The sequence below is a fragment of the Notechis scutatus genome, chromosome 5 (assembly GCF_049901735.1).
Source record: "Notechis scutatus isolate UNSWTSFEM ecotype Mainland chromosome 5, rNotScu1.2, whole genome shotgun sequence".
Classification (NCBI taxonomy): domain Eukaryota; kingdom Metazoa; phylum Chordata; class Lepidosauria; order Squamata; family Elapidae; genus Notechis; species Notechis scutatus.
In genome coordinates, this window is record NC_142013.1 from 95,053,297 (window position 1) to 95,197,475 (window position 144,179).

General features: G+C 38.3%; 1 long non-coding RNA gene across 1 annotated transcript; it reads right to left on the reverse strand.

Annotated features, from left to right (window-relative positions):
- Positions 1 to 10,141: 10,141 nt before the first annotated feature.
- Positions 10,142 to 66,583, reverse strand: LOC148130584 (uncharacterized). Its single transcript, XR_015750002.1, has 3 exons — positions 66,559 to 66,583; positions 12,569 to 12,668; positions 10,142 to 12,047 (listed from the first exon to the last, which is right to left on the reverse strand). It is a non-coding gene; the product is annotated as an uncharacterized LOC148130584 (long non-coding RNA).
- Between the last annotated feature and the right edge of the window lie 77,596 nt (positions 66,584 to 144,179).

Here is a 144,179-nt window from a genome sequence, read left to right on the forward strand (position 1 = left end):
TTTATTGTGCCATCTTCCATTGAGATCCATTGGCCAATGGATCCATTGGTATATGTAATGGTCTACTACATCTAGTTCTTCTCCAGATATATATTTTTCCTTTCTTTAGTGAATTTATTAAACATAATCTGGCTCTTTTTCTCAGGTTTATTTTTAAGCCAAATGGTTCTCTTGCTTCATGCAGCTCTCTCTCTCTCTCTCTCTCTTTCTCTCTCTCTCTCTCTCTCTCTCACATGCTTATACATATACCTATACATGTGCATATGCAATGTATGAAATATCCGTATATATACTAACGGGTTGGTCTTTATGACAGAAAATCATTATTTTGGTTTCCTTTTAAGTGGGAGGGGGAAGGAAACTTAGTTTAAATAAATTTAAAATCTGTGCACCCTTAGCATATCATTGCCATTACCGGCAGTCCTTTGAAATACTGAATCTCAAAGCTCATGGATTTAAAATAGATTGCCTGGCTTACCAGCTCTCTTTTTACTGACACAAGAAAAGGTTTCTTTGACATCATTACAGAAAAAAATAATAATGAAAGATACAATTCCTGGCAGACATCCAGAGGAATCAATTACTTATTGGTATAAGCTTTGGGGAGGAGGAATATTTAGCTATCTTACTTTTGATGCCACCCATTCAACAGAGCCTTATCAGTATTTCTTTACAGGGCTTCATCAGTATCCATAATTCTTTCCAGCATAATGCAATCATGTGTGATAATTAATTTTCAGTCTAAATTTCAGTAGTCCAGAAGTCAAGAAAGGAGGAGTAGAAGGTGAAAGAAAAGGGACCAATGAAACAGAGAAAAAGGAATAAAGGAAAAGAATGAAACATGAGCAAATGCAGTTATTTATTTATTTTAAAATATTCACATGGGGACAGCTAACATTATTCAAAAGAAATGAATAATGACAGGCATATTGGAACTAGGAAAAGAACTACCAAACCAGATAAGCAAAGAAGTCAAAGTGGCAAATGGCCTGGAGAAATTCAATCAGGGAGATAAATATCTTCTTTTTAAAAATGGGAAGGTCTGGATAGGAGGGGATAATCTTTGGGGTATTGAGCACCCTGGACTGACTTTCTAGGTCAACAGAAGCCCTCTGAAGTGTCCATATGATTTATTCATCGGGTGGACTTCTCAGTAAAGGAGAGAACAAGTGGGAGTAAAGGAAATTCTGCTACACTCTGCACCAGTCAATATTGATGCCAAACTTTTCAAAGACAACCCAATTTAATAACCTCGACTTCTCCATTTGTAAGCTTGGCATTATATCACCTGCTTTCAAAATGTTATTGACCTTGTTCAGCAGAACAAGTCCACGGGTTCATTTTTTTAATATATGTATTCTAAAGTCAGGGGCCTTAGGTGGGAGTGCCTTACTCAACATTGCTTATTGAAGATGAACAAGCGGTACAGAAGCAGATGAACGCAGAATTCTGGGCTGTGTTTGCGTATTCTTCTAATCCAAGGACAAGCAGCCTATGATAGTTGTTCTTGAATGACAATTTCATCACTCACCAGGGGTGTGCACAAGGAGGTCAAAAGGGGTGATGCATCTAAAATAAGGGGAAAAGTTTCAACACAATTGAAGTTTTGACATTTTTGGCATTCCCCCAAATCCTCTGCCATTGGCTATTATATCCTAGTGATGGCACAAGTTGTACTCCATCAATATTTGGAGGGATAGCTCTGCACTAAACTAAATCCTAGTTTCTATTATGTTAAAATTGGTTGGGCTTACAGATTGAAATATTCATCATGATGTACAAGCACAACAGCAGTGTTCATATAACACCGTGAGTCAAAAATATATATAGCTCAATATGACACGGCATGGAGCGTGAACCTTCTATATGGACAGAAACTGTATAATAGCAGTGAGAACATAGAGACTGTTTGGAGTTTATTTTGTCCATGGTTTACTCTATACATAGCTCCTGAGATGGGCTGGCAGATCACATTAGGAACATGAGTAGCTCATGTGTTCCATCTCCAGAACACTTCATGCACTCATTCAATAAATAAGTCCATTTTTCTGATGTAAGCAAAAAGATTTTGGATTTTAGGGAATTTATGTCATACCATGTACAGTCTTTTCCTACACACTTCTATCATCATGAAATTCTTTTTGAATTATATGACTCCACATTTTGGGGATTTTTGAAATATTGAAGCTCTGTGGACATTATAGAAAATGAGGGACACATAAAGAAAAATAAATATCTATCTCACTTACCTAGATGAAACTAGCAATGATTCAGTTAAAATCATTAGAAGATATAGTTGCTTCATTGGCCCTGTGGAAAGAAGAGCAAAATGGAAATGAACGCAGAAAATTTATTCAGGGAAGTAAAAACTAATGCCTGCAGAGATGATTTTCTAAAGAATGCACTGCAAATGAGAAAAATCAAAACAACTCCTTTTTAAAAAAGAAAACAGAGCTATTTGATCCCAATCTATAAAGATGAATGTTCTATTTTAGTAGAAAGCATAATCTATGTTTTTGATTTCTTATATTTTATTTTTAACATTCATTAGTGCTTTGAGTTTTCTGCACAACACAAAAACATGTTGTATACTTTGTAAAACAAATAAAAGACAAGCAACTAATCAACGAACATGCCAAGTATGTTAAAATCAAGTTATATGGTGTCTTTCTGAAGCTGGATTGTCTAAATACTAGTGTAGGCTGTGAAAATATTACAAGGAGATCTTTTGGCTCTTAAAGGAATGTGGACACAGCTGCTCTCTATTCAAGTTTAAAACTGAAGTAGATTGCCAGTACCAATTTTAGAATCATAGAATGGAATCATAGAATTCTTGTTTGGACAAATGTGATTGGACACACAAGGAATTTGTTTCTGGTGCATAAGCTCTCAGTGTACATACAAGCAACAAGTCATAAGTCATAGATCATAATAAACAACAATTGATAAATCATAAGAAACCAATAGGAGAAGATAGCCGGAAAGATGAGAGTATGAGAAATGATGAGAAATGAGACAATGCTGTGGGAATTAAATGTTCAGCACAGTGATGGCTCGAGGGAAAAAACTATTGCTATCTTTATATCCAGTATAAATTCTACATCTATCTATCTATCTATCTATCTATCTATCTATCTATCTATCTATCTATCTATCTATCTATCTATCTATCTATCTATCTATCTATCAACTAGTATAAATTTTATCTATAGTATAAATATAAATAAACAAATTCCTTGTGTGTCCAATCACACTTGGCCAATAAAGAATTCCACTCTATTCTGTTCTGTTCTGTTCTGTTCCACCCTACCCTACCCTACCCTAGTCTAGTCTATTCATTTTGGCATGTAATGCCCTGTAGCAGCATTCTGCAGGGAGAAGTTGAAACAGATTATGTCCAGGATGTGAGGTGTCTAGATATCTACTCTACTCTACTCTACTCTACTCTACTCTATCTACTCTACTCTACCCTACCCTACCCTACCCTACTTACTCTACTCTACTCGTTTGGGCATGTAATGCCCTATAGCAACATTCTGAGAGGAGAAGTTGAAACAGATTATGTCCAGGATGTGAGGTGTCTAGAATAGTTTCTAGATAGTTTCTCAGCCCTCTTTTGTGCAGTATACAGTTCCTCAATGGAAGGCAGGCTGGTTGTGATTGTTTTAAATGGCATTGCCAAGCTAGTTCCTTAATTGAGATAACAGACTGTATTATTTTATGGCTAAATTGCTTATATGGAAGCATCAAGCTGGGTTCCACCGATATTTCATCTCATTACAAATACGGCAGTACAAATTTTAAGGAATTATTCAGTAATAACTAGAGTTCTAAAAGTATGGGAAAATTGAAAAAAGAAAAAGAATTAGTCCAGATGTATCATTTCTTGCATTGATTTTGAAATATTTATCTTCATGAAAGAGAATGTATAAAGACATTTGTTCAATGGAAAGACAGTAATTCATATAAATTACAACACTTAATTATTAATAAGACAAAGATGAAATTCTTAGAGATTAGAATAGGTAATCAGCTCACTGGTTTCAATATCTGTAAGTCCAAAAAGAACATTTAAAAGATTTGACTGAATTAAAAAAAAAACCTATCAGCAACATTCAGATCATTTATTAGGGTTTTTTTAAAAGAATATTTTGCTGGTGAATACCATTCAGAAATTGAACAAACCAAAATCCATTTGATTAAATGAATATAGAATTTAAATAGAACAATGGACAGGCAACAATGAGAGTATCAATAGAAGAAAGCTCTGAAATATAAATATATTCATGCTAGTCTGTGATTGTAATTAAGATTTAATTTGATGGTTAGTATTAGACTCAGATAAAATTAGTAGAAGATGTTTTATTGATAGTGTGGATTGCACAATTCATCATATATAATGATGATGATGGGGGCTGGACTGGAAGACCTCAAAGGTCCCTTCCAGCTCATTTTATTCTATAATCAAATGGATGGAAATGTAACAATCAAGTTGGATCTTTTTTCATATTGGATGGCAATATTGAAAAGGTGAACAGTTTTGCAAAATGATTCTGAGTAGACCAAAAGAAATTTAAAATGTGGATTTATTTTCTCAGTATGCTTTCTGAAAACATTAAGCAATACTAAACATTACTCCAAAGAATAGTGAACTGGCTTTGCATTGCAAAAGCCACTAGAATTATTAATGTTTCTCATTGGAGATTATGAAAAAAAATCTTCCATAAAAGAAGGGAAAATTAAATCATTTGAAGTGTTGCTAATTAAAAAACAAGTTTATTCTCTGAAAAAAATATCTGAGATTGGATTTAATTCAATATAGAAACCATTTTGGATTACAGTCTAATAAACAAGTTCCTACTATCGCCAAATAATTTTACTCTAACATAAGTTTATAAGATTTAATTGTTTATGTTTTGCTACAGTTACTAAATGTTAGAGATTTTGTAGAAATGATGCAACTCCTTTATCTTGCTTTATAATTTATTATTTGAGTCATTTGGAGAGAAGATAAGGAGAAGAAAGGAAGAAACTATTTACAACCAGTATATTATTATATTTATTTATTCATTTGGTCCAACTTTTTTTGTTATCCACAAATGTATAATTGTTGAATATGATTCCTCTGTTCCTTGAGGAAAAAGACATGGGATTTTGGGAAAGAAATAACTAAGTGAATATTGTACCAAGATTTGGGTTATATAATTTATGTTTTGATTGATTATGTTCCATCAACTTAGTGTCACCTCTTACCACATAGAAGGAATTATTTTGTGAAAATATTTACAGACACCCTCACATCCCGGCCATAAACTGTTTCAACTCCTTCCCTCAAAACGATGCTATAGAGCACTGCACACCAGAACAACTAGACACAAGGGCATTTTTTTTCCTGAACGCCACCACTCTGCTAAACAAATAATTCCCTCAACACTGTCCAACTATTTACAAAGTCTGCACTACTATTACTATTAATCTTCTCAGCACTCCTTATCACCCATCCCCTCCCACTTGTGACTATATGACTGTAACTTTGTTGCTTGTATCCTTACGATTTTTATTGACTGTTTCCTAGTATGATTTAATTGCTTATTGTACCCTATGACTATTATTGTTGTATCTTATGATTCTTGACTCTTGACGAATGTATCTTTTCTTTTATGTACACTGAGAGCATTTGCACCAAGACAAATTCCTTGTGTGTCCAATCACACTTGGCCAATAAAAGAATTCTAATTCTAATTCTAATTTTACTACCTGTGTTTCCCTGAAAATAAGACCCTGTCTTATATTTTTTGGCCACCAAAAAAGGCACCAGGTCTTATTTTTGGAGGTGGGGGAGATCATTCACTGATTCACTCCATTTGCACACATTGCCCCCAGCCCCCTTTTCACTGTCAGAGGCCTTAAGGAAATTCTTCTGTGGCTGGCAAGGCTTTCCTGAAGGCCTCTGTAGCCAATAACAGAGCTCCAGATCGAGTTGCAGCCAGGCCTCACACACCGTGGCTACAGAGACCTTCAAAAAAGCCTTGCCTGCTACAAAAGAAATAGCTTGAGGTGTGTGAGGCCTGGCTGTAACTATCCGAAGGTAAGCAGCAGGACAGCTCCACCTTTCCTTCCCCACCTAGCTTAATTTTTACTAATGCATCCTGGAGTGGGTGGGGTTTTAATTAGGCCTTACTTTGGGGGCAGGGCTTATATTGGGCGCACGTGTAAAAATCAAGCTAGGACTTACCTTCTGAGTAAGTTGTATTTTCAGGGAAACGCGATATATGGAAACTCCCCTATTAATATGAAACACTTTATAAAAAAACAAAATAATCACCTGTGATATTAATAGATATTCAGATTAAGGCAGTTAAGGAAACTCACAGCAACCTCCATAAATATATTTCCAAAGTGGGGAAAAAAATGAAATTCATTGTCTCACCTTAATTGTAGACAAGCCATTCTTGTCTTAGCATCAACAATCGGTGACCTTTCAAAGTTTGTTAATAAATGGCCCTCTTATAATGTCAAAGCACTTAATCAATACCCACAGTCAAAGCTCTTCGTAAGACAATACCACATTACACACAAAAGCCATCTGTGGGTTTTGGATCTTCTGCATTAGAAATATGAGCTCACAAATCAATTTTCATTTTTTTTAAAAAAAGCCATCAAGTTTCCTTTCCTTGCACTTTTCAGTTGGAGATATAAAATCTACAAACTAAGACAGAAAACATGTTTACAGGGTGTACCTACGAGATCGTAAATGCTACTTAATCTGTTGAAGTTTGGGCAGATATCATTTCCCCTGTTACCATCTCTATGTTTCAAAATAGTTTCAGGCAGAAACAGCAGATAAAACTTAAAAACCAAAATAAAAAAAGAACTTCAAGTGCTCTTGCTCCTTTGAATATTATTTGGAAGTGGAAATTTAATTTTACCAGTTACCTGTCATTTGTTATGCAAATTATACTTGCTAAAGACTGTGTCCTGCTACATCTAGCAATCTCATTATTCCCTCTGGCTCACATTGATAGAATTTTACCTCAAGCGATCTAGAGACAGTTTGAGAGGTAAGGCTGAACTAGAAAGAGGTTCCTATATGTTCTTTGCCTCCTGTTAGCTGGAATATTTGGGAATTCAGCCCCAAAACTAGATTGAGAAATCCCAGACTAATGAGATATGCTTTGTAAAAAATCTAGGCAATATTATAAATGAAGTGTAGGAAAAATTAACACAATTACAGTGTTTGGCTTTGATTGAAAACATATAAAATAAAATACTTTTCTGGACTAGGTATGGATATAAATTTAAGGACAGGTTGTATATTCATTTCAGAGATTTAATTTGAGGTGGATTTAATTGACTCACTAGATCAATTCATCAAATTGAACCACAAACTTGATTCAATAATTCCATGGCAAAAGTACCTTTTCAAACTGATTTGAAAAAATCAAATCAAATCAGCCCAATATTTTTTTGTAATACTTATCCCATGTATACTTGTATATAATCCTGCCCACATTAATAAAGATGAAACATGCAGATTAGTTTATCTGTGGATAGCATATTTTCATGGTATTTTGGTTAAAAATTCTAGGGTCAGCTTAGCCATGTGGGGGGAGCGCTTATACTGAAGTCTACAGTATATAATATTATACTATAAAAATGCAGGGAAGAAAAAATGTAACCCCAATCAGAGCAAGGAAGAAATACTACAAATAACATGAGGATTCGATTCAGCTGAACCATTAATATTCCATGAAAATAGATGTGAAAATTTAGTCATGACTTAAATCTTATTGACTTGGTTCATATACAGTATTCCATTAAGCCAGAGTATATTTAACTGTCAATCAATCACCCTTTATTATGGTTAAAGACCAGCATGAGGAGAGTTGGGATACAATGAATTTAAAACCATAAAAAATAAAATTACATAAAGCTAACAAATCTAAAAAATAAATCTGAAAATAATTTAAAAAGAGAGATAAAAACAATAAATCGGCATTAAAAACTTGCCACACTAAATGCATCTAATACAAATAACCAAATAAGTATAATACAGACTTATAATAACAGCCTAGGTGCTCATTAAGACTGATTTGTGACCAAGGTTATCTTCTGACATATCTGAAGTGCTGTGCAGAAGCTGGCAACAATCAGTCCTACGTGTCTGAGGAGTTAAGCAATAAAGGTGAAGTGAGGCTAATACAAATATCTTGGTGGTATACACGCTGGAGAAATACATGTTCTGTGGTTTCTACATGGCCAGAGACACAGGGGATTGTCTCTCTGTGTAGAAGGTCTTCCTGTATTGGCCTTTAAGGACAGCTGAAAGGAGGGTGAGCCAGATTAAAGGCTCTCAGCATTTGTGAAGTATTTGCCATAAGAGAGGCAGAGTACTTGTTAGATCCACTGGCAATAAAGGTGAAGAGGTCCAATCAGTGTTCTATGTGTGCTGAACATGTTTAAAGAAAGCTTTGGTCTGGTGATATCCCTTGCTGACTAGAAGACCCGGAGATAAACCCAAGGATGAGATGTTAGTTATCGTTGTCTTTTTCCATGTGGACTGAAAAATCAACCCTGATAATTAGTGGAGCAAGGCCAAAACCATGACAATGATCACAGCGTCCACCACCTTGACTATCTTCATCATGAACATCCACCACTGCAGTCCTGGGGCCAGGATAGTGTCTAGGTGGGCCCAGAAGTTCATCCTGAAGTCATGGCCCATATCTTCATCTACAAAGCTGGGGACAGCTTCAAGAGTGGGCCCACTGAAGCTGAACCCACTACCCCAAGTCCAGAGGACCAATGGGGATAAATCCATGGGGCTCATGTTCTGAGGGCTGGTTACTGTAAGCCAGTAGCATGATTATACAAACTCTAGTCTCTGCTTTCCTGAGGCCTATTTCTAAAGTCAGGGTGGAATTAGAGATGCATTTTGGGGCTTGAAAGACTGATCTTAGGAATTTGAACTGAACAACTTCTAATCCTGGAAAGTTAGACAAGGGGCCCCAGCTGGGCACCATAGAGAAGTTGGGCTATTGGCTTGGCTTCCAATAATTTGAATGCTATAGAAATGAGGAATTTAAGAATGGTAGATGGGCACCTCATTCTCACCAACATTGTCAGCATGGGGATTCCTATTGTTGGCAGAATGTAGAGTGTTTAACTATGGTTTCTTGACCTAAATAAGCCACATTGCTTGGATTTACAGAACATCATTTATTTATTTATTTATTTATTTATTTATATTTATGTATGTATGTATGTATGTATGTATGTATTTATTTATTTATTTATTTAGATTTGTCAATCGCTTACAAGATAATAGGTATAAGTATATACATAGTTATGAATACATGAAATGGGTACATATAAGAAAAATAAAAGAAACAGTAGGACAGGGACGGTAGGCATGTTGGTGTGCTTATGCACGCCCCCTACAGACCTCTTAGGAAAGGGGTGAGGTCAATAGTAGACAGTCTAAGGTTAAAGTTTTTGGGGTTTGGGGAAGAAACTACAGAGTCGGGTAGAGTATTCCAGACATTGACCACTCTGTTGCTGAAGTCGTATTTCCTGCAATCAAGTTTAGTGCGGTTAATCTTGAGTTTGTATCTATTGTGTGCTCTTGTGTTGTTATGGTTGAAGCTGAAGTATTCATTGACAGGTAAGTCATTGCAATGTATGATTTTATATACCATACTTAGATCAGACCAAAGATCGCGTAATTCAAGGTTTTCTAGGTCTAGAATTTCAAGTCTGGTAGCATAAGGTATTCTACAACCAGTAGAGGAGTGGAGAACTCTTCTTGTGAAATATTTCTGGACTTTCTCAACTGTGCTAATATCAGATATGTAATGTGGTTTCTTACACCAGAAACCGTAGTCTAAAAGGATACCCCATGCTAAGATAAAACCAAACCAACATCTGAATTCCAGTCACCGAGTTTAGATTTCCTTAAGGGTCTTTGATAGTGCTAAAAAGGTAGGAGAGGGAATGCGGAGCTTTTCTTCCCATTGAGATTGAACAACTTGAGATTTAGCATGTCTGGCATTATATTCACCAAGAGAAATCAATTGTTCCACAACGCTTGTAATTATGCCCTGCAATTCAAATTTAGAAAGAAAAATCCAGGGAAGCAATAGAGTTTTCAAATGGTATTTTAATTCAGTAGTTAAGATACCCATTCTGAAGGCTGGAGAAGCAATATTTAATATATGTAATCTTTTCAATGATCTCACCACTGAAACACACATCATTCTATTACATTCAGAAAAAAAAGATAAATAACTAGAATGAAGGTCCTCAGTAACAGGAAAATTACATTGGTTGAATCTTTCACAATGTAAACAGAAAACAAAAGAGCTTAATTCAGTGGTAGACTACTTCTTGAGTTTAGGGGCACATTTTGAATTTTGACATCATGTGATGGGATGAATGTCTAATGGAGATTCTCAATCATCCAGGTCATGGTTGTTCCAAAGGCAGTTTCCCAAAAGGCAATCACGCTTTCTTGGTTTTTTTCCTTGAAAACATTTCACTTCTCATCCAAGAAGCTTCTTCAGCTCTTGGTGAACTTCTTCAGAACTGAAGAAGCTTCTTGGATGAGAACCAAGATGTTTTTCAAGGAAAAAACAAGAAAGCCCATTTGGTTGAAGGTTGGTGCTGTCTCTGATTGGCTGTGCAGTTGATTTGTATTCTGAGGTTTGTAGGCTGGTTGTAGGTCAATGTGTCTATTGATGAAATTGCTTGGGGAACTTCTTCAGAACCAAAGAAGCTTCTTGGATGAGAAGCAAAATGTTTTTCAAGGAAAAAACAACAACAAGAAAGCCCATTAGCCTTTTGGAAAACTACCTTTGGGACATGTGATAGGACAGTCACAGAATGTTTCCTGTGAACCAAAAGGTGCAATTGCCTTCTGGGAAGCTGCCTCTGCCATAAAGGTGAGTCCATTGTGGTGCCCAAAGGCATCATAACATGGTGTTAGAGAGCAGTGCCTGGTTTGCAGTGTGCTAGCTTTCTAATTACATTTTTCATTAGAATACAGTTTCTATTTAAAATTGAAAGCAGGTCTTACAGGAAACTGGGAAGGATCATAAAAAATGACTAGAGACATAATACGAGGACTAACAGAATGGGGTTACAAAAGTCTGAACAATCACAAAATGACTGTAAAGAGCACAGAGACTGTTTTTCTTTGCAATATTGGTGAATATCTGTAGTTTGGGTGTAGGATGAGGGTGAAGGTACCTTCTTCAAACTTGTGGGTTGTTTTCTGAACATTTCATTATCAGGCTAGGTAATATCTTCAGTGAAGTTTAGGAGATGTCAGTGTCAATGTTCTTCTGTTTATAAGGGCTTCAGGTGTGGTTGTATCAAGTGGTTTTTTTTTAATGTGTCGTGATAAGGAGACTATATCAGGTCAGGGTCACTGGGAGGTGAACTGCTGGTGGGGGGAGGGTTGCATGGGTTGGTTGAGGGTTGTTGCTGTCTTTGATTGGCTGTGCAGTTGATTTGAATTCTGAGGGGTTCATAGGCTGGTTGTAAAGTGTCTGTTGATGAAATGGCTGGTGGAGTACCAGGCTTCAGTGAACTCACAAGCATGGCAGGTGGTTACGTGGGCAAAGATTTTTGTGTTGCTCCAATCGAACTGGTGCTGTTTGGTGCCGGTGTGGGAAGAGATTAAGGATTTGGGATCGTGGCGTTTGACTGCCAGCCAGTGTTCATGGATCTTGGTTTTTAATTAATATGATCTTTGCCCCATGTAGAATTGGTTGCAATGGTTACAGTTGATTTTGTAGATTACATTGTTTCTTTCATCCTTCGGCATTTTGTCTTTGGTCCTGGATAATTCCTAGCGGAGTGTGGCTGTGGGTTTGTGGGCTACTGTTGTTCCTAGGGGTTGGAGCATTCAAGCTGTCATTTCCGACACCCCTTTTGTGTTCTGTTTTCTTTATCTTTCATCTCATCAGTGTCCAGATTTTGGCAGTTCTAATGTTGCTACCCACAGCCTCTAGATTGTCTGCTTCTTCTCAACATTCACCTTTTATCTGAAAAACATTACCAATATGGTGCAGTTTAAGAAATGTATAACTTCTTATTACTTTGAAAATTCCACTGTTTAACAGGATCTCCCTCCCTCCCTCCTTCCATTTTATGCCATTAAATATAATTAATTTTGTGTTATTTTAATTGCTATCCTTTCCTTAATAAACTTCGCTCTCTTTTTTTTTTGGCTGTACTTTAATGAAATATTGGCAAGTTACCAAATATTGGTAACCTTGAGGGTATGGCATTCATCCCTTCCACATAAAACACTCTCCAAAGTGTGAAGCCTTTGGGATGAAGTTGAAATTAGTGCTAAGATGATTTTCTTTTTCCTGGATATAAGAGACATTGCAAAAGGTGGCTTGCTTTTTTAAGAAACCCTGTCATTTCTTTCTTCTAAACAATTATGTTGGCTATAAATTAGCCATTTCTAATTTAATTAATTAAATTCTCCCCAAGATGAACCTAGATTTAAGATAAACCTTCTCCTTGTCATAAAGAAAGCAAAAATGATAATAAATACCAGAAAATCCTGCACAATGCCCAATTTCCTCACGTTGTCTACCTCCAGCTAAAATGAATTTGGAGAAATCTTCCTGAGAAAATGAATATTCTGCGTGTATCTGCACATAATACATAGAAGTCACACAAAACAGAAATGTATTAATTGAATTAATAATTTTATAAATCAAAATGAATGGTCTGTAAGATAAAGTATGCCATTTGCAAAATTAATTCCTTTCCATCTGATACCACTATCCTGTGACATCACAGTTATCAATTTATGCATGTAAACTCCACTGAAAATAGATTTACAGAAAATGTCAATTTCACACTTTTTTCCAATCCTAAGTAGGCAAAACCTGTAGTTATAGAGGAGAAGAGGATGTAAAGTGGTGCATACTTGAATCTGGTTATATCAGTTTTACTTTCAATTGCATTCAGTATTCAAGATTTTTGTCAGTATAATTGAATCACCTATTCAATGGCATTTTCCCTCTAGCATGCTTATTTCTTCCCTTGGCTATCAGCTTGGCTCAAACTAAAGAAAAAGATTTCTTGAGCTGTCTTTGAAAGCTTCGGATAAGCGAACATGATTAGGCACATAAAGATTCATTTTTTAAATATATATTTACCTTTTTAAAAAGCAGTTCTATATTGTAACAACTCAGCCATTTATGCTGGAAGTGCAAAATTTCCTTTAAAAAACTTGATTTGCTCCCCAGGAGCATTATTTCAAGATTAACATCAGAGTTCAACATCACTCTGATTATTTCCTGTCTTTTCAGGCATTAGCAAACCTCCATTATACTGAAAATGGTTAGGCCAGTACGAAAATTCTCAGAAAGCCTCACTATTTTGATCTCTCTTTTAATGCTCACAGCTTTTTTTTAATTATCCTTTGAAAATATGGACCCAGGATGACTCTGAAAACAGCACAACTCAAAGTCATGTTTGTTGGAAAGAATATATAATAAACAATATGAAGCTGTCAGTTCTTATCAATGTAAGGTAAAGGTAGGCTCAGTTAAGACAACAAAGGATACACAAAAACACAGTTTTAATATGAAATTTTACACCATAGTTTCAATCAAAGATAGTAATACATATTTATTCTTGCAATATGATAAACCTAAATCTTTAATAATAAAGGGTTAGCGCTATCATATTGAGGTTGGAAAAATCCATAGTGGACCACATGTTGAATAGGATGAAATGGAATAATGTAAAAGGTGAGAAGGTCAGTGTAATCTTGAATAGTGTTGCATTCAGTTTATAGGAGGTAAAATAATCACTGGATTTTGCACGGCTTAAACAGCACTTGAAATATTGTCTCCAATTCTGGACATCTCACTTTAAAAGAGGCATGGAAAATCTGGAGGAAGGTCAGAAAAGAGCTACCAAATTGATAAAGGTTAGGAACCGAACTTTCTGAGGCATAATTAAATAGTTTGGCATGCTTTGCTTGCAAAAGAGAAAACAAAACAGTAATAGGAAAGTAGAATACAAAAATATATAAAAAGCTTTCCATGAGAGAGAGAGAGGACCTGGTTCCCCAATGAAACTGGATGAAGGACAAGGCACCAATGGATTGTAAAGAACAAGGAGAATATTTTAATGAATTTCCTGACAGTCACAGTTGTTTAAACAGGTTACCAGTTTCCTTCCTCCACTACTGCAGGCTTTTAAACAGGGATGGGTTGGCCATCCTTGGCAGGGGTGATTTAGCAGATTTGGACAGGTGTGTGTGTGTGGAGGGAGGGGGCTTGTTGATGAAGAAATCCTCCTGACCTTCTCTACTTCATAAACCTGTAGCTCAAATAATATGTCCTTGGGAATGAATGTATTGTGAAACTACCACTTTATCAGTGGCATTTGCATTCCGTAAATTAAGCCGTTTTAAATACCTCAAATTTTAATGAGATCACCACAATCTCATGAGATTTCAAGCACAACTTTCTATATTGCTCGAAAAGTTCACCCATTTAATTAATTTTTTTTTAAAAAATGGTGTCTTTATTCATTGAGGACAGTCACATGGGGACACATGGCACCTAAAAAGGATTGCTGAAAATATTTTGCTAATTTCATGTGTGGCTTGGTATAAAGGAAGATGTAGACCAGGTATTTACTTTGATAAATTTTACGCATTTATTTAGCTGAATAAAGACGGCCCTCCCTTAACAAGGGAGAACTCTGAACATACTTTGACACTACATTGTCCAGCTCTTCACCCAGAATCACAGGCACACTCTAGCCAGGCAAGCTGGCACACCCTTGATAAGACAAAGAAGTACAGACATAGCCATTGGGTGTCATCTCAGAGACTTTGGGTGTTTCCTGAGGAACTTCCCATGACCTTGAAGGCCTGCAGAGGCAAGGGTGACATGGGCACGTATGCTCCCGCAAGACTTCCAATAGAAACGTTAGATTCCTGGTCGACAGAACCATTGATAAACTAACATTTGATCATGGCTATATAGGCTGAGTAAAAACAAATGAATTGCACCTTAAGCCAAACAAAACAGAACCACTAGTGCTGTTGAGGTGGGCAAAGCAGTTCATGCTGTCTTGAACAGAGCAAGGTATTCACCTCAAAAATTCTCAGTCCCATTCAATAAATAAGTGAAAAGGTTGCAGAAAAGTGTGTTCTGTGTATACAGAATATATATACCAGAATTATGTGTATATGGTTTTACTGAGTTGTCTTGTATTATGATGGTTCACAAGACTATTATGTTAAGCACAGAAGTCTTAGTGGGAGTGTTATTTGTAGAGCTCCAATCAATCAATAAGCAACCAAACATCACCATTCCATGCAAGCAACATCTTCCTCCCAAGATTATTTGGCTCTGTATATCATAACTATTGCAGTATTCTTTTTTTAAAAAAACAAGTTTTATTCAGTTTTTTACATAAAAATAAAAATCTCTTTTTAGTGGACAACATATTTCCGGGCCATCACCTTTACATACAAATATGACAGCAATTATACATTCATATATGCATACTTAATTCTATTATTACCTTTTCCATTCCAAATTTTCAGTAAGGAGAGAAACAAACACATTAATTCTAGCCTCTTTCATTAATCTCAATTGAAACATCTTTTTGTTTCATTTCAATTATTTCAAATATAATCCTTTAAAATTTATTTTAAAAATAAAGATAAACAATATATGCTTGCATAATAATAATAATAATAATAATAATAATAATAATAATAATAATAATAATAATAATAATAATAGGTTGCCAATGTCTCTCCTTGCTTTTAATAGTCTATATTGACATATTAATTTAGTTGGTTCTTTAGTCTGTCATATTCCCTTTCCATTACACATTATTTTTATAAATTCTAAATTAATACAAGTTTTAACACTAAAAAAAAAAGAGTATAGATTTCCCCCCTTTTACTGCTTTGAGTGTGACACCTCAGTGGTTAAAATATACCTTTATTCCCTCATCTTGATTCCCAATAATCCATTATTTTTAAGAAGTTACAATAATAATCATTACATCTTTTCATTTGGATTCCGCAGCATATTTCCCCCCCTTAATTTTTAATAAAAGTTATCAATATCTATATTACCCTATTTTCTAAATATTTTTAATTGCAGAAATAGTCTTATTACCCCTTGTCACCCTGCAGAATTCCCTTTTTAATTCATGAACCATTATCTCTGAAAAAACAATTTCTTTTCAACATTTTACTAATTCTGTATTTCTTTATTTCATGCACCTGTTTCTTATTGCTTCTCCTCCCCCTCTTTTCCCCATATCTTTTCTCATTCCAGTTTATATCCCTCTCTTTCTTAATATATTCCTTTTCCCTTTTCTGCTGGGTCTTTCTGTCTTTCCCAACTTCACCGGTATTCCCCCTTTTGATTGCCTTCTTAAGTCTCAACTTTTTAACCTTCCTTCTTTCCCCATTTTTTGTAGCGTTCTTTGTGTTAATTGTCTATTTAAGATGTTTTCTCCTTGAGTCGACTCCTCCTCCTCTGGAGTTCTTTCTTCTTGTTCTTCAATCGCCATTTCCATTTTTTCTAACACAGAGCAAAGTGATTCGCCTCTTTCCTGTAGTAATTCTCTCATATTTTTAAGTTCCATTTTTAATTCCCAAAGAAATATCATCATTACACCCTCTTGTATTTTATGATCATTAAAGTCCACAAAAAATAAAAAACAACTCCAAAACCACTTTTACTTTCCTTCTTTCTTCTTTCAATCTTCTAAAGTTCTCAATTATTCCAGCCCAGGGTCTATACCAAAAACATCAATCAATCCCACAGTCAGTCTTTCCTTGCTTTTTTCTTTGTTCTGGTTCTGCTTTCACTTTCTAAGATTCTTACTTTGTTTCAATATTTCTTTAATATTATATCCACACAAGTTCATTCAGAAACAGGATGCTTTCCCTTTTGTTTGAGCTCAAGTTTTTGTCAAAAAGTGGCACTCTCCATTATACAAAGTCTTCACCTTTCCCCCCTATATTTTTATTTAGGGTTTTTCGAACCTCAATATTCCAGCACAGTCCAGTCTCCAATTTGTAAACTTTATTATTATTATTTTTTGACAGCCTTAAGTCCAGCTTTATTTTATGCCTGTTTATTGCCAAAATATTTTAGTCCAATTTAATTAAATCTTTAATTCCGGCTTCTTCCTTTCCCAGTTCGAAGCCCCGCTTAGCTGTCAGAAATATTTTCTTATTTTTTTTATTGTTCCTTTGTAATTTCGCCACTCACTTTTCTTTTCTTAAAAATTCCATGTTACCTTAATCCTGGGGTACTTTTGTTTAGTTGTATCACACAACTGTCCCGGTTCAGATGTTATCCACCTCTTTCTTCCCTCCTGCACAAATCTTAATCCAGCTGAGTCCTTCTCTTCGGGGTGGCCATTTTAAACCACTGCTGCAATCATCTTCCGGGGGGGAGACCAAGCCCAGGAGGGGAGATGTGGCTCCCTTCAACCTGGCTTGCAGCTTCCCCTTACTCCACTGCCCCTCCAAGGCAGCTTCAGCCCCTAATCATAATGATCAGGGCTCTCCAACGAAAGAGCATGGACCATAGCTGCCGAGAGTCGCAGTCCGTCAGCGGGGAGGCTCCGCCTTCTTCCTGTGACTATTGCAGTATTCTAAGGATTAAAAAAAACTTCCAATAAACTCATCCACCATAAATCTGTGCATCAAGGTTTTGTTCCTTCTCGGTGCAATGGCCTTCTAGGATGCTTTGATCAGCATCATAAATTTGTTTGTATAAAATGTCTGAGACATTTGAAAACCAACATCCATCTAATGACCCTCAAATTAGATCTAAAGAGAATTAAATTGAATCAAATAAATAAAGTCAACTTCTAAAATTTTGTTTGTGGTTCCATCTGTCCTAGTTTATTGTGATCAAGAATGTAAAACCATGCTGGGCAATGCTGAGGAATTACTAGGCTAGATGAGACAGGGATAATATCTGTTCCCAGTAAATTAAGGACAGGCTGCAATTCTAAAGAGAAAAGATGTTGCTAACAAGAAATTCAAATCATCAAAAAAGTTAATAAATACCAGATAATACAAACGTTAGGCATGTTTTCACAGATTTTGAACTGAATTTGAATGTAAATATAATTTGAATTATAAACATTCAGTTACTACCCGTGTTTTCCCCAAAATAAGACCCTGCCTTATATTTATTTTTGCCATCAAAAAAGGCACCAGGTGTTATTTTGGGGAGATGTCATCCACTGACTCATCTCACTTGTACATGTCACCCCCGGCCTCATTTTCACTGTCAGAGGCCAGCAAGGCCTTCCTGGGGCTCTGTTATCAGCTAAAGATGTCTTTAGGAAAGCCTTGTTGGCTGCAGAAGAAATGGGCTGGCAAGGCAGGTGTCGGGGTGTGTGAGGCCTGGCTACAACTGTCCAAAGGTGCATAGTATGGAAGCTCCACCCCTCCATCCCCACCCTAGCTTAATTTTTACCCATGTACTCTGGACTAGGCAGGATCTTAATTATGGCTTATTTTGGGGGGTGGGGCTTATATTGGGCTTATGTGTAAAAATCAAGCTAGGGCTTACTTTCAGGGTAGGTCGTATTTTCGGGAAAACAGTATATCACCCCTCCTTGCCTAAGTAACTAAGCTCAATAAATTAGCTTGTATCTTACTTACTAATGGTAATATAGAAACAGTGCAAAGAATCAAAGCGTAACTGATTTACTGAAGTCTTGGGCTGTCTGAAAGTTATCAACAAAGTCTTTTATCTCAGGACATTAGCAAACTAGTGGAGTGGTGAAATTGAACTAATTTTAAAAATAAAGCAAGGTAGCAAGGAGAAAGTTTGCAAATAAAAATAAGGACCAAAACCCCTGCTATTGTTGAGTTTCAAGCCATCAATATATATGTTACAGAAGTCTAACTAACTGTGCTATTATCATAATCTACAAAAAGCATTTGTTTACTTAGTTCAAATGATTTCCCCATCTCACAAAGATTACTCTGGGTGGTGTACAAGGATGATGACCTCAAAACCACAATATACAATTTCTGATCTCCAAGGACAGAACAATAACCCCAATGAGAAAAAATGACCCCTCCGATAGCAAAGTTCAACCAAACACGTAGGTTGAAAAGCTAATGTTAATACTGGCTCAGCAGAAGGCATGTTCCTTTCTTTGCACAGCAGACAATAAGCCATTGAGGTTATCCTGCAGTCGAGCGAAAGCGCTCTCACCCAAATGGACAGGCACGCTTGAGCAGAAACAGGGAGGGAAAGCGTGGTTATGAAACAGACCAGGGACGTGCAGTGTGGAGCTTGCTTTCAGGTCAGGGGATGATCAGTAGAGGGTGAATCACCCATTTCTGCCCTCCCTAAACACTTGCCAGCCATTTCTGCTGATGGGGCAAGAGGTTGAGTCTGCTTTAAGTCAGTGTCATGGGAAAATATTGAGGGTGTTTACAAAAAAAATGGTTCCGTCTTTAATCCAATCTTTGCTTACTTCAGCATGCACATAATTATCTGCTCCTGTTGAGTTGTGTGGCTTCTTGGTGGTGTTCCAGATTGTACAGGATTTTTTCCAAATTCAGAGGTGTGAAATATGACACTACGGGTGTTTACAGGACGGCGATGGTTAGTGAGCATTATGTTACCTACCTTACCTTTCTGAAGTCAGAACAAGAAGTATGCACAAAAAAATTAAAAGTGAATTCCTAATGCATCTAATCAAAAATTTCAGAATTCATTAAGTATTATCACTATTAAAACCGCATACCTTTGTTGAAATAGCCAAAATACAAGCAAGGCCCAGATCTCTAGCCCCAATTATTGTAACTTTGCGTAGTCCTCCATCATTTTTCTTTTCTTCTCCCTTTGATTGTCCATTGTTTTCACCTAAAAGTCATGTGCTATTTATATAAACAATTATGCAGTGTCATAAATGCTGATGCTCAATAAAACTAAGTTTTAAAAATGCCTTGCTCTGGATACCTGTAATTATGGTATTTTGAAAAATAAAAAAAAAAATGTTATCCAAATAAATCCTATCCATGGATGTTTACTTAAAAAAAAAAAAGCTGTTGAAAGTTTTCCTCTCCCTTTAAACTATACTCAGATTTGTATCCAGTTATACTGCTTGTCTAAATATATTGTTTCCAAGGGAGCTCTTTTTTTAAAAAAAAATAGACAAAATAAACAATAAACAGTGAAATAGACTGTACTATTTTGTTGCCTAAAAGGCTCTGGGCTGGTTTGACTAAAAGGACTTTTCCTTCCGATTACTTTGCTCATCATTTCAGTTATATTTGGACAGGAAATAAAAATATGATCCAAACTGTGTTTTTTTTTCTTTGATTGCTAGTACTTGTTCACATTAAAGACATTCACATTCAGGGATAATATAATACAAGGCTTACCCAATAGAGCTTGCAATCAACTGAAAGGCACACTCTAATTAATACTGATTGTAGTAATTTTTGAGGCAAGGAGATCATGTGGCCCTGTAGCTCCATGCAAGAATTTACACAGCATGAGTCAAACCATGATAGAATATAATCTTGGTCCTTAGAATAGATCTTTTTACTGGCTTCTTTCAGCCTGATAGTTTACAAAGTACAGAATAACAGAGTTGAAAGGGACATTGGAGATCCTCTGGTCTAACCTCTGCTTGATCAGGGGGTCTTATACCATTTCAAACAATGATTGTCTTATCTCTTTTTTAAAACCTCCAGTGATCGGTTGTGGTCTACTTTGTCAAATGCCTTACTTAATTCCAAGTATACAATAGCCACAGCATTTCACTGGTCCATTAATTTAGTCACTTTGTCAAAGAATGCTATAAGATTTGTCTGGCTTGATTTGTGTTTTTTTTAACAAACCCATGTTGGCTTCTAGTAAGAGCTTTACTTATTTCAAAGTGTTTCTCAGATCCATTGTTTCATTATCTTTTCCAGAATCTTCCTAGATATTGATGGCTGATTGGTCTATACTTCCCTGGATTCATCTTTTCATATTGTTGAGGGTATAGGAAACTAATTAGAGTTATTATTGATTTTACTGAAACACTGGAAGCCATAAGATATAATAAGAGGAGATAAAGGGTGGGAAAATATTTGAAGGTGCTTGAAATCAGAACTTATGCTACAAAAGTATACAAAGACAGGTGGGATCCAATTTGGGCTTTTGGCCTTTAAAGTTGCTAATTGAATTTCTATCAATTCCCATAGAATCTGATCTGATTGGTATCTTGGGACATGTGGATAAAAGTATAGCTATCAATTACCTTTGTTCTTTCTAGATTCTCTGATGCAGCCTGTTTTCAAAAAACAACAACAGACCAAGGCAAATCCAAATAAGAAAACACAATGTGTCAATCTAGTAAAAATATACACTTTTAAAGACAAGATTTATTTCAAGAGAAAATATGGTTTGAAATATGCCCATAAACCCCTGTTAACTGAAAACTTTCTAATGGATTTTCTGCCTTGAAGAAATTCTGATTTTGGTAGAAACAGTATGGAGCAAACTCTTAGGGAACACAAGCAAAAGCTGCAGGCAGGAAACAAACTAATTCACCTATCTCTAACATTGCAGAGCTGAGATTCAATTTGGAAGGAAACAGCAGCCAACTTTCATTATTCCTTTCAGCCAAGCTTCCCTGCATGGCGCTGTCTTTTGACATTTGTTTTTATGAAATTAACTTTGCAAGTTCAATTTGTTTCAAAACATTTAGACAAGAGAAAAAGACAATCTCTTCTCTTTATGATCTTTTCAAAATTGTTCGTGTATCCTCAAAGGAACATAGGATACAGCTACACTGAGTTCATTGAAAGCTATTCTCTGAATTTGCTGGCCTGATCTTCAGCGGCAGATTTAAGGCGATTTTGGAAATTGGAAGCATTTTTGAAAGACCTTGTGTGGAACTTACAAGCAGTTGTTTTTAAAAAAGAAACCTTAAGTTTCCTTTATGATTCAAAGTGTTTCCTTTATGATTCAAATCTTTCTTATTAGCTCATATTGGAGGCTTATGGCACTGTCTTGATTTTCTTTGCTTCAAAAGTTTCATGGGAAATGAAGTTAATATTCTCTCTCTTCGATATATATTAAACAACAGATATGGTCAAAGCCTCCATTTTCAGGAAGGATTTCACTTAATTGAGTAGTAAGTTGGAGTATAGTTTCCCAAATAAACAATTTTGCCCACAAAAATAAAATAAAATAATTTAGAAGCAACAGCTAATGTAGGAAGCAGAGTGTTATGATCATCAGCATACATATTAATTTCTAGCAGACTTACATGGACTTAGAGTTGGACTAGACAAATCTTTGCTACTTAGTGTACAGAATCACTGTCAGGCTAACCTGGCCAGGACTTGTCCATATATCACTAATCTCTTGATGTTATCTGGCTAAATCAGCTCCAACAAATCCATTGGAGTTGAGTGGCCAATGCATTTAAATAAATAAATAAATGAAAAATATGTTTCTTAAATCAGATATCGGTAGAAGACCTATAGTCACAGTTCAGCTAGATAATTTGATTGAAAGCAACCGCAACAATACAAGAGCACACAACAGATACAAACTCAATGTTAACCGCTCCAAACTCGATTGCAGAAAGTATGACTTCAGCAACAGAGTGGTCAAAGCCTGGAATGCACTACCTGACTCTGTTGTTACATCCTCAAACCCCCACTCCTTTAACCTCAAACTATCCATAATTGACCTCACCTCATTCCTAAGAGGTCTGGAAGGGGCGTGCATAATTGCACCATCGTGCCTCCCGTCCCTGTCCTATTGTCCCCATTTATTCATACCTATTTCCTGTATTCTTACCCATGTTTATACTTATACCTATTATCTTGTAAGCAATTGACAAATCAAATAAATAAATAAAATAAAATAAAAAGTCATACTGATTAGTTAATTGCCCACAGTTTGTATAAAGGTATCTTCCACTCTTATATCAGTGGGATTAAACTATCACTCATTCTTCTCCATCAATCATTCTAATGTGAATTAATGGACCCTGTGTGTAATGCTGGGTGATTTTGGATTTTAGGATTGTTGAACTAGCAACCTTATTTGAGAATCATTAACTCTTAACTTAGTTACACAGCTGCCATTTTATAGAAGTTCCCAGCTGACATCTTTATCAAGGTGCTACTGCTCCTCCCCAGTTCAGATTTAGGAATTTGCTTGCTATGAGTGACAAGATTAATCAGTCAGTCATTGGCTTCAAGATACTTTGCTAATACCATGTTCATGAGATGATCTCAGGTTTGAAGATATTATACAGTATTAATAAACTGAATTTATCTAGGCATTATTTAAACAATGACAACTATAGTTCTGCAATGTGACAGTTCTCACGATCCCCTATTATTCTCCTTACAAATAAAAAGACCCAAGTCATATAAACCTTCTCTGAAATTAGCTGGCAATCCTGGGTAGGGATTCGAAATTACTGCTTTGCTATTAGTGAAGTATTCTGTTTTGCAGATTGTCCACAGATTGTCCCTGAAATGCAACTGTTTTATGTATCGAGGAAGATAATTAAGCATGGGGGGATAAGTATTCAGTTTGCACATTTACTTGGCAGGTATATTGGCTTCTGATACTTTGAGATCTTGCTGTGGGTTGGATGTGGGCAGAAAGCCCTGGAAGTTAAGCAGCTGGCTGCAGTAAATACTTTGTCAAGAAATAACTAAATGTAGGAGGGCGGAATTATTTTTTTCGCTAGCAAGTTAATTGTCAGCAAACCAGTCACACAAATTCAGCGTTCTGATATTAGTAGTAGAATAGCCAACCAATGTACCTAGAACTTAGAAATAATAATAATAATAATAATAATAATAATAATAATAATAATAATAATAATAATAATAATAATAATAATAATAATAATAATACTTTATTGTCATTGTACGTATATACACAGTATACACATACAGCGAAATTCACATAACACCCAGAAACTGGACCCAACACGCACACACACATGACAATCCCCAAAATCCACCCACCCATCCACCAAAATTCCCTGCCCCCTAAAAACACACTGGCATCCACACAACAGACCAAGTCCAACAACTCACTGTTGGTGGTCCTTAAGTTCATTGTTAAGTGCAATTATAGTTCTGGGATAAAAACTGTTCAGAAAATATGTGGTCTGAGTTTTAATTGTTCTGTATCTTCTGCCAGAAGGCAATAGTTCACAAAGATTGTAAGCAGGATGGGAAGAGTCTCTGAGAATGTTGTGCAACTTCTTCAAACAGCGAGATGTGGAGTAGTCCAGGGCTGGTAGCTGAAGCCCAATGATATTCTGGGCAGTTTTAATGATTCTCTGTAGAGCTTTTTTGTCCACTACAGAGCTTTTCCCATACCATGCAAGAATGCAGTGTGTCAGGACATTCTCAAAAGTACCATGGTAGCAGGACAGAAGTAGATGCTGAGATAAATACAACCTTTTCTGTGCCTTCTTCACAAGCATGCTGGCATTCATAGTCATAGAAACTACCAATAAAGGAGAATATTTGTAGCTCAGGGTTGAAATAAACTATCCTTGGTGCTCTCTGAGCTTGGTTGTTTTCTTGTGGATATTTTATTATCCAAACTAGGTAATGTCGACAATGCTAATCTAGGATTAACACTGATGATATCACCTACTTTGGGTGATGAAATGCCTGCAAAAAAACCCAACCAAGCTCATAAAGCAACAAGGACTTAAAGCAATTTAGAAACTGATATTGCCTTTTGTTTGTTTCTAGAATACCTGATCACAGAGATTCTATAGTCCAGCAAGGCCTTGAGATGTGTGCTGTTAAGTTTGGAGAATAATGGAGACCAGACATCTGACCAGTGACTTCAACTCTTTAATAACAGTAATAGTACAGAACAGAGCAAGGCTATGGGCAGCAGTAACCCTTTTATAGGGTTGGCTGCTACCCTATTAACCAATAATAAGTGCATCAACTTCAACTAATAACCAATAAGAAGTGTCCTAAATGTGGCCAATCAGGGGTTTGTTATGGACCAATCCTTGTTCGTTGTTTAAGGACCAATCAAATGTGCAGGCTTTCAAAACCTGCTTTGCATTTGGGCTTAGTTACTTTTATTGATTCACAACATGTGCCTTCAGTGCAAAGGCAACCATGAATCCCCTTACCCTCAATTCTCTGCTTAAATTTCAAAGCCAATGATGAACTCCCCCAATTCCAACTTTTTCTAGGTGCATTTAACGTTGTGCTGTCATTTACTTGTTAGCAGCCATGGGGTGCATACAGCTTTCATATTACCTGATGTCACTTTTGTTCCGATGCCTGCGTTGTGGCCCAACTATAGTAGATAGTCTAAGAAGAGTGGGAAACTGAGAACGACACACACACACACACACACACACACACACACACACACACACACACACACAGAATCTATTAATCTAAATTTTATCAGAATTGAATTTAGGGGAATACAAATCAGCTGTACATATAATGTCCCAAGAAGAAGGCAGCATATCAAGTAGTCATTAATATTGCTATAATTTATGTTGCTGTTTTGTTCTGTTACTTATGAATCCACTGCAATAACTCAGGCAGATGCTATTTTTGAAGCTCTAAACATTAAGATTGATATATAAAAATGGTTGCTTGGAATTCCATGAAGTCAAAAATTAAGACCTCTTCAGCTTCCCTAAAAAGAAACATATTCAGGACGAGCATATAGGCAGACCCATAATGAAGAGCGCTGCTATCAGTGAATTTGTCTAAACTACCATTTTCAGTACACAGGTAGTCCTTGACTTACAACAGTTCATTTAGTGACCACTTCAAAGTTACAATGCACTGAAAAAAGTGACTTATGACCATTTTTCACACTTATGGCAGCATCCCCATGGTCATATGATCAAAATTCAGACACTTGGCAACTCATACTTATGACGGTTGCAGTGTCCTGGGGTCATGCGATCCCCTTTTCCGACTTTCTGACAAGCAAAGTTGAATGGGGAAGCCATATTCACCTAACAACCGTGTTACTAGGCACAAGAGAGGCTGTACTTCCTGAGAATGCTCAGGAAGATAAATCTATCTCAGTATCTACTTCTGTCGTACTACCACAGCACCATTGAGAATGTCCTGACATACTGCCTTCTTGCATGGTATCGGAGCAGCTCTGTAGCAGAAAAAAAAAGCTCTACAGAGAATCATTAAAACTGCCCAGAATATCGTTGGGCTCCAGCTACCAGCCCAGGATGACATCTTCGCATCTCGCTGTTTAAGGAAGTTACACAACATTCTCAGAGACTCTTCCCATCCTGCTTACAATCTTTATGAACTGTTGCCTTCTGGCAGAAGATAGAGAACAATTAAAACTCGGACCACATGTTTTCTGAATAGTTTTTATCCCAGAGCTATAATTGCACTTAACAATACCACCATCAGTGAGTTGTTGGACAGTATTACTTGGTCTGTTGTGTGGATGGTTATGTGTTTTTTAGGAGGTGGGGAATTTTGGCAGGTGGGAGATGTTTGGGGATTGTCATGTGTGTGTACATGTTGAGTCTGCTCTCTGGGTATCATGTGAATTTCATTGTATGTATACTGTATATATACGTACAATGAAATAAAGAATTCAATTCAATTTAATTCAGTACTAATTCAAGAACTGCAATGATTCACTTAACAAATGTGACAAGAAAAGTTGTAAAATGGGGCAAAACTCACTTAACACATTTCTCACTATAAATTCTGGGCTCAAATGTGGTCATAAATTGAGGACTACCTGTACTTAATTTTTAATCAGTACATGAAAACAATGTATAAGCAGACATTATGTGATATTAGCTTTGTAGCCACAAAGGTTTTTTTGCTAAGAAATCTACAAAAGACTTCGGGATTATAGTACCTGTGTAGTTTTATTGCACAAACTAACATCAGGAGACTTCTGAAATTGGATATTCCTTGGATCACGTCCTGGCAGAATGCTGCAGAAATAAATTCAGTTTTAGAAAAACTCTTTGAACAATTCAGAAAGCATTGCTGGACTCTCAGCCATTCCCCATCTGATGATCTGCAGATGTGTTGGCTTGCAACCACCATCATTCCAGCCAGTGCGTCAGTCACATTTGCTGGGGATGATGGAATGTAATCCAAATATGCCTATGTGATAATCTGTTAGAGAAAGCTACTTTTATTATTTCCATCTGTTTTTTAAAATAATCAGCTGTTTTCAAAATCCTGAATAATCCAAAGGTCATTTCATTATTTATGATTTTGAGCCCTAAAACCAGATGAAAAATACTTATTCTCCCCATCACAAATCCAAGTAATTACAGCTAAAGATTTTTAAGGGCCCATAGGAAAAATCTTCTAGATCTTTTATGGATTTTAATCACCTGAGCTCTTTGTAGCTTATATCCTCTTATGATAAATGAATGTTTAATTTAGTCAATACAAACTTCAATTAATCTTCACTACTGAAAGATCCAAGTGCTCTGAAATGAGCAAGGCATGCATTAAAAATATAAGTGAGGATTATAGGAAGTTTCAGAGGAATATCCTATGACATAATCTCCTCTTTTGATCTACGCTTTAGCAGCTTGATACATAAGATAAAAAGTTTCCATTCTACATTATTTTATAATTGGTTAACATAAGCAATATAGCAAATTAAAATCAGAGGATTACCATCTGAATTGTTAATAAGTATCCTTTGCATCGTAACAATAAAATGGAAGATAAAAAATGGTAGTAATGGGAGGAAAAAAGCACCAATTCTGAAATTTTGAGTTTTATCAGCTACCATTTGCACTTCCTGAAACATCAGGAGCAAACTCCATGATTGCTCTCACTATTGCCTATGATGAAACACTATAATATTTCGATGAACTGTATAATACATTATCTGGCTAGTGCTCTCCTCTTTCCTTATGCTTAATTTGTCCTCTTGTTGCTATCAATTCAAACCAAGAACAACAATAACATATGATAGAACTCTGTAAGGGAAAAGTGGCAGAGCTATCCCTTTTGCTAAATTTTAAAAACTCAGTAAGTTCAACACAGGTGGGGAGGGGAGAGGGAGGGATAGACCTGAAAGCCAAGGAGCAGATTGTAGTAGGAATTCTGATTCCCCACCTGTTGACAATCAGTGTTATCATCATGAAACAGTCTTCATGGCAACCCCTCCTTCCACAGCTAAACTGGATACTAATCAACACAACTGCTGAAGGGAGATGATGACATGAAACACAGGGCGACAGAAGGCTCATCCCAGTCCCAGATACCTCCGAATCATCTTCATATTTCTGGGCAGTGTTTATCAATTATATTAGGAGTACCATACATCTGGTTGAACAGTCTTTGTAAATCTGAATTCCGCTGAGGCTTATATACTCAATGCCTCATTTCTCGGTCATCCAATTATTCTGGAATCAAATAGTGTTGATTCCAAAAGGCTGGACAGTGGCTATCTTTTCTAGACCCAGTTATAATCATGAACTTCTACAGTGTATGCCCGAGAGCTCAACCAATTGCTTTGTAGCTACAATTGGCCAAGCACACCCAATGAATAGGACTAGGAGCCGAATGGAATGGAACAGAACAGAACAAAATTCTTTATTGGCCAAATGTGATTGGACACACAAGGAATGTCTTCGGTGCATAAGCTCTCAGTGTACATACAAGCAACAAGTCATAAGTCATAGATCACAGATCATCATGAAAGTTATAAGTGATAAATCATGCTCATAGTCACTAAGACAAAGTGACTAATTTCTAATTATACTGCTATGCCCAGTGCTTATTTTGAAAAGTGAAGCTGCACTGCTCCTGTCATCCCAATTCATAATGGCCTTGCAAAAAAAAATTCATTTTAGATTTGATCGTCTCCTTTCCTTTGTTGTCTCAGGGCTTCCCACTATTATTTCCCTTTAGGACAGTGGTTCCCAATGTGGGGCCCAGGCCCCACAGTGGGAAAATTTGATTTTTAATGGGGGCAATTAAAAAAATGAGCTGTTAACTGAATTTTTGAAAGTCCATTAATTGTTCTTATATATTTGTGATGAAATAGCTGTGTTTCATTTACCTATTGTTGTCTTTGTTAAAGTGCATTTTCCTAGGGCCTGGTCTGACAAAAAAAATCCCAGCAGGGGAGGAGGGAGCAATTGCCAGCCCATCAGATATGTTCCTACTAAGGCTCATGGGACTGGCAGAGTCTCTTTCTCTCTCTCTTTCCTATGGGTTTTGCTGCTGGGTGGTTGCAGAGAGAGCTGCTCTGTGGGGAGACAGAGTGGGTGGTTGCTGGGAAAAGCCCAGCAGTGAGGATACAGAACCAGGACCCAAGTTTAACTAAGAAATTGTTAAACTTACAGTTATTTTTTTAGTCTGTGTTTTCCCAGAGCGGTGTTTTACAAGACTATTCCTCTCGGAGCAATCTGGGCCATGCATGTGTAGGCTTTGCCAGGCCTGTGTGATTCACCTCTACCTACTGAACTACCAAAGCATTTCCCCACTAAGCTGCAGGTTCAAACATAATGGGCAAGTAGGGTGGTCATAGCTTGCAATCTTATTTTATATTTCTGCATTTCAGTTCTCTATTATATGTTTTGAAACTTTATTTGCTGTTTTTTTTTTTCATATCCCTTCATGCTATTATTTTTTAAGTTCCTAAGTACTTCTACTGTCTTTCGTTCTTTTATTTTTCTCTTTCATAGATGCCATGTTCTTTGGAACCTTGCTTAAACCAAGTTAATGGCCTTTTAGGCTTTCTCTGCGTGAGTAGGAGTTCACCTTTTGAATAGTACGAATTATATGTCATGGGGGGGGGGGGCATCAGGATTTTAGAGATGCTTAGGTGGGGGATGGCCAAAAAAAAGGTTGGGAACTGTAGTGTATTCAAATAGAGACTTCTAGAACGATATTCCTATTGGTGAGTTAATGCAACAAAATGATTGGTTAATAACAACAGTGTCGGATTGGCCGCCTAAAGCAGCGGGAAGTTTAAAATAATGCCATTGGTTGCGAGCCGCGAGCAGCCGCTATAAATAGGGCTGCCACGGCTCGACTACAGTTGAAAAGTTACTGGTTATTATTAAAGAGCTGAATTCAACTCTGGTCTTCGAGTCTCTTTTACTGGCGACAGAACAGGAACCACTGCTTTAGGGTCTGCATCCTATATCTCCTTGAGTGCAGTGCTGCCAACTGGAGTTGCTCTTACCGTTAGTCACAGCTCACAGTTGTATTCAGCAACACCAGAAATCTCCCATTTGCTTTAAGATGTTTATAAACCATGTTTCCAATGTCAGCCTTTATAGCTATTTAAAATCTTCTGTACTGGGGGGGCATAGTCCTGAAACACCACACAGCCTAATTTCCTCCTAAATGTCTTTGAAATGATCAAATACTATACATGCTTACTATACTAATCATTATTGCAAGCATTGTTTTATTCTACTGATATAACTTCAGCCTGCTTTGCTCCTGGCAGTTCTGGTGTCTAGCAATTTGTCTGTAGGACCTTGTTAAAGGGTGTGGAGTGAATGGAAGAAATAGCTGCATATATTTCTATGCAATATACAGCTATAATGCAGTATTTAAAGGATCAGATGGATCAAAAAAATTCATATATTTTAACAGAACAGCAAAACTATTTAATTAAAGTATAATGCCCAGAATTATGTAAGGTTTCTCCATACTCCAATGATTTCAGTGCTTAAAAATAAAACCAAGCAAGAAACAAAAAACAAATAGAGAAATAAATTACATGGGTGTAGAATGCAATGACGTGGGTGGGTTGGTTGTATGATCTTTCTGCAGCTGACTGGTTAGACTGTTAAAAAAATGAACCAGCTTATGTAGTGCTCAAGCCAGCAGTCTTGAAATGAAGATATGGTGAGTTCTAATCCTGTCTTAAGAACAAAGCTAACTAGATGATTTGGGGCTAGTCACTCCCTCTCAGCCCCAGAAGCAGGCACCAACAAATTATTTCCAAAAATTGTAGCCTAGAAAATGGTAGGGATTTTCTAGGCAATCGCAATGAATCAATGCTGATTCGAGAGCATAAATAAACATATGTATAAGTTTTGTTCCTCAGAGCTTTGCACTTCGAAAGGGAAAATGCCTCAGCAGTTGGCGCTGCTCAATAGAAGCATCATCCTCAAGGATCTGTGCTGAGACACCAATCCCAGCTGTGCTGGGCTTTTGTGAAGCTGGTGGGACAAGAATTCTCCTGCTGCACCACCACTGGGAAAGGCTGTCTCCTGGAGTTTGCATAAGCTTTGCAGTAAAGTCCTGGTGGACTTCTGTGGAAAGATCAATTTTTCACTTAATCTTGATCTATGTTAATCCCGTTTCTCTCTACACCTTTTTAGTGTTTAGACAGCAGGTGGGGAAAAAAGAGAACTTAAACAGCAGCTCATTTTTGCTTCAGCCCGAACTGAGATTCAGATTTTGTTCTCCTTATATTATTCATTTCTGCTTTTTCCTGTTCCCCTTTGTATTTTATTTAAATGATGGGAAAATATAGCAAATCATATTTTTTTTTTCTATTTTAGTTTTGGTTTGTTTATTTTTTTCCTACAAAGAAAGTCTTACACCTCCAAACATGTTTGCTTGCCCATAAAACTCACGGGACTCTTCTGTTTTCAAAACAAAGTTTACATTCTAGGAATGGTACCAACAGAAAGCCTACACAAATCAACTCCTGTTTTGTGCTTTGGACTTATGTTGCTTGCATCCTTATGGAGCTTTTTATACAGCAGTTTGCCAATCTGCACTACTATTACTATTAATCTTCTCATCACTCCTTATCACCCAACCCTCCCACTTGTGACTGTATGACTGTAACTTTGTCGCTTGTATCCTTATGATTTATATTGACTGTTTCCTAGTATGATTTGATTGCTTATTATACCCTATGACTATTATTAAGTGTTGTACCTTATGATTCTTGACTCTTGACGAATATATCTTTTCTTTTTATGTACACTGAGAGCATTTGCACCAAGACAGATTCCTTGTGTGTCCAATCACACTTGGCCAATAAATAATTCTATTCTATTCTATTCTATTCTATTCTATTCTATTCTATTCTATTCTATTCTATTCTATTCTATTCTATTCTATTCTATTCTATTCTGTATGATGAATAGCTGAGTTGCACAATCATGCAAATATTTGTGAGCCTGATTGTGAGAATTGCAATTTTGGTGCCAGTTACTGATTGAGGTGCAATACAATAACCATGTCATGAGTGTATACTGTTCCTGCTACTAAATCAGGTTATTAAGCATAGTGGTCATCTTGATATTAACAACTGACAGCTGATCTGGGGCACGGAGTTCAGAATATGAGAAGTAATGGCTCTATGGTCCCAAAAGTTCTTTTTCAAAAGGCAACTGGAATTTATTTGTTTTGCTTGAAGATGTTTTGCTTCTCATCCAAGAAGCTTCATCAGTTCTGACTGAATGGTGGAGAATGGAAGGATTTATATTCCTTGCAGTCATCTGGTCATTGCCATACTCTCTGAGAGTTATTGAGGCCACTTGGAGGTTTATGTATGCCCTCGGGGTCACCTGAATAGTGGAAATAGGTGTAGAACCTTTTGCCAGGAATATAAATCCTTCCATTCTTTTGAAAAAGCATCTTCGGGACAACCATGACCTGGATGACTGAGAATCTCCATAGACATAATGACTCCATTCCATCTGATCTTCATCAGGCCCACTGAATTGCATTCTGGATAACCCAGTCAATCAATCAATCAATCAGTTTATTACAGTCATAGACCAGAGACCAGAACAAATAAAAGCACTCAGTAAATATTAAAAATTCTAGTATAAAATAAAAAATATCAACTAAAATCTATGATAAAATCCAGTCTGTCAATTATACATGGTCTAACTATACTAAACTTACAATCCATAAACTGTGTGGCCTGTTGCCAGTTTAATACTAAAAGGGAAAAGACTAAGCAGTGCAAAGGCTTTGCCACATTTGTTATATAACATAACTATGGTGGAGAAGACATGTGTTTGTGATGAATCCTCGGTGCTGCTGTGCATAATCTAGCCACCTGTGCTGTAATTATGGACTATTCATCCTTAAGCAGCCGCTGGATAATAAGTAGTGTTGGAACAGCCAGGATACCTAGCAGTTATTGGCAGAATATGTTTTTTTTTCCTAATCTCTTTGTAAAAAGAACATCAAAGGAGTATGTGACCCTCAGTCTCCACAGTCTTGATTGATCGATACCCTGGTCTTATAGGGCAGTGACAAGCAAGTTCAGAAGAAGGCTACCAAATGGTGAGTAGATACTGACAGATAAGAGAAGTGGGAATATTTAGCCAGCTGAAGAGAAGACTGAGCAAACATATAATGGCTATGTCAGTCATAGAGGGCAGGGCCAAATCCATGGAATTCAAGCTAGAAGCAAAAGTTGGTTCATACAGATATCCTAACTATATATATATATATGAGCTGTCAGCCAGCAAAATAAGTTGCCATTTGATCCTTCTTGGACACATGCTTTCATGGCCATTTGTTGAATATAATATAGTTGATCCTGTACCGAGAAGAGGATTGGATTACAGTTTTGAGAACTCTTACGAATACATTTCAAGATTTCTGTCACAATATCTCTCTTTGCAGTTCTTACCTCTACCACATGTTTATATTGTTTGATGATGCTTTATTATTCTTTAATTTGTCTGGTCAATAATTTCCTGACTGAATTCTAACTGAAGCATGATTTAAAAAAAATAAATACAATTCTAAGGAAAATAAATCTGTATATGCTGTTGATGGTTATGCGTTGTTTTATGTTATATGCTAGTTTATATGTATGTAGCACACATGTTTATATGTATGTAGCACACATGTTATATAGTAATTCTTATGTATTCTAGATTTTTGAGGGTCTGTTTCTAGTGAATACCCCTTAGACCCTATCACTTGTAACTTAGTTTTATTTATTAGAATATTGCATAACTGTCTTGTTTGTCCATGCACACATAATGTAACAAAACCAAATACAAAAAAAAAAAAAACTGTACACGTGTTAAAACATATAACAAGGGTCTTCAAACTTGGCAAGTTTAAGACTTGTGGACTTCAACTCCCAGAATTCCTGAGCTAACATGACTGGAGGAGGAATTCTGGGAGTTGAAGTCCACAAGTCTTAAAGCTGTCAAGTTTGAAGACCCCTGAATAGAACATAGAATAATAGAGGTGGAAGGAACCTTGGAGGTCTTTTAGTACAAACCCTGCCTGAGAACATACACCATTTTAACTGAATGCCTGTCCAACCTCTTCAGTTATTTCACTTAGCACTGGAAAAAAATTATGTGGATATCAGGTGGGGACATTTGGGGAAAGAAGAAAAAAAGGCATTCTCCAACAATGGCATCCATTTCCTTTCTGCGTAATATATTATAGATCCAGTAAGAAGCAGAGGTGGTGTTCAGCAGGTTCTCACCAGTTCTGGAGAACAGGTAGTGGAAATTTTGAGTAATTTGGAGAATCGGCAAATACCACCAATGACTAGCCCCGTCCCCATCTTTTCTCTGCCTTCTGAGTCCCAGCTGATCAGCTGAGTCTTCTTTTGTTGCCCTGCACAGGAGAACAGGTTAGTGGGGTGGGGAGGGAATGGGGATTTTGGAGTAACCTTCCTGCAGGAGTGGGGTGGGAATGCAGTATCCTTCCCCTGCCATGCCCACCAAGCCACACCCACCAAGCCACCCACCAAGCCACACCCACAGAACCCGTAGTATTTTTTTTTTAATCCCACCATTGGTAAGAAGGCACCCAATGACCAGTTTGTGCCATGGTTAAAGGTACCAGGCTAGGAACCAAAAAACAAAGTTACTTAGGCATGAAGCCAACTGGGTGACTTGAGACCAGCCACTTCCTGTCAGCCCTAGGAAGAAGGCAACAACAAGCCACTTCTGAAAAATGCTGCCAAGAAAATCTCTCCAGCCAGTCACTAGGAATCAAGATTGACTCAAAAGCCCCCACCCCACAAAAAAGAAGGAAAAAGAAAAAAGAAAGTCATAAAAAGAAGCTTCAGCAGAAGATACAAAACCAACTTGAGGAGAAAAGAATAGTTTCATCAGGTAAAGAAGATCCTTACCCAAATACCCAAACCACACCTAATAATAGAGAGATGTATTCAACTGGGCCATGAGGAGATCTACAAATATTCCGAACACTTTGCCAATTGCTTTGCTTCCACAAATCCAATCGAGCTCATCTTAAGCCAGTATCAAACAGTCAAAATCCATGGATAATGAATATGTATGAAAAAGATGATGAGCAGAAGGGAAGTTTGATCAAGACCTAACCTCTTGCTTATCCATAGCCCGAAAAGAGCTTTAAGAAAAGCCCAAGGGATTCTTTTTCTTATAAAGAAAGATTCGAAAATAAATCTAGCAGAAATGGAGAGGATAGAAAGTTTGAAATCCCAATTAATCTGTGGGACTATTCATAGATGAAATGCATAAGAAACTACTTTAAATAACCATTTGGATTTAGTTACTCATGAATTTTTTTAAGGCACCAATCAATTTCAAAAGTTTAACTCACGTCTACAGTAATCTGTTAACCTCAGGAAATGCTGGTGCTCATATAATATAGCTCCCCGCAATTTATTTTATTGTTATTTGGAATGTGTCAGTGTATCTCATGACTTTAATCAGATATCTGAATCAGGCCAGAAAGAGAGTTAAAGCATATGAGCATATTGTCCATCATATATTTAGTAGACCAGAGGCCTTCAAACTTGACAGCTTTAAGACTTGTGGACTTCAACTCCCAGAATTCCTCCTCCAGTCATGTTAGCTCAAGAATTCTGGGAGTTGAAGTCCACCAGTCTTAAACTTGCCAAGTTTGAAGACCCTTCTACTGGACATATGAGTGAAATGATAAAAAGAAAATCCTGTTCTGAGAACTCCCCTCAGAACATTCTGAGGATCATAGATACCGACAGACCAAGACACCTACCACAAATACTTGTGGTTTTTATCATGGCAATTTGTTAAAAGCTGACCATCCAATTTTTTAAAAAAAATTAAGATCACAAAATGACCTCTTCATGTAGGGCACAAGAATAAATTTCTGTGGAAACTGAGGCATTAGTATCAGGAGAAGGTTCAAATATAGCCTTTGTTTTTATGGTAGATACAGGAGCTATAATAATAAAGTTCACATTTAAGCTCATCTATAAGTGAATTAAGCGATCAATTCCTATTTATTTCCCTCCCCATTTATATCCTATTATAATGCAGCATGTCTTAGTAGCTTCCACCATGTGTAAAAACAGCAAAAAAGTTAAAGCATCCACAGCATAATTGAAAATTTAATAATACAAACCCCCCAAATTAAACAAAAATACAATATAACCAAAATAAAAAAGGAGAATAAATAAAATTTCAAATTGGTATAGTTCATTAAAATTTAGTTAAAACACTTTCCCAAATAATTCTGTGTTTAGTATCTTTCTGGAAACCAACTAAGGGAACTAGGCAGATTTCCATCATATTGGGGCCACTCTGGAGAAGCAGAACTGTATGGTTCACTTCAACTTTCAGAAGAGAGACAAAGTGGATGTTTCCAATAAAGGAGATTATTTATACTCAGGGTGGACATGAGGGATCCTTGGTGTTCTCTGATCTTGCTTGTTTTCTTGCAGACGTTTCATTACTCTTAACTAGGTAACATCATCAGCACTAGTCAAGTAGATGTTTCCCCAAGATACTCTAGAAGGCGAGGCTAATTCTGGATGGAGTAGGCAGGCAGTTTTGTGAAAAAGGCTTTATGGATCAAAGCCAGCACATTAAATTGTACAAGTAGTCCTTGACTTATGACCACAATTGAGCCCAAAATGTATGTTGTTAAGTGAGAAATGTGTTAGGTGAGGCTTGCCCCATTTTCTTGCCACATTTGTTAAGTGAATCAGTGCAGTTGTTAAATTATTAACATGATTGTTAAGTGAATCTGGTTTCCCCATTGACTTTGCTTCTCTGAAAGTCACAAAAGGAGATCACATGACCCCAGGACACTGCAACCATCTAAATATGAGTCAGTTGCCAAGCATCTGATTTTTATTCATGGGACCATAGGGATGCTGCAACAGTCATAAGTGTGAAAAATTGTCATAAGTCATTTTTTTCAGTGCAGTTGTAACTTTGATCAGTCACTAAATGAACTGTTGTAAGTTTGAGGACTACCTGTACTCAAAAGCCACCAATCAGCAATCAGTTATTGCTATTGTAAGTCACCCAGAGTCCCTGATGGAAATGGACAGCTGAAGAAATTGAATAAACAAAGAAACAAATAAAAGATGTCAAGAAAAGGATGCTAAATCATCTCAGACGCTTTGCCAGACTCAACCTCTTAGTTTCAGTCTAACTTCTGATTCCCAAAAGTTTGTAATCTGGTGACCTCTGAAACAGCAACAGCTCCAATGCTCTAATCCAGTAGCGGTGAACATTTTCACCACCAAGTGTCGAAACAGGAGCACGCTCGTGTGTCAGAAACCAGAAGAGCAGCTCCCTGACGCATGCACGCAGGCGTGCCAGAAACTGGAAACTTAGCTTCCCGGCGCACGCATTCGTGCCAGCCACCTGGTCTTCCGGTTTCTAATGCGCAAAGGCCAGCCGGCCAGTGCATGCATGTGTACCAGGGAGCTGCTCTTCTGGTTTTTGGCACTCCCATGCACACGAAGTCCAGCTGGCTGGTGCGCATTCACATGCCAGAACTCAGAAGAACAACGGACAACAGCTGGCATGCCTGGAAAGATCGCTCTGCGTGCCACTTCCGGCACATGTGGCATAGGTTTGCCATTAAGGGTCTAGTCACTACTAAGCAAATCAAAGAGCTAATAAACTTGAAACATGTGATTGCCTTCAGGTCCTCCACACTCCATTAACCAAAAGTCTGGTACTGCCATTTCTTGCACTATCTATCCAGAAGATCCAGTTTCATCAGCTACAAAAATATTTCCAGTACAAGCAGAAGGCCAAAGCTCTACTACTTCCCCAATGTCCAAAGGTCCATAATACACATACAATAATCACAAGCAGTAGGAGACAAGAAATATACACGGCATGGAAACATCCTGCCCAGAAGCCATCTTAAAAAATAATAACCATCCTTAGTTTTAATCTTGAAATATCTTTTTCTCTCATTGTGCTAATTGAACTTTTGCCACTTGCCTCTCAGCCATGAAAGTGAAGGGTCATATTTTGGTGTTCCTGTTTGGTGCTTCCAGCCTTGCCAGCCTCAGTCCACACACATGTGGATTGTTAATTTTGCTGAACCATCCCCCCTCACAGAAAAAGGCTTTTTAAATGCTCATAGCAAACAATGGAAACAACAGTTAAGCAATAGCTTTTCTTTAACGTAGCCTATGAACCAGTTTACCTCTAATGCATGCCTCGTTGTCATTCAACACAGTATTTGTATGTACCATACTTTTGCACTTGGCTACCTATGTGAAAAAAGAAACAACTACAAATAGAAAACACACAGGAACAACATTCTTTTATGGCCTGCGTGCTTTCAGTCTAATAAAGTTTTAACTGGCTCCTAGGTATACACACCCAGCGGCAGCTTTCTATATACTTTCCAGTGAACCATAAAGTTATGAGATGAAATATTTAGAAAGTCTGCACCCTGATGTGCATTGAGATACATTGGCTTTAAATTGAGCCCTGGTTCATTGACTAGAATTCTTATACCACTACTCATTTTCATTTTAATAAATTTTACTATACAGAACTCTATGAATCCATGTTTGGGATAAAATGACTTTCATGCTAGATGACTGGCACTATGATGTCTAACATCATTGAATAAAACAGTGAAATATAAAAGTTGAACATAACAGGATGGTCCTCAATGTCTTAATATATTATGTTTTACTGAAAATGTGAATATATTTTCTTTAACTGAATTTCCCTCGATCCTCTTCCCTAGATTTAGCCAATAACAATATGGGAATAACTTGTGTTCTTGTTAGCTTAGAAGAATATTTATTTTAAAAAAGTATTCAATCACAGCATTAGCAACTGAAACAATGCAGAATTACCCACCTGTATTTCCCCCCCCTGTGGTAATATAACCTATTGATCATTTTATCATTTTCTGTAAGGCCTTTGTATAACTAGCAGTAAGTCTAGGAAGATGTGGGCATTCTTGGTGGGGGTAGGAGTATCTTTGCTCAGAGTGCCTCATTCTGTTTTGATTCTGCCAGTTTAGAAGGAATAGGAAAATGGGTGAAAGTTCAAGGTACAAGATACACAGTTGTGCTTTCTCATGGGACTTTCCAAACTTTCCCATGAGACTTTCCGTGGCTGTATGATCTCATCCTAGCAAGGTAACATCTGGGATTTTCCAAGATTGTGTGTTCTCAAGCTGGTGAAGTAATCTCCTGTTGAGGTCATTGTTTTCTGAATATGCATACTGTATATTTTGCTTGTGTTTTTTCTCAATAAATACTGCTACCTGAGTTCTCTCAGGGTTGGCATTTTCTCAGAGACAGTTCCCTGTGTCTCATTTCAATGTCAAACCACCATAAATGGTGACCCCGACGTGATAGCTTGGAAGGCTATCGTTTCCCGCATCCTATACTCATCGTCGGACGTCGACTGGGCCCTCATCTTCTTCGCTGGACGAAGATAGATTCTTTTCGTGAGTATGGGGGAGATCTCTCGAAGGCTCAGAAAGAGCACATCAGGGAATTGAGAGGGATCATTGGGAATAGTTTTGGGTTTGGAATTGGCAGTAGGGGTTGTGCTGTAGGAAAGAAAGAAATTGAGGACTTACTACAGTATGTTTGGAAAAATATTAAGTCATATCCGGAGGAGGTAGTATTAAAGTAGAGTCCTGGAAAAAGATAGGAAATTTTTGCACGAGGAACCTCGTGCCCTTCTTCAATTTTGTTAACCTGGAGAGTGATTATGGATGCATTAGCTACTTATGAACAACCGCTCCTATCACCCCCGAAGAAGGTTTGCCGCTTTACCATGCGGTACGTTTGTTGCCGCCGACGGCACCTCCAGATAAATCTGGGGACTGTCTGGCGCTAGAAATACTTTGTCAGAGGATAAGAGTTTACCTTTAAGGGTTCAGGTGGATGCAGTTACTGCAGCTATTCAAGAAGCAAAGAATAGAGGGAATTATCAGGAGATGATTTGGTGGAGTTTGGAGTAGAAGTTCAACTTAATCCAGTGGAAATTGTCATGGATGCTGCATTAAATCCGCAGCGGGAGTGGAAGCCTTTACAGCTCAGAATTTTGAGGGAAGTTAAGCAAGCAGCAAAAGAATATGGTGTTAGAACGCCATATACTCAGGCATTGTTAGAAGCAGTTGGTTATGGAAATAAAATGATTCCGGCTGACTGGAAAGCTCTGTTGAATATGATTTTAACTCCAGCTCAATATTTGGTGTTAGATCAGAAATGGAGACAGCTGGCAGTCCAGAGGGGAACAGCAAATGTTACCCCAGATCAGCTTTACGGAGCTGGTAATTTTACAACAGTGGAACAACAGAGAGATGGTATGCCTGAGGAAGGGTTCATTCTTCTCCCACAAATAATTTTTCAAGCCATAGGGTCTCTCCCTGATGGCGAAGGTGGTGAGAAGACCTTTACTAACATCAAACAAGGGAACAATGAACCCTATGAAAATTTCATTAGCAGACTGAAATTGGCTATTGAAAGACAAATTGATAATCAATTCGCCCAGAAAGAGTTGCTTTTTAAGTTAGCAGTAGAACAAGCTAACACAGATTGCAAAAGATTTTAAATCCACTGGTAGCAAGTGAGAGAGAGAAATCGCAGATTTGATTAATGCATGTAGGAAGGTTGGGAGTCAGTCTTTTAACATGGAAACTTTAGCTCTGGCTTTACAAACAGGACATGCTCAGAAGGGGAATTGTTTCAATTGTGGGAAGCCTGGACATTTTAAAGCGCAATGTCGGGCTCCTGGAGGAGGTCAAAGTCAGCAGAATAAGAGATCAATGGGACAGGGTGTTCGTCCTAAATCAGTGTGCCAAAAATGTAAGAAAGGATACCATTGGGCATATCAGATGCTCCTACAGTTTTTACTGATGGAGGGAAAGTTTATGGTGCTTGTGTGTGGAAAGATACATCTGGAATTTGGCATACAAAAGTGACATCAGAGCAGAAGTCTGCCCAGCAGGCAGAACTTGCTGCTGTAGTTTTGGCTTTTCAAAATTTTCACAATCAGGATTTTAATTTAATAGTGGATTCATTGTATGTGTATAATTTGTTACCCTTTGTAGCAGGTTCTTATTTGTCTCCTGGAATATCACCTGATATTTTAAGATTGCTTTTGTTGTTACAAGGATGTTTGGAGCAGCGTGTGAATGTGTGTTTTGTTGCTCATATTCGTAGTCATAGTAATTTGCCTGGAATTTTATCACAAGGTAATGCCAAAGCTGACAGTGCTGTAACTTCAGTCCTCACTGTCCAGCCATGGGATAGTCATAGTTATTTTCATCAAAACGCTAAAGCATTGGCACAGCAATTTAAACTTACCACTGCAGAAGCTGCTGCCATAATTCAACAATGTCCAACTTGTTCAAAGCAGGGCACGAATATCCCTATGGGAGTTAACCCCAGAGGGTTGAAACCTTCAATGATTTGGCAAATGGATGTTACTCAATATCCGCCATTTGCGCCCTGGAAATATATACATGTAACTGTGGATACTTACTCAGGATTTTTAATGGCTACCCCTCAAAGAGGTGAGATGGTTAAACATGTCATCAATCATTGCATTAAGACTTTTTCAGTTGCTGGAACACCTAAAACTTTAAAAACTGATAATGGTGCGGCTTATCGGAGCACCGGTTTTGATCAGTTTTGCAAAAGTCATAATTCCACGCTCAAGACCATGTTGACTAAATTAAATAAAAAAGGAGGGAAGCTCCTGGGGCTTCCGGTGATTCAAGATCAATTAAATCTAGCTTTATATACTTTAAATTTTTTAAATTTGTCTGGTAACCCCCCTGCGAGCGCGGCCAGCAGGCATTTTTCTTCTCCTTCTACAGATGCGGTGAGACCTCGGGTGTTGGTGCGGTTTCTTCCAGATCCGGCATGGGTTCCTGCTGAGCTGATAACATGGGGACGTGGTTATGCAGCAGTTGAACATCTTGGTCAAATTCGTTGGGTTCCTGTTCGGTGTGTTCGGCCTGATCATTCGCAGGCACCTGTGAAGGAAGTTTCGGAGGAGCAGGATGGTGCATCTGTGGTTCCTGATCCTGCTGATTCTGCCTAATCTGTCCTGGGCTGCTCGGGTGCGGAGAGAGCAGCGACAGCATGTTCAGCGTGCCGGAGATTTGGGCGATGATTTGTGGACAGATAATAATTACATTAAAGATTTGCGCACAACTGCCAAAAACTTGAACATCACCAATTGTTGGTTGTGTATGCACCTTCCTGGGAGAGTGGGAGAAGGACTAACATTGCATGGAGTGCCTTTTGAGGAAAAAGATTTAATAAAGAATGCAACCTGGAGAAAACAGTTGTCTTGTGCTACAACAGAGCAATTCCAGATCCTAACCATGGGAGGTAATCTATGGACACAAATTTCCCAAGGTCTCATCCCGCCTTTGGGAATTGCTATGAACTATAGGGATATTCATATTTTAAATAATTTTACTGTTGCTATGTTTAATGATACTATAAAGAATATTAAGATGATTAATGTAGAAATGTCTGAAATTCGTACAGTTACTTTGCAAAATCGATATGCTTTAGATATTATGTTAGCTGCCCAAGGAGGAGTTTGTGCTTTAATTCATTCGCATTGTTGTGTTTTTATACATAATTATGAGCCAAACATTACAAAAACTGTTCAGGACATGGAAGATCGTATTGCTCAGCATCAATCTGGAGCTGATGGGTTTAATGCATCATTCTGGGACAGTCTGTGGTCCTGGCTTCCTGATGGATCATGGTTTCGCTCCTTATTGCAAGGGTTGTTATTATTATTGCTATATGTATCTTATTATGTTGTTTTATTCAATGTATTCCTAATCTATTACAAATGTGTACCTCAGTCTTCCGGCGTGAGGGATCAGGTCATGAGGGAACTGTGTACTATGCCACTAAAACACCCCCTATCTTTGAATAAATAAAAAAGGAGGGAATGTGGTAATATAACCTATTGATCATTTTATCATTTTCTGTAAGGCCTTTGTATAACTAGCAGTAAGTCTAGGAAGATGTGGGCATTCTTGGTGGGGGTAGGAGTATCTTTGCTCAGAGTGCCTCATTCTGTTTTGATTCTGCCAGTTTAGAAGGAATAGGAAAATGGGTGAAAGTTCAAGGTACAAGATACACAGTTGTGCTTTCTCATGGGACTTTCCAAACTTTCCCATGAGACTTTCCGTGGCTGTATGATCTCATCCTAGCAAGGTAACATCTGGGATTTTCCAAGATTGTGTGTTCTCAAGCTGGTGAAGTAATCTCCTGTTGAGGTCATTGTTTTCTGAATATGCATACTGTATATTTTGCTTGTGTTTTTTCTCAATAAATACTGCTACCTGAGTTCTCTCAGGGTTGGCATTTTCTCAGAGACAGTTCCCTGTGTCTCATTTCAATGTCAAACCACCATACCCCCCCCCTAAGCTTAGTACAAGCATAGAAGGTTATGATCTGAACTAAGAAAAAGAAGAAATGTATCTTGCTAGGCAGAGAAAAAGGTGGTGATGGACATCACCACCATTATCATCATCATGATGTTGACCATCAGTCAATAGCAAGAGGGAGGATTCAAAACTGTATTGCAAATAGTACTGGGCTAACAAACCGCAGCAGCAGATAAGATGTTAAGACATCACAGGACATATGTCCTCTCCTAGTTGTCACCTTCTAGCTCTATACTTGGAAAGCCACCCCGTTCAAAGTAAGCACTACTCAGTACTCACCATGACCAAACTTTATATGAGAATATGTCTTATTACATATCCAGAATATGTAACACACACATTTATAAAATTAAATCTCTAATTATCCCAAATATAATTTGAATTCCTATAGGAGGTCTCCATAACCTTTTATTTCTTAGACCAATAGTGTCAAATAGATTCACAGTCAGTTAAGCTTGGTAAAATATTTAGTGTTAGTAAAATGATTTTTTAATGGAACTTAAGCCCCTCTCTTCAACTAAGCAACCATGTCAACTGTAACGGTTGCATCTCTCAAGGTTCTCCTGGCTCTTCTTAGAAGCGTTTTGCTGTTACTTTTAGATGAAGACTATCCAGTGGTGGGATTCAAACTTTTTTTTCTACCAGTTCTGTGGGCACGCAGGTGCGCCTAATGTGCGCTTTGCGCGCAGGCAGAGCATTCTAAAACGGGCAATTTTAAGCTTGAAAACTTACCTTACTGTCAATGTTGATGAGTAAAACAGCTGAGGTGCGGTAATCTGCTTTGCCACGTGAATCAGCAGAGCTACAAACAAAGGAACTATAGGACAGAAAAGGGCGGGTGCGGGTGGGTGGGGCCAACTGCTGTTTGACACTACCGGATCTCTAGAACTGGTACAAACCGGCAGCATACCACCACTGAGACCATCTATCTATATATATCAGCATACTCATGAAAATAATCATGTCTTTTTAAAATGTTAATTTATTCCTTGCCTTTTAAAAACACTGGCCTCCATCTTACCTTTCCTATTTTTGAGTGCAGACTGGAGGGTGCCTTCAAAACAGATGGCCCAAACTTGTGTGACTCAAACCTCCACTGTCCTCTTCAGGAGACATTGAAAGGTGTCTAGTTCTTGGTGTGTCTTGGATATACTCATTTAGGTTGCTACGAAGGTCTGCTTTGGAACCTGCAAATCTGCTGAAAGGAGCAGCAGGCATAGAAATTCCACTAAAACAATTAAGAACATCTTTCTGCCTGACATTTGCTCACATTTAGGAAATCTTTCAAATAACATATTTTCATGTGGAATGTGACTTTCTGTGTTACTTTATGTGTAAGATAACCAAGAGGATTTTATGTGCATGTGAGAGACAGATAACACATAACAGATAATCAGAATTGGAAGGGACCTTATAGGTCATCTAGTCCAACCCCCTGCCCAAGCGGGAGACCCTACACCATTTCTGACAAATGGCAGTCCAAACTCTTCTTGAAAGTCTCAAGTGATGACGCTCCCACAACTTCTGTGGGCAAGATGTTCCATTGGTTGATTGTTCTATGAGAAAGTTTCTCCTTATTTCCAGGTTAAATCTCTCCTTGTTCAGTTTCCATCCATTATTCCTTGTCTGGACTTCAGGTGCTTTAGAAAATAGCTTGACTCCCCTCCTCTCTGTGGCTGCCCCTCAAATATTAAATATACATGTCTCCCCTGGTCCATCTAGACTAGCCAAGCCCAGTTCCTGTAACCGTTCTTCATGTGTTTTAGTCTCCAATCCCCTAATCATCCTGGTTGCTCCTCTGTACTTTTACTCTGACTCTTTTGCTTCTCTCTTTGGGATCTGCAGTCCATGGGTTCCCATTCGTCTGTCTAGGGCAGGATTGTTAAACTTGATTTCATTGAAGGCTGCATCAGGATTGTGCTTGACCTTGGGGAGTGGGCAGGGTGTATGTGGCCAGGGTGTGTGTGGCCAGCTCGATGTCACTCATGTCAGGGGCTCCTGTGGTGACCCGAGCATTCTGCCAGCAAAAATGGGCTCCTCCTGAGCTCTGTTTTTGGCTGCAATGACCTCCTGCAAACCTCTGCCAGTGAAGATGGAGCTCCTGAGCTCCATTTTCACTGGCAGAGGCACTGTGGGCCAGTCCTTTGATGTTTCCAGGGTGGCACTGTGGGCCAGTTCTACTCACCCTGTGGGCTGGATCTGGCCCCTGGGCCTTGAGTTTGACAGACCTAGTCTAGGGCAACATCATGGGGAAACTTCGTTTAATGATGGCTGAAGCAAATCCCATTCATTTGGAGAAATTATCTGTCCAACTCCGTCGCTCACAAAATAGGCATTTGTGTTAAGTTCTAATACATTCTTACAACCATTTAAATGTATGCAACTGATGTGGATTGTGATACTTCTCTCTGCAGAGTGGGCAGTTGCTGCATCAGTGGCACCACTAGCTGATCCTGGCTGATCTAAAAAGAAAAACAACAAAGTAGGCTCTGCCTGGGTTAGTACTAAATATGGGATCATCAGAAATCTCAGAATTGTAGACTAAACTGGGAAGTAGAAATGGTAATCTTGGAAGAAAAGAACAGCAACTCATTGACACCATATTGATGCCCCCCCTCCAAAAAACCAAAACAAAAAACAAAAAAAACCCCAGCTTGGTTTGAGATGAGCCATCTTTACCTCTAGTCGGAAAGTTGATAATAGTTTAAACATTAATCAATGAGATATATTTATTATAGTCTAGTGGGGAAAGTTTTAATTAATTAAGACTTTTCCCAATAGGCCATAGCGAATATATCTCATGATTAATGTTTAAACAACTATCCAAAGTATTTATGCTATTGTCATTGCTAAGGAAGAGTCTTGTGTTTAACAAATTGTTATACAAGGTGTTCTCATAAAATTTGGGGAAATTGTTCCCACAAAATTGGATAGAGAATTTTGATAGGCCATTTATGTCCACATCAAGAGAATATGGTATACCAGGAACTGAGAAGATAATGACCTGGATTTTCTAGAGAAATTTGGAACAGAAATAATATTACTGTATATACTCGAGTATAAGCCTAGTTTTTCAGCCCATTTTTTGTGCTGAAAAAATCCCCCTCGGCTTATACTCGAGTCAGATCCCTCTGAAAAAAAAAATGGTGTGGAGTCGCGGCCTCCGGCGGCAGCGACTCCCAACAGCCAACCGGGAAGGGAAAGGCAAAAGCGCTTTGCCTTTCCCTTCCCGCGGCGCGGACTGGGGCCATGTCGGCGGTAGTGACTCCTGACTCAGGGGCCTCCGAGGGGGGAAGAGAGTGACTCCTGCCTCCGCTGTCATCATCATCTTCTTCTTTTGGGTTAGTGAATCAATTAAACCTTTCATGATAGTGAGATTGTTTCCCAAATTAATTATTTTTATTTTTGAAATTTACCAGTAGCTGCTGCATTTCCCACACTCGGCTTATACTCGAGTCAATAAGTTTTCCCAGTTTTTTGTGTAAAATTAGGTGCCTCGGCTTATATTCGGGTCGACTTATACTCGAGTATATACGGTAGTTGAAAGATATTTAGGGGAACCATCAACCATTGCTATAGTTAAGGCACTATGACACGTCAGGACGATGCAAAAGTAATTAAAACTACATTTTCAAACACTGATCTTGTACACTGTTTTGAACCTATAACGAAGAAATAAATAACTTAAAATAAAATAAATGGGTTTTGTTACATAGATAGTGTGCCTGCTATGCATGCAGTTTCCACATGGACTTACATATAGCTTGAAAGTCCCGCAAATTTCCTATGGGCTGCTCACTTTCCCAAGGGCTGCAAATTGTATTGCTTCATATGCAGTAAATGATGTGTACGTTGTTAGGAATTTAAGAAATTACTAAGGAGTTTCTTACTTTACTTTTTAAAATAAGAAAATGATTTCTTTAAAAAAAATGTTTCTAATGTACAGAAAACTCTATTTCTCCAGAATACCCCAAATACTCCCCAATGCAAGATATTGTGTGGGAGGGAAATTATTAACCATCGGGAAGAATTTTGCTTCCCTGACTCTGCTGAGAATTTTAATTTTAATTATTTTTTCTTAAAAGAAGAAAAAATACAATAATTGCTGTCATTGCTTTTGCAAAGCTAAACTTCTTCCCAGGGTTTCAAGCCATTAAAAAAAAATCCCTTGCGCCCAAATCAATTTGGTTTTAAGGACTCTGACATTTCATCATCAGTTTCCGTTTCAAAGCAAACCATAAGGGGAACATTATGTTGGATGAGACAGACATGATTGACTTCCACAAAGTTTTCTCTGTGGCAGAAACAAAATGGCGTGCTCTGTGGAGTTTCACATTGCTCAGTTTCTCCTCCTCCTCCTCCAAAAACCTCTTCTGTTACAAAAGTAAGCTTTTCCTTCAGTAATGGGAAGTTTTTCAACTAATTTTCAGGTTTTTCAGAATTACAACAAGACTAGATTCAATGCATCAATCATACACTAATAAAGAAAGAAAACAACAAAAAATGATATGAATTTTGGCCACTGAAATAGGTTTGTTTTCAAACTAAAGACATGTAGAAATGTTTGAAATAGAAATATATAGATATCCTGAAGTCAATGCTGGGGACCAATCTATTATTACAAGGTTACTATACTATCTGACCATATCATAATTGTTACTTACTGAGCACATAACAATTAGTCCACCCTGTATGCTCCAATAGTACCTTTGATGACTTGTTGACACTTTAATACAATAAATGCATAGCTCTACCAATGTAACTCTAAGAGCAGGGCAGAAGCCCAATGTTTTTTAAAAGAATAAAAGCAGTGCTAGAGTAACTGCAGGTTTTAATTTGAAGAAAGATGGAGGAAACTGACTTTTCATATTGTAAGTTTGAACTTTCTACCAATGTTGCCTACTCATCCATTTCTTCTTTCTTCTCCTCTGTCTTACCTTCCCTGAAGAAGCCGGCACAGTGCCTTTTGCAAAAATCAAACAAATGCTCTTTGTCAGGCTCTAGAGCAAACAAAATACCCCAAATAAGTATTAAATAACCCAGCAGAAAAATAAAGAATCTCTTAGGAGAATGTGTTAGGGGATTGTGTCATGTGTCTTAGCCAAGAAACGACAATAGGATTAGATATTTTCCTCCTCAGCGCTTTCTCTCCCCTGTGGCATGATAAAATTGCCTCGTTTAAAAACACTTTTTCACGATAGTCCGTCTGTTTCGTTCCTTCCTTCATTGCCTTGTTTGTTTTTTGCGTTCAACCACTTAACAACTTTTGCCTGATTCTGCTCTTTGCTGAATTAATGTTATTCATTTAATGGGAATTGTTGTTTTTATGTCTATTTTGTTAGTCTCTCTGAGGAATCCTTTTTTCATGGCTGAAGAAATTATTTATCAGTCAAGCTATAAATAAATAATAAAAGATTCACGCTAATGTCACATATGGCTTAAACAGTGAAGAAATTGGAAGTTTGCTATACCGTCCTACGGGCAAGGGGAGGCAACTAACAACTATCAAAGCATCTTCATTCAAATTCTTTGAGGTTTTGCACATTTTAATGCAGAAATGTATTTGACTTATTTCCTAAGAAAATTTATATGGCCTCACAACTCACTCATGCTGATTCAGTGGGGCTTACAGGAAAAAACCCTCAATACAAAGCCCAATAACCCCCCCATTCTCCTGGTGATAACAATCAAATCAACCACTTGATGGCTCCATATCATCAAGGAGTCCCCAGGCCCATTGCCAAAACCACGTCTCCAAGGTTTTTTGAAAGAATGCCAAAGTCGTACTTCCATAGGGAAGGTATTCCACAGAGAGGGAGCTACCAAAGCGAGAGTCGTTCTTCTTGGTCCCATTAAATGGCCTTCCTTAAGAGATGGGACCATAACATACCCTACCTCCTTTCTCTAGTGTAATGGGTAGGTGTAACTGGGAAAAATATGGTTCTTCAAATAATCCATGAATAGAAATACTATGATTATTGTTTTAACTCTATCAACGCAAATCAACTCTGAAGCTGAATTTTCCTCTATCATGGCCCAATTCTATTCATATGATGCTCCTCACCGGGAAGAACATTTTGGACAGTTTGAATCCAGAACCGGTGTTTAAAGAATGTTGAACCAACAGCTAGGGAATTAGCAAAATATAGTATAAACCAGGGGTGTCCAACCTTGGCAACTTTAAGACTTGTGGACTTCAACTCCCAGAATTCCTCAGCCAGCTGAGGAATTCTGGGAGTTGAAGTCCACAAGTCTTAAAGTTGCCACGGTTGGACACCCCTGGTATAAACAATCCTGAAACAGAACAATGGATCTACTGATTTTCCAATTAAAAAACCCCATTCTTTGCCTTTATTTTCTGAGATGAAGTATGGATCCACATATATTTCGTTATCCCTAACAGTAACTTTCTGGGCAATCTCAGTCCTTTGGTAGTCATTTTCTTTGTATGAACCCTACTAATGGAATTACATTTTGAGAAAAAACAAGTAAGCATTTTCTCTTATCTGATTCATACTGAGCTGTAATCTTGAAGTCGCAAAAGAATAGCTTAGAAAGGTTAAATAAAATCTTTTGCACATCTGATTTATGACACTCATTGACATGAGCCCACGAAAGTTCAGCTTAAGAAAAAGGACATTATTTAGTGACATTAAAGCAGGCACGTCCAACTCATGACCCGGGAGCCACATGTGGCCCTGGATAGATAGTAATGCAGTTCCACAAGATCATAAACTTTTAACATTATCATGTGATTATATACTGTATGCGTTAATTGTATTATATATTTTATGTGCAGCTCAAGACAATTCCTCATCACTTAGAGTGGCCAAGACAAGACAAACGTTTGGACACCCATGTATTAAAGGTTTCCATTCCAACTGCAGTAATACCACTTGGCTTTTGAGTGCAATTCAAGGGCTGATTGTAATATTTAAAGCCTTATTTAAGACCTGAGTTTCTTTGTGACAACCTGTCCCCATAAGATGTTATGGATTCCTCTGAATCAGAGGCTGAAGAGATAGATCCAGGGGTGGGATTCTACTGGTTTGGACCGGTTTGGGAGAACCGGATGTTAAGTTTTTATTTGGTTCGCCGAACCGGTATTCAACCAACCAGCTGGCCCTGCCCACCCCATCCCTTCCAGGAGTCTCCACGCATCCCATTTTTGATGCAGGTAAGTGCAGGGTCCCTATGGAGGCTCTGGGAGGGGTGAAAATGGACCTTTTGGAAGTCTGGAAACGGACCTGTTTTTGGCTTCTGGTGGGCCTCCAGAGCCTGGGGGAGGCCATTTTCACCCTCCCAGAGGCCCAGGGGAAGTCTCTGAACCCTTGGGAAGGCAAAAAACGGCCTCCCGGAAGTTCCAGTAGGCCACACCCACCATGGTCATGCCCACCCAGCCACCACGCAGCAAACCGGTTGCTGGGATTTTTCAATCCCACCCCGGATAGCTCCCCAAGCTCTTCAGCTCATTTTTCTCCTCATGAAGTTTCAGATTGTGCATCAACCTTCAAATATTCATTATACAAAAATAATTTAATGAATACTACTTTAACTAATATGACTAGCAATAATCACTACCACCACTACAACAGGCTAGTCTCTTTGACCAATGGCAATTTATATTAACCACTTTGAGGAATTCTGGGTGAGATTCATCAGGTTGTCAGCTTCAGGAGTTGGCAAACAACAGCCACTGAGGTTGATTCAGTAGAAAACCAGCAGGAACAAATGCAGGAGGATTCAGATGATAAGGACATGAGACCAGGGTATCGGAGGAACCACCTTATCCCAACGGGACTAACCTGCCCCACTCATTCCAATGGAAAGAGCCTATTTCAGATGTTGTTAGCCAAAGAATTTCAGCTGGTGGGGTCCAACAGAAGAGGTTTTTCTGCTGCACTGTCCTGCCCTCTGGAATATTTTCCTATCAGAGGTGAGATCCATCCCTACACTCCTGGCCTTTCAGAAGAGCCTAAAACTTGACTCTGTTGCTTATTCTGAGCCCTGACACGGGTTTGCTACATTGGGGTAGCTGATGAGGTAGAAAGATTCTCATTCCAAGCTTCCCATCACCTTGGTTTTTAATTTTTAACTTTAAATTTTTAAATTTTAAATTTTTAACGTTTTATTCTAATTAGCACTTTTTAAACTTTTTAATATTAATTATATTGTAAGCTAACCAGTGTCACTGTATCAGTGAAATTTAATCAATCAATCAATAAGGGGCAATTACTGGCAGAGTCCTAGATTGTGTTAGAAGTTTCAGAGACATATCATTAATCAATGCCTGCATCTGGGCTTCTTAAGAACAGCTGCCAGAGACTGGACTCTGTTGGAAACAACTCACCAACCTTGGATCTATGTTCTTGCTTCTTGTTCTGCTCTTTGGCTTTTGGCTTACATTCAGACTAGCTGACTAATTAATTAGGTGGGAATGACAGTCATGGACCATGTTTGCTTCTCCATTGCTGCTGCATTCCATTTCCCTGAACATGTGCTTGGTTGACTCCAACAGCTTGAGTTTGGACCAAACTCTCTGACCACTGGCGATCAGGCAAGGTCTCACTTTTCTGTGTTTTTTTGGAGCAGATAACCATATACTTAAATCTTATATATCTGTAAGGAAGGGCTCCCTGGGGGGGTCCTAAGCCAAGGGTATGTCATGATTAGGGGTCATGGAGACATGCCTTCTGTACTATTTCCCCCTTTTTTTGGAATAGGTTCAACCTCATGTTTCAACTGGCACAACCGTATTGCACTTAAGAAAACTATTAAGACTTGGCTGCTCCAACCAGCTTGGGACATGATAATGTAACTAAACACTTACAATAAAGATTTGTGTTATTGATTGTAGATTGTTGCTTTTGATGTGGTGTGAGATATGAGAACTTTTCTTGTTTTGTACTTAGATGATAGAATAATAGGTTGAAAAGCACCTTGGAGATCTTTCTAGTCCAACATAAAATTGTTTATTATTTTAATCCTTTAACTTGTAATTGTAGGCCACTTAAAGTTAGTTCATGACTGAACCAGGCTATAAGACTGAGGAATTAAATAAGTAAGAATAAATAAGGCCTTTTAACATCATCATACAACTCTTGAATTCTATCATAGATAGTTATTTTCTATAGAAGATATATAACTATCTATATATTATCTATATATACTGTAGCAGTATTCCAGTATTTGAGGGGCTGCCACAAAGGAGAGGAGGTCAACTTACTTTCCAAAGCACCAGTAGGCAAGACAACAAACAATGGATGGAAACTAACCAAACAGAGAGACAACCTGGAATTAAGGAGAAATTTCCTAACAGTGAGAGCAATTAACCAGTGGAACAGCTTGCCTTCAGAAGTTGTAGGTGCTTCATCACTGAAAGTTTTTAAAAAAGACTAGACAGCCACCTGTCTGAAATGGTGTAGGGTCTCCTGCTTCAGCAGGGGCATGGATTAGAAGACCTCCATGGTCCCTTCCAGCTCTATTCTGATTGAATAGATGGAAACTCATTTCCTGAATGTCATATGGATCCACCCTTGAAGATTATCTGGAAGCTCCAGCTAGTACAGAAGGATGCAGCTAGAGTATTAGAGGGACATATCTTCTATAGAAGAGTTCAAGCTGGTCTTTGCTTTTGGATAAAGTTGACAATCAATAATATCTATATGTATTTTATGTAGACATAATCCTGATTATATTGTATTAATGTTGTGTTGCTCTGAGGCTATATGATTGGGGCAGGTTTCAAATACTGTAGACAAACAAGCAAAATCCCCAGCTACTTAGGTAATCAATTCATGGGTCTCTCTCAGAGGCCTCATACTGGTTGGTCTCTTGAAAAGCTAAACAGATTTGGGTCTAGTTAATACATGGATAGTAAACCAATGAAAAATCCCAAACCTGTCAAATAGAGACCCCACCCAACAAAACAACACTTATGTATTGTTGCCAAGAAAGCAACATGGATGTGCCTTTCAAGTAACCAGAAGGATACCACAACGAAAAGGAAACATTGTAAAGTATACTAAACAGCCCTGTTTCTGTATTTCACTGATCTTAGGAAGTCACATGATCATCAGTTCTTATGCTCCCTGCCAGTTTTCCATGTAGAAAGTCAATTTGGTAGGTGGCAGGAAGTCAAAAGTTCTGCTCACTTCCGCTGGATTTTTTTGCTCAACTGTTAGGTTAAGGAGATATCTCTGAAATGATGACCCAACCAGTCATGGGTTGTCTAGTACAGTGGTCCCAACCTTTCTGGCTTCACAAACGACAGCCTCTCATGGAGTTGATCTCAAGGAGTTGGTCTGGTAGATGTGGGAATATTTCTGAGAAAGGAAACAAGTGAACCTAGGAAAAAAAGGGGTTTTCTGAAGCTGGGATAGGAAGAAAAATCTGATTGTGAGTTACAAATATGATTACCATTTCAGGGTTCAAGGGGGAAAAAACAGACTAACAGCACCATGGTGCATTGTGACTTTGCAAACATTCTATTGCATGCATAAGCCAAAATTCCTCTTGAGACAGCTGATCCCCACTGATAAGTTATAACCAGCACTGATAGTTATGTAAACAGGGGTGTTCTGATCTGCTTTAGCTGATAGGACAATATGAACCTAACATATAGTTATACTTTAGTTATACTTTTAACATATAGTTATACTTTAGGAGTGATACGGTAGCCTAGAGGTGGAGCTCTCACCACACAATCAGGAGGCTGTGAGTTTGATCCTAGGTAGATGCAGATAATTCTCTCTCTGGACACAATGGGAATATATCTATTGAACAAAACTCCACATTGGCGACAGGAAAGGCATCGGGCCATTAAAACACTCTGCTAGCTCCATTCAGTTGCTCAGACTCCACCCCATAAAGGATTATGGGGTCATTAAAAGAAGAAGAAGATGATGATACAGGCAGATTTTATGTGTTCTTTCCCCCAAGGATTCAGAGCCTTTAGTACCTTTATTTTCCTCCAACTTCCACAAATATTCAACAAGTCTAGAAACGTTCCAGTTATGTCTTGAAAATTTGGTCTGTTGTTTGTTCTGAAAACCTGGGCTGTTCTGAAGTGCTGATCGTAAAGAAATGCTCATAAATTTGGATGCTTTCCCAGAGATGCATTGCTCATAAACAGCGCAGCTCAGCTTTCATAGACTTCCATGGGACTTATTTGGAGGGGGAGTGAGTGGTCTGAGGAAGAGCTTGATATAAATGCTTTCCAGAGTGAGTGCATTTAACTGGCAGCCAAGAGGGAAAATCATAATCTCATTGCAATACCGCTGATGAGATGAGAAGCTAAACTGTTGTGTGTTAATGGAAGGAAGAGAACAATTGGCTTTGGGGGTTTCATAGGAGTTCAAAATAAGATGTAACAATGAAAATCTTTATTATGCATTTGTGAATATTCAGTTCAGAATATTTTAATTCAAATAAAATGCCAATTGAAATAAAAACAAATTGAATGTTTTTGCTCAAATGCAACACACACACACACACACACACACACACCTGTCTTCCTTCTACATAAAAGATTCCACTAGAACTTGACCTGACATGATTTTCTGAGTCTGGAACTCTTAAGCCTGGAACTCAACTTGACATGATTTTCTAAGTCAAATTGACGTCCTGAATAGCAAAATTTAAATTTTGTAAGCCATCCAGAGTCACCAATGTGTGAGTTGAGCAAATAAACAAACATACATACAAACAAACATGATTTTCATAGTTCTAATATTTAGTTCTCTGGACTAAACATAGTCATATATGATAGTTATATTGTCTCATGTATTTTTCCCCTTAGATTGTTAGAATATGTTAAATTGTTTACCAGGTATAATTATATTAATCCCAATATATTGTCACTAGCCCATAATGTGTTATATAATGTCATGGTACAAGAACATGTAATTCTATGCAATGTACTGTATATGTGTGAAGGTACAAATAAGTATGTATGAAAGTTGAAGTGCATAATAATGGAATACACACTATTCAATGCATCTCAGATGTCAAAAAGGAAGACTTTGGGCTCTACTAAATAAGAAGCATGATACTTCAAAGAAGACTTGAGAAGAGACAATTTTCACAACTGAAGATGGCTTCCAAAAGAGCAAATAGTTCCAATAGGACTTAGAAGATGTGGAAAAAGTACCAGTGAGACTAGCTGCACTTTTATGGACTACTGATACTTCATTGGAACCTATAAAAGTGTGTGGGAATTGTAGTCCTTTGGAGTCATCGCCTTGAAGAACATCCCAGTTCAATTCACATGCATTTTAAATATAGTTGATGGAGATGGATTTTGAGTTGGGTAGTAAGCATGGATGAACTGCATGTGAATCAGAGGTGGTATTCAGCAGGTTCTGACCAGTTCTGGAGAACCGGTAGCAGAAATTTTGAGTAGTTCAGAGAACCAGCAAATACTACCTCTGACTGGAGATTTTATAGTATCCTTCCCCTGCCACGCCCACCAAGCCACGCCCACAGAACCAGTAGTAAAAAAAAAATTGAATCCCACCACTGCTGTGAATACTAAAATTATGCATTTGTAATTGTAAACTGCTTTTGTTTCTGCATGTCCTTAGTCTTTCAGTAAAAAAGAACAAGCACTAGCACTGGTCTTCATGAGATTCATGAATCTCCTTGAAAGATCTATAATAAAAACATAATAATCTGAATCTACAAACTATGAAGGGTTGATCACTGAAAAATATTGCTTACATCTATCTTATGCATCCCAATATTCAATAGTGAAATAGAATGCGCTAGCAGAATGTGTTTTATTCCCCCCCTTCTATTGTTGAACAGCCTCTTAATTGTGCCATCCCATCAGTTTGCAGAATTTTACTAATATGGACTTTAGAGTTTTCACAGTCCATTACACTGGTGCAATCATAATTATTGCTTTAAAGGTCAAAATTAAAGTTAAATGTTTTCATCAGCCTGTTTTTCCACATTTCCAAAACTGTGGGTAGATAGGTGGGATATAAATAAACAACAGCAGGATTCTTTTCTACCTTTTTTTTCAACCCTTTCCAAACTATTGCTCCCACTCCCTTACCAGGGGATTATTGGTTTTGAGTTCCCTGTTTGAGCCCAATTGAGATTGCAATGTTTTCTTCCTTGGATCCTTTGTTTGCATTCACCTGTTGGGTGAGGAAAGATAGACACAAAGGACAGTTGGTTCATACTGTAATTATTTTTCAGCCCTTCAAAGTAGACCAGACTAGAAAACCAAAATTAAGAATGCTAGTATTACTATCATTCCTAGGTTACAGTAACTGGTTCTTGCAAGTCTAAATATGCTTCCTCTCCTTCCTTCATCTTTGTGAGAACTAGGTCAGGTCAGGTTTGAGACACTATTTCAAATTACATTTCTGTCTCAGACTTAAATTTCTTTTATATGTCCATAATTTTGGTTCTTTTCTCCTGTACCTCACTGTTACATTACAGTTTTAAATAAACAAGACTTTCCTGTAGAGAGGTCTTTCTGTTGCATAAATTTACTCTCCAAATGCAAGGAGATGGAGGAAAAATCGCAGAGGGAGCAAAATGAATTCTACCTATCATACCAAGCTAGCATGTCATTACAACACTGGAGGAAAGCTATGGTGTTTTTAGGATTTATGCCCTGACAGCAGAGTCCTTTCGCTTTTCAATCTTTCCCTACAGGTAGTCCTCAACTTATGTCTGGTTTCTTAATGACTGTCCAAAGTTACAACAGACCCTGGAAAGATACTTACGGCCCTGTTCAAAAGTTACATTGGCTGCAGTTCCTGAGAGGTGGGTGAGGAGTAGTCTGAGTCCTGTAAGTCCCTCAGGTGGATGGATGAGCAGTTGGCAAAGGCCTAGAAGCTGTAACTGCCATTTGTATTAGTAGCTTCTTTAGGCTCCCTGGTGGGACTGAATGGTTGGCTTGGGAACAGTCTCTGACCTGGGGGAATCCCAAAGGGCAGAGAGTGGAACATTGGATGCCTCAGGGCAGGCCTTGGGAAGCTCCGAGTAGGTGGGCATGGATCTGCGCTAGGCCTCCAAGGGCCTGCCTACCCCACAATCACCCAATGCTCCACTTAATGACCTGCACATTTGTTTCATGATTCATTGGGGAGAGCAAGGATGGGGGTTGTTGTTAGGTTTGACCCTTCACTTAATGACTGTTGTAACCTTCTATAATGAATGGGTGTTGTGGCCTGTCAGTGGCCAGAAGAGCTGGCAGCAGATTCGGACAGTGAGGAGATTGGGGAGGAACATGGGCCAGTCCTGGAGTATGGGGAATGCACTGCATCGGAGGCAGAGATGGGGCCAGAGCCATCTGACAGTTATCAGCTGCCTTCAGAATTGGACATCAGTGAGGCAGAAAGACAGCTGGAGCCTATTCCCAGTGTGCTCATGCACAGAGTTGCCAGATGAAGGGAACAGCTAAGGAACAAGGGTTGACTTGGGAGTAAAGCCATAGGTGGATGGTGAATGGCCCCTCCCATAGGGAATAAAAGAGGAGTGAAAAGGGAGTGGGGTTTTGCAGAAGACAATTTGTTCATTCCTGCATTCTTGCCAAGTATTGTGGCATCTGAAAGATAATTGGCCTGGCCACTCTCCAAGCCTGATAAAGGTCTGTAATTGGGAACTATCTTGAAAGACTGGCCGGGACTTTGCTGGAGATGAATTCACTGTAAATTAAATAAAAGGGGTTTATCAGAATGAAGACTCGGCTTCGTGCTGTTGGGGAAGCCTAGGTCAGAACAGTGGGCTCCATTAAAGTCATAAGTCCAGGACTACCTGCATTCTCTCCTCACCTGCTCTCTTGCCTACCTTTGAGCAGACTATGAACTAAAATTACAGAAGCTGTCCAATGCAGGTAGTCCTCCACCTACAACAATTCATTTAGTGACCGTTCAAAGTTACAATGGCACTGAAAAGAGTGGCTTATGACCATTTTTCACACTTTATGACCATTGTAGCATCCCCATAGTCACGTGATTAAAATTTGGATGCTTGACAATGGTTGCAGTGTCCTGGGGTCATGTGATCACATTTTGTGATCTTTTGATATGCAAAGTCAATGGGGAAGCCAGATTAACAACCGTGTTACTAGTTTGACTACTACAGTGGTTCACTTAACAAATGTGGCAAGAAAAGTCATAAAATGGGGCAAAACTCACTTGACAAGTTTCTTACTTGGCAACATAAATTCTGGGCTCAGTTGTGGTTGTGAGTCAAGGACTACCTGTACTGACTAATCTTAGATTAGGTAGGATTGAACTTGGTTAGTGGTGTGTTGGGACACCAGAAGATCTCAAATAAATCTCAGGACTGAGGCAAAATTGAAAAAAATAATTGTTTTCTTAAGGTGATTCATATCAAGTTCATATTGCTGTCAAGAAAACTACATAGATATTTCATGAAGTCTCTACTTTTTATTGAACTAAATATGTTATATTAGTCAAAATTTATTGTCCCTAAATATGTCATCAAAGATTGAAATCTCCTTTGTTTCTGTTGCTGCTGCTCTTCTTCCCAAGTTTTATTTGATTTCTTCTAATCTATTTAAGATTCAGCTTATTATCTGCCAGCTAATGGGAGAAAGAAAACAAACACATTTATCCTTAGACAGACTGTTCCACTCAATTCCTCTGTGCTTCACTTCACTTAAATGTTAGAATGGGCAGTGGTTGCCCCTCTCCCACAACCCAGAGTTTTTTCTTTTCACAAAAATCTTCCCGTTTCTTTCTTTTTAATACCTCCTAAGTGTGCATTTGCTCTCTTTATTCATGTCTTACTCAGGTCTTCTCTGAACAACATACACTTTGCCTCACCATCAGTCCTTCCAGGAAATTTGGGAAACCATAAGGACAAGCTTATTTCTCTCCTACCGCTATTATCTTTTCTGACCCTCTTCTTAATTCCCTATAATGGCTCTCTGTGCCACTGTACTTTAACAGCAAGCTTTCAGTCTCTGTATTCAGGCATGTCAGCCTTTTTGTTGGCCTCACTGCTGAGCCATTAAGAGGAGCTTGTGGGACACAGCATTAGGTAAAGCTTTTCCTTGCACTGACCTTCTTGAATCCAGAGTTTTCTTGAAAAAGAATATGTGCTGGGGTTGCAGGGAGAGAGAAAGTGACGAACAAAACAATCATTACTCTGCAAAGAATTAAAATACAAATTGCAGGAGGCTAACATTAAATGTGAACGAATTTAGCATATCTGTCAGGTCTGCCATCTTCAGCTGCTTCGCTTTACTTTATTGGCACCCTGCCATAACTGGAAAGAGGTGGGGAGGAAGGAATTTGGGGAAGTTTGAGTTGGAGAGAAGAAGACAGAGGAAGGGGGGGGCGGGAATCATGTTGACAGGAACCAGAGGTGTCAAACTGGAATAAGCCAGTCATCAAGGATGCTTGGCCTGGGAAAGGAATGCGAAACCATTCCGAGAAGCACCTGACATCAAAGTGATTCCCAAAAATCACAATGTGATGCCATTGGATACTGTTAAAGTCCTCAAGTGGGGAGGGCACAGGAAGAAGAATTGGTAACCCTTTGCATGGGGATACTTCACTTTTGCTTCAGCCACTGAACTTTAGTAAAAGAACCTATTACTTCAACCAAATGGAGTCAAGTGTGTTTCTTTCCTAAGGATCCAGCTGGGGCAGGTCTGACAATATCACAATTGCCAGAATAATTGTTAGAGACCTCACGTTTATGCACAGGTCTCTTGGGAATGTATATACTTACTGCATATATTTGACTTTTTTTTCTTATATCCATTCTGTGTCATACTACTAAGTAAAAATATCCCAGGAGAAGGTACTTGCAAGCCATTTTTGTGTTGCTGTCATGGCATGGCAATGAAATCCCCAGGCATAAAGACTAGCTCAAAGGAAATGTTATTTTTTTTAAAGCTTATTCCTGACATAAATTTCATTTTCTGCTGGACCATTGGGGTCTTAGAAGTTCAGATGTAAAACTGTGCATTTAGTTAGAAGGAGAATTCAAATTGTAAAATCATTCTATTTTAAATCATTTTACAGAATTGTTGAACTTTCTAACATTTCTATCAAATAGAAAACATTATCCAACCTAATTATTGAACATTTTCTACAGAATGAATTATATATTTTAACAATTAACAATAAAATTTAACAATTAATATAGGTTTAATAATAGCAGTTGGATTTCCAGTTTCCAGTTCAAGCTCACAATCACTGTTGTTCAGTGATTTGTACAATCACTGAACAAGAGATTGCTAACCAATAAGAAACCATCAATAAGATGCACCATTTTCTCTAGATATAATATAAAGTGCAAATTAAGTACATATTTATATTTTACTGAATTTCCATTGCTGCATACATTTAATCATTTTATCAATCCTATTCACTACAACTTACAAAAAAGCCGCAGCAAATTTTCTGAATTTTTCACTTTTAATTTGATCTAGTCTCTTAAGTATTCTACCTTCTTTCTGTAATTCCTTTTATCTGCTCTGCTTATTTGGAGACATTGAAACCAGTGAAATGTTTCTTATTGCAACAAAGAAAAATTCTCAAAATGTTCATATTTGTCTTATTATTAATCAAACCTTGGAGTTCATATGAGTTATTATATTTCATATTCATATTCATGAAAACAAATATTTAGTATGGAAGCAAAGGGGAAGCCTAGACTAGTTCTTTTTCTATGTCTATCCCCTACTTTTAATGCACTGTTTATAACTAAACAATCTTTCATAGATTGTGTATTTCTATTTGTATCAAAGTCAGAAGCTATCAGGAAGGCTGCCTCCTCCATAGAGGTAATGTATCCATGTTATAATCCAGTCTGAAATCTGAGTTAAACAGCTAGTTTGATAATACAATTCAAAATATGATAGTACCAACCTGCCTTGTTCTTTCAAGTCTGGTCTAATTTTTCAAATTATTTCTGTTGGAAAAGAGCAGGTACAGCTGGGACGCAGAGTTAAGCACATATTCAGTTTTGAGTCCTTGCATTCCCACTGATTAATATTAGGTGCAAAAAATCAGATCATTCATAAGGTTGCAGTACAGAAGATTTATTTAAGCACAAAAATCTGGTCAACTAAAGTTCAATACTAATTTGCTTCCAGATAAGGGTCAATGGAATTCAGAAGGGGTTAGACTTGGAATGCATGTTGGAATTAAGGATTCTAAACTAATGACACATTAAACTCCACCCCCTGTTCTGCCTGTTCTTCTCCTATACTTTTGCCCTTCTTCTGCATATTACAGAAATTATTACTACCACCAAGGATATTTTTTCTATGCTTACTAACTTCAATTGTAAATTAAAAATAACCATTAAGTCATATGCCTTGTTAGTAGCCAACATTTTTATTGATTGCCATTTTTATGTGAACTGCAACCTATTGTACCTTTTCTGATTCTTATAATAGGGAATAGGGTATTTCTTTATTTCAGCTAAGGAATTTAATTAGCAAACATTTTGTCCAAAATAATTGCTCTGAGAACTATGCAGTTAAATCATTTTCAGGGGGGAAAGGGCTTATTACTTTAATTCATTTCACAGTAGCAAATTTTTATGGGCTATTTTTCTGCATTTATTTTGAAATTCATGTTGTGCACGTAAATTATTTGAGTAAAATAGACTGAATGGCTATAGGTTCAACACAGTGTTTAAACTCGGACAGACATATTGGCTACCATATTATAATAATGCCTTCCCACAACATTGTCAAACTATTTACAAAGACTGTATTATTATTCTTTTCATCCTTCCTATTACCTATCTCCTCCCACTTATGAATATAACCTTGTTGATTGTATCTTTACAATTTATATTGTTTTATTTGTTTCCTAGTATTATTTGATTGTTTATTAGTAATCTATGACTATCACAAAATGTTGTATCTTATGATTCTTGATGAATGTATATTTTTTTTATGTACACTGAGAGCATATGCACCAAAGATAAATTCTTTTTGTGTCCAATCACACTCGGCCAATAAAGAATTCTATCTATCTATCTATCTATCTATCTATCTATCTATCTATCTATCTATCTATCTATCTATCTATCTACCTACCTACCTATCTATCTATTCTATCTATCTACCTTTATGGAACTTTAATAAAGATGCCAAAGAAATATTACCTTTTTAGTTTCTCGATCACTGAGAAAAAGTAATTATTCAAGATGTATGGGGACCCCCAAAATAAAACAAAGCAAATGTTTGCAAAATACAAATTACTTTGTAACCCTCCACCCAATTTCACCTTTTAGAATCTGCAGTTGGGTTTCTGGATTCTGAAATTACACTCAGCCACTAATCATCCAAGTCAACACTAGAGATTAAAACATATGGACATTTAAGCAAATGATATCTATCATAGCTGAGAGAGGAAAGTGGATGTCAAAACTCTCTGATAAATTTATCAACCCTTTGATGTATTTATGACAAATACCAGGCTTTCAGTTCTGGTCTGATATTGTTTCCTTATTATAGATTGAGGAAAGAAGATTTGAGTTTTGAGATTCATTGGACATTCAGACAACCCAGGGGTTAGCCTAGAAAGTCCTGTCTCCATATTCACTTAAGCTCTATGTGTCAAATAAAATTTGATTGGTCTGTTTGGACTAGGTGACATTTAAAAAAAAAATCAAATATTCCAGTGACATCTGATTGACCAACCCCATATGGTAATTTATTTAAAATGGTGTTCAAATATGACTTTTGGATATGGTTTTCTTTCATTATTGCTCCCCCAGCACTAGAATATAGTAATATTAATTGTATCTATCCCAATTCAACAATCAACCCAGAATTCTCACTCAAGACACACGACCAGCCTCAAATTACCCTGCTTTGGACATTATGCCAAGACCCAGCTCTCTGAAGAAGGCTCTGAGATTGGGAAAGGTGGAAGGGAAAAGAAAAAAAGGATGACCAGCAACAAGTGAATAGATTAAGTTACAGTGGTGATGAATGCACCATCAGAAAAAAAAAACCTGAAAGACCAGATCAGGGACAAATTATTATGCAAAAAATAATAATTCTATCTATGTAGTCACTAAGTGTTGACAATGACTTGATGGCACCTAATCAATCAATTTAACAAATATCTCAGGAAATCAGTAGAAAACAGAAGGAAACTCAAGAGGGTTAATATCTTCCAAAGTTTATTTAATAACATATTTGAATATATTTCTTAATTATTTAGTTTGGATGAATATTTTGATCAGTCCCAAGTCTCTTTCTTCAGTTGCATTTCTTCAAGATGTTGCTCAGATAAAATCAGATATAATTTACTGGATTAGCATTTCCAGTGACTGAAAATGACTAGATGGAATTATCACAGCAGTAGGCAAAGATAGAGGAGAAAAGCTCCTTTCTTCCTTGGAGTTAAGCCAGCTAAATGAAGATTTTTGGTGATGCTTACTTCTCCGTTAGTTTTATCTAAGTTAGGGCTTAACTTTACTTATGTAATTACTGGCCAATAAACAGCTTCTTGAGGGGAAAACTTCTCCTAAAGTTATTGTTATAGGTAGTTCTCAACTTACAATCCTTCACAAATGAAGGGAAATATACATGTTGCAGGATACTGTTGCAGGATCCAGTCTGACTCGGTCACTATAACCAGAGGTTTAATCTTTCAAACTTTTGGACTTGTGTGAGAGTCCATCTTTGGTAGTGGTAGGGTCTATGACAACTCACTGCCATCAACTTGCTGCAGCCAATTTGCCATAGGATAACTCGCCATAGCCAACTCACCACAGGGCAACTTGCCATGGGACAAGAGTTCCACTAATATCAAAGAAATCATGGAATAGAATCATTAAAGAAAGGATGCTAAAGGAAGGACAAAATGAAAAGTGAATGACAAAAATTAAGATATTTTAAAAAATATTTTAAATAATTAAATTGAATTTTTGAATTGTCCCGCATCGACTTTCAGTAGAGTTGGCCATGGTGAGTTCTCCTGTAGCAAGTTGGCCATGGTGAGTTGGCTATGGTGAATTGGCTGGGACAAGTTGAATGTGGTGAGTTGGCTACCATGAGTTGCCCCATTCTGTCCTCAGGGAACTTCTCTCTTTTTCTCTCTCTCCTTCCTGTTACAACCCTTCATTGAATGACAATTGAAAATCATGGCAGTCTTGGAAAAAGTGACTGACAAATTGCCCTTATGACCATCACACCATCCTCATGGTCACATGACTGCAATTTGACTGCTTGGCAACCGGCTTGCATTTACAAAACCTGTTGTCATTGAATGATTGCCATTTGCACCTTTTATCTCTGCCTTCCAACAAAAAACACCCATCAGGGAAGTTGGGTTCACTTAATGTGACTTAACAACCACCATAAAAATTATCATAAAGTTGGATCTGACTTAATTTATGACCACATCAAACTTGTTGGAAATTCCGGTCCCAACTCTGAAGACTCCCTTATAGCCACACTTAAGAAAATGAGGTGTAGCAATTATATTTGATCATTACTTCTCTGACTATATTTGGTTAGGGAGAGCCGGAATTCATTTTAAGTGAGCTGTGTTATTAAACATCACAATGATTATATATAAGATGGTAACACTAAAAAGGAAACTGTTGGAAGGAAAAACCTTCATCAAGCCCAATCCTTAAGAAAAATTTCCAAATACAATACATGACAATCTTGCTCTTTTGCTGCTGGCAGATCTTATTAAAACAGGGCTGAAATTGCACAGGAAACATAACTTGTTAAATAGACGGAGATAAACATTATCATCTGTACTCCAAGATATCGCATTTGCCTTAGCAGTTCTATCGCACACCAGTGTCCTAAGTAAACCAGAAAGTGATTTATCTGAAAGGATTGTCTTCCCATTAAAGCAAATTTGTGCAAAAAAGCATATTCCTTCAGAAATCTCAGTAACGTTGCCATTCAAACTAGCAGGGAACGCAAATCTCTTCCTCCATTAATCAGGACAATCAAACTCTGCTACAAAAAACTGCCCAGTATTTCAGATGTGAAGAGTTTAAGGGCCGTTTGACGTAAAATATTTTTTCCTTCATGGGAATAATTTCAGGAGAGCTGAGCAAAACAAGTACCCAATGGAGAAAGGTAGGGAAGATGTTCAATTGAGCTTGGCTTTTACATCTGTCTGCCTTTGCTGAGTTTGTTTATAAAAATAGATGAGGAAAACTCAGCTTAACCTCTTTTCTCATTGGAAACTATTATTTTACGACTCTTCTGCCTCACTAGCTATAATTCAGAATCACAGATATGAAATTTAGAGGCCTGGGACAATAAAAATAATTTGTATTGATAATTAAGACCAACAACAGATAGATGATTAATTTAGTAGAGCTTTCCCCCTTTTTATCTCATCTTATTTATTTTATTTGAATCCCACCTTTATTATTTTTACAAATAACTGAAGGCAGTGAACATATCCAACATACCTTTCTTCTCCTCTTTTCCCAACAACAACCACCCTGTGAGTTGGACTGACTGGTCCAAGGTCATACGGCTAGCTTTCATGGCTAAGATGGGGCTAGAATTCCCAGTCTCCTGGTTTCTAGCTTGATGCCTTAACCACTAAACCAAACTTGCCAACTATACAATTTCTTGTGGCTATTTCTTTGAGATTCCCATTTCTATATGAGAAGGGAAGAAAAAATCTATAAAAACAAAGACTGAGCAAAATAAATATTTAAAAACATTTGAAAGTTATAAGCAGTACTTCTAGGAGGTATATAATGCATGTAATATTCTTTATTTTTAGGGACAGCTCCAAACTTCCATCAATGCATCCAGTACAGTAGTAACTAGAAAGCTTGGGAAATCACATTAGGAGGACTTTTAAATGGAAAAGGGCAAAAAGATCACAAAAGAAATAACACTGAGAAGTTACCATCAATCATACTTGTGGGCTGATCAACTAGGAAAGCAAAATGATGTGGTGAAATAGAGTCGGGATACCAGCTGTTCTGATGATAGATACTTTGGCAGAGGTTACTAGGCAAGCTAGAGAAACATGTGAGTCTTGAGTTGAAGCAATTTCTCCCAAAGATGGAACTAAACTTGTTGCCTGATAAGCTAAGAACATTCCAGAAGTCACAAATTCCTCTTAGTTAATCCAGACAAAAATTTAATGTTTTCCCTCATCGCATTTCATTTGGCTGCATAGATTCATTTCGCCATAATCTCTTCTGATTTAGCTTTTAGAAAAAAAATTTTTTTTTCCACTATTTATCTAATTGTAACAAATACATTTTCTGAACTGTTTATTTATATAACTACTTTATTAGTAGGCCTCACATTTAAGACAGGATCTACCGGTAGTGGTTTAGACTAGAAATCCAGAGATTGCTGAGTTCCAGTCCTTTCTCAGCCATAAAGGCTAGCTTGGTGTCCTTGAGCCAATCCCTCTTTCTCAACCCAACCCACCTCACAAGATGGTTGTTGTTGGGAAAATAGGAAGAGGAAGGTGTGTTGGATATATTAACTGCCTTGAGTTAATAAAACTAATAAAGGTTAAATAAATAAAAAAGCCAATAAACAAGAGAAGAATATATACCATCTTTATAATGCTAGGGCAGATGGTCTAATAAGTCAATAAAGGACAAGTGGCCAAACTATAGGGCAATTTTCTCATCTACTTTTTTTCATTGAATGTATTGGCATGGGTGGCATTTATTTTACTATTTAGGAGCACTCAGCATTGAAGGGGCAACACACAAGAATAACCAAATCATTAAACAATATTGAGTACTGGCATGCTCAGGCTGAGCAACAGATTCTAAGGGAGATAATAAATAATATATATCCATTGCAAATCAAATTTCTCTTTCTGAATAGATCTTAGTTTGGCTTAGACAGATCCACCAGCCACCATATTACTTGGACAATGTTGTTGACCTCCCATTTGGGTGCCTGCAATGTGTAGGCCTGCTTTTGAGAACCACTGGAAACTTTATTTGGCCAAGAATGACTGATCAATAAACTGAATTGATAGGCCATCTGATTGCATGGATTTGTCATCTTCGGTGACTGCCAGTCCATTTCTAACCCTGGTTCAACTTAATTTTCCACAGAAACAAGGACTTTCCTATTTACTAAGAACTCCCAAATTCCCAGCCGAGCACCTGAAAGAGAAAAAGGCTGTCTGCCATACTTTTATTATTACATATGTATTACATATATTATATATTAATATATTATACATATAATATATTGCATTCAACAAGTTCTGCCCATCCTTTTTCCAAAGTGTTTTCAGGACAATGATGTTCAAGAATATTGATGCCATTATTATTTTGTGTGACTTACTTGTTGTGATACCAGTCTGTATTCACAACTATGCCAGCTGGCTTCCAAGAATGGAAATACACACCAGTTTGTCTCACAAAACCTATGATGACCCAGGGCATGGCACAAAATTAACACTGATAATCAGTAGGAGTCCCTTTATTAGCTCCAACTTTGCCCCTAATGTCCAGGTTACCTTCTGGCTGGAGAAAAACTCTCCCAGGAACAGCCTTTGACTGCAGAGAATCAAGTCCATAACATGGTCAACAAAAACTGTAACTATAAGTCCAATCAAGCCAAACTGAGGTAATTAGTTTGGCAGGACAGGAGCAAGAATTCCAGATGTGAAAGCATGACAAATTCACATGGTTGGAAATACAACAGGAACACAGATAAGCAAAGACAACACAGGATAAAGTCATGTTTGCTCCCAGCAGCTGCCACAGTCAGCATTCAGTTCTTTTAAACTTTCATTCCCAGGTGTGGCTAATGAAGGGAATCAGGGCCCTTTCCTCCCCCATAAGCCACACAACCCACGTTGCTCTCTTCTCCATTTCTCCCTTTGTGCCCTAGGATGAAGAGGTTCTATCTCTCTTCTGCTCTTCCCAGCCAGACTTTGCCCTTCCCCAGCCTCCTCCACAGCCAATGGAGCCACGCTTCCACTCCCTGTCAGTTGTTCGTCTTCCTCCTCAGATTCAGACTTTGACAGGGGCATGACAAAACCAGTGTCCAGTGTTTTCAAACCACATTGCCATGCTTTTAACCTTTCATCTGAGCAATATTTGGACATGGGTTTAGCACTTTTAAAAAAATAGAATGCTAAGCCCATGTTTAAAAGGGGCTTAACTGATACAACCACAGGTGTCAGTGAGCACCTCTAAGGCTGCATTACATTATCTGAACAATTTGACAGATGGCAAAATCTGCTATTCAAGGTACTTATCTAGTCTCATTCAGCCCTATCCATGACATGTTCAGGAGAGAAATTGGTGGCTGTTTTTCCCACTGGCAGGCAATGCTCAATATGAGAGGAAATAAAGCAAACAGAACCCGCCAATCATTTTTCTTAATTTGTACCTTATTAAATGTGTTCTCTTTGTTACTGAAACAGAATAGGACTTTGACTTTTGGGGCAACAAATTTTATGCCAGCATATTTTTCGGATGGCTCAGAAACTATACTTCAATGCAGCCATGTGTTGGGTCCATACACTGAAAGACAAGAGTCCTCTTCTATGGGACGTATTATATTGCTTATAAAAAGTCACATGAAGTTAATGTTGATGAAGTACAGTGCTGATTCAACTGACTGGTATGGATGCATTTGACTGTTGAATGGTTTAGTATTTAAATGAAATTAGTTCTCTGAGTGTCAGGAGGAGAACAAATGTTTTGAGCAATGTATACATTAATTATTTCATTGACATGAAGAATGGCCTTAAAAATCCCACTAAATCTTTTTGTTGATTTGAAAATGAACTATTTTATTAAAGGAGGGGAGCTTTAAAAACTTGACAAATTTTGCATGTAGTTTCAACTTCCTGCTAGAGATTTCAATAAACAGAAAGCTTACCAGAGACCATTCATCTTGCGAAAGACCATTCGTCTTATTGGAACATAGTGGATTGTTGTAAAATGGGTCAGAAATCTGTCTATAGATCTGTCTACATTTCTCCCCCACACACCCAGCCAGGTGGCATCTATTTATCTGCTAGAACAATCCCCTACAATTGTGAACTTTGGAAGAGCTTGAATGCCATATGGCAAAGTGAAGATCTGCCTAATACATAAATCTAACTAAGCAGACCTTTCCTTCAAGCTGTTGTATATATGTCTGGATTTTTTTTCTTTTTTTCTTTTCCTTATTAATGTATTCTACTCATCGTTTCAAACATCTGGGCTTCACAATGAGGATACTGCTCATCCCACAAAGATATTCCAGTCCTCTATTTTCTGCATCATTGACTTTGAATGTCTAAAACGGTATTTTGCTGCTGCCTCACAGCTATCTTTATGAGACATGAGAAATATAAAATGGAAAATGGAACGTAAGTATGGACAAGGTGGCTGTTTTGGGGGGGGGGGTGTGATTTTCATCTTCAGTGTTGCAATGAAGGGAAAAATATTTTGATAATAAAACTAAGCATTAAAAGTGGTAAATTAAGCTGGGTTTGTGAATGGGTACATCGGTATAAACACAAGAAGAGAGCTAGGCATGTGTATCGTTTGGCATGTGCATCGTTTTTACACATGCCATTAAAACAAACAAACTGCTACATAAATTGTGCGTATACATCAGACAGATATATCCAGAATCAACTGGGAAGAAATTATACAGGCCCTGTTCCTCTGTAGATAATTTCATTTATCTCACTATACTTATTACAAGACGTGGCCAGATGCAACACCCCTAAACTAAAGACAACTAATTTACAGGATGTATTGTAAGCATGTTCTGAAAGTGCCTTTATTCCAGGTTTGAATTATTACATATATAAAATCTTATTCTTCTATTTTCACAATCATATTGCCAAAAAACACATTTCGTGTATGGCTTCCACTTTGGCTGAGGTGATGGCTTACAGCTTTTCCTATTTTATTCTTTTGCCCAATGGAATTCTGTACAATTAAATCCCATCTCATGTTCGGCATTCTGTTTGGGTTACCTATTTCTCTGGAAGATGTCCACTATATTTGTGTAATCCTTACTATTCCATGGTTGCCTTCGTGCCTCATAACAATCAGCCCATTTTGCCTGTTTTCTATACTTTCAGTGTACAGTAGAATAAGTTAAATTGACAATAAGTTAAATTCAATGTGACAATAAGTTAAATTCTGTTGTTCATTCACCATTTTTCATGTCTGTATTTCTTTTGCTTCTTTGTTATGTAATTTCCAAAACATTGTGCTTTATTGCTGCATTCAGTCAGAGTATTTGCCAATTCATTATTTTTCAATGTTTTTATGCTCCCTACACCTTTATACTCTGCTTTAAAATTCTGACAATAACAGCCAGATCTTTTTTTCTTTTTGTTTGTTTTAATTGGTTTTATGGTTGTTTGCTACCCACAGTCACTGGCTTGAGATGAGTAGCTATACAAATTGAATGAATGAATGAATGAATGAATGAATGAATGAATGAACGAACAAAAAATAAATGCTTTCCTTCTATCTTGAGATGAATTCCATGTCTGCAACCCCCCCCCCCCTCGGCTCCCTGTGATGATTCCCTGTGGATGCTTCACCAGATACCTCTACAGATGTCAACTTCGAGGAGGATGAACCAGTTCCAGGCACATCTGGAGGGGATTTGGTAAGTGGTTCCAAGCAGCTATGTGAGGCTGATTTGGCTGAAGCACAGTTGCAGCAGGACAGCTCTGAGGCTTCAGGTGGAGAAAACATGCAGCTGAAGCCGGACAGTGAGGAGGAAAAGGAACTGCCTTCTGCACTGATCCAAGTACCCGTAGGACAGAGAAAAGGCAGGAGCAGAGAAGGTCATCTAGATTACTCACAAGGAGAAAGCATTGCCCTTCTTGATGGGCTGCACCAGAAGCTGGCTATTTAGCATAGCAGACAGAAGGAGGTGATGCTGGGAACAATATTCACGTTTCCTTGCGGTATGTTCTAGCCTTGAACTTTGGTTTGCGTCTCTTCAACTGTTGCCTTTGCCTTGAAACTTGCTTTTGCCTAGTGGAATGGAGGATTAGTGTTGACTTCATTTGAGCAGCCTGTGGAACTCATTGTGGTTGGGCTGGTGTGGGCAGAGGGAATTGCTGGGGAATGCAGGCTCGGATACCTTAATAAAGACTCCTTACACCATGTTGTGTGGGTGTGTGAGTGGGACAGCACACTCCCTGATTTTTATACCATTATTGAAAAATACTGATCATATGGTGCATGACCTCATGATATCACTTGAAAAAAATTTCCTCCTCTTACTGGATTTTTGCCTTCAAGATTTTTGCCTCCCCAAACCCAATGAACCACTTTTCATATTATAGCCTTTTCCTATTATTGCTGAGAGAATCTCAGCCACATCTGGAGGCCATTCCTGGTATATGGCTTCAGGAATGATAGTAGTCAGACATAGAATTCATTTGTGCGTGTGTGTGTGTGTGTGTGTGTGCATGTTTCTATGAAAGTAGGCATGGCGTTTCATCTTTAAAAGCAAGCATAGGGGAAGACATGTGTGGTGAGCTAACAAACTTTTCATTTCAGATCTTGTATGGGTCTTTCAAACAATGGCATAGAAACTTTCATCCGCATCCTGACCCAGTTAATGCATAATTCATTTTTAGTTTGTGTTTGGCTCATTATTTTTCTGTTGGCTACAATGAGTCTCTTTCCAGCTGTTTGAAGAGCTCCTTAATATTTCTGTTTTATATGCAGTGATTTTTAAAAATACTCTTAACCATATTTCCTCAAGACCTCTTCAACTGAATACCACTATCAACTAGTCCTTCATTATCCCTCTGGAAATCTTTTCTTTGCCTTGTGTTTCTTTGCTTAGTATTTCTAAGTGTTTCAGATCTAAAAAGAAAGTAGTAGGAAAGATGCAGCCACTGTAGACTACTACATGGAAATGCCAGATTACAAAACCCATCCTGAATAATAGATTGAAATAAATTGTCAGGATTCTCTTCTACGTTCATGGAGCTCCATCCAAGCTGGTGGGGTTGCCATGACAACTTGGGCTGGCTCTGTCTTCTCTCACTTTAATCAAGCTTTTTCAGCAGCCTCAAGCAGGAAGCCAGACCTTCTGTCAGGTAGGTGAGCAGCTGCTTTGGTTTTATTCTTTTACTGTCCCTTGGAGTCCTGTTCTACTTAGTTTGGAGTGCCTGGTCTACATTATGTCAGTAAATTGTCAATTGCTCCTTGGGGCAAGACATTGTGGCTGTATTTAATCCTTAGACTATTTTATTTCTGTCAACTTTTTTTTCCCTTTGATGATGGGTTTGGTTAAAAAAAATGTGAACCAGTGGTGGTATGCTACTGGTTTGAACCGGTTCAGTCGAACTGGTAGTAAAAAGAAAAAGCCTCCAACGATTGGCTGACAGGAGAAAGAAGAGAAAAGCGCTGGATCGGCCTTCCCATCTGACCCTGAACTTTTCTCTTTGTTATCCTCTCAGCTGATGGGCGCTGCAGGCCTCAGCTGGTGCGGGCAAAGCTGCGCGTGTGCATTAGGCAAAGCATGCCCACCAAGCCATGCCCACCGAACTGGTGGTAAAACAATTTGAATCCCACCACTGCAATGAACAATTAGAAATGCCAAAACATCTTACTGCTATCCTGTGGTGACCTGACTCTTTTTTTTGGATTCCCTTGGGAATTGAAAGCTCCCTGTGGACCACCTTACGGTAAAAGTAGCAGGATGATGTGATGTCACCAGAATTCCAACAGAGAAAGAACCAAAAAGGAGTAAGGCCAGAATGTATTGAGAGAAGAGGACTAGTTGACAATCATTCAGTAGTTTGCAAGGTATAATTTTAAAAAATCTACCGACCATTGCATACTAAAAAGAAACAGAGCTTCAATCACACCTGCATGAGCTATTCTCCAAAGCACCTGAAGGCAGAACAAGAAGCAGTGGGTGGAAATTAATCAAGGAGAGAAGCAACGTAGAACAAAGAAGAAATTTCCTAAGAGTTCAAACAATTAATCAGTGGAACGACTTGCCTCCAGAGTTGTGAGTGCTCCAACAGTGGAGGTTTTCAAGAAGAGATTGGATGACCATTGGTCTGAAATAGTATAGGGTTTCCTGCTTGATCAGGGGTTGGACTGGAAGGTGTCTTCCAACTCTGTTATGCTGCTATGATGAATAATCAATTCATTCAATTAGGAGAAGAAATGTAATTATAATATTTTATTCCTCATTCTCAGTTAAAACATAGAAAACTCAAAACAGTTTAAAAACAATTTTGGAAACCAAAATGGAATATAAATTCACCAGGAATCAGAGGTTTGGAAAACATTAAAAAAAATTAAATTAGTCCTTCACCCCAGTTTATGTAGATTAGGATTTTTGTCCCATGTCTCCCCCACCCCCAAAGAATAACAATAACAGTGTGAAAGAACCCTGGAGGTCTTCTAGTCCAACCCCTTGCTCAATCCGAAGACCCTTTATCATTCTCTACAAATGGCTATCTAATCTCTTTTTAAAAACCACCAGTGATGGAGCACCCACAACTTAATCAGCCATTCCACTCATCAATTGTTCTCACTCTTTTGTTGTCCTGAATATTCCTCAAACATATTCCTCCTCCCCACCTTTTCAAGCAAACAGGTCCTGGGGGTGGGATAGAGTTTTCTAAATCAACAAGTGTGCACATGGGAGTTTAACCATCCAATCTATTTAGCAGTGTTCAAATGTTGAGACATCATTCTTGACAGTTGGACAGAGCAATTAGGTGGTTCAGGCTAAGCTGCCTTTAGCTGTCTTCTCAGCAAGACAGAAATGAACAACAAATATTCCTGATTTCTGGTTTTGTTCTTGTGTGTGTGTGTGTATGCCATTAATCACACTGGAAAAGTACATATTTTGGCCACTGTAACAGTCAAGCTCTACCTGTTGTTAGGTTGGAGGTTGGAAGAGTTGAGAAGTCTACAGTGAAATTTCTTCCTTTGGTTATTACAACCTTCTACAGAGCACGGATGGTATGGCTTCAAATTAAAACTTTACTGCATTTCAGAATATGATAGTTTATAGGTACAGCAATCAACTGCTTGCACTCTTTGTTAGCAAAGAGAGTCTTTTATCAAAGAGCAGACTTGATTTTTCTCTTAATGCTAACCCCACATAGTGGCTATTGATAATGGTTGCTTGTTTACATTCTTTGATTCCTGTGATCTTGTTCAGATAAGTCCTGGAATTCACCAGACATTCATTGACCATTGAGAACTATTCCTTTTGATTAGGTTCTGATATTTGAACTTTCCAGTGTTAGAAACAACCAATTGCAGAAGCATCAGGGCCACAGGAAGAGACTTTGATGTCACATACCCCCCTTTTCTGATCAGAGGTGACTGGCTAGAGTCTAAATATTGCAAAACACATATTCCAATCCATACTTTGTGAGAAAAATGCACATTTAAATAAACATGATAGAAGGACAAAGAGGATTCAAACCTGCTGAATATCCCTCTCTGTGTTACAAATGGTTCATTGGCGCCAAGTGCTCATGGGAACAAATTAGAGAGAAAGGGTGAGGAAGGCAAGGAGCTTCTCAGAACATGGCTGCAGTCCAATGTTTTGTCTCAAGCCAAGTGACATTAATTATTCTGTGACAAGGACTTCAGAATGTATGGGTCTTGTTTTACTGTGTTTACATTAATTTATTTTGAGATGATTTCAATTCCAGTAAAACAATCCCCTTTTCCCATAGGACAGATGCTCCTAACAACCCTAAATCAGGGGTAGGGAAACTTGACTCTTTTATCACTTATGGACTTCAGCTCCCAGAATTCCTGAGTGAGCCATAAAAGGTTCCCCATCCCCGGCCTACTGGTTTTTCAGTTGTGAGGGAAATCAATTTTTGACTTGAATGGGACTGTTTAATATACAAATGTAGGACATATAAAGAATATATAATATATTAAACAGTCCCATTCAAGTCAAAAATTGATTTCCCCCACAACTGAAAAACCATTAGGCCGGGGTTGGGGAACATTTTATGGCTCACTCAGGAATTCTGGGAGTTGAAGTCCATAAGTTATAAAAGAGCCAAGTTTCCCTACCCCTGCCCTAAACACATAAATCAGACATCTTCAATTTGGGTGTCTTTCAGATTGTGGAAGAATCGTGGCCTGTAAAAGTTAGAAAAAGCTTGAGAGATCATCTCATTGAACCTTTGTCCAGGGCAGAAATTTGATATTCTAGCGTTGATAACAGTTGGGCATCTTCATTTCAATATGTCCAAAGAAGATGAATCCAACACAACTTGAGGAAATCTATAACATTGTTAAATAGCTCTTTTGAAATTTTTCCTCATCTCCAATCAAAATCCAACTCCCTATCTTCTGGAACAGTTCTGAACAATTCTGCTCCATCTTTTATATGACAACCTTTAGATAAAGAGAATTATAGTATTTTCCCACAATTCATTACTTGTCCAGGTTTAGTTTACTTTATTGTCATTGCACCTCATACAACGAAATCAAACACCATCTTCAGTGCACATCATGACCATGAAACGAAACACAAACACACATCCTTCACCCTCCACACATTGAACCGAAAACCCCTGACACCACACCAACACTGCACTATACAGCAGAATTCAACAGAGCTACTGCCCTGGGATAGAAGCTGTTTTTCAGACTATTTGTCCTTGTTTTTATTATTCTGTACCATCTGCCAGATGGTAATAGTTTTTTAAAAAGGGGTTTCCAGGATGAGATGGATCTTTGAGAATGTTTTAAACTTTCTTAAGGCAGTGGGAGCTATAAAGCTCTTCCAAAGAGGGTTCAACAATCCAGATGTTCTTTATAATATTTTTTTCCCCAGTACCTTAATTTATTGCTTGCTCTCCTCTCCAAACACTCTAATCTGTAAATGTCTTTAAAAAAAAATGCAGCATTTAGAGCTGGATAAAATATTGTAGGTGTGGTCTCACCCCTTTTTTGAAATGTTGATTTTCCAACTCTCACAAAATGTGTCTGTGTTCCAATTGGACACGTTAGAGTTTATATACAAGTAGTTCTTGACTTACCGCCACAATTGAGCCCAAAATTTCTGTGGTGAAGTTTGTTGAGTGACTTTTGCTTCCATTTTACGATCTTTCTTGCCACAGTTGTTAAGTGAATCACTGCAATTGGTTAGTAACCCGGTTGTTAAGTGAATCTGACTTCCCCTTTGACTTTACTTGCCAGAAGGTCGAAAAAGGGGATCATCACGTGACCTTGGGACACAGCAATGGTCATAAATATGAACCGGTTGTCAAGCATCTGAATTTTGATCACATGATCATGGAGATGCTGCAACGGACGTAAGTGTGAAAAATGGCCATAAGTCATTTTTTTCAGGGCCATTGTAACTTTGAATGGTCACTAAACAAACTGTTATAAGTTGAGGGTTACCTCCAGTAATATTAATATTCTATTGATTAAAAAATCTAGAAAAATATACCTAAGTACTGGTCTCTTCAGATTTCCCACAAAGGGAGAGACTGTTTATTTAATAAAGCAACAGTGACTGGAGATTGTTCTTTACATGTCTTGCAGCTATTTCCTTAAAATGAGATTATTGAAATTATCCATCTAATCTTCTGACTACCCACTGATAATTCTAACTGGGCCTGAAAGACCTGCAGTGCAGAAGTAAGATCTATATTTACACATTAGTTCTTCTTTAGGCTAGTTGGGTCCATGTTTTTTGTATTTGGCTCAGCAGGCATTTTTGCTTAACACTCTATAATCAAAACTCATCTAGCCAATCAGGCTTGTTTACCAAAAAAGAATGAGATCATTAATCAAGAAGCCAGCAATAAGAATAATTCCCTTACACATCCTTCGAACAAGTGGGGTTGGTCATGGAGAGGGAATAATTTTGAATGATGCTTAATTGTGAAGGAAATTCCTCCCATTGCTCTCCTCTTCAAAAGCTCAGCAGGAACAAGTAAAACTTGGCATCTTTTGTAAGTAAGGCTGCCATCTGCTTCTCATTCACCTCCACTGTCTTTAAAAACAGCCTGACAAACACAAATTAAGCAGCTTAACATTTTAATTTCCAAGGGGCGTGTTGAACACACAAAGAGTTGAAGAAATCCCACCCAAATGCTGGAAGATAAGGGGGGAAAATTGTGATGAAAAAAAAAAGGGATGCTTTACTGTACAAAACATCCCAATACATATTTAAAGAATGCCTCTTTAGTCAGGAGACAGGGAAAAAAATTGAAATGACATTTTTACAATGTATAAAACAAACCCCAATACATCTAAAACAGCCCTGAATATCAAGAAACAATATGTGTTCATAATGAAGGGACAGAACAGGATGAAACTATGAAAACAAAAATGTAAAACAAAGAACATTAAGAACAATACAGACATAATTTTTAAAGGGGAAACACCATTGTATCTTACATGTACTCAGATTAAAAAGCTATTAAAATTAAAATATCGAACAAAACAAGAATAAGAAATGCACAAGGATCCAGAATGGAATAAATAATCAGTCAAACTGAAGGGAATGTGAAAATAATTCCACTCAGCAATCCCTATGATTTCTGACATAAGGGGTTAATAACTAATCAAATCTGCTTTTGAGTCCGTTCATCTTTTACTCCACTGACCAATTCTTGTTTTATGTCCTCTCTCATCAGCTCCAATTCCCCAAGTGGTCATCTGCCTCTGTCAAAATGGTTTATTGAGAGCATCCATAAAATTTCTTTCACCTGACTAGATATGAGAAATTCTTCCTTTCTCAGTCTCATCAGCATTAAGATATATGGGGACTTCATCTCCCAGATTTTCCTGCTTGATGTTGACTTCTTCCTCTCTTTCTCCATCGAATGGGGGGAGGGGGGAGGGAGTGAGGAGGAAAAAGTTGATGGCCTTTTTTTTTTGGTAACATTTGGAGTTCTGCAATGAATTCTGAATATACTCTGCAATCCATGATTTTAAGCAAGAGGGTAGTCACTTAGATTTAGAAGAGTCACAGTGGTGCAATGGTTAGAATGCTGTCCTGCAGGCTACTTCTGCTGGCTGCTGGCTGCCTGCAATTTGGCAGATCGAATCTCATCGGGCTCAAGGTTGATTCAGCCTTCCATCCTTCCAAGGTGGGTAAAATGAGGACCCACATTGTTGGGTGCCATAGACTGAATCTAAACCAAATCTAAAAGCACTGTGAAATGGTATGTAAGTCTAAGTGCTATTGCTATTTGTACTGAATTTAATTTGGAATTCTACATTCAGGATTGCTGCCTTCTCTTCTTTTTCCGCTACCCTCTTTCTCCCAATAACTCCCATGTTTATATTTGCAAATGTTTAGTTTTAAACAGTTTCTTGTTACAACTTTTCTGGTAGACTGCATGGATGTGCAGCCACTCCAAGTGAGTCTGGGCGGATTTACAGTTTGTCAGGTTTGATGTGCCTGACAAAGAGCAAAGTAGCTATTTCTCAACTGTCAACCGTTTCATTCAGTCATCTAGCAAAGGAAGTCTCCTGGCCATTTGTTTTGGCAATTCTATACTTTACTGAAGCTTAAATGGCTACAGAAGTAGCGTAAACTGAATCGGAGGTTTTCCCATACAAACAACACAAATGAAAGCTCCTTCTCCCCCTCTCCCAGCCACCACCCTCCCCCCACACCAGGTATCTGCCAATGTCCAATCAAGTGCTTGTATATTGTTCAGGAAACAGGTGCTCCGTTCCCAACTCTGCATATCATAAGCCCATTGTAATTCTGATTTTCTAAGGAACCTCCAGCCCGTTTCTGCCACTTAAAGGTCATCCATATTTGTGCAGTTTAGATGTGGTACAAGTCAGGGGTGGGATTCCACCAGTATAACAACCGGTTTGGTAATTCACGCCAAACGCGTGCTCCGCATTTTTAAAAGCCCATACTTACTTTCAACTGCAGCCTCTGTCAGTGGTGGGATTCAAATATTTTTACCACCGGTTCAGTGGGCGTGGCTTGGTGGGCGCGCTTTGCCCGTGCACACACTTTGTATGCGCATGCACACCAAACATGCACTTTGCGCAGGTGCAGAGACGTCTGTGAAGGTGCAGAGACGTTCTAACTCACCTCCTGCAAGCCTGCACAATCCCGGTCACTTCAGCAGCTGCGCGCGACACTCTTCTGTGCCACGCAAAGCAGCTGCGCTTCAAATTCAGAGGACAAAGGTGAGTATGGGAGCCCAGGTAGGTGGGTGGGCCCAACAGCAGAGCGGTGGAGAGAACCAGTTTGGTCTCCGCTGCTCATCGCTGCTACTGGTTCGGCAGAACTGGGCCAAACCAGTAGAATACCCCCACTGACCTCTGTGAATAAAACAGCTGAGGTGTGATAAACTGCTCTGTCATGCAAATCAGCTGTGCTCTAAACAAAAGAAATAAAGGACAGGAAAGAGCAGACGGGTGGGCAGGCCCATGAGTTTGACACAGAGGTTCAGAGTCAGCTGATAATTGGAACAAAGGGTTTTCCAGAACTGGTCCAAACTGGTAGAATCCCACCCCGGTACAAGTCAATTTTTCAAAGCAATCAGCATATTCAGTAAAAATAGAATAGGGGAAAAAAAATTCCCTCCCTCCCTCCCTTTCTCGCTTTTTTATTTTTACATAGATGCAGAGAACAGAATTGCACATGGCTACAAGTTAAGGCCTTGCTCATGGTCATTCATGCTTTAATCACTTGTCCCATGCAGTATTAGCTCCAGCTACCAGCCCTGGATGACATCTCCACATCTCACTGTTTGAGGAAGTTGCACAACATTCTCAGAGACTCTTCCCATCCTGCTCACAATCTTTATGAACTCTTGCCTTCTGGCAGAAGATACAGAACAATTAAAACTTGGACCACATGTTTTCTGAACAGTGTTTATCCCAGAGCTATAATTGCACTTAACAATGAACTTAAGGACCACCATCAGTGAGCTGTTGGACAATATTACTTGGTCTGTTGTGTGGATGCTTGTGTGTTTTTAGGGGGCAGGGAATTTTGGTGGGTGGGGGTGTGTTTGGGGATTGTCATATGTGTGTGCATGTTGAGTCTGGTCCCTGGGTGTTATGTGAATTTCGTTGTATGTATACTGTGTATATTACGTACAATGACAATAAAGAATTCAATTCAATTCAATTCAATTATTACTACATGTACCCACAAGACCACCCAAGAAGTTACAACTTGTCCAAAATACAGCAGCATCTACAATGTTGGGCACCTCTAGGTTTGCCCATGATTTGCCCATGATACACTCCTGTTGTGTAAGCTTCACTGCCTTCCAGTTTCCTTCTGGATGCAATTCAATGTGCTGGTTATCACCTTTAAAGCCCTACATTGTGGGAGTTGATCTAGGCTGAGAATTTTTCAGAAGGTTCAGAGAAAGGTCTTTAAAAAAATCACCACTCCTTAGAATAACCTTTTAGACATGATAACTTTTGTGGTATCCCTCAGCTGTGACCTCACTGGATGATGGTGCTCTTTCTGTATATATCTTATTTGTATCAAAGGTTATTTAGATTAGATGAAATTTAGATGGGTCCTGAAAAATTTCTCCTTCTGCTCCTTTAAGATCCATAAAGATCTACAAGAAGATAGATTCAGCTCCTTCTTTGTCTTTAAAATGTTTTCTGAGTTGGAAACATCTATAGATAAAAGACTGCATGGAAGAAACAGCTATTTCTGCAAGCTTCATGAAGCTCATTCCATTTATGCAATATTTAAGGTTTGGAAAACAATCAGAATATCTCCAAACAGCCAGCATTAAATATATAAATATTCAGAATATGTAAAATGTGTGTTCTGAATAAAAGCAAGTTGCATTTATTTAAAAAAAGTTATTTTGTTTATTTAGGGAGCAAAATCTTAAAACAAATAAAGCAAGCAAGCAAGCAATTAAATAAAAGCCATTCTTATGTTTGTCTACTCAGAATCAAGTCTGGAGCTGTCGGTGTCTATGTGACAAAAAGGTTATTATGAGCTTAAAGTATTAGTCTGCAGCTGTATTTAAACAACACATTTATCCCAATTATTGAATTAAGAGCCATTTTCTATATTTATGCTATAGGTAGACTGTTGTTCATCGAATCAGTTAAACGTGCTGAATATATGTAAAACAATAAAACACAAAATAAACACATGGTTAACCTTAATGGAGTTTAACAAGTTCTGCCAGTTCAGTTGTTTGGGTCTATAAGTGATCTGGTTATGCTTATTTATGATTTCTGCATAATAAAATTAAACGCAAGGGCTAGACTGCATTCCCAAGTATCCTCAAAATGAGGATGAAATATGGGGAAAGGAGACATTTCATGCTGGGCTGGGCAGAAGCAGCAGGTGAGTTAAACATCTCTGCTGCCTAGAATTTGCTCATGCAAGTCCTTTCGTTGCCTATTAAAATTCGGGGTTATGAGACTCAGCAATCCTTGCAGAGATGAAGGGCAATTAAAATGATTTGTCCATGGAGGCCGATGGTTCTTGTGTTTCATATTCCCCTAAAGGACTTAGAGGTGGCCTTTTTCTAGCTCAGGGAGAAGGAATTAGCTTTGGTTCTTGAATAGGACTCTGCATTGGCTGCATTTAATTATTTTTGGAGCAGATACCTCTGACATCACTGTTTATGACACAATATCCTCTACTTAAATAAATATGAAGTCATTCACTAGTTTCCTGGGAAACTGTTATTTATGTATTTGTTATATTTATACCCCATCATCCCTCCCTCCCTGGAATTAAGGTTGCATAAACAGCACCTTCTCCTCCATTGATACTACTTTGAGATATTTGGCCTGAGAGATGTTGAGTAACCTAACGTCAGCCAGGACTTTCTGTGGCTAATGGCAGATACTGAATCTGGGTCTCCTCGTGTCCAACATTTTAATTTAATATCTTAGCCATATGAGACTCGTTGCTAAAGAAAGATGGCTGAAATGCTCTCCTGCCTTACAGTCAATTGGATGAGAGGTTCTTTCCAGCTCTATGATTCTATGATTCTGAAGTACCCATAACAAGTCTGAACAAATACACCTTAAGTCTGTTTGATATCCCACTACTTGAAGGTGTTCATGATCTGAACTAGTTAGTGTGTCCCTTCCTTGTACCTGAGATTTGAAGTCAGAGCTTCCTAATCTTCTAAATCTAAAATTTACTTCTCTGTGGTTAGACATGAGCTCTGCTCATGTTGGTCCTATCTATATTCTCATTAGTGAATTGTTTTGCGGCTGTTTTTAGACTTAAATGTTGAATAGCATTGTACATTTTTAATTCAGTGCTAAAGCTTTTATGAGATGGATTTATGTTGTCTGAGCTAAAATTGGTAAGGAAAGTGCTTAAATAAGTTAATGAATAGGGCTATGAAATAGTAGGAAATATGCTTAATTATCCTGGCTTTATGAAGGCTGCATTTATAAAATCTGTATAGTTTGCATCTATTATCAAGTATTCCAAGTATATTACTGTCTCTCCATCAGTGAAGGGTATCTTTTTTGCATATACTTAAATAAAAATGTAAAAATGTCCTCAAGTTGATCTCAGTTCCTGGTTTACATTTAAGTAATTTTATTGGAAATAATATTGAAGTGTTTTGACTTTCTAACGCAGCCTATAATTGAGTATTTCTAGCTCAGGAAGAAGGAATTAGCTTTGTTTTTAGAATAAAACCTTGGCTCCCATCCAAGTATTAACTCAGCTGCTAGTCAAGCCACAGGGTAAATCTGACCCTAAACATTTCTTGCTCTGTTTTTAACATTTAAATTATCTAGAATCATATGTCATATCCGTAATAGCAATAGCAATAGCACTTAGACTTCTATACTGCTTTACAATGCTTTACAGCCCTCTCTCTAAGCAGTGTACAGAGTCAGCCTATTGCCCACAACAATTTTGGGTCCTCATTTTACCCACCTCGGAAAGATGGAAGGCTGAGTCAACCTTGAGCCTGGTGAGATTCGATCTGCCAAATTTCAGGCAGACAGCAGTCAGCAGAAGTAGCCTGCAGTACTGTACTCTAACCACTGTGCCACCATGGAATAATGGAATAAAGAAAAAAGAATAATCTCCCCCCCCAAAAAAAAATATATATTTCCTATTGCTCCTTAATACAGTGTTTGCATTTTCTACAAGTGCAATGAAAGGACTCATTTCATTTTCTACTATACCCACTTTTACAACTTACATAAGACTATAGACTGAGTTTACCAATATATGCATTTGCAGGTAAAACTTTTTTTTTTTCATCTATGCTGTGAATACACATAACCTTTTTTTTAAAAAAAAAAATCAATGCCATGAATACACATGTAAAATAAAATGTTTTTTAATAATAGACAAAATCCAAAGTTTTCGTTTGTGAAAATGTGGATTTAGGAAATAACGTCTTTTGTACCACTAGCTTCTTTTTGATGAAACACAGATTCGTTTTCAGTGTTTGTGATAGATTTCAGTGTTTTCTACTAGAACTTATTCAGAAAGTAATAGTTCTTGCATTGTGTGCTTGGAGAACATCCACTGTTGAAAGCTCTGTGTTCTTGTAAAAGGAATCCTTGGGTCATAAAATTCACCAACTGGATCCTTTTTGTGGTAGCCTTTACATTCATCTGCTTGTCCGTGCCAGGGATCTCTTAAAATGAGAACAAGTTAGAAAGCAAAGCTGAATCAGATTGAATAACATATTGCCTTAACTTCTGTAAAGAGAGGCAATGATTTACAGTCGATGAGAAGAATTAAGGAGAATCTCCCAGAATGAAGACAAAGCCCATCAATTAAAAGAGAAGTTAGAAACCCTTAACAGAAGTTTTAATTCCTTCCTAGGGAGCAGTGTTAGACATTTGTGGTATTCAACAATTGGTCTGTCAGATTTATATCCCAGGAGGAAGGTGTCTGTCTCTGCATGAAACGGGAAATGAGTTTTGTTTTGAAACAACCAGTTTTCATTCTGGGAGTTCTGCCAAACCATTCTGGATTGGCCACAGACTGGTAGGAGCAAAAACCCAGAATTGTTTTGTCTCGCATTTTAATTGAAACAAAAGTCACAGGATTCCGCATGAGTAGGGTAAAGTGTCTCGCTGTCTCCTCTCCTTCAGAAACAAAGTTAAGCGATGGCAGCATGGTTTCCTCTTCATGAGCACTTCCTAGCATGGCATAATTCAACAGCTCATGGGTCTCCAGATGTTCTCAGCGCCTTCTCTCTATTTCTCAATTGTCACTGCCAAAAAACTTGTCTTTTTTCCCCTTTTTCATCCCAAACATTCTGCATTTTAATCCGTGTTTATTGCAAAGCAAGCCTGGTTTGGCCAGATATTGACCAAATGCAGGTATGCCCTCTGGAACAAGATTCCTCTTGAGATCTGGGTTCCTCCACTCTACTGTTGTCAGGAAATGAATTTGAAGATACATTTAGTAAAAAGCAAATGGAAGACCTAATAATAAAAGCAGAAATTATCAAAAAATTGAGGGAAAGGTTTAAAAACTGGACAGCTTCTAATGTGATCATTTGCATGGCTTTAGGCTCAAATATCAGTCTAGTAGTGGTGGGATTCAAATTTTTTTATTATTGGTTCTGTGGGCATGGCTTGATGGGCATGGTATGGCTTGGTGGGCGTGGCAGGGAAAGGTTACTGCAAAATCCCCATTCCCTCCCCATTCCTGGGGAAGGTTACTGCAAAATCCCATTCCCTCCCCACCCCACTAACCTGCTTTCCAGCTCCATTCTCCTGTGCAGGGAAACAAAAGGCCCAGTCAATCAGCTGGGACTCAATGGGAGACAGAGAATAGATGGGGCGGGGCCAGTCAGAGGTGGCATTTGCTGGTTCTCCAAACTACTCAAAATTTCTGCTACTGGTTCTCCAGAACTGGTCAGAACTGACTGAATACCACCTCTGCAGTCTAGCTTACATCCAATTATAGCTCAAGAGCTTAAGAAGCATTACATAAAGGAGGCGTCAATTATTGGTTAATAATTGGCAAAACATATCTGATTAAAAGAAGACCCAATAAAGGGGACAACAGTAGGAAACTATAGCAGGAAACTTTAGAACAGGGGTGTCAAACTCAAGGCCCGGGACCTGGATCTGGCCTGCAGGGTGCTTAGATGTGGCCTGCAGAGCCACCCTGGAAACAGTGAAGGACCAGCCCACAGTGCCTCTGCCAGTGAAAACAGAGTTCGGGAGAGCAGTATAGAGCCCTCCCAAGCTCTGTTTTCACTGTCAGAGGTTTGCAGGAGGCTGTCACAAACAAAGATAGAACTTAGGTGCCCGTTTTTGCTAGCAGAGCACTCAGGCCACCAGAGGTTTCCCTGACATGAGTGATATCAGGTTGGCCATGCCCACCCTGGCCACGCCCATCCCCCCCTAGGTCAAACACAACACTGATGCAGCCTTCAATGAAATCGAGTTTGACACCCCTGCTTCAGAAGAATGTTTTGGGGGGTCTTCCATTTTCATGTTGTTTTTGAATCTCTTCCAGTTCTGCATCCCTGAATGTTTTATTTATGATAACGTCTCCTTTGATCTTCTAATAATTGTTCAGTGATATTTGAGTCTGGTTAAATTCTTTTCCAATGTTCGGTACCCCCACTCTGTTGGTTCTGATTTATGGAAGCAGACCATAAGGATGCCGTGATGACCCGTAGTGTCTCAAAAATAACACAAAAACTAAAACATGAATCAAGGTCTTGTAATGCCTTCAACTTAGCTTCGCTGTTTTATTAGTCACAGTTTAAATTCAAAAAGTAGATAATGAAGCAAAAGGAAACCAAAAACAAACCATATTGATGAGAGTTCCAAGGCAAACCAAAATAATTAATCACACCTTCCAGGAAAATAACCAGCAGGGGTGGGATTCTACAGGTTCGCACCTATTTGCTAGAACCGGTTGTTAACATTCTAAGCAGTTCGGAGAACCAGTTGTTAGAAGAAATTACTGGCCTAATCCTGTAAGGAAGGCAGGAAGGAAACATTCTGGTGTTGCTTACAGAAACTGCCTCTCCATTAACCCTTATTACATTCTTGGCAGGACTGGACTTCCTGTCTCAGGAACTTCTCTGGAGTTTTTTTTCCCCCTCCTTTGCTGGTACTTTGCTTGTGTGGAGTGACCATTCAAAGTTACAATGGCACTGAAAAAAGTGACTTATCACCATTTTTCACACTTACGACTATTGCAGCATCCCCACAGTCACGAGAAGCCAGGCGAGGAGATGCATGCCTCGATGTGAGTGATGTTGAGTTGGCCATGCCCAGCCAGTCACATGACCACCAAGCCATGCCCACCAACTAAGCCACGCCCACAGAACCAGTTGTTAAAAAAAATTGAATCCCACCCCTGATAACCGGGGAGAGTCCATGGGAAGAACGCCAACAAAGATAAACCTCATCCAAGGAAAGCACTAATTTGACTCCACCGTCTGTGAACACGCAGTTCTAAACTCTTATACAGAGCTCACAGCTGCAACCCATGAGCAGTATCATGGTAATCTCCTCTTGAGTAGACCTCGCTTTTCCCTGATCCTCTCCTCCCTGCGTGCCCTTGGATGGACAGGAGATAGGCCTGGATCCTCCTTTGATTGCTCAGCTGGCCTCTGCCCTTCCCAGCCTCCTCCACCACCTCTGGAGCCACACTCCCACTCCCTATTGGCTGTTCCTCCTCTTCCTCAGAGTCAGTCTCCACCAGGGGCATGACAGATGCAATTTTCAAACGTAGTATACTTTTGTCTTTTCTGTGGTTTTTATTTTTTCCAGTAATTCTAATGGGCTAATCTCTGGTTGCCCAGCCATAGCTCTTGAGCCCCGTTGCCCACTTGTCAACAGATGCCCAAGAACTCAAACATCTGACAAGGTCTTTTTTGATCTGAGCAATGATCTGGTATAGGTTTCTGTTTCAGTTTCTCATTATATTAAATAGGTTGGTGGATACACTTAGTCTGACATGGATGAGTCTTCTGATATACTATCACCAGCATAGCTCTGAACCTGTTACAGTTTGTTGCACAGTCAGCCAGGTATTTAGACTGAATTTGGCAATTCTGTTTACCTATTCCAAGGATCTAGGATAGGTAGATGTTGTTATTTGATTGTGTTAAAGGTATCATCACAGGATATGTTCCAAGCAAAGCTGACTTACGGTAACTGATCAATGTCAATAGTGTTTAAATAGTGCTCTGGTTGCATGTAAAGTTCCTGTTGTTATAGATATTATCTCTGCTTTCTTTTGTCAGTTATTCTATTTTTATTTGCAGGTCTTTGTATTTTGTGAATTTTCTTCAGTTCTTTTTCTTCTATTCTACTGCCTTCAGATATTATTATTATTGTTCAGACATGAACCACTGGAACCAATATTTCTCTTTTTCTCCAAGAGGTCAGAGGAATTTACATGGGAATCTCTCTTCTTTTGATTTTCAGAACAACCTCTTGTGGACAAATTTGTCAAAGTCTGGCTCATTGTCACCCATGAATTTCCATGGCTCAATTTGGTTGTCCCAAGATTAATGTCTTAATCACAATACCACCTTTTGTGACAATTCTCCATGGCCACCATGCCACAGCCAATTCACCATGGTCAACTTGCCACAGCCAACTTCCCACAGCCATCTTACTGCAGCCAACTCACTGCGGGGCAATTTGCCAAGGCCAACTCATTGCAGGACAACTCGCTAAGGACAAGAGTTATACCAATATCAAATAAATGGTGGAATAGAATCATTAAAGAAAGGATACAAAAGGAGGAACAGAATGAAAAGGGAATGACAAACAGTGAAATGTTAAATTGTCCTGCTGTGAGTTGTCCCATTGCAAGTTGGCTGTAGTGAATTGGTTGTGGTGAATTGGTTTGGTGAGTTGTCCCATTCCAATTAAAAAACAGAAAAATAAGTTCTGCAAATAAATACACGGTATTTTACAGCAGAAAATACAGCAGAAGCAAATAAGGATCCATGACTATTTCTCAGAGATAGAGGTATCATTTCGAATATGGTTGCTGCATTAAATATATGCAGAAAATTCACTGGGTGAAAAAAGTAGGATGTGTCCATTACCTTTAATATGAAGCCCAAGAAAGACATTTTTATGTGAAATCCCAGCAGAGTCCAGCTAAATACTGTTTTTCCAAATTCTAACTGTTCTTGTAGTTTTTGTTACTAGCTGGGTGGACACATTTCCTATTGCTTGTTGCTGAATCTGTAAATTTTAATTATCGTCAATTTTGTTTTCTGATTGTGGAACATCTTACAAACGGTAGGGAGAGATTTCTTGGGCTCAAATCTTCTTTGGAGCTGTTATAATTTAAAATATTCCACATGCAAATAGGCTTCATTCTATGTATTTTCCTTCATTTTTCAATGCACTCCCTTCAATCAAAACTGCATTTGGAATATCTTGCAGAAATAGAAAATGTGCATAGCAAAAAACATCTGTTATTAGGACTGCCAAATGAATTGAATGGTGTTTAATCTCAAGTAAGTTGTTACAGAACAGTAAGTAAATTGCTTTTAGCAGAAGTCATGACCGCAGACAACAGATGTCACAACCAGCGGTAGGTAAGCTCTGCTGATTGAAGCTGTCCTCCTTAGAGCAGCGATGAAAAGATGTTTTCTCAGTGGTTGCCTAAAGTAATTGGAAGCCATCTATAGTTTATATTACAGTTGCTCCAGCCTCTTAGAGCTATTGTTTTTAAAGTTTGCTTTCCTGAGTTTGAATCCTCAACTTCTAAATAATCAGGTAGATTAAAATGTTAATTTAGTAGAAGAATGACTTCTAAAGCATGCAGCTTGCACCTCAACCTTCCTTAGGAGAAAATAATTTCTTAACTGAAAATTAGATCCATTTGAAAGAAGCAATCAAATAACTAGCCAGCCTCAGTAAACACGGGTCCTGAAGAGAGCATGTCACTGGTAGGTCACCTAAAAGGTTTAAAGAGCATTAAACTAAAGCAAAGTTTTAAGAAATTTCTTCAAAGTACAACTAAGGGTACTGTACTAGATCTACAATCCTATATGCTAGCTGGTGATCTTTAAGTGGATAATCTACTTGGCTAAAATCTGAATATTTAATAAATATTGTCCTCTTCCAAAGAAAAGTAGGGTTCAAGGGAAAGAAAGTTAAAGATTTTTTTAAAATTTCTGGACAGTTTTGGCTAGAAACCTATAAAGGAGCGAATTAGGAATGAAACAGATTTCAGTTGACCAGGTCTATAACTCAACCCCATTGCCTATGATTCCAGTGATGTTAGAAGGCAAAGTATCACATTTATTATATTTGTAGTGCTGGTTCAATAGCTTTAGTGAACCATGGCTCAGAAATCCAAAATTCTCTTCATAGCATTAGTGATTTATTTCAAAGATCCTTTGCTCCCTCATTGGGTATTAACCTTTTGTCAGAAGTACTGATGAAAAAACTAGCTGTACACTTCACACTTTTCACTTCCTGCCTAGCTGCTCATAAGCCATTGATATTGTTTTTAGGCTCCTTATCATATCATTTGTCCCAATATAAAAGAGGAGAAAGAGATAATTGGTGGGCTTGATTATTTGTGTAAGCTTCTCTGTCACATCTTTGATTTTTACACTAAGGAGACAGCATACCTCCTTTGATAGGTTGTATGATCTAAAAATTGCGGATTCTGTTCCTTTGAGAAGTGAGTCACCAATCACCACCATAGGCCTTTTTTTCTTTAGGAAATTCAGTGGACTGTTTTTCTTTGTTGAAGAATCTGGCAAATGTGATCTTGGAACCACTGAATGAAAACTTCCAGAGCTCATGAAACATGGGTTATTGCCAGAGGACTAGAAAGGAGCTGATATGGCTCCAATCTTCAAAAAGGTGAAAAAAAGTGGATCCAGGAAACTGTAGACAAGGGGTGTCAAACTTGATTTCATTGAGGGCCGCATCAAGGTTGTGTTTGACCTCTGGGAGCCTTGGGTGGGCATGGCCAGGATAGGCGTGGCGAGCTCAATGTCACTCATTAGTGTTGGGGGCACCTGTGATGTCCTGAGCCAGTGAAAATGGGCTCCTGAGCTCCGTTTTTGGCTGCCATGGCCTCCTGCAACCCTCTGCTAATGAAAACAGAGCTCAGGAGGGCCACATGCGGCTCTTCCGAGCATTGTTTTCACTGGCATAAGCACCACCAGCCAGTCCTTCACTGTTCCAGGATGGTGGGGTATATAAGTACTCTGTGGGCTGAATCTGGCCCCGGGGCCTTTAGTTTGAAACCCCTGCTATCAATACCAGGGAAAATGTTGGAGAAGATAAGCAATGGATTTCTGAACACCTAGAAATGAGCAATTTGATTACTAAATGCCAGCATGGGTTTCTTAAAAGCAGGACATGCTAAACAACCCTTATTGCCTTCTTTGATAATGTCACTAAATTAGTGAATCGGGGAAATGCTGTGGATATAGTATATTTGAACTTCAGTAAGGCATTTGATAAACTTGACCACAGGCTACTTGTTAACAAGATAAAACAATGTAAGGTAGACAGTACCACCATTTTTTGAGTTTTTCCATTGCTGTATTTCTTAAATTAGAATCCCCCTATCCAGGGGTGGGATTCTACAGGTTCGTACCTATTTGCTAGAACTGGTTGTTAACATTCTAAGCAGTTTGGAGAACCAGTTGTTAGAAGAAATTACTGGCCTAATCCTGTAAGGAAGGCAGGAAGGAAACATTCTGGTGTTGCTTACAGAAACTGCCTCTCCGTTAACCCTTATTACATTCTTGGCAGGACTAGACTTCCTGTCTCAGGAACATCTCTGGAGTTTTTTTCCCTCCTTTGCTGGTACTATGCTTGTGTGGAGTGACCATTTAAAGTTACAATGGCACTGAAAAAAGTGACTTATGGCCATTTTTCACACTTACAACTGTCGCAGCTTCCCCACAGCCATGGGAGGCCAGGCAAGGAGATGTGTGCCTTGATGTGAATGATATTGAGTTGGCCGCACCCAGCCAATAACATGACCACCAAGCTATGTTGACCTAGTCACATGACCATCAAGCCACGCCCACCACCTAAGCCACGCCCACAGAACCAATTGTTAAAAATTTTGTATCCCACCCCTGCCCCATCCTTTGTTTCTCTGGATTTGCTAATGTCTATACTCGAGTCACATAGGCCACACAACTGTGTTTTGAAGGAGAAAATGAGCCATTAATTTAAAATCTTATTCCTGGAGGAGGAAGGCTTCATATTTTGCCTCATCTAGATGGAGCTCAGAGAGAGAGAGAGAGTTGAAAGGCCTGGAAGGTCTTTGCTGCTGTTTATCCTTGATATAGATGCATAATCATAAAGAATTCTCTTGGTTTCCCTGACAATGGGGAGATAGCTAAATGGTGTTTATTTTGATAAATTTTAAATAAAAAGAGATGAAGAGTTATAGCAACAGCTGCTTGAACAATTGAACTGATAGCTGCACCAATAATATGTTTTCTATTTACAAACGCTGTCATTGAACTGGATCTCTTCTATTTTGTGTGCAGAATATGGAATGTGTTTTATAACATGGTTCAGTATTGCTAGCTGAGGTTAGTCTATAACACATCCTCAGTCAAGATTAGAAAATAAAAAAAAATCCATCCAAGAGAGAAAAACAGAGACCAATAAATTGTGTATGCTTTATTACATTAGAGTTACATTTTCCTTTTTAGATACATAGGCCATTAATTGGTAATTTTCACTTCTAATATGTCTACAGGACTGTAATGTGATCCTTCAAGCATATAAAAGGTTTCTGGTGATTCTATTTAAAAGAATTGTTCAGTCATATTCACACTAAAATTGCAAGCATGAAATCAACAAGTGCTCAAAAATATATGCCATAAAAGTATAAGGAGCAAGGAATAGTCATCTCATTAAATGTTCAGTCATGGGCAAAGATAGGTTTATTGCCTTGTAATACACGAAAGGCCTTTGCACTCTAAGTTGTAATAGCAATATTTTGTAGAGTTTTCTACTGTATCAATATCTACTCTAAATAACCTTAACAAGATTTAGATGTGCTTTAAGCTTCAAAGCATTGCATGGTAAGCACTCTTCGCTTCATGGGGTCATGTAATGGCAGAGAGCACTTAGGAGTAAGTCACAAGGCAGGGGAAAAATCTTTAAAAGCCCAGAAAGGAGCTTATACAAGACAGGAATCTCTTCAAAAAGGACCACCACTTTACAATCATTACCTAATGGATTATAAGATAAAGTCTTTGGACCAAAGCGTGCTTCTTGGAATGAAAATTCAATTGAAATAAATAGAAATAACTTCCATGTGAAGGAAAGGATTATAAAAAAGTGACTGATAATGAATGCTGAGGTTTTGAGAAAAAAGATGATATATTTTTGAACCAAGAGTGTATGCAGGGTATGGTCAGGAGAGGCAAGAGTTCTCTCCACTTTTATGTGATCAATTCTAGTTTGAATGCCATCAAAATGACATTAGTTCATGCCATCAAGATGACAAGAGACAGAAATGCAATTTTGGGTTCAGAAATATCTGAAGAAACAGGGTTGCAAGTGCACAAAAATGGCTTGTTAGGAAATATACATCCAAAAATATGATATTGTAATGAATTGTTTGACTTCTGAACCAATTAAAAGTTGTTGCAATCTGAACTCACTGAGTTTAATCTGCTTGTTCAGACATTTTCATAAAGAAACCTGGAGCTGAAAATGATGCAGCTTAAAATTGTTGCGATGGCAAAACAGTGCATTTACAGTGATTAAAGCCAAAATCAAGACCCTTAAAAAATTTTTTTTCATAAAATTAGAGTGGTTTGATAGGAATGGCCACCACATACAACCACAGTTTTGGTGGTAACTGTCTCAAAAGTGATTATCTTCATAATAACTTTTGCCAGAACTGGCCCTTAATGTGACATATTATTCTTCCGATTCTTTACATTTTATTCCATGACCTTCAGCACCTTTTCTAGTGTCTCATTTTCCCCTCTTTGCCATCCTCTAATTTAAACTGAAATATGCCATTATCCTTCATCCACCTCATTATATTCTGAGCAATTACAGCCACTCTTTGATAAAATGTTGAGTAACTTTAATTTGAATCTAATGTGTTCTAAGATGTTAAAAGAACCCATGAGTTCCAAAAAGTTGTAACTGCAGCTAAGAATGCTTTGGTGTTTTTTTTTTTTTGAATGAGTGAATAATTAAGAAATAGCAACCCTGAACTGAATAAAGAGTTGTAGTTAGCACACAGTGTGTTTACATGTGTGTGAGAAAGAGGTGAGATGAAAGGAACACTTTTTAAAAAAGAAATTTTATTAAAATTTTATTAAAACTAACAAATATCAATGCAGAATAATGGAAAGAAAGAGAGAAAAGAAAGAAAAAGGCCAAAGTCCAGGAAAAAAAGAGAAAAAGTAATAAAGGAAGCTTCCAATTTCCTTTGCAACAAATGCAAGTACATTTAAGAAGTTATCTCTTATTCTATAGTTACAAAAATATAGTTCATTTTTTCCAATTACTTAATTATTTTTCTAACAATCAAACCTACAAATCATGAGTACCTTTTTCTGTTTCATGCAAAAAAATTCTATAAGGGGTTCCAGTTAGCCGTAAATGCAGTGGTGGGATTCAAATAATTTAACAACTGGTTTGTGACAGCCAACCTGACCCTGAGAAAACCGGTTGTTAAATTACACACACACACACACACACACACTATCAAAGTGGATCCTGGGCATTGCGCTGCACTGCAATGGAGAAATGGGAAACGGAGCGGCTGGCATGAGGGAAGGAGGAGAAACAGGGAGAAGAAAGAGGGAAAACAGTCTTCTCCTTCCCTCACACCGGCTACTCTGTTGCCCATTTCTCCATTGCAGCACAGTGTAGCACACAGGATCCACTTCGATAACAGGGAATGAGTAATTTAACAACCGGTTTTCCCGAACCAGTGAAAACCAGTTGAATACCACCGCTACGTAAATGTCGATGTTTTCTTTTTTCTAACCAGGGATGTCAATTTAGCCATCTGTGAAAGTTCCATTGTCTTCACAAACATTCCTCTGTTATGGATAATGTCAGAGCTTTCCACTTTTGAGCACATATTAATCTTGCTGTAGAGATTAAAGGAACTTAGAGGTCAGCTTCCTCCTTTGTATCATGATCAAACAGATGCCTTCAAATCAAGGCCAAAGAGCCTTGCTTTGCTTTTCAAATACCCAGTGGCAAAGAGCTTGGATGTAGAGATAACAATTTATCATGGCTAATAACCCTGGCACCTAATTGCTAATGCTTTTCATCCCTAATCTTTCCTTAAAGCTGTCTAAAATCAGTAGTGAACCACATGTGCTGATGATTTTCATACATTAATTAGAGTACTTAATAAATGTTAGAATGATCAGAGGGATGAAAACTACTTATCTATCTAATAATCATCAAGCCTAGACATGAAGGACATTTAAAGGAACAAAAATATAGGAGTAAGAAAATGTGGTCTTCTAGACTCAGCCTGGGTTATGAATGATTGGGTTGATGGGACTTTTTCTTTTTTTGGGGGCGGGCAATATCCTCTTGGGACCATCCATTTGTATGGAAATTTAGGTACCCCCTACTCAAATGACATTTTTCAGCTTACTGAACAGAAGCTGACAATCAGTACATGAGATAAAGTTAAACACAACTCTCTCTCTCTCTCTCTCTCTTTTTTTTTTTGTAAATGTGAATATATACTTTATTATTTATGTTGAATTATGTGGTTGCTAAGCATAAACTGCTCTGAAAAAAAGGGGCAAGAATGGGAAGGTTGGAGAAGAAGGTCGAAGGGCATGCCAGATAACAATGAAGGGAAGCCTACACTTGATACGCCTTTTCAGCCTATACACAGTAAATGACATTCCCTGCTGTCTGACTACAACTTATTTCACTGCCCAGCTCATCCGTGGTGGGATTCCAATTTTTTTACTACTGGTTATGTGGACATGGCTAGGTGGGCGAGGCTAGGTGGGCGTGGCTAGGTGGTCATGTGACTGGGGGTCAAAACTCTTTTTTTTTGCCTCCCCCCCCCACGTCCTGTTTTTGGCCTACTGGGCCTCAGGGAATCTTCCTGGGAGCCGAAAAAAAGATGCATTTTGAAGACTTCCGAGGTATGTACAACAGTGAGGGAGGAATCAGCTGTGCCATGTGATTTAGATTAGCTAGAAAGCAAGAAATCTAATGATTTCCTGCTTTCTAGCTAATCTAAGTCATGCGGCATAGCTTGTCATTGCCCAGCTGATCATCGGAACCGGTAACGTTTTTTTACTACCGGTTTGAGTGAACTGGCAGCATTTCACCTCTATCATTGGTCATTGCTAAGTTACAGCCAGGGAGCATAGAAAGGTGGGGCAGTTCATTTATATAAGCTGAAAAGGGTAACCAATTGTGAGAAGCCCCCCTCCTCTTGAAGAATGAAATATTTGGGGGAATATTAAAAGAAGCAGAATATTATATTTCCCCAAAGGGAGAAACGGTGAAACATGCTCCAGCCCCAATTTCCTGCATAGTAAAACAGCTTCCAGCAGAAATTTTTAGAGATAGAGATTTCGTGCCCATTAAGAAATCCGGACCAATCTATTCATAAGCAAAACATCTTCAACACCAGGGTGATGGGATTAAGAAGGGTAGGACATGACCTTTTAGGACATAATAGGATTAACCCACCACCATTTAGCACAAGACACAAGCCCCTTCATTGCACAATCGCCCAGAACTGTTCAAACTTCAAAGTCATAGAAACCTATAAAGGTCCATCCATTCATTCAACCATTTGGTCAGCTGCCCCAGAACTGCACGTTATGTGTGTGTGTTGGTTCTGCTCATCAATAAACACAGTCTTTCTTTCCAATCATCCTCCATGTTATTTCCAGTATCTTTCTCCCAGCTTGGAACTGCACCAAATGGATTTTCCTTCCCATAATATCAAGTGTTTTCTCTGTAGACTTCTTTTTGTTGGCATCTGGCATTAACTGGTTTCTCACATTAGAAAACCTTACTTGGAGGAAAGGAAGATTACTCAAGTCAAAAGTTGCTCATACAAGTTTTAATTTCCAAGGTTATGACGGTAATTGGGATTGGGATTTCGATCACTAATCCATACAGCTGTAAATGCAATGTCACAAGACTTTGCCATTTAGAGATGGCTATCCTTGCAGTTCCCGTTGCCAGCATTAAGTGAGGGCTGTGGATTTTCAAGTGAGGACCTCACACGATGGTGACTTGTGACTTCTGCAGGCTTCCAACAAACAAGTCAATGGAGAAGCCATCAGAAAGTCATGGACACAACAAGCCTTTCCTTCTTAGGCAGATTGCAAGCAGAATGGAGGGTGAGAGTAACCTGAAAACCTGCCACTAAAAAAGCTTGCAAGTTAGAGGATCTCAGGGGGACAGAGATAGTATCTGATAAGGTACCTATCATCTTGGGATGTAAGCTAAATATTTCTGATCTAGGTCTTGCTGAGGTTTCATGGGCCATTTTGTTCTTGAGAAGACTTTAGAACAGGGGTGTCAAACTCACTTTGTCATGGCGGCGTCACATGATGTATCGGCACTTTTTTCCCCTTTGCTAAACTGGGCATAGGCATGGCCAGTGCATGACATATCTGGCCCACAGGTCGTGAGTTTGACTGCCCTGCTTTTGGTTAGCCTGCAAGAGGTTAGTCCTGCAAGAGGTTAGTCTCCAAAAAGCAATGCTACCACTTTTCTGTCTTTGACAGAGGGGGAATAATTGAATAATTGGCAAGTCTGTTTTCTACTCGTAAAGAAAGCTTTAATTAGGTGTTCTTCCTTCCCAGTGTTCTAAGGGAAACATAAAGCATCTTTGTTTTATTTATTTTTAAACAATGTTTTTTTTTTTTTGTGTATCCTTCCCATTTCATGGTTTTCTGAAGTACATAAATATTTGTGTAAAATAAAAACCATTAAAAAGCTAAAGAGCTAAAAGCTTTTTCAAAACGGAAAGACCTCCTAGGTGAAACTACTGTAAACCATAACAAAGGAAGGCCCAATCTCATTTCCAGCAGGAAAATATTTCATAATTATTTCTGTAATTATGGGTTTATTAGGTCTGGCAAAGGCTTAGATGAAGATCACTCTTCTAAGTTGGGAAGATAAAGCTGTCCCAGGTTTATAGGCTTGGATATGTGTTCACTTTCTGTTTATGGGCTGGCTCTTTACTATTGCTTTGAAATGAATTGTAAAGTCCCAGAAGTTTCCCCGAGCCACGGAGATGCCAAAGAGTGAGACTCGAGACGAGGGCTTGCAAAATAACAGCTTTTTTATTCTTTGGCCAAAGCAAAAAGTCTGGGTGAATACTATGTCCAAAACATACAGACAAAATGCATGTAAGGAATAGCCACACCTGTGAGAGTGGCTCAGAGTATTATATACGTTTTACACTGATAGAAACTAAGTTTATCCAATCAGAGACAAAGGTTCATTATTAATGTGGGCAATGTCTTGCCCATGCCCTCCCCTTCCTTATCCATAGATTGTTCTTTGTCCGTGCTCTGTCCACACTTTGTTATTTTACACAGTATCCCTTGTCCTTCTGTGTTCGTGCTCCTAGGCAGCCCTCCCACTTATCTATGGAGCAGGATGTTCCTGGGAATTGTCTCCAAGGATGTATCTAGCTCTGAAGCAAATTGCAGAGGCCAGAAACCAGATAGAAAAGGATACAATTCTCTTACAGAATGAATTCCTAACAAACGATTTCCATCCTTACAAGCAACTTCTTTAACAGATGCAAAGAGCAAAGGTTAGATTGATTCATGTCAAAATGTCCTTTCAGTATGAAGAACATGTTCTCATGTTGTTAGGTTTAATTATGTGCTAAAAAAAAAAAAATCAAGGTAAATGATTTTGTGTTTGTGTCATAGGATGCCTTGTTTTCATTGCAGCTCTGGTGGCCCAGAGGTGGAGTTCTCTACTCACAATCAGGAGGTTGTGAGTTTGATCCAAGGTAGAGGCTAATGTTTGGAATAGACTCTCCTGCTTGATCAGGGGGTTGGACTAGATGACCTGCAAGGTCCCTTCTTCCAACTCTGTTATTCTATGATCATCCCCCCCTTTTGTATATTAGAGTAACAGAATTTTTGTTGCTTTTCTCTGTGCTCTTTCTAGAGTCTCAACATCTTTTTTTATATTGTGGTGACCAAACTGGATGCAACATTCAAATGTGGTGACCAAACTGGATGCAATATTCAAATATTAACTGTCAGAATATTTATGAACTGACAGAGGCATGGTAACAAGGTCAGCCAATGAATAGGCAAAGCAACTAAGTCAGCCAATGAGGACTGTTTGGGACCTGAAACTGGAAGGAGCCTGGGCATGGCTGTGTATTAAGCTCTGAGCTCTGAAGCTGCAAACTCGTCTGCAACTCTGAATCAAAACTGAAACTTCTTTGCTGTTCTCTCCTCTGCTTGTGTTTTTGCCTATAACTGCTACCACGTTGGAAGAATCTGCTGTTGGTATTGTAAGTTTACTTCATATACTGTATTATTATGTACATAAAGAAGTTAACAAATCCTGCTGAATCAGTTACCTGTGTGTGCTTTCTGGATTTGCTTTTTACAACAAACTGATATTAACTATTATATTAATTATTATATTAAGAAGAAGTTAAGAAAGGACCGCTTCATAGTCAAGATCCCATGAGGAAAATAGCAGTAATAGTTAAACATATCCATGAGACCTGCTAAGCTTAAAATATATAGAGTGAACCATATGGGGTAATGGGTTTGGTATTTCATCTGGTCCCATAAGATAGCCAATTTGAGGAACTTGAATTGGACCCAGAAACCATCTGGTAATTAAGGAAGCTGTTACCAGAGATGACAAGGCATTTATTAGAAGTGCCATCTATCACCCATAGTTCTTAATTCTGGATTAGTTGGAGTTTCCAGAGTATCTTCAAAAGATGCCCTAAGAAGAATAGATTATTGTAATGCAATTTTAGATCACTCGAACATTCATTACTGGCTCCACATTTCTGCCCTTCTGAAATGGAATTGCTAATTTAATAAAATTGATAAAAGTGCCCTTCTTGTTATTGATCATCAGTGGTGGATCTAAGAGGACTATCAAATTGTAAACCAGAAGGAAGTGTGATCCTCTTCAGATTTGGTATGTCTTCGAAAATCTGAAGCTCATCTGCACTCATCAGCCATTTTGTTCGGATTCCTTGTCTTTTCCCACATGCTAGTCCTTATAAACTGTTATAAGAAAAGGGGGTAAAATTCCTGAAAAAGAAGAGAACAAAGACACATCAAACTGATCTCACTGAAGGTTAAGATACAAATTTGAATAAGTTCAGAAGATCTCATAAAAACACCAATACTATTTTCCAAGACATTTAAGTTTGTTGATCTTCTGCTGTGCTTATTCTGTATTTCAAAGATACTTGTTCATATGATTATATGTGATATGTTCATGGTTTATTTTTGCTTTTTCTTCATGGTTTGGTTGGACAATAAAATTATTCTTTGCTTGTGAGGACAGAAGAAAGGGTTAAGACGGGGAAAAGCCGATCCTGTTCCTCTGTTCTACCTACTATTTCTCAGCTTCTCAGGATACCAAAAATGAAGGGAGACACTGGCCCATTTAGTGCACTGGCCCGTTCCCTAGAAGATGTAGGATTGAAGATGTGTAGAATTGAAGATGCTTCTTGGATGAGAAGCAAAAGTTTTCAAGGAACAAACCAAGAAAATCCTGTTGCCTTTTAGGAAAGCACCTTTGGGACTACAAACCAAATAAAATATAGGCTTATCCTCTAAAGCACATGACAGCCTATTCAACCTGTTTTATTTTTTTCCCCACAATTTCTTTTAGATATGAAGAATAACGTGTCTTAAACCAGAAATGGTAGAATGATAATCCAAGCTAATGGCAGTCTGTGATTCATCAAATGGCTTCTTCAGTAATTCCTAATTAGATGCAATATTTTTACAGTCAGGATGTCATTTCAGATTTTGCCCTGTATTGTATATTCAGTGAATAATAATATCAGTCAAAATTAGCATTGAAGTTCAGCATTGCTACACGCAACAAATATTGACATTGTGGTTATATCAAGCCTGAAAAAGGGCTTCATATAAAGCTAAGTCAATATTTATGTAATTAAGTCAATACATATGTGATTCAAAAGGTAAACTTTAATATACTGCAACAGACACATTAAAGGGAAGCACAGTTCTAAGCTGACATATTGATTTTAAAGTCTGTATCTTTGCATTTTTTCTTTTCCCTTCTTTGGATGTTTAAATTACCTTTCAAAGATGAATAAATGTGGATGAGGATGCCTGCACACATAAGAAGATAATGGAAATCTGGTGAGTTACTCTGTGATATTGCTTGAGCTCTTAGACCTGTTTTTACACTTGAAAAAGTCTGGTACAGTTTCTGACCACTCTGCCAATCTTAAAAAAGAAAATAAAAGAAATATCTCAGTCCTTCACGAAGTCTTGAGAACAGTAGCACCCTTTTCCAGTTTCAAATCCTTGCAGCTTGCTTCATTGAAAACCAGAGGTGATATTAGGCAGGTTCTGACCAGTTCTGAAGAACCGGTAGCGGAACCAGCAAATCCCACCTCTGGCTGGCCTCGCCCCCATCTATTCTCTGCCTCCCAAGTCCCAGATGGTTGGCTGGGTCTTCTTTTGTTGCCCTGCACAGGAGAATAGAGCTGGAAAGCAGGTTAGTGGGGTGGGGAGGGAATGGGATTTTGCAGTATCCTTCCCTTGCCATGCCCACCAAGCCACGCCCACCAAGCCACGCCCACAGAACTGGTAGTAAAAAAAATTGAATCCCACCACTGTTGAAAATATATATAGCATTGCTAAATAGCAAAGCACCATTTAGAAATCATTTTCTAAATAAATATATCCACTTTTATTTTATTTTTTTTAAAAATCCTCAAATGAGCATGGATAAATGGTCACCAAATTGTTCCATCCCCTGAAGCTGAGTGCAAACTGTTGTTTTGCTCCTTCCTTTCCAAACTGAATGTCGGTGGATGCTTTCCCAGACCCTTCCCTTACTTCACATGGCATGGATTCTACAAGAAAATAAGTGCTTTTCAAGTGAGTGGGCTAAGTGTATATCAAGAGGAAGAGCCCTGCCAAGGCCTCTCACGGCAGAAAAAGAGATTGAAGAGTCCTTGACCTAGGTCTTCCCTTGGATAAATGGAGGCACAAGGTATATGAGAGAAACAAAGAACATTTTTGGAATCAGAAGTTTTACAGCAGCATCTTACCAGCCCTCTATCACTGTGAATAATTTAGATAATTGAATCAGGCTGAGGCTTATGTATGCTGAATGGAGAAATGGACAAAGCATCAGAGCTTCACGTGAAGAGAGGAAAGTAATCGGTTAAAATAGAATTGTGTACATTGCTGAATCTACAGAATAGTTTTGGGTCAGGCTTAGAGTCAGTCCATTAAAATCAGCTGGTCTAAAACAGTCATGCTGTCTTAAGATGCAGTGATATTTGTAGCTCTATTCCAAATATAACTCAGTCTGGATTCATACCATAGTCTCCAAATCATGTCCAGGAATACGTATTCATTCAAGAGGTTTTATGCATTTTCCAAGTGAATTAGGATTGGGTCTCAGTAATTTCCACGGTACAAAATCACAGTAAGAGTTGTACTTCCTAGCGTTCACACATTATGGTCACAGTGTGGTTCACAAGGATGAATACAGCTGCAACATTTGCACGCACACAAAAATAACCGGAAGTAGCAGGTTGAAGGAAGCTGTTTCAGATGCATGCTTTCCTTCCCAGGTAATAGACAGGTCAGTGGGGTTGTGGGATAAAGAGAAAAACTCTCTCTTGAAGTTTAATCGTCATCTATTCCAGCAGTCACTTTTTAGACTTTCACCTTATTGATGCATAATTGGCCCAGAGAAAGAGAGCTGGGTGGAAACGTAACCGCTACTGTAACACTGCTAAGAAAACCAAGTGCCTCTTTTTCATGAGGTGCTTCTGGAAAAGAGTGCATTTATCAAGTAGTTTCTCAGTCTTATCTGTTTCAAGGACCTTTTTACCATAATTAACAAACACAGCCTAAGATCTCAGCAGAACAATCTAGCAGCATTAGGGATTTGGCAGGAGTGTGAAAGAGAAAGACGCGTGTGCATCAGCGAATTAATGACAGGCGGTGTTTAATATGCCACTACTTAATACTCACTTCTAAGAGTTGTTCCCATATATGGAAAATTGATGGATCTATTTGACACACATGAGAAGAACTGGCTGACTGTCAGTGGATATAGTTGCTGTAGTCCTGAATTTGATTTATTTCTGTAGGGCAACTGAGGACACAAAAGGATGTAGAGAATTAATCTGAAGTGGCTTACTAGAGAGGTGGTAACATCTGCAGTGACACAGCTGGGTTTGGCTTTACTTTAGACAAATTGAATGGGGACCTTTCTGTCACCATCTTGTTTTGCTCCTTTCATATTTTCTCCGAGAGGTCTGTAGGGACAAATGTAGGTACTAGAGATTCCAATATATGAAGAGTTGTTTGCTTGAAGATCCTTGAAGATCAGGTTGAATGGCCCATGCATGGCATGAAGCTAGAAGTGGCTCAGAGAGCAGAAAAAAAGTCAAGAACACCAGCAACCAATGGAGGGAAAGGTGCTGGGAAGATACAGTCTGATAGGTTAGTATATACTTTGCTAGCAACTGTGAAGGGGAGAAAGAGCTTCATGCACACCAGCCTGTACTATGCAGAATAGAACAACAGAGTTGGAAGGGACCTTGGATTCACCTGCTACAGTCTTTATTTTGCCCAAAACCAGAATAACCCAAGCAACCTAACATTCTGGGTTTTGTTTCTGCCAAAGCATGGCTTTGGGTCCTGAACCTCTGAGACCAAATGGATTATTCTGTATTCAGAACAAAGCATTTTCCCCATTGCATGCATGGCATTTGAAATGTTCAGAGTGGTGGAGTGCTTAGGGAAGCCCTGTGTTAGAAGGCTGCTTTAGGACATTTTCTTGACCAATGAATGATGGAAGAGACAGTTATAGAATCCAAGAAAAGCTGGTTTATTGGGTGAAGGCTTTAGTTTAAGCCTTGAACTAAATGTAAATACTTTTGGGTTAATTAACTGTGTTAACTGATCACTTTTAAATATTCTCACAACTCCAACTGATCTAGTTTACTACACTATGACCTATGGGTATGATCAGATTTACCAATACTTCTTTTACTTGTTCATTGCAAAGGTTCAGGGATTACTTCACACATCTTGAAACCTAGTGGTAGAATTGATGGGAACAAATTAAGCTAGACAGCTACAATTAGACCAGAACTCTCAAGCGAAGCATTAAAATAATCTACCTCTTGCTCTGCTGAGCCAATCCCCTTTGTTTCATCAAGAAAAGTGAAAGGAAGCAAGACTCCTCCATGGGCAGGCTTTCATGGGAATTTATATATTATACGTTAGCACTTTTGAATATGCCAACAATTTTGTGATGGTGGTTTTTATATATAGTATTTGTCTCCTTTTAATTATTGTCATAATAACATTGTCATTATGTAATTGAAATTTGCAACCCATAAATGGTGGGCTCAAGGTTGACTCATCCTTCCATCCTTCCAAGGTCACTAAAATGAGGATTTAGATTGTTGGGGCCAGTATGCTGACATTGTAAATTACCCAGAGAATGCTGTAAAGCACCATGGGCCAGTATATAAGTCTATTGCTATTAATTCCCATTGCATTTGCAGAAATGAAGATAAGAAACATTTCAACTATCCTTAAGATTATAGCCTAGAAACCTTTTATGTTGCCCAAACATCTAGCGATTTGAACTCTTTTTTTTTTTTTTTTTTTTTAAACAAGTTTTATTAAAAGTTTCAACAACAAACAAATCATTACATATTGAATCTTTCCCTGTTTTTCTACAATAATTTCCCCAATATTCTCATAAAACACAAACAAACACAAACAAACATAAAAAAATCTTTTAGTAAAGTACCTTGGCCCCAGTTACCTCTCTTTGCATGGGCTAAAATAATAGCACATATCACTCTTCACATTTCTATCTTATTTAATCCATCTTAATTAAATCATTAAATTTGTATCTTTTGCCCATTCATTTATCCCTCTATCTCTTCTTATAATAAAAGAAAAATTTCTCCTGAAATCACTAATCAGAGTATGATGCCTTTCTATCCTCCCCTAAGTTAGTAAAATTAACATTCAACATAACAAATACCCAATTTGGTTCTGCTTGGTACATTCTATCCCCCAAAAATGTTTAAATACATTGTATCCTCCTTTCCTTCGATATTTTATTACATTTTAAAAATCAATCATTAATAAAAACTTCAACATTTTAATTTCTTATTAAATCTTAAAGCATTCTAATTTACTATTTCAAATATAAATGTTACAATACCATCTTCTGTACCTTAGCAGAATCTTTCTTACAGAAAATTATATTTCATCCTTTGTCTCTAAAAAAATCCTCTTCTCCCATCCAATTTTAAAGCTTTGAGGCTTTTCTCCGCCTTTCCCTTTCTTTCTTCCCCACCAAATCTTCCTACCCCCCTTCTTCTTCTAACCTCTGCCTTGCTGGGATCCCTTCTCTGTTGCGTTCCCTTTTCTCTTGTTTGTTATCATTATATTTACTTTGCATCATATTTTTCTCTTTCTCAAATGTTTTTAGATCTTAAGTCCTTCATTTTCCTTGCTCTCTTCCTTCCTTCTTCCTTAGATAAGTTTTGGGATTCAATGAAGATGGCGTCTTCGTCTCTTCCTTGTTGTTCTTCTTCCGTTTCCATCTGTTCCATTGTCTGTTGGTAATTGACCAGCGCCATTTCTAGGAATAGAAAAGCTTTTTCCATGCCATCTTTGCAGATTGCTTTTATTTGCTCATATTCATCCTTCAGGTCTTCAAAAGGAAAGCCATTATAAATAAATCTTTTCTTTTCTTTATTCCTCTTTCTTCTTACACCAACCAAATATTCCGAGAGAAAGGCAAAACAATCCCAAAATCCACAATCCTCAATAAATCCAAGCAAGCCAAAATTCCCCTTCCTCTTCCAGGGGTGGTATCAAACAAATAAAAAAAAAGAATCCAAGTCTATATTTTAAAGCCTTATTAAGATTGTATTTCTGTCCTCAAGTCTTCAAGGCATCTCCTCCAACAAGATCCAAATTTATAAATTTTCTTTATCCTCTCCCTTCCGGCTTAATTCCGTCGGGAGGGAGAGTAAACTTTCCTTCAGCACCTCAAAATAGCCGCTTTTTTTTCTCTTGTGGAAGAAATCATCAGAAAACCATCTTTTCCAGGAATTAAATTAGATAAATCTCAGAGCCCTGGGTCGACCAAGAAGAACTTTTACTTTCAATAACTTTCTCTTCTTCCTCCTGCGCATACTTGCCCGGCTGTCAACTTCTTTGTGGCGGCCATTACGGACCGCCGCTGCACCGTCCTGGTAACAGGGGTTCTGCCGGCCAGGGAGGGGTCTGCAACACCCCAAACCCTTCCTCCGGATCCCCTTACCTTCAGCTACCCCTGCAGGGCAGCCTTGCTCCGCACCCGTCGGGTCGGAGCCCCAAACAACTAGCGGCAGGGATCGCGCAGCTTCGCGAATCCCTACCGCTCGCGAAGCCGACAAACCGGAAACCGAACTCTTTATGTTCTTTCAGCTTCATTATTTTCTGGAAGAGTTTTCAATACTGGGCTAGGTAACCTTATCAATGCATTTTGGCATCTAGAACAGAACAAAATAGGACAGAACTGAATAACAAGGAACCTTGGATGTGTTCTAGTCCATCTGCCTGCTCAAGCAGGAGACCCTATACCATTCCAGACATCCAGCCTCTTCTTAAAAGCCTCTAGTGATGGAACATCCACATCCTCCGGAGACAAGATGTTCCACTGGTTTATTGTCCTCACTGTTAGGAAATTTTTCCTTAGTTCTAGGTTGGTTCTTTCCTTGATTAGTTTCCATCCATTGCTTCTTGTCCTGCCTTCTGGTGCTTTGGAAAAAAACTGCTATCATGTCACTCCTAGTCTAGGTGGGATTTATTGAGAGGTGAACCCTTTGGAGATAGGCCTCTGGATGAGGTTATCTGAATGTACCAATAAAGGAGAATATTTGTAGGTCAGGGTTGAAATAAGGACCCCTTATCAGAATGCAACTAATAGGAACCATTTGCTCCTACATGGCAGCAAAGAGAATTGTGTTTACTGCCACCTGATGTCATTCAGATTTGGCAACCCAGTTCTTGTAGTCCTATTTCTTACATCCCAGCAATAGTGTTGGTGAATTTTTTTGGCACCAAGCAATTTTGTATTCATTTTTCTTTGTCTTGTGGAAATGAACAATACTTATAAGGAAGTTGTAAAAAATACATTTTGCAATGCTGTGCACACTATGAGGATAGTTATTTTAAAATAGCTAACTTTTGGGGGGCATTTATGTGTGTGTGTGAAAAAGGTGAAATTTAAAAGTTGCTTCTTTTTGGAATAATTTTATTAAGAATTGTAAGTGAGGTAGGTAAAGTAATGAGCAGGAAAAAACAATTTTAATAACCTTCTCCAAATAAAACTTAATCTTTCTTTTCCCCATGGCTCATTTTTTTAGATAAGGAAAACAAAGTCCAAATGCTATATCAATAATGTTTGTCAGCAAAAGTTCAGTAAGAAGAGCTAGATGTAGCTATTTTCTTTTTTTCTTTTAATCCTGGTTGAACAAGTCAAACTTATAAATCTTCCCTGATTTTTTAAAAAATATTATTTAATCCCTTCACAAACAAAAGTCCCAGAGGTAGTTTACTGCTCATCTCAAATCTCAAATCCTTCAGAACGTCTTTTGAATCAAAAAGTAAAAATTACCTTTTTATTTGTCACTTCTAAAAATGTCCTTCCAAATCTTAGCAGGACTCTTTTGTATATCCAGGAAGAAAAAAAATCTATATCGGTTTCCTGGTTTAATATCTGTTCATCTCCTTTAAGGGATGAATCAACCATCAAATATGTTTATATTACATTTAATGTTGCCTTATTTTAATGAGTGGATTCCTTAAAGCAGCTGTATCATTTTTCTCAGTCTCATGTTTCTAAATGTTGGCAACTTTAAGACATGTGGATTTCAGCTCCCAGAATTCCCCAGTCAGCCTTGGTGTTACACAGAAAGGTTTTCAGCAGGACTCCCTCAGATGATTCCATTACTCTGATATATTGTAAATATACACCAGAAGAGTCATCCATTCAGATCTTTCCTTTCCTTTCCTTTCCTTCTTTCCTTTCCTTTCCTTTCCTTTCCTTTCCTTTCCTTTCCTTTCCTTTCCTTTCCTTTCCTTTCCTTTCCTTTCCTTTCCTTTCCTTTCCTTTCCTTTCCTTTCCTTTCCTTTCCTTTCCTTTCCTTTCCTTCCCTTCCCTTCCCTTCCCTTCCCTTTCCTCTCTTCCTTACACGGGAAGAGTCATCTCTTCAGAAATTATGGTTCCTACCATGAAGACTTCCTTCTCATATAAAAGTTCACTTCACGAGTACTTGAATCTTCTTTTATCTAGGAACAGAATAGCATTATTCTCTGTGCCTAAGGGCAGTCAGCTAATGGGGTGCCTACACAGCTCTTTTAATCAAAAGATTAATTTTAATTAATTCCTTTCTTCCCAGCATCTCACTCAGCTGAATGGCAGGCGAAGCCCTGACAAACAGACAAAACTGTAACTATGGCAAGCCTGAAAATCTGATATTTAAAAAGAAACACCCAAGAGGACTTCATTTTACAACATCTCTACGCTCAGAAAGAAATGAAGAAATTGAACTACTGTTAAATGGAATTGGAACTTCCTTTATTAATGAAGAGCAAACTAAGTACTTATCCTCAGAGCCCTGAGAATTCTAAAAAAATCAAGATCTGTTCCAAAGAGGCTTTGGGAATTTGCACATAGAAGTGACTTTCCTATTTAAGGGGGAAAAAATCAATTACTGTGTGAAACACATGGGTTTCATCATCTAAATTAAATATATTTCTAACGCTTTGTGTTTATTCATCATTCATGGCAGCTACGTAAGGTGATATATTGCAGTTTGTAAAAGGCAGACTGAAAATAAAACAAATGGATGTAAATGAGCAGTTGCAACTGATTTGAGCACCACAATGTCACTGGTTAGATGCAGAGAGATAACTTAACAAGACATCCATAACAAAGAACATTTATTGGTTCATCAGGTATCCTCATAACTCACGTTTGTAACGAAGTTCTTCTTTTATGACCAATCCTTTGTATATCTGCCTTGTAGTAAAAGATGGTTATCTCCTAACCCATCTCGTAGGGATGGAAAGAAGGTGCCATGAGTAAGAGAGTTCAGACAAAGAATGAGGAAAACTTCCACCAACCCCTTGGAGGGTCAAACTAGTGAGCAATCAGGATTACAGATGTGGTCACGTGACATGAACTAAATTTCCCAGGATACCTTTAACTACATTTACCATGATGCATTCCCTTAAGGGGACAGCTCATAATTCCTAAGTAACTATCCAATTCCCATAGACTGGCTGGGACAGCACAGGTTGCTTAAATGTTTTCCTGGCCTGTCTACACAAATAAAATACTTTTTATATTATAGGAATGCTTCCTGAGGAAACATGAAGTTTTATTTTATGTTGATATCCCAGAGAAGAATAAGCTAGTTTAAGAATGCATTATCTGTGCTAGTGCTCCAGTCTGTAAATAGAGATTCAATATTTTTCATTAAGATGCATGGTTTGCTTCCAGAAGAATGGCTTGTGCAATTTCACCTGTATTGGGAAACTTCAAAACAGACTGTTAGGATTCAGATTTCTAGCTTTCATGATTACAAAGCAGTGATATTTTCTAAAATCTCAACAGTCATAGATGATAAGAGGATTCCTTAAAGTCAATGTCCAGAGCAGAATCAAGGAAGGCTACAATTCAACGAAATACTATATTATGTTCTTGTATGTTTCCTGATATTTCTGTATCCCAGACAACAAACCTGTAGATCAGAGGTCTTCAAACTTGACAACTTTAAGATTTCTGGACTTCAACTCCTAGAATTCCCCCTCCAGTCATGTTAGCTCAGGAATTCTGGGAATTGAAGTCCACAAGTCTTAAACTTGTCAAGTTTGAAGACCCTTGCTGTAGATTGTGGGTCCTAAATGGGAAGAATAAATTATCAAATTTTAGGTTTGTGCACCCCTTACAATTCAGTTTCCCAAATTGCTTCAGGATATGTGGACAGTTGAACCTCACTTATAATTTCTAAAGAGGCCCCTGAGATTCACTGTAATACTTACTCAGTTCTATCAACTGTAGTGCAATTTTAAATATTTATATCTATGACTGACTGCATATAAACAATGTTATGTCATGGCAGAAACATTGTTTTGTCCCAAAAAGCATTAACTGATCTCAAAAAAAATTAAGAGATGTTAATAATTGGATTATTAACAGCAGGATTCCTAGAAAATTGGTAAAGCACCCCAGAAAAGGGTAGCACTTTACTTTATACCAAGAAAACTAATTAAGCTTGACTTGAGGGACACATCACTTTTAATCAGGATGGCAATATTTTAAAATTGTACCAGAATTGTTCGGGATGATACTTTTTTTTTTTTTTAATGTGGCACACTATAGAAAATTCTAATTATAATCAATGATTATTTAATAGGTTATTCTTGCTGTGATAGCAATTAGGATTTAGCTAGTGCCACCTTTTGATAATTCATTTTAGAAAGGATTCCTGCTGATCTAATAAGCAATAAAATATGTAGTGCATGGGGAAAAAAAACCACCCAAGTATGATATTTACATTTTAAAGGCAGCATTTGAATTCAAAATTTTTGATTGGATTGTAAAAAAAACTTTCCAGTTGAGAGGGCTAGGCAAAGCGGATTTGAACTGAGTGAAAGTGTAAGATATATAGTATCTTACACTTACTATAAATCAATATCTTTTATCCTTACATCTCAATCTTCTCCATGGTATATTTACATATTTACATATTTCCTTATTGTTTTCCTAATTGCCATTTTATTTTCTTTTTATTTCTAAACCACTCATAGCAGGTGTTGCATTGTGGGAAAAGAGACTCGAGACCCAGTTGACTTTTTTCTCTTTTTATTTTCTTCTAGGATCTGAACACGGAGAAACCGTGGCAGCCTTTTTTATAGCTGGCTGTTCGCAGCTCATGGCCAATGACGGCTCTTCAAATCTCCCGCTGCCACAGACCAACTCAGTCGTTGCTTGCCTTCAGAAGTTGTGGGAGCATCATCACTTAAGACTTTCAAGAAGAGATTGGACTGCCATTTGTCAGAAATGGTGTAGGGTCTCCTGCTTGGGTGGGGGGGTTGGACTAGATGACCTATAAGATCCCTTCCAACTCTATTAATCTATAATCTAAATGTATTTTCTAAAGTACTAGAAGGCAAGAAAAGAAACAATGGATGGGAACTAATAAAGGAGAGAAGTAACCTAGGACAAAGGAGAAATTCCCTAACAGTGAGATCAATTAACCAGTAGAATGGCTTGCCTTCAGAAGGTGTGGTAGTCCATCAATGGAGACTTTTAAGAAAAGCTGATCAGTCATTTCTCTGAAATGGTATAGTGTCTCCTGCTTGGATAGAAGACTTCCAAGATAGAAGACTTCCAAGTCCACTTCCAACTTTGTTATACAGTTCTGTTTTGTTCATAAAGTTGGAAGGAATTCTTCCTAGATCTTCACTGCTTTTCAACTTAGAATCTCAATGATGGGCAAAAGCTTGAATGGGACAAAGAAATAAAATAGTGGGCTTCTAGACTGGCTCCATTCAGTTACAACCAGCATGGGTGCTTAGAAGGACTTAGGGGAGTTTTAGTCCAGTGATATGAACAAAGTAAGAGGCATATTTTGGATTTTTAAAAAAGGATATGTTAATTCACTACTTTCTTGTGCAATTTATCTTCAGTTATTCACAGTATTCTCCTAGTTGTTCATTATTCTAAAAGACCATGAACACTGCAGATGACTCAAATTTAATAAAACCTGCAGATGCACTCAACATTCAGAGATAAGGATTGCCTGTTCTATGGCTATGGGTCATAGCAATAAGAAAAAATGCATTTGTTTATTTACATGGGAGCATCAAGTTTCCCCACTACAAAGCAATAAAGGCAATCAGTGGAGGTAAGTCATTCAATCATTTTTCTGTGTAAGCTTTTCAATCATGCTATAAAGCAATGTACAATCTACAGATCTGATATCAGTAATACCAGAAGCTTACAATACCTGATGTTCTTTGAAGGAAAATAATAATACTACTATTAAGAGAAATTGGCCTCAATATAACATCCTCCTCCAAATTGGGGTTGTTGTTGGGGGGTGAGGGGGTGGGTGAGTGGGTTTGATAGCTACAGAATAAAGCAAAAACATCTGAAAATTGTATTTTCTCTCTGATTCCAAAATATTCCAGGACACAAATGTCAAAATTTTAATCTCAGAGTCAAAATTCTACAAATCTTACTTTTTTTTTCCAATAGAGAAAATGTTCCTATTGAAACAGGATTCAGAACTAACTAGATAACCCATGCCTCACTGAGTCATTAATTCAGAGATATTTTCTTACCTAAACAGAGAAACTGAAAGATCGAGGTGGACAAAACTTTCTTGTGACTTCTAACTTTCTGCCAGCTTCCCCATTGAGTTTTCTTGTGGGAATCTGGCAAGGAGAAAGTCAGTGGGGAAACCAGCAGGAAGCTGCAAGTCCAAAGCCAGCAGGCAACTAAATGGCTCCTGCTAGGAGGGAAAGGGTATGTGAGGGTGTGGTCAGGAATAATAAATAGGGGTGTGAGAGAGTGCCTCGTGGGTTGGGAAAAGTGTGTAGGGATGTGGCACAGATTGGGAAGGATACCTGGGGATACATAAGAGATGTCATGCAATTCGGAGAGGATATTCGGAACGACGTCATGGGTCAAGAAGAGTTTGTGGAGCTTATGGGAGCAAGAGATCCTGCGTGGGTAAAGTAGAGTGTGTAGTGGGGTGGGACAGGTCAAAAATAATGCCTGGAGTAACAGCCATCTAAGTGTTATGCCAGTTGGGGATAGTGCATGGGAGAGATGATGTGGGTTTGGAAGGATGCATGAGGGTACACAAGGAAGGGCCGCCCCAGTCCAGGTGTGTACAGGTGGGTGTCATAGGCCAAGAAGGATGCATGGTCACCCCTTCCCCTACCCTTTGCCCTTGCCCTTCACTTTTTTCCTTCTCTTTCCCACAGCAGCCAGTAACACCAAAGCAGCCACACCTTTCTCAAATTTCATTCCCTTGGGAGTCATGGGTCTCTAATTTGGGGCGCCTTCTGTAAGTTGACCATCCAAGGTATACCTTGGTTCAAAAACTGTTGTCCTCTGATGTCCTATTTTACCCAGTTAAAGAGGAGCACAGTGGCTCATGTAGTTAGGATGCTGGGTTGGAGGTTAGCAAGCTTATGTTCTAGACCCAAATACTGCTGAGTGGCAAGAATGATCTCCTGTCCTTCCCACTGGCTCCTTGATGGGGACATGAAAGGTTCGCCCATGGGTGCCCCAGGCAATGGTGATATCATTCAGTAATCATTTCAACCTGGTGCCTCTGACATGAATGGAATGGGGACCCAGTTAAAGGAGAGTTTTAGTAGTATATAATGTAGTATATAGTACTATAGCGTATAGTACTATATACTAGCCAAATATTCCAGCAAAATGGTAAACATTTATTATTTTATGAATGAAGGCAAATATATATGTCCCAGGATAACATAGCAGAATCCAATATTTTTTGGTCACCGGGACTGGTGTAGTCTTCTGAGTTTTCAGACTCATGCTGGAGCCAATCCTTAGGAAACTTCTCTGTGCCCAGAATGTATGTTTTGGGCTATTCTATAATAAATGATTGAAGCCTGGGAAACAGGCTCCTTGTCAGTCAACAGGACTGCTGATTTACCACCAGGTTATTAAGTACTTAGGAGCCAAGGACTTGGCAGCACAGGATAACAACAGCCAATGACTTACTAGCCAGCTATCAACACCCCAATAAACAACTAGAGAACAGCAACAAAGATGATTAGGGGACTGGAGGCTAAAAGATATAACGGATGATTGCTAGGATTGGGTATGTCTAGTTTAATGAAAAGAAGGTGTGGGGTACATGATAGCAGTCTTCCAATATCTCAGGGGTTGCCACAAAAAAGAGGGAGTCAAGCTATTTTCCAAAGCATCTGAAGGCAGGACAAGAAACAACAGATGGAAACTAATCAAGGAGAGAAGCAACTTAGAATTAAGGAGAAATTTCCTGACAGTTAGGACAATTGATCAGCTTGGCTAGGAACAACTTAGCTCAGGAAGAAGAAATTGGACAACCATTTGTCTGAAATCTTATAGGGTTTCCTGCCTGAGCAGGAGGTGGACTAGAAGGCCTCTAAGATCCCTTCCAACTTTGTTATTCTCTTAACTAAAAAGCCACACACAACCAGGCACCACATATATACTACACATAGAATAACCCAGAGAGAGAAAAGATCCCTGAGGATGACCTCCAGCATGAATCTGAAATTTCAGAAGATTCAACCTCTGATTCTGGTGACTGTGTAGTCTTAGCAATGACGACATTTTTTGCACCCCATCCCACATACTGCAGATGCCCAAGATAGCCAATAACAGATGGTTGGATTTGCCTTCTTTGAATGTCACTGTGTTTGATATCTACAATGAAGAAAGTCTCTGTGTTTGAACTGTTGGTCTACGAAGGCTATTTTAAACATGCAACTGAACTGCTTGCTGTTGTGCCCATCAAATTAAAATGCATGTATAAATTAAAGGTAAGGCATGGCTCAGAGTCTTAAAACCTTTATGAAGGATACCCATATGGAGGTATGGAAGAAGCAACATTTGGCCCAGAGTGACCATCTGGATGACAGCAATTAAAAAAATGAAACTGTGCTCCCTCTTTGCCATAAAAGTTTAGCTGTGGGCATATTTGCTTTTGATCAGGTGTTTTTTTCATTCCACAAGGATGATATAGAGAATGGGGAAGGAAAAACCCTCCTCTGGATATAATGTCAGAATGGAAGGAAGACAACAAAACAAAGAAAACAAAGAAGCAAAACATTTCCCCCATAAATTTTAAAGTTGAAGATTTTTTTCTAAGTACTTAGTACTTAGATTTTTTTCTAATCTATAAGTTCCAGGCATTTTAAAAAAACAACAATAGAAATGTAGATGTCAAACATAGCAAAGTGACCAATCCCATTTCAGTGTCTTTATTACATGTTTAAGTTGAATGCCTAGAAGATCTTCAAGGTCCCTTCCAACTCTATTATTCTGTTATATTGCTGTCAGGAAAACTACCTGAATGTATCAATGCTGTCACAGGAGTTCAGCACAACGTGAAGGTGATTTACTGTTTCTCCTACCCTTTAGATATCATATGAAGGAAGGAATTATATCATTTGCACCAGATTTACAGCATAGATACTTGGCTTGGTTTTTCTTTTGTTCAAATTATAATTCAGTTGCCAGTCCTTGTACATTCCCATGATAGTTCCATCTTTCAGACCATCAGTTCTGTCTCTATTACTGATTAGTTCATTGAGGTACAAAGCATGTAGTTAATATTTAAATATAAGCTTGTGGGGAAAAAGAAAAAGACCAGAAAAGCTTACTGTTATTAGGCATGTAAAGAGAAGACAATGAAAGGGCTGGAAAACCTTCGGGGTCACCTGGAATTCTAATATGGTAGAAACATCCATGAACAACAAACAGGATGTGTCTGTTGAGATTTTTAGCAGCTTTCTTAAACTGCATCTGCAGTTCTCTCCTTGTCATTTAATACCATCTGGGACAGATGCAGAAACAATGCCGTTGTTTTTCAAGGACAAAAAAGGTGTCACATTTATAATGCTTGAAAGCAATGACTGATATACAGGTAAGGAAGCAAAGATAGTTTCTCTCCCTTTTATCGATGTTTGGAAAATGAAGAGGAGTTCTAACTATATAATCCTTTTATTGTCACAAGGGTTCCTCCCTCCAGGTGTGAGCTATTTGGAAATCCATTTTCCAAATTAGATTTCTAAGATCGTAAATAAATATGATGCATTAAAAAAAATCAGTTGTGTATTCTGTATACCTTCTGTGCAATTCTGTTATCTTGAGAGAAAAATAAAATTCATATGGCTTGTGTATTTCATTCCATCCAGTCTACTCAAGTTAAGGAAAAAGGAAGAATGGATGTTGGAAAGGAATACAACATGTACATCTATCTTTCTGCAGTGAGTAGATTCTGAATAATATTTTAATTAGCTGTGAAGAATGATTCAAGTAATGGAAACCTTAAATTAAGATCAAAGCTATACTTAATAATTATATGCTGTGGTTTATCTCAATCGTAATGATTCTCATTCATCCAGGTCATGATTGTCCCAAAGGCATTTTTCTTCAGTTCAGTTACAAATAAAGAAACTTCTTGAATAAGAAGCAAAACATTTCCAAGGAAAAACCCAAGAAAGTCCTGTTGCCTTTTGGAAAAGCATTTGGAACATATATGCTGTGGTTATTGAACTACATTTCCCACAATTCATCATTATTGACCATACTGGTTGGAGCTGATGGAAATTGTAAGGCAACTGTATCTGAAGGCCATATTCCCTATTCTCAAATCAGAAGATTGATGTCAGAATGCCATGTAATGATAACTATATATGCAGAAAACATCATTCAACTTAAACCATGTAATAAAGACACTGAAATGGGATTGGTTACTTTGCTATGTTTGACATCTACATTTTTATTGGTTTTTTTTTTTAAATGCCTGGAACTTTATATAATGTTCTTTATGAAGAGGTAAGATTGCATAACCAGAAATTAATTCAGTTTTCAAAAAAGATAAGTATATAAATAATACATACCATAAATGACCTTGTTTTGTTCAAAGGAGTCCAAATCCAAATCAAAACACTGGCAGAATCTTAGCTAGGAACTGGAAGAAAAGGGAGCAACTTGGCCAGTTTGGAGTGACCATTTAAAGTGGAATAAAAGGGTTTTTTTTTGTGTGCTGCAGTGAAAGCTCTCAAGTAAAATGCAACTCTGTTGTCGTTTATATCTCAATTTGTTTTCAGCTTTTTGTATTGAGCATTTTGTACTGTTTTTCGTAGCATTCTGCTCTCTGCACCAAAAAAATGCTCAAGAAAGATATTACTCTTTTGAGGGTGAGATGTGATTTTTCTAAAGGTGTTTTATTAGTATAACAGCCTTAAAGCACCACAGGAATTACTGAAATCCTGCCTTCTAATAGCTGTTGTTTACTATCCTGTTTATTTATTTTACCAGGTTTATTTCTCTGACTACACATTTCTCTGTCTACAAACCACTTATTCAAAAACACTCCTGCAGCTTCCAGCATGAAGATAGGAATTCCACTATTTTCCAGTAAATACTGTGTAGAACACAAGAATCTCTTTTAAATGCATGAGTAGATGTTGAAGATTGCAGTTAGTAAAATTAAATAGTAGGATATCCTGTTATAAATTTTAATATCAAAGTCAGATAGCAGGTGTCAGGTTATAAGTATAGGATTTTTTATTTGTATGTTATTTTTATGGGGATTGTAAATTTATCTTTGTGTATGTTAATTTTTGTAGTGTTGAGTTTTTTTTTTTTACTTTTTTAACACAACTTAATACTGGTTAGGGTTGGATTGGGGTGGGATATACTTTATTAATATGTTATTTATCTTCCTTCTTTGCTTCTGAAAGTTTTATTGCCTGATGATTAAGAAAAACATTGCCCCAGTGTCAGAAGTTTTATGTTTTTACCAATTTTGGAAAGGTTTTTTGTTTTTTTTTAACATTGTAGTCATTGCAAATCTATAATAAAGATTCCTTTCACCATTTAAAGTATTATTTCCATTTAAGAAGTCTGCCCCTTTAAGGCTCAACAAGGCTTTCAATGGGAAGACTATATATGTGGAATGTAAAATCACTAGACTGGCAAGATTATCCCAAATTTATTACAAAATCAATCTATTGCCCTTTCAGATGGATTTTGTTACAGCTGCAGATGTCAGCTTCCCCAGAGTGGTCAATAGTGAGAAATGCTGGTAGTTGTAGCTCAAGAATATCTGGAAAACCAGAGGTTCCCCACTCCTGGTCTAAACTGAGTTGTTGAAAACCTAGAATGATAGGTTGAAGGGGATATTGGAGGTCTTCTAGTCCAACCCCCTGCTTAACCATGAGACACCATACCATTTCAGACAAATGGCTGTCCAGTCTTTTCTTGAAACCCTCCAGTGATGAAATATCCACAACTTCTGAAGGTAAGTCATTCCACTTATTCATTGTTCTTATTGTCAGGAAAGTTCTCCTTAGTTCTAGGTTGGATCTTTCTTTAATAGTCTCCCACCCATTACTTCTGATCTGTCCTCAAGGGGAATAGGTCAACCCCCTCTTCTCTGTGATAGCCCCTCAAGTACAGGAGGACTGCTAACATATCAGCCGTAGTCCTACTCTTCATTAGGCTAGACATGCCTAGAACTTTCAATCGTTGATCATATGGTTTAGCCTCAAGACCCCTTACCATCTTTGCTGGTCTTCTCTGCATTCTTTCTATGTTCTCAATGTCTTGCTTTGTACCATGGTAAAAACATAAATTCTTCTGTTTAGGATACTTTTAATAAACCTATTTCTATAGGTTGCATTCAGATTTACTAATAGATGTATGTTTGTTAGAACAAATGTACAAAAATCAGTAGGTCTAAGATTGATCATTAATCTTTCTGTAGGTTTAAACTTTCTGTAGGTTTAACACAACATTCTTACTTTTTTGTATTCTTTCATCCCCTTTGTTATTTCAGGCCCTGTCTGTAACATCCAAGTTATAATAGCAGTTTGAAAACACCCAGCAGTCTAAGGCAGATAAATGTATGATATTTTAAACACTAGTTTTAGACCTAGATGTGACCAGTGTGTAAGTATGGCATACAGCTGCTATTTATTTACAATAATGAGGGCCACCTGATTTTCCTCACACAGAAACACTATAGGAATATTTTCTCTTTTCTATTTTCTGTGCTGGATGCCAGATGAAGCTATTCTATAGTTTATCTGAAGCATTTGAGAAGCTAACAGGAGCTTGCAAGGAGAAAATAAATATCATTGTGTGTACTAAAACTCTAGACAATATTTGAATCAGAAAACACTTTAAACATTTTTGGTTTAAATATAGAACTGGGTATTGTAAGAGAATGACCATATCTTTTTCTCAAGCACAGGAATTAGTTATGTTCTAAAACATTCAAGAAATGTAAAAAGTTTGGATTGGAAAAAAAACATGCAAACGTCAATCTTAACTGATTTTGTGGTTTATAAAAACCTTTAAATTCACTTTAATCCATTTCTCAATCAGTTCCCACATTTAAAATAAGTTCGTACGGGATTAAATATTCCTGTTACAACAAAATTCCAACGTGTATATTTTTGTAAGATTTTTAAAAATCAAAGTGCAACAGTGTACTTTCAAAAACATTTCTATTTCATGTGCTTTTTTGACTAATTATGCCTTTTTATTTCTAACTTTTAAATAGAGTATGGAATTGTAAAACTGAAGAAAATGCAATTATAGAAGGTATTTTTTTTTAGCCCATGTATTGGTTTCCCAATGGCTTTGAAGTTTAAAACAGATAATTACTTACATTTATAATTAGCTTAATACTTCACTTTTAAGGCGAAACAAGAGGTCACACTTTTAAGGCGAAACAAGTGCTAGAGCCCACTGCAACTACATAGCCAAAAAGGCATTAAGAGTTGTTAACCTAATCCTACGTAGCTTTTTCTCTGGTAATATCACACTACTAACCAGAGCATACAAAACATTTGCTAGACCAATACTCGAATACAGTTCATCAGTCTGGAATCCACATTACGTATCTGATATTAGCACAATTGTGAAAGCCCAGAAATATTTCACAAGAAGAGTTCTCCACTCCTCTACTCGTTGTAGAATACCTTATGCCACCAGACTTGAAATTCTAGAACTAGAAAACCTTGAATTACACCGTCTTCGGTCTGACTTAAGCATGGTATATAAAATCATACATTGCAATGTCCTACCTGTCAGTGAATACTTCAGCTTCAACCATAACAACACAAGAGCACACAATAGATACAAACTCAAAGTAAACCGCACCAAACTTGATTGCAGGAAATACGACTTCAGCAATAGAGTTTTCAATGTCTGGAATACTCTACCTGACTCTGTAGTTTCTTCCCCAAACCCCAAAAACTTTAACCTTAGACTGTCTACTATTGACCTCACCCCTTTCCTAAGAGGTCTGTAGGGGGCGTGCATAAGAGCACCAACGTGCCTACCGTCCCTGTCCTATTGTTTCTCTTATTCTTTTATTTTTCTTATATGTACCCATTTCATGTATTCACAACTATGTATACACTTATACTTATTATCTTGTAAACAATTGGCAAATCAAATAAATAAATAAAAATAAATAAATTTGAAAAGCTTTTTGGAAAGAGGTCAAGAGAAACACTACCAATATTATCTAATGCACGGTAGCAATGGTGTCTAATTCTAGACTGTGTTTTGTAATAAATCTCCAGTGGCGTTCAAATGACAAAACTGTCCCAAAGAAAAAAGAATGGGAAGGGCTCAAAGCAGAGATGGCATTCAGCAGGTTCTGACCAGTTCTGGAGAACTGGCAGTGGAAATTTTGAGTAGTTCGGAGAACTGGCAAATACTACTTCTGACTGGAGATTTTACAGTACCCTTCCCCTGCCACACCCACCAAGCCACGTCCATGGAACTGGTAGTAAAAAAAATTGAATCCCACCACTGGGTCAAAGCTGGGCAAAACTGCTCAAGATCCATTGATCTGTTTCAAATTGTTTAAGGCACAGCAAACAAAGAAGATCAAAGGCTTCTACTGGAATAAAAACAAAGCTATATTATATGATTTCAAAGATCTGTTTTTTTAAAAAAAATATTTTTTCAGTATTCCTCAAAGTACTTTTCTACTTCTTTTTCCAGAGAATAAAAAGCAAATATTGTTTGAAGGAAGAATGCGTGGTTTAGAAATCCTGAACCACTAAATGCAAACTTAATCAAATCTGAATTATTATTATTTTTAAATAAATAGGAAATGAATGAAGGCCAAACTCCAATGAATTCAGTGTGTTTAATCTCTATATAATTACATCAAGGTCCCAATAGAATAACAAAATAACAGAGCTGAAAGGGATTTTGGAGGTCTTCTAGTTCAATTCTTTGCTCAACCAAGAGACCCAATACTATTTCAGACAAATGGCTATCCAGTCTCTTCTTAAAAGCCTCCAGGATGAAGCACCCACAACTTCTAAAAGCAAGACATCCCACCAATTAATTGTTCTCATTTTTAAGGAAATTTCTCCTTAGTTCTAGATTACTACTCTACTTAATTAGCTTCCATCCATTGTTTCTTGTCCTGCCTTTTGGTACTTTAGAAAATAGGTTGAGTCCCTTTTCTTTGGGGCAGCCCCTGAGATATTGGAAAATTGCTATATCACCCTTAATCCTTCTTTTCACTAGACTAGACATATCCAATTCTTGCACGGTTCTTCATATGTTTTTGCCTCCAGCCCCGCAATCATCTTTATTGCTCTTCTCTGCACTCCTTCCAGAGTCTTCTCATTTTTATAATGAGGTGACCAAAAGTGGATGCAATATTTCATGTCTGGTATTCCAGTTTGAACCAGTTTCAATTAGTTTATTCACTTCTTAATCTCTAGGCATAGATTGCACTATGATTTGGTTAGGCGTGTGCAAGCCATGAAAAATTCTAGCTATGCTGTGATTTTTGAATAAAGGAATGATTAAAATCATTGTCAAATAATGACAATCATTTCTTCCTTGTTCAAATTCTTTGGTGACAGATTTAGCTTTAAGATATAGTAAACTCTATAAATGATAAAAAGAGAGATCAGCATATTGTATAATATCAGTTTCAGAGCTATAGCTAATCTCAACTATAACCCCAAATCTGTCATGGAATATAGCTCAGAGTTGTATGAGGGAGGGGCTCTTTCCTGGGGAGCAAAGATATGACATAGCTTGGAATTTTTAGTAAGAAAAAGAGTGAATGCCCCCCCCAACTCATTATACATTTAACTAGTTGGTTGGATACCCGTACGGAACTATGTGATTGGGCTTGATAAATTGACAGTTAAAGCTTGAACATTAATGAGTAGTTACAATTGGCCTTTCCTCTCCACTTCTCTCCCTCAGGCTTGTCCCACAGAAGCCTTTCCTATATCATCCCCTTCTCTCCCTTTTAGGTGAAGATGGGGAGTAGATTGTCTAAACTCCCAGCCCACAGGTTGGATGAGTCACATGCTGGCCACGCCCATGCCCAAGTGGCAGTTGGAATAGATTTCTTTTCAGGTGGGGAGAGGGAGTAGAACATCTAACTCCTTAGCATTAGAGCGTGTTAATAATAATATAAGAAATACTAACGATCTGAGGGTCATTTTAAAAATTCCTTTCTTAGTGAGCACCTAGAAGCCAAGAGGAACATATGTGCCAAATTTCAAGTTTGTAGGCTTTATGGTTCTGGAGATTTTGTGATGATGCATGAGTGGTATTTCACTTTTATATATATATAGATATACAAAGTGTATACTATAATATATAAAGGGTATATCTAATAGGTATGCAGATAAGTACTTTAGTCTGGCAAGATTTCTGTCTCCAGGGAAGCAACAATAAAACTACTCTGAAGTGTTGTTCTTGGTTCCTTGGGCCTGACAAAATCAGAATTATTCTGAAAAGTTTTGCATGAAAAATAAGTCATGTTTTTCTGTGTTATTAAGATCTTATCTGGGGCTAAAATAAGATGGCAATGAAGTCTACTGTATTCAACTCTAACAGAAATGTAACAATTGGAAGCAATGAGCAATTCATGGCTACTGGCTTAGTCTCTTGTAGTGCTATTAATTCAAAATGTCTTCATAAGAAATAAATGTAAGCCTCTTGTATTCTTACACTTTTCTGCTATAGTTTCCTTGACAAAGAGAAGCAGAAACCAAAGCAGGATTGCCTGAAAGAAGAAAAAAGTCCCCTTGTTTATTTTGCTCTTCCAACTACTCCTGAGAAAATTTGGTTGTCCCATCCTTGGTGCAATGATCAGCAAACCTCCAAAACAGGAAAAGAGAGAGGGAAATTTAAATGTCTTGCAGAATCATGGTTTTCCCCACAATGCATTTCTCTTCTTTAAATAGAGACTGTAAATGATGACCAGACTGAACCCGAGGGAGGGGTCAGATGCATCATTCATCAGACTACATCAAGTCCCTGCATGCCCACAAGAGAGCTAAATTCATCTTGAATTCCATTGACTCGTATCATTGATTGATTCCCCAATTTGTTTTGACCGTTGGTAGTTCAGATTCTTGTAGAGCAATGGTGTCAAACTCGATTTCATTGAGGGCTGCATCATGGTTGTGTTTGACCTCGGGGGGACTGGAGTGGGCATGGCCAGGGTGGGCATGGCCAGCTTGACATCACTTGTGTTGGGGGTGCCTGTGGTGGCCTGAGCACTCTGCCAGAGAAAATGGGCTCCCAAGCTCCGTTTTTGACTGCGATGGCCTCCTGCAACCCTCTCTCAGGAAAAACGGAGCTCGGGAGGGCTGCGTGCAACCCTCCCAAGTTCCATTTCCACTGGCAGAGACACCACAGGCCAGCTCTCATTGTTTCCAGGACAGCTTCATGTGCCAGATCAAAGCACGTGGCAGGCTGGATCTGGCCCCCAGGCCTTGAGTTTGACACCCCTGTTGTAGAGACTGTAAGCAAGCAATAAAACTGTATTCATTTAAAATGCCTTGACTCTTGATTTCCTGTGCTTGATCATGGGATTATTCACCAGCACGAGACAATTGTTGTTGGAGAAAAAATAATGAACATTAACTTTGCAATATGGTTTCTAAGTGGTTCATTCCCACTGTGATGCACAAATGTTTAATGGAGAAATATGGGAGATATTTATGATGTCCCTACCATACAGTAACACACTAAGATAAAAATGTCATTACATCTTTTATGGCATCTTTCCTTGTGGTCTGAGAATATTGGCAGCTAACTAGGCCAACTGGTACTCTACATGAAATGAGCACAAATGAACTATGAGAGATTCCGTTGACCTTCCTAAAGCTCTTTTGGCATCCTTAGAATTTTCTCAGACTCTTCAGCTGAGAATAAATGCTTAAACTATTTCCATGTACATTTTGGGGGAAATCCACCATTGTTGAAAAACTCCCATGAAGAACACTGCTGGTCTTATCAAAACAATGGTTTTCTTAAAAATCTGCCTGATGTTTGGGCCAACAAGCTTTTCCTTCACAACCCCCATGCTTTGAATGTTGTTGATTTAAAAAGTAGCGATTCCAGTTACAGTAGAGCCAATTATTTTTGTAACGGCAGTTCCAAGAGACTCCAAAATGAGGTATACAATGGTTTTCAACAGTCAAGCTCACTCAAGTTAAAATCACCTTATACTTGTAGTTTTCCATAGCAGAGATTAAGGCAGCTGAAGTATTTTATGTACTTCAGTTACAATTGAAACAAACAGGAAGTCCTTTGCAAAGTGTTACGATTGCTTTAGTGCCTGTGTTGCAACTTTTGAATAGCTGTAACATACATTGAAATGTCAGGATGACACTGAAGAATCTAAATGTCATAATGCATTCTTTGATAGCTACATGTGAATGTTACTTTTATACCTGTGCAGGAAACAGCTGCCTCATTCCTTTTTTTCTCCTAACAGGTGCAATGTGACAGAAACTACAATACCTAATTTATTGTATTCCTCAGTTAGGGCATGAAGTACTTTCTGTCAGATCCTAATGTTCTTATGAGCAGAATAAAGAAAGCCTTACAAGAAGTTTACTTGGGCTACAACTGTTCCCACATACAGGTCAAGCCTTTCTGGGATTCAGCAGTATTCCCTGGAATTTAACCTACATAGGATGCTCCCTTTTATTCCATTTTCTGCTTTGTTACATTCACCAATGATTCCTAGAACTTTAAATGATGCACATGCCAAACCCTTTACGCTTAAAGGGATCTTTATTGAGATTTCAATAATTACTCAAGTCTTGACCTGTAAAATGTTCTGGTATAACTTCAGTGTTTCAAAATAGCCATAATTTTACTGAGAATTGCCTGGGATACGTACCATATTAAAAGATTCTGAAAGTTAACCTAATCTTGAGATTACCTATCTAGAGGCCATCCTAAACATTTCCCATAATGCTACCACAGGTTCTGGTCTTCGTTCAGAATTCATATAAATGTTTCAAATATTTATAGAATACCAGAGTTGGAAGGAAACTTGGAGGTTTTCTTGACTCCTGCTCAAGCAGGAGATCCTGCTTTCATTGCGTTGACCATCTACAAAGTAAAATCCTACTATTCAGAAGGTGATTGATTGATGGATTGAGTGACTTGATTTGATTTATACAGCCATCTATCTCACAATAGTGTCTTGAGGATATGAACAATAGTCTCCAAATAAAAAGCCAACAGACCTCACCTAACCTCCTGGCCTGTGTCTGGGGGTGGGGGTCAGCCAAATCTTTAGAGCAAGGATGTCAAATTGGCGGCCCATGGGCCAATGCGTCACATGCAGGCCATGGCCACCCCAGCTCTGTGAAGGGGAAAAACATTGCAAAATGTCACATGACGGCAACATGACGCTGAGAGTTTGACACCCGTGCTTTAGAGTCTTATGAAAAGCCAACAGGATGGGGACCATCCAGGTCTCTGGGGCAATGTTGCTCCACAGGGCAGCTGTTGCGACAGAGAAGGGTCCAACAAGATGGCATCACTTGATGGAAGGGATCTTCATGCTAAATGTGGCAGGATGGGCAGAAACAATGAGGGTCAACTGGATTGGAAAGGTTTGCAAATAAGCTTCATAGATAAACATACGACATGGTCTACAAAGGTGTCTAGTTGTTCTGAAAGAAAATAAAGGTTAATGAGAGGAAGGTTGGTAGCTACAATATCAGTTAAGATTAGTTCCAGATACATAAATGTTTTGTTTGTGCCCATTTTCAGTATGGCCCATTTTATGAGCGAAAAAGCCATTTTTGTTTACATGCTTGAAAACATATTCTAAAAATGTCAGATTCCTTCAATGCCTTTTTCCCCTTCTCAAAAACAGGGGACACCTTAAATACCTTAAATACCAGCATATTGAACTGATTCAGAATACATTAATTGCCATAAAAATACTGGCTCCTTGATTAAATATTGCCTTGCTCCTTAAGGGATGTTTAGCTGAGTTGCTCTGTATAGCAGCTAATGCACAAATATACCATACTCTCTGACTTAGATATTCTGAAAGGTTTTGTATGTAAACAGATGGAGCTGCCATGTCTATAGCTTCTCCACAGCACCATTTACCAAAGTCTTAGTTTATTGGGACCTCATGGAACAATAATGGAGCTCCTGCTACTATATAGGCTCCAGTTTAACTTCTCATTAATATTGACTGTAGAGTAAGGTAGTAGATTATCCAAGTGTACAAAGCACTGGGGGCTAAGAACTGAACCAGGGATAATCCAAGTTTATCTTCTGGCTCCTTTTCTGCAGGAGAGTGTGGTAATAGTGAAGTTGTCCTTGAATGGCCCAGCTGACAATCTGTGTTGGGAAATCTCTGTTCGAAATAACCTTATAACCAGTCCATGGTTGATGGAATGGCAAAATGCACTTTCCCCGCTATCCAAAGCTTTCATAACACTTCTCATTCTGCTCATGTCATACACTTGAATGGCATTGCACTCTGCTATTCATCAATTCTCCAAGTTGTTCTTGTGAAGGATCCCCTCTCATTTCCTTGAGATGCTGGATGGAGATTTAGCCATAAGGAGCTTTTATCATATAGACAAAATTATGAATAATGCAGTAATGCATTTTCAGCAAAGATAACTTAATTCTCACCTAGTTCTGTTTGCACTATTGTGTTTGGCATTGACAGAAAAGATGTACTGGTCTGCTAAAATTAGTTTGTTATACTTTCACAACCCGGTAGGCTTTTAAGGCATCACATGTGAGAGAGGGCTCAATAGAGTGTCCATATAATGTTACAGAAAATAGATGAAGACATAATATTGTAAAATTTTGGAAGAGCACATAATTTTATTTACACATTAAAATTGTTATATCATCAGGTTATCTTAGCAACATATAGTTGAACATAAAATCAAATATATTAAAACCAACAATTAAAAATTAAAACCAATGAAGGAAAGCACAATATAGGGCCTTAAAATGTAATGAAAAGAAAGAGGTCAGTCCACTGAACTCAGAAGTAAATACTTGGGTTGGCTGCCAAGATGGCAGGGTCTCAGGTTGTCATGACAACAGGCCATAGAAGCTGTAGGCAAATTTCCTTGAATGTGGGAAAATCACAAAGAAATAGCCTGGACCAAGTTTTAGAGGGCTTTAAAGTGATAGTTAATAATGTATTTAGCACTGGTATAACATGGCCTGAGGAACACGGTGGCTCAGTGGCTAAGACGCTGAGCTTGTTGATCAGAAAGGTTGGCAGTTCAGCGATTCGAATCCCTAGCACCGCGTAATGGAGTGAGTTCCCGTTACTTGTCCCAGCTTCTGCCAACCTAGCAGTTTGAATGCATGTAAAAATGCAAGTAGAAAAATAGGGATCACCTTTGGTGGGAAGGTAACAGCATTCCATGCGCCTTCGGAGTTTAGTCATGCTGGCCACATGACCACAGAGATGTCTTCGGACAGTGCTGGCTCTTCGGCTTTGAAACTGAGATGAGCAACCGCCCCCTAGAGCCAGAAATGACTCGCACGTATATGCGAGGGGAACCTTTACTTTTACCTTAACATGGCCTGTTTAAACACCAACCTGGTTGCTGAGTTTTGAAATCAGTTACAATGGGAAGCCATAAAGGAGCATAATACGATAGTAGCCAAGCCTTGGTCTGCTATGTCTGTTCTGCAAAAATTCAGATAACCATTAGACGGCAAGAAAGGGAGTGTTCTGTATCTCACTACTGCCACCTTGTAATCATTTGTATATTTCTAGCTGAGACAAAGGACTAGCTAACAGTTAAGTATTTCCTCAGATTAATTATTTCTCAATTTCATAGAACAATGAGCAATAATCCAGTCTAATCAAACATCAATTACATTAATTTGTATTTCTTATTATTATTGGGGGCAGGGGAATCAGAGACTTTCAGATAAAAAGTAGATATTTTGTAAGTAACATAAAATTAGTCACATGAGAAATGAAGCACCATAGTAAATTTAGAAGTCAGCCAACCATTCCATTAAGTGCACAGATATATAAAATTGTTTTTAACGAGTTACATTTGTAGAAAGTATACTAGGAAAACATAATTCCACCACTGTTGGTGGTGCAACATTGCAAATAAAGCCCTGTTATAGATCTCAACAGTCACTTGCTTGGGTTCAGAGGACATAGGCCAGTGAGAAGGACCTCCAAAATCATTGTCCGTTTTGATTAAATTTAGGTAGCATGAAGGATAGAAGAACCTATTCCTTCAGAGCAGTTGGATTTTCCTCTCTCTGGCCACAGGAGACATTCAGAGAGAGTACTTCCATCTCCTCAGGCTGAGCTCAAGTTTATTTGTGCTCATCCTCTTCATTATAACAGCTTATTGGAATTGAATCCAACAAAGAAATAAATTTGGCTATTATCACTTCTTCAGAAATCCAATGCTTTCACCAGTTTCATTCAAGAGATGGGATAGAGCCCTTATTCCTAAGAGAGACAGACAGAGAGACAGAGAGACAGACCTGTGATCAAAAGTGACTTGAAGGAGTGTTGAGTGATTTATTGAAATGTTTGTTTATGGCATTTTATTCTTAATTCTTCCAACATTTTGACCCAGATTTCAACTACAAGTTAAAATACAGAGTGCAGTTTCACGCTGAAAGGCAAGAAGGTGCTTTAGAATATATGGAAGTCCTTACAGCACAGGTGCCAAACTCACCGCATCCCCATTTACAGAGCTGGGGTGGGCATGGCTTACATGTGACATATCCGGCCTATGGGCTGCCGGTTTGACACTCCTGGCTTGCAACATCTGTCTATAATTCATTAAAGCAACTGTGTCTTTTTCAGTGTATGGTAAATAGTGAACATATTTGAATTCAGGAATTGCACAGATGTAAGTAAAAACTGTTGTAAGCCATTACCGCAGGAGTGTCAAACTCAAGGCCCGGGGCCCAGATCCGCCCCGGGGTGTGTGTGCTTAAATCTGGCCTGTGGGTCTGTCTTGGAAACAGCAAAGGACCAGCCCGTGGTGCCTCTCCCAATGAAAATGGACCTTGGGACAGCCACGGGCAGCCCTCCCGAGCTCCATTTTCACTGTCAGAGGGTTGCAGGAGGCTGTTGCAGCCAAAAACGGAGCTTGGGAGCTTGTTTTTGCTGACAAACTGCTTGGGCCACCACAGGCACCCCCCAACATGAGTGGTGTTGAGCTGCCCATGCCTATGCCCACCCCAACCAAACCCACCTTGGCCCCCCAAGGTCAAACCAACCCTGGTGCAGCTTTCAATGAAATCAAGTTTGACACCCCCGCACTACAGGGAAATACTGTTGAACAGTGGGCTAAAAAGAAAGAGAGATGAATTTAAATAAATGTTATTGTTTTCCAGAAAATCAATGGAAATAGATCACATATAATTTGGAATTGAGATTACTTATGGATAATTGTCTGTTAGGTGTGTGTAGTGAAATGCATTCTAGTTGTCTACCACTCATTGGGAACTTTAATGCCAATTGTCTCATATAATAGTGAATGATCGAGCACAGCTCATTTTTACAAGGTGAAACTTCTGAATTTGCCTAGAAAAACACTGATGGTGCCTCAAAGAGGTCGATCTCTCTTTGTTTGCTAGTGATACTGCAAAGAAGCTGTTGAAGGAAGAGAGTTAGCAGAAATCTCACATAATACAAAGTCAGAAGAAGGAATTTATAAGTCCAGTTTAGAATATGCTTTTACTATTCTCAATTACCTGCAAGTTGAATCATTTGACAATGTTTACTGTGAATAGAACACTAATTCCTTCAAAGTTTCATTTTATTCCAGTTTTTACCTTCATGCTTTTGACCTGAATCCTGACAAGAGTGGTTGGCCATTATTCTCCAGCTTTTCAGGATGAACATTTTTCTTTTCTCCTCAATATCAGGAGTTGAATTAGAGCCTTTTACACAAAGCTCTGAGCAAACTCTTGAGGTGTTCAGGATGTTTTCTCAAACTGATCAGCTTGGGACAAACCAGACATATATGTTGACAAAGGATATAATTGCCTGCAGGAAAGTGAAAGTTCAGCTTATCAGAGAAAACATCTTGCAGAGAACATCTGTGATACTTGAGGGCTGTGAGAGACACTAAGGCAAGAGGAACGTATTGTTTTATTTCTTAGGGCTTAGCACAAGGGTCTTCAAACTTGGCAAGTTTAAGACTTGTGGACTTCAACTCCCAGAATTCCTGAGCTAACATGACTGGAGGAGGAATTCTGGGAGTTGAAGTCCACAAGTCTTAAAGCTGTTAAGTTTGAAGACCCCTGGTTAGCATCTGATGTGAGCCTGATCAATTGTGGCATTCAGCCCTGGTGATACAGTGGTTAGAATGCAGTATTGCAAGCAAACTCTGCCAACAGCCTGGAGTTTGATCCCGAAAGGGCTCAAGGTTAATTCAGCATTCCATCCTTCCAAGATTGGTAAAATGAGAACCCAGATTGTTGGGGGCAATATGCGTGGCATTGTAAACAACCCAGAGAGTTCTGTAAAGCACTATGGGGCAGTATATACTGTAAGTCTAAGTGCTATTGCTAGTCAGAGTGCTGTTTTTACATAAACTTTCTTTCTCTTCACCTGCCTAACATTTCTCATCTGTGGCTCTTAAATTTATTGCTAGGTTTTTATGGCATGTTTCCTTAGCTGTTTTGCACTCCACAAAACATCCTTTCTGAGTTTACCTGGAAAACCCTGAAGCCCCCCTTTGAAATTAAAATTAAATTCTGAAATTAAAAACTCTTCTACCTTGTTTCCACTATTAATGTATTGGTTAAATTATAATGAGTAACCTTTTCATTAATGCAGAATTCTTCCAAATCAACTACTTGGTTTTAGCTATCACTCTTTGATTCCAAAGATGGGTATCCCTCCCACATCCATCCAGTCACATACATATAATAGACCTCATCCCACCTAAACTTACATATTTCTAGTGAAGTGAGTTATTTCACTCAATTGGATAATGCAGTAGGTTACAAATGACCTGGATAGATCTATTATTACAGACAGTTAACTTCCAGTAAATGTCAGATGTATTGTTTCTCACATATTTCTAGTTGAATGCACACTATTAACTGTAATACATTTCTTTTAGAGAACCCATACTAAAAGTTAGTGTATGCCCTTGGATTTTTCCTTCAAGCCATATACACAACTATGAATGGAAGTACAACAATACAAAAGGGAGGCCAGGTTTCCATTTCCAGGACAGAGTTAGACTCTTTCACAAATGCATATAGGAAAGGTAGACTGGAAACCTCAACAGGCACAATTGAAATTAAAAATATTGTGTTTCTCCAAAAATATGACCTACTCAGAAAGTAAGCCCTAGATTGATTTTTACACATGTGCCCAATATAAGCTCTACCCCCAAAATATACCCTAATTAAGATCCCACCCACTCCAGGGTGCATGAGTAAAAATTAAGCTACAGTGGAGATGGGGGGTTGGAGTTGCCCTATTACTTACCTTTGGATAGTTATAGCCAGGCATTGCACACTTCAGTCCATTTCTTCTGCAGCTAGTAGAGATTTCCTGAAGGCCCCTGTAGCTGATAACAGAGCTCTAGATCAATCCAAAGCTTTGTTATCAGCCATAGAGGCCATCAGGAAAACCTTGCTGGCTACAAAAGAAATGGGCCAAGGTGTGGGAGGCCTGGTTGCAACTATCCGAAGCCGAAGAAGTTTCTGAAGGCCTCTGACAGTGAAAAGGAGGCCAGGGGTGATGCATGCCAGTGAGGTGAGTCAATGGATGACATCCGCCCCCAAAATAAGACCTGGTGCTTTTTTTGGTGGAAAAAAATAAGATGGACTTATTTTGGGGAAAACATGGTATCTGTAGAACACACCCTACAGAAGCATCAATTCATTTTATTTTAGGGATAAAGCTAAAAAGGACACGTGATTATAAATATGAAGTCTAAATGTGCATATTTGTTTCATATACAGAAGCCATATTTGTTACAGGTGTTTATTAAGGTTATAGTCAAATATCTATGGAGATTCTCAGTCATCCAGGTCACATTTGTCCCAATGGTGCTTTTTCAAGAGACAGCTGGATTTTCTGGGTTTTCTTTAAAGACATTTCACTTCTCATGCAAGAAGCTTCTTCAGCTCTGATTGGATGGTGGGGAATGGAGGGATTTATATTTCCCTCTATCCAGTCAGAGCTGAAGAATCTTCTTGGATGAGAAGAGAAACATCTTCAAAGAAAAACGAAAAAGTCCAATTGCCTCTTGAAAAAATACCTCTAGGACAAGGCTGTAATCAGTTTGTTAATTTATATTTATTTATTGTGCACATTTCTACCCCGCCACAATTTGGAGACTCTTGGCAGCTTACAAAACATCAATACCAATATCAAACAATGAAACTCACCTACATAAACAAAAGCCATAGGCAAATAAAAATAATACATTAAAATCAACAGAAGCTTCTCCTGGACAACTGGTCCTTAAATGTTCCTGCAATGTGAACATGGAAGGGGGTCAGCCCAAGGCCGAACCATGGTATTGGCACTAACATGGAAGAAACAGAACTTTCTCGTTTCAGCCCCCTGGACCTCCCCAAAATGTGGGATCAGTAGCAGTTTGTCTCTGTTCAATCAACTTGGGCAAAGGATATCTGGTAGGAGTATGTATCATTCATCCATTTGCAGAACCAGTAGCAGAAATTTTGAGTAGTTCAGAGAACCGGCAAATACCACCTCTGACTGGCCCCGCCCCCATCTATTCTCTGCCTCTCAAGTCCCAGCTGATTGGCTGGGTCTTCTTTCGTTGCCCTGCACAGGAGAACGGAGCTGGAAAGCAGGTTAGTGGGGTGGGGAGGGAATGGAGATTTTGCAGTAACCTTCCTCTGGGGTGGGGTGAGAATGGAGATTTTACAGTATCCTTCCCCTGCCAAGCCCGCCAAGCTATGCCCACCATGCCATGCCATGCCATGCCACAACCACCAAGCCACGCCCACAGAACTGGTAGTAAAAAAAATTGAATCCCACCACTGATGCAGGATCTCCTGAAGAGGTTGTACATGACTGTATTCTTTGCCTAACTTCAGAGAGTCCAGGCCTGCCATCAAAGAGCTCTGCAGAGTATAATCAGAAAAATCAAGATGATGACTGCAGTAGTAATATCAAAACTCCACCAATTTTCAGTTGCGCCGTTGCAGTCGCTGTCTGGACTATTTTGGCCATGCCCTGCACATCTTCAGTTTGCCGCATTTCATCTCCATGACTATTGCTGTGAAACATACTTGAACCTTGGCCTTTTGTTTGTCTAGAAATTAAACATTACACTACTGTCCACTGTTATTGGGTGTCTACTCAGTAGGAAACCCAAGGATATTTTTTTCCTCCCTGGAGTAATGTGTGACATGGATGTGAATTTGACCACTGGACATTGTTGTGACTTTCAAGGGAAGCTAGCATATAAATTTTGTCCTATGTTCCTCAGTGATTGGTATCTCGCCCAGACAAGGAGCTGGTTCTAATGGATATGAATAATAACCCATCATTTAGATCAATTTCAGCTCTTTTGTAAAATAGAGGGGATGCCTTCCAGATGTCTCCTGATGAGTATCCATCAGCTCAAGTGGTCACATAGCATAAGCTTTCTGATTAAAACTGGGATATTTCAATAAGAAATTCAATCAGTTTGCACGTAAGATGGAGATCAGGAGGCATCAGGTTATGCTTAATATGCCCAGAATATTTTTTTCTGATTGCAGGGGTGATGGCCACTTTTTTTTTTGCAAATATCAACTATGTCTCTAATGAGAGAAATGCTGTGTCTCTCTCCTATGCCCTTATTATGATTGTTCCAATGGCAAATTGCCATTTCCTTTTTATTCTGTGAAAAAGTTTTGAAACAGAAACATTTTCCAGATGTAAACAGAGGAAAAAGCCACAACACAAAAATTAAAGCTCTTGTCATCTGCTAAGTATCTTATCAAAGCAACAGAATCTGACATGTTTTTTTTTTTTTTTTATAGTTAGCGGTGGGAACCTCCTTAAACCCACCCGAGCATAAGCATTTTTTTAAAATAAAAGCTCTATTGGGAAGTTTCCCAAATCAAACTATGCAAATGAATGGATTGTTTTGGAATATTTTTTTTAAAGGTTTTAAAAGCAAGGGAAGAAAAGATAAAATGATCTATTCCCCCCCATCATACCAATCTGTTTCTACTTATGCCTTGGCAAGAAAAAAAACAAAACAGCTCTTGTCAGATTTATTTTGTATAGTAGAAAATGAATCAGTAAATGCTTCTGGGTTTGCTTTTGCCATAAGTAAAAAAATCATTTTACATGAAAGAGCAAAATAAAATAATAAAATAAAATAAAAACGGGACCTCGTTTTGAAGGAAAGCCGGCTTCTGCCATTGTTAAAAAAAAGTCCAATAGTAAACGCAGCAAGATCAAACTTAATAGTCAGGGAATGTTTTCCTTCAGAGTTATGGAGAATTAAGGAGGTGATATGCAAGGAAGGATATTTTCTGATCCTTAAAGGAGTCAGCTCAACATTCACCCCTCCCATTCACAGAGTACTGAAGCTGGCAAAGATCTGAGTCAATGACTGATGACACTCAAAGTTTCATTGATCTAATCCAAGTGAATGACAGCCCTGCTGTACATAACAAATGTAATTTTCTTTGGGCTAATGTTTTAAATCAGTAATACTCAAGTGTATCCTTATTTAAAGAGGACAATAGGCTTTATGCTCTATTCTTCTCTTTCTAAGCATTAACTCAGGGGAAAAGAAATTACTGAGCACTGCCTGGAAATCATTACAGAAGGAAAGCCAAGTGAAATCAATTCAATCAATTGAGTGTTGGTGGCGCAGTGGTCAGAGTGCAGTATTACAGGCTAACTCTGCATTCCACTGCCAGGAGTTCAATCCTGACTGACTCAACCTTTCATCCTTCTAAGGTCAGTAAAATGAGGACGCAGATTGTTGGGGGTGATATGCTGATTCTGTAAATTACTTACAGGATGGTTTACAGAGCATCATGAAGCAGTAAGATATTTCTATTGCTAAATATATTTATTTGTTTCTCTTTAGCTGTATTTTCAACTTATCTCCAAGGAGTTCAAAACTGCATACAAAGTTCTCTTTTCCAATATCATTTTAATCTCTTCATTGGGAGAGGCAGGCTTCCGAAAATTAGGATGAGAGATTTTGGATGCTCTCTGTTTGTCTAATGAATATAATCGATGAATTGGGATTTGTAGTGCAGATTATAATTTGCCTTTCCTCCAGGAGCCTACATTAGTTTAAGAGACTTCCTCTCTTCATCTTAATAATGCTGTAAGTACGTTAGCCTGAGAGACAGTAACTCAGTGAGGTCTCAGAGTGGCTTGAACTTTGTTTTTCCAACCTCCCATTCACCTTTTTAAAAAAAGAGGTAAAGGAGCCCCTGCAAATTTTACTCTGCGAAGTCATTGCAATGAGGGCCAGTGATCATCTCCATTTCAGGGCCATTGAGCCAGTGCTGTCCAAAGATATTTCCAAAGTCATGTGGCCAACATGACATCATTGAACCAAAGCAGTATCTATTTGTCTCCTCACATTTGAATTGTTTTGAACTGCTGGGTTGACAAGAGCTGGGGTGAGGATGGGAGCTCGACTCGTTGCATGGAGCTTGGGTCTCAAACATGGACTTCCAGCTCCCCAGCCAAGAAACCCAGTGTCTTAACAATTGAGCCCCAACACCACATCTTCCATTCATCTTTGCACCACATCAGTTCTACATTTGGACTTAGATTTCCAATTTCATTCAATCATTCTTACCATCTATCAGTGTTGATATCACTGAGTTTCTGCAGCAGTTAAAGCACCAGGCTAAATCCCAGGAGACTGGGACTTTTAGTCCCATTGTAGGCACAAAACCAGCTGAGTGACACTTCTGAAATTTTGCCAAGGGACTTATCCGAGCAAATACTGCTTCAGTTCCCAAACGGCCCTCAACTCTCTCACATACTGACAGGACACTAGCCAAATGCTGGTAGGCAGAAGTAGAATTTTTTCCCCTTATTTTCCTCCCCAAAAACTAAGCCCAACCACATAGTTTCATGTTGAAGCACGGGTATCGAGCTAGTACAGTATAAGTGTTTGTAAAAGGTGTCTGTTTTGGAGGGAACAAAATGGAGATGCATGCGCAGGGGGATGGGGAAGTTCTGATGGGTCCTACGTGCATGCGCAGGGGAGCAGGGAGATTGTGGGGTCCTGTGCGCCTGCGCAAGGAGAGCACGGGGTTCCCACGTACATGCTCAGGGAGGTGGAGGGAGCGTGGGGTGGTCACACATGCATTGCATTATGGGTGAAGGCACACATGCGCATTCTCACGCATGCACACATGCACTTTTGGCACACGACAACAAAAAGGTTAGCTACCACTGCTTGAATAGGCAGTTGGATTAGTAGACCTTCCAATTCTTTATTCTGTTGTATCTAAGTGCAGTACAGGTAGTCTCAACTTACAACAGTTTGTTTAGGGACTATTCACAGTTACAATGGCATTGAAAAAGTGACTTATGATAGTTTTTCACATTTACGAACATTGTAGCATCCCTATGATCACATGATCAAAATTCAGAGACTTGTCAAATGACTCGTATTTATGACACTTGCAGTTTCCTGGGGTCATGTGATCACCTTTTGCAAGCATCTGACAAGCAAAGTCAATAGGAAAGCCAGGTTCACCTAACAACAGAGTTATTAACTCCACATCTGCTGTGATTCACTTAACATCTGTGTCAAGGAAAAAAAATCATAAAATGGGGCAAAACTCACTTAACAACTGTCTTGCTTAACAATATAAATTTTGGGCTCTGTTGTGGTTATAACAGTGGCAATATTAAGGCTAACCACATCATCATTACACCAGCAGTGTTCATTAGACAATGCCACAAATCCATAGTGAGGCCAAGCAGACCCTACCCATGTTTCCAACTGGGTGGCTGATATGCCGACACTTCCTGACAAATTTTGCTCAAAATAAACAAAACTACTTCCATGCTCCATGGCACAGTGTAGGACAAGAAGTAATTGCTGACTGATCATTAAAGAGGGATCCAACCTAGAACTAAGGAGAAATTTTCTGACAATGAGACCATTCAATGGAATGGCTCACCTTCAGATGTTGTGGGTGCTTCATCATTGGTGTTTTCATGAAGAGATTGGCCAACCATTTATCTGGGATGGTGTAGGGTTTCCTCCTCAAGCAGGGGTTTGACTAGAACAGGGGGATCAAACTCAAGGCCCAGGGCCTGGATCCAGCCGTGGATTGGTGGGATGCTTAGGTCTGTCCTGCGGGGGCACCCTGAAAACAGCAAAGGACCAGCTCGCGGTGCCTCTGCCAGCGAAAATGGACCTGGGAAGCCCATTTTTGCTGGCAGAGCACTTGGGCCATCACAGACGCCCCCAACATGATTGATGTCAAGTTGGCCATGCCCATCTGGCCCCCAAAGTCAAACACAACCCTGATGCGTCCCCCAATGAAATCAAGTTTGACACCCCTGGATTAGAAGATCTCCAAAGTCCCTTCCAACCAGTAATGAGATTCAAAAATGTTTACTACCGGTTCTGTGGGTATGGCTTGGTGGGTGTGGCTTGGTGGGCGTGGCAGGGGAAGGATACTGTAAAATCTCCATTCCCACCCCACTCCTGGGGGAAGGTTACTGCAAAATCCCCATTCCTTCCCCACCCCACTAACCTGCTTTCCAGCTCTGTTCTCCTGTACAGGACAACAAAAGAAGACCCAGCCGATCAGCTGGGACTCAGGAGGTAGAGAATAGATGGGGGCAGGGCCAGTCAGAGGTGTTATTTGCCGGTTCTCCGAACTACTCAGAATTTGCGCTACCGGTTCTGCAGAACTGATCAGAACCTGCTGAATACCACCTCTGCTTCCAACGATATTGTTCTATGCCCTATGCTCCACTATCAATTGTGGCAAAACAAGGACCCATAACAGGCAACCATTTAGACCTACATTGTTGCCAAAAGAGAGTAAGGGAGTTGAGGAAGAAAACGGTGCTGTTTTCATATAGTTCCTAGGACCTGCTTTGCTCTCTAGCACCAATATGAGACCAAGTGACATCCCAACCAGTTAAGATCTTTCTTAAATGACAGTTCAAATCTGCCCCCTTTGCCAATAAAATTTGCACTTTGAATTGGGACATTTTCCCTCAGCATTCACAATGTGTATGCTTTAGTTATCTAATCTGTCGGTAACCATCAGAAATGGAGTATCATAAACTGTCAAACATAGCTTCTAAATATCATTAAGCATCACGCACCAAGTGTCAACAGCTGCTAAATATCATAGTCAGCTATTAAACCACAAAGTGCTAAAAGATCATTGTATACTCTATCCAATGTAGCTAGATATTTCAAAAAGCTAGAAAAGGGCAAATATCATTTTGTGGTTTGGATATTTGCATAATTCATATGGCTTTGTTTTAAAAAAAAAAACTGGTAACATTTGAGAAAAAACAAGTTGATGTCCGCTATTAAAATTAGATATTGTAGGGATTTTTCTGAGGCTCTTGAGGATTTCATGAGGAGAAATGGCAAATAGGTGAAATTGTATCCATACATCACACTGGATATTATTTATGCATATGTGCACCTGACATTTATCTGTGAATGGATGAATATATAGATAACAAATATGTCCTCCTATTTCAGGTACAGTATGTATTATTTTTCTGCAAATGGCTTCTGCATTTTTTCTTCATTCTTCCTCAAGTATATATTCCTCCAGGCCACCCTCTTCCTGGTTGCCCTAGATCAGGAGGGTCAAACTTGCAATGACAGGTTGTCAATCATGTGACGTATCACAACTTTTTTCCCTTTCACTAAATCAGGGATGGACATGGCCAGCACATGATGTATCTGGCCTGTGGTCTGTGAGTTTTCACCCTTGTCCTACATGGATGCTTATCATTAGAGATAACTTCAGATCCTACTCAGGAGAAAGTCACTGAAATTATTCATCTCTTGGAGGGGAAAGAAATACAAAATGGCTTATTTTTTCCATCACATTAAATGAGAAAAATCATCACAGTGCCCCTCCCCCAAAATCAGAAATAGCTATAATAAATTATGAACTACGTAGTTCTGGAATTCAGAACAAAATTATCTGAAGTACTGTTCTGTACTTTAATAATCATGTGAATAAACACATAAATGCAATCATATTCATAGTCACTCCAAAATAATACAGAAGATATTCAATATCAAATTCTTCTTCAGTAGATTTATTTCCCAACTGTATCATTTGTTCCCAAAGAAAAAAATGATTTATCTTATAATTCAACAAAATATACAATGATGTGAACACCGGTTCTCTATTTGGTGACAGATTGCAACTGTTCCAGAAACAGGTGTTAAGGAAAAAAGAAAATTGTCAATTTGCCCATAGAAATTTGGGTTACTAAATTTGTATTGCAAAAATCTGGATTACCATTGAATGACAGCAAGCCTTTACTACTTGTTATGCATTGGATCCTGGGCTTGTCAACTAGAAGATTGGCAGTTCAAGATTCCATGATGGAGCAAGATTCTCTTCTTGCCCAGCTCCTGCTTAGCTTTTCAAAAGCATATAGATCATCATCATCATCATCATCATCATCATCACAATCATCATCATCTTTTAATGACCCCATAATCCTTTGCGGGATGGACTCTGAGCAACTGAATGGAACTAGGAAAGTGTTTAATGGCTGGATGCCCTTCCTATTGTCAATGCAGAGTTTTGTTCAACAGATATATTTCCATTGTGTCCAGAGAGAGAATTATCTGCATCTACCTAGGATCAAACTCACAGCCTCCTGATTGTGAGGTGAGAGCTCCACCTCTAGGCCTCCGCACCACTCCTTTTGAAAGCATGTAGATGCAAGTAGATAAATAGGCACCTCTTTGATGGAAAGGGAACAGTGTTCTGTGCACTTTGGCATATAGACATGCCAGTCACATAATCACAGAAGCGTCTTTGGATAACTCTGGCAACTCCTTCTACTTCTAGTGGTAATCTGGATTGTTGCAGTCCAGATCTAGTGGACCCAATATACATATCTATAAATATATCTTATGCCTAGATCAGAATGGTTAGAATTGGAAATGGTCAAATCCTAACTCAGCCTAGAAATCCAGAACATTTTTGGCATCAGGATTTGCAAAGCTGGCAACAGGATTTTTAGAAAAAAATCTGCAGAACAGTCTGCAAAATCTTTGCTCTGCACATTTTTTTAAAAAAATCCCGATGCTACAAAAGCATATCTCTTGACATTATCTGGACGAATATGCATGGTAGCTGAAAAAATAAAGAATGAAAAGCTCTCTCAATGTGCATTCTGAAAAATCACAACTCTAACATTATAAAAGTTAAGAAAAGGGGTACAACAGAAAGAGTTGGTAAAAATGGAATATATTAATTCAGGCTGAAATTGGGAGAAATCACATATCTAAGTGGTTTGCATTTTTTTTTTTCATTTTATAGAAAGTATTTTCAGCACTTCTTCAATATAGTGGAAAGTTAAAAATAAAAGTTTTCAAGATCCAATTGCCACTTTCCAGTGCAGAACGGGGCAGTCCTACTCTGATGAGTCTAGAGAGATTTGTTTGATTTTTTCCTTTCTTAAACAATAGCTACCCTCTGTATTACAAAGTGAAGTGGGAAATGAGTTTTATACTGGTTTAAGAAAATGAGAGAAACGTTCCCTTAATTTTTTTTAGAAAAGTCATTGGGCTATTGATTTTCAATTGCAGCTATTAACTAGATGATCTATTGTGGGAAACTTTGAGAGATTGGATGGCTTAACTCAAGGATCAATTCAAGGTCAGATTTCATGGAACCTGAAGTCTGTTGAAGCAGTGATTTTGAGATACTGCTTGATATAAACTCAGGAGGAGGGGGGGAAACACCCTATCTTAAAACATAATGTGAGATGTATTGAAAATGAATCATTTTTTAACACATACTGTGGCTATATCATGGTTTTATTGATTTCTTGACCTCCAATTGGCTGAAGAGAATTGAAGTGGGAAGATGTAAAGCTTTAGTTTCTTGGTTCAATAACTCATGTATAGTGAGTGATTAATCTCTCTCTCTCTCTCTCTCTCCCTCTCCCCCCTCTCCTAACCTCCACTTATTTAACATGCTTCCTAAAGTGAAGACGTGGACATCAATATTTTTACAGGCATCAACATTTAAAGAAAACTAAAATAACATACAGCTATTGAACTTAAAAAGAACAAAAACCACAAGAATGGAAAATGTATGTGCATATTATGTGTGGTTGCTTAATGCTGAATTCAACAAGTTGTTGATTTTGTGATAAAAAAGGCCCTGATTTAGTGATCTTGAAACCTTGTTTCCTTTCGAAATGAGCTTATTTAAATAATATCTCTTTGGCTGTGGTAGTATTGCAGTATATCTCTTTCTACTACAGGCAGGATAATAGTAAAACCTGTTTCAGAAATACTTCGTTGCTTTTTTGTAAACCATCAACATTGCTCCTCAGGCATCTGTCATGTGGGGAAAGGGTAATAATAATGAGTAATGATGTAATGATAATAACAAAATAAAATAATTAAGGCTCAAACAGAAGTGATATGAAAGAGAAAGAAAAATGGAATATCTAATGAAACCATTGTAGCTGTAATGAAAGCTCTCTGGTAGAGTGATAAATATTATATATATATGTGTGTGTGTGTGTGTGTGTGTGTGTGTGTATGTATGTATGTATGTATGTATGTATGTATGTATGTATGTATTCGGCTTGGTTCGGGTATTTTCCCACGTCATTGTAGTTGTTCTTTTAAAGTTGTAGCAACGTTTCAGCAGAATCTCATCTGCCATCATCAGGCTTCTGTATTGTGTCCGTCTGATGATGATGTTGGCAGATGAGATTCTGCCGAAATGTTGCTACAACTTTAAAAGCACAACTATAATAACATGGGAAAATACCCGAACAAAGCTGAATACCATACATATAAATACCCGCAAAAACTTAAGATAACATATATATAAATACAAAGCTGAATACTATATATAGCAATGGCATTTAGATTTAAATGATAGGTTTGTCAGATTGACATTAGTACCTTATTATGTTTCTTGACAAAATGACTAGATTAATTGACCAAAGGAAAATTACTTAGACTTCAATATTTTTCCAACAAAGTTGACTGTAGCCTCTTCCTTGTTAAAATGGAATAATATATGATTCTACTCAGGGGTGGGATATGACAGGGTTAACTACTGGTTCAGGATTTACGAGCTTACCTGCACGCTGTGAGCTGCACACCTGTAAATCTGCTGTGTGCAGAGACACAGCCTTTGAAACAGCCTTCTTTTTCTGCTTTTTTAACTGCAGCTGTGCCTCGTTCGGCAGCTAATGTTGAAAAATCAGGAAATAAAGATCAGGCAAGAGCCCGGGTGGGCAGGTGGGCAAAAACATCAGCAGACATAGAACCGGTTCTATGTCTGCTGCTCTTCAGAGCTACCAGTTCTATAGAGATGGACAGAACCGGTAGAAACCCACCCCTGATTCTACTACCAAATGGATCTACTACCAAATGGATTTGTAGCAGTTTGATCATCCACATAAGGTCTTTAATGGTTCTATTAGAGGTTGATATAGAATGGATTTCTCAGGATTCTATCCTAGGTCTAGTCTAATGTTCTTCAACATTTTCTTAAATGTCCTTAGTAAGAGAGGGATAAGGAGCACCCAACACATTTACAAATAATGCAATTTCTAACACCTCAGAAGACACTCAAGATTCAAAAGGCACTGCCCAACAACATGAAGTTCAACTGCAAAAAAATATAAGGTTGTGCACTTAGACAACAAAATACCAATGTATTGGTACTGTTCAAGATAAATAGCACCTGTGTCAATTATAGTACTTCAATTATAAAAATGGGTCCAACCATGAAAGAAGATTTTAAAATTAAATAGTTTAAGTAAAAATCATCTTCTCTTTATTCACTTATTAATATCTGAAAGTTACTTTTATTTAAAGACCAAATCTGCAGAGATGAAAGCACACTCTTCAAAGCATAGCCTTAACACTTACTGATCAATAAAAAATAGTTACCTATTGCACATTTGTATCAGCAGTGGGGTAGAAGGGTGAAAATATCACTGTATTTTAATGTCTTTCTGAAAGGATCACTGAGGAAAACCTTTGGGGAAGACAGTGGGGAGGAGGGTTATGGAAGCACATACAAAATGGAGGAAATTATATAGACGTGTAACATAATTAAGAAGATCTTCCCTTGAAAGCTGGAGTTGAGAAACATATTGGTTTAATTACAAGAACCCAAGCATATTTATCAGATATTTCAAACAGCAAACTGCTTTTCTATGAGCAGACACCTGATTCTACCAGCTTACATCTGAAGCAATTACCATGGATGGGCTGTCTTTCCTTTTCTTTTCATTTTTGAAATCTATCCAACAACAAAGACTGCATCATTTGAGAAACGAGATCAAAATGAGCATCTGAGTGGATCTGAAGTAAACAAGCCCATGAAATGAAGATTCATCCCCTTCAATTTGTTAGCAACAATGAATGCTAATAAGCTTTAGTCAAAGACATGCTACTGTCTGCAAATGTTTAAATTCAATTGTTTACCACAAATGAAACACCAGTTTTAAGTGGATTGGGGGAAAAGGAATCTTTTGGAGAATCAGATGCTGCTTGAGAGAATATTCATTGACCTAGTCTATCTCTCAATTTTAAATAAGTCTGAGCACTGGACATGGATTGTATTGATCGCTTTTTGAAAATGAGAGATGATCTGAACATTTAACTTGCAGATGATGTCCTTTTAATAGAATATGGAGCTACTTGTCAATTTTGGAATTTTGATGAACACGTTCTTCTTCTTAGCATTGCAAACAAGTATATTTCCTGATTACAGCGTTCTGGTTTTGATGCAATGAGCTTTTCTTGGCATCTTGAATATGATAGTTTCTTCTATAACAGAATTATTATAGAAGAAGAAACTATCATATTCAAGATGCCAAGAAAAGCTCAGTAGCTCCTAAAGGCTGGAGCCTGAGAATAACCATACTCTTGATCTACACTGCAGGAAAAGTGTCATTATGCAAAACATCTAAGTTTTACAGAATTATTGTTAGCTTTGTGTGTGTGTGTGTGTGTGTGTGTGTGTGTGTGTGTGAGAGAGAGAGAGAGAGAGAGAGAGAGAGAGAGAGAGAATCTATGTTTAACCATGCAAACATGAAAACTCTATT